Raw genomic sequence first — 124,973 nt, forward strand, 5'->3', positions numbered from 1 at the left:
TATCCCATTGGGCATTGAACTCTGTGTTTGTTGTTGTTGTTTGGCTGTGCTGCGTGGCTTGTGGGATATTAGTTCCCAGACCAGGGATCAAACCCAGGCCCTCAGCAGTGAAAGCATGGAATTTTAACCACTGGACTGAAAGGGAATTCCCTGAACTCTGTTCTTAAAGGAAAATTAGCATCCTTTATGGTATACTCATTTGGAGTCAAATTGCTTGGGTTCAAATCCTGGCTTTGACTCTTACTAGCTGTGAGATTTTAGGCAAATTACTTAACCTCTCTGTTTTCTCTCAGAGTTTTCATCACTGAAGGTGAGATAATAATAATTCTTATCTCATAGGTTGTAAGGATGGAATGAGTTCTTATATGTGAAATTTTTGGAAGAGTCCACGTCACCATGTAGTGGTTATATGCATGTGTTTCTATTATTTCTTAAATAAAAAGGTTGACTCAAAATATTTTAAATGGCAAAGGCAATGAGATTTTTTATAGTAGAAAAAAGTGAAGATAGCAGATGATTTACTTTTTCATTTTTGCAATGCGCTTTGAAAATATTTTTTATACAGGTCAAGAGGAAGCATGGTGTTATGAAAAGAATCTGGGACTTCCCTGGTGGTGCAGTGGTTAGGAATCCACCTGCTAATGCAGGGGACACGGGTTCGAACCCTGGTCTGGGAAGATCCCACATGCCACGGAGCAACTAAGCCCGTGCACCACAACTACTGAGCCTGCGCTCTAGAGCCTGCGAGCCACAACTACTGAGCCCACGAGCCACAACTACTGAAGCCCGCGCACCTAGATCCCGTGCTCCGCAACAAGAGAAGCCACCGCGATGAGAAGCCAGTGCACCGCAACGAAGGGTAGCCCGCGCTCGCTACAACTAGAGAAAGCCCGCACGCAGCAGTGAAGACCCAACTCAGCCAAAAACAAACAAACAAACAAACAAACAAACAAATAAATAAATACATATATATTTTAAAAAGCAGAAAAACTTGCTTTAAAAAAAAAAAAAGAAAAGAATCTGAGTGTGCAGTAAAGAATTTCATTGCCAAGGTCATCTCTGCCACTGTCTAGATGATCTCAGAGAAGCTACTTTTCCTCTTGTGTCTCCCTGGTTTCACGTGTAATGTGAAATAAGGACCGGTCCTCAGGGTGTGGTGAGACCGGCATGCTGGGTGTGGTCAATGCATCTGGGCCCCATTTGGAGGTGAGGACGTAACAGTCTTTCCTACTCCTTTGCCTTGGGTTGCAGATACTGTTAATGGCTTAACCAGAAGTGTTTCTCCTTCTTTGGTCAGGTACTGGGGTGAATGTTCTCACCTCCAAGCAGTAAGTCCCAGAGTCTTGGAGATGAATCGTGATTGGATTACACATGCAGACTACTCAGAGCTCTACGGATAAATAAGACACATCCTAGACACCAAAGAGCTTATAAGGTGGTCCTTTGTACTTTGTAAGCTTCTTTACAATTTATTTTTAAGTGTTTTACTCTGTTTGGACTTTGCTATTTCTAGTCATTTAATAAACAAAACCCAAAAACATACGTGGAAGTTAGATGTGAAATGGTGGTGCCCCACTGGATGGAGATAGGGAGTTGGGATGGAAGTGCCATGTGGGCAGGTGACTCAGGGGACCCATGAGTACAGGTGAGGGAAACCTGTCCCACACACCTGTGACAGCATCAGTGGTCTGTCCTCAAATTCCACCGAAGGAGGCACTTTTTAGGTGATTGGTCCTCTGGGGGTAGTTTGCATCAAAATCAAATCGAGTGTCAAAGCAGTCAGACTAAACTGTATTTTTAAGGTTTGAAGCATGAGAAGGAGGGACCTTGATTGTGTGGAGCTTTGTAGCAGCCTCTGGAGAGAAGATGGGGAGGAAGAGAAGGCCGGGGAAGAGAAGGCAGCTGCAGGGTCCAGGGGCCAGCGTCCCCGCAAACAGAAAAGAGTGTCTGGAATCCACGAGTCTCCCTGTGAATTATTTATGTCGAGATCCGACTTTACAGCTCATTTCAAATGTTTAATTTCCCCAATGATGGCAAAATGAAACCTCCCTCAGAGACTCTAAGAGTCTGTTGGAAGCCATGAGTGCTTGTTTAGCGTTGTCATTGGCCGTCAGATACGTAGTCCTAAATATTTACGGATATATGAATATATAAATCTTTATTTGCTGCTGGTATTAGGTAGTAAAGCCCAGGGTTACAGCAGAAATTGTCCTTTGGCCTTAAGCACGCCAAGGAAAGATTTCATGGTCTGTTTTCTCCTTGCACCGTTCAAGGGAAGGGGAAAAAATGCCTTCCTGATTCCAGACTTTCTGCCTATGGATCCTTCCTGAATTGGGTTTATAAACAACCCTTGTAGCGATTCTGTGTGTCTCCAATTTAATGCTCTTCCTCCTGAGCCTTCCTAGGTCCTCCAGTTTGTGAGTAGTTGGCTTCTGGGGAACTGAGTCCCTGTAAGCTCCGCCCCTACCCCACCCCCTGCTAGAGTTCCCAAATCCTAAATAGAGGACGCACAGTTACATTTGAGTATCAGACAAACAGCAAAGAAAATTTTATTATAAACAGGTCCAGAAATTTCATGGGACCTACTTATACTAAATATATAAACACTATGTCTAAATATTTAAATATTAAATAATAAATTATATTACCATTTAGTTAATTATATAATATATAGCATCTATAAAAATAATAAGTATATCGTACTATATAAAAAGATATAATTCTATTACAATGTAAGTAAACATTAAGTAATAAATGTATATAACACAGTAAATATGAAATAAATAAAGATTCATAAAACTGCATTTTCTCAAATTTATTAAATTTATTAATCTAACACAATCATCATTTAATTATTATTTATTATAGTATCATAATTTATTAACCATATGAATTTTCTTCTTTTCCATTATGGTTTATTACAGGATATTGAATATAGTACCCTGTGCTATACAGAATGTTTATCCATTCTATAGATAATAGTTTGCATCTGCTAATCCCAAACTCCCACTCTCCAACCCTCCCCGACCCACCCCTTGGCAACCACAGGTCTGTTCTCTATGTCTGTGAGTCTGTTTCTGTTTCGTAGATAAGTTCATTTGTGTCATATTGTAGATTCCACCTATAAGTGCTATATGATATTTGTCTTCCTCTGTCTGATTTACTTCACTTAGTATGATAATCTCTAGTTGCATCCACATTGCTGCAAATGGCATTATTTTGTTCCTTTTTATGGCTGAGTAATATTCCATTGTATATATATATACCATATCTTCTTTATCTAGTCTTTTGTTGATGGACATTTAGGTTATTAACTGTATTAATAATTGTAATATTGTTATTAACTGATAAGCATAATTTATTAATTATATTTGACTTAGTATACATAAAACATAGGGTATATACTATGTATACATACATATACTATGTTGCATGAATACTAAATTTAGTATAAATAAATATATATATATATATCTCCCCTATATATATGGGAGAAATTTCCCAAGAAATATCTGGGACCTACTTGTACTAAAATTTTATTGTATACTAAATATATCTGTATTTGCATATTGCTAAATCTGGCAACCCTGCCCCTTGCATCTGGGGAGAGAAATTTACAGAGTGTGCGGGGGTCTCAAGGTGGCATGCTCACTGGTGAAGGAGGGTTTGGGGACGGATGGAAATGAGCGTTTGGATGCGACATGCCGAGGGCCTTAATCACCACCTGGGGAAACAGAGAAAGGAGGGCCAGTCCCTACACTTGCTGCGCCTACCTTTCCCACTTTCTACCAGGTTCTTCTACCTTTAGTTTGCTAACCTAGATGACAGCCAGAGGTGATATTTACAGCTCACCTGGATTGCTCCTTCAGTGACAAGAATTATAACTCTGGTTTCTGCGACCTGGGCTAGCTTATCTGTGGGCCCAGAGCGGGTGCTGTCTAAAACTTATGTATTTTTCTTTTAATAAAACTTTGTTCTTCCTCTGTCATAAAGGGACAGTCTCTCTCCTTGCTTCTTTTCTTTTCCTCTCCACCAAAGTTCCTGGCGTGTCCTTCAGGTAAAACCTCTTCCTTCCCGTCGGCACCTGGAGGATCTGTGTTAAAGGTTTCTCAGACATGGACAGATTGGAGGTTATTTCAGCTCCTGGACCCCCAGTTAAGATGCTAAAACAAATGATGCTCTAACCTCCTCTTCTGATCTTGATCTAAACCTGAGCTTTTTGTGTTTGAAATTGTGTTTTTAATGAGAAACCTTAAAATTGGTACAGTGTGATGTCTCCTCTCCCGGAGAGGATATTCGTGGAAATATTTAGACCTAAAGCACTTTAAGTGAATTTCCGCAGCATCCACACTACTAACTCTCTGGGAGGCTGTTGCAGGAGTCAGGGGAGGAGGCCAGACATTCTGTATTTACTATGCATTTCTTTGTATAGAATTTCTGAAACTGATAACAGAATCCAAGCTCCAGATTCCATCTTCTTTAACTTTAAATAAAGCAAGTAGGGGCTTGAGACTATCATTTTTTTATATGAAGACAAAAAGGTCATGGCTAGTTCTTTTAACCACCTGGATATCTTCCCACTTCATTTCATTCAAAACCATATTACCAACCATCAGTCACACTCCTGGATATATTTTTCCATGGAGCAAAATGTCCCCACAAGAAAACCTGCCCACTCTTGTTCATAACAGCTTTATTTGTCATAAACATAAACTGGAAACAACTAAATCCCTTTGCAAAGGTGAATTGTGAAACACACTGTGGTATGTCCAGAACGTGCAATCGCTACTTGGCAGGAAAAGGAACATGTTATTGATACACACAGCAACTTAGATGGGTGTCGGGGACATTACGTTGAGTGAAAAAAAGTCAATCTCAAAATATCCCATATTGTATGATTTCATTTATAATATGATAGTTTGCAAATGACAAACTATGGAGATGGAAAAGAGGTTCGTAGTGGTCATGGGGGTTGGTTATGACTATAAACAGATGGCAAGAGGGAGAGTTCTGTGGGGATCTGTGAGTTTTTGCAAGCAAACCTGTGCGACGCATCTGGCAAAGGGAGAAAACAATGGGAGCTTCTGCTAAAGGAAATCATCTCTCTTGAAACCAGTGTAACTTCAGTTCTCTTGAAATTCAGTGCGATCCCTGAATGATCCTTTTTCTCATCACCTAGCCCCGATGAATCAACAGTAAACAGGGGCGACAGCTGATGAATCAGTCCTGATAGGCTGCCGTAAAATTAAATCGAAAACAAAGGAATTTGGAGAGCTGATCATTTTGGCGGTGGGAATAAGAGGCAGGCTTTACTGAGCCACAAGCCCGGGAGAGTTCTCTAAACTGCCCGTGGCTTTCAGGAAGCCTCCTTTTCCTTTATGTTGTGTTGCAACTAAACACATTATAAACTAACTGAATTGTAAAGTTCACGTGGACTTTTCTGCTCTGCTCTTCTCAAGCCCACACGACAGTGATGGCCCAATGTGATACCATACCCTGTATTGTCTGCAGAACAGCGTGTGACATGGAGCACATAGGGTTACTTACAAGTAACAGCGGGCTTTTTTTTTTTCATATTCTTTTCCATGATGGTTTATCACAGGATACTGAATATAGTTCCCTGTGCTATACAGTAGGACCTTGTTGTTTATCCATTCTATATATACTAGTTTACATCCGCTAATCCCAAACTCCCACTCCATCCCTCACCAACCCCTCCCCCTTAGCAACCACAAATCTGTTCTCTACGTCTGTAAGTCTGTTTCTGGTTTGTAGGTAAGTTCATTTCTGTCATGTTTTAGGTTCCACATCTAAGCGACATCATATGGTGTTTGTCATTCTCTTTGTGACTTACTGTGATTAGTATGACAATCTCTAGGTCCATCCTTGTAGCTGCAAATGGCATTATTTCATTCTTCTTATGACTGAGTAATATTCTATTGTATGTATGTACCACATCTTCTTTATCCATTCCTCTGTCAGTGGACATTTAGGTTACTTCCACGTCTTGGTTACTGTGAACAGTACTGCTGTGAACATAGGGGAATAGCAGCCTTTTAGACTTGTAGGTTCCTTTCCAGCTCTCCAGAAGTGTCCATTCACTCTGTAGCGCAGTTTTGCTTTTGCTTTTTGGTGGACCGGCTGTTTGTCCATCAGGTCCTCTGCATCTATCAATTCCTCAGCCCGTTTCTCCACATCTAAAATGCCCCACCATTTTTTTTTTTTTTTTTTTTTTTGTGAAAAGAACCCTATAGCATGAAAGCCATGTACATTTTCTGGAGCACTTTGCATCTGGTACCCTATTTATGTTATGCAATGAGCATATCAAACTACCTGCATCTGTTCTTTATTATTTATTTTTTTATTTTTGGCTGTGTTGGGTCTTCGTTTCTGTGCGAGGGCTCTCTCTAGTTGCGGCAAGCGGGGACCACTCTTCATCGCGGTGCGCGGGCCTCTCACTATCACGGCCTCTCTTGTTGCGGAGCACAGGCTCCAGACGCGCAGGCTCAGTAGTTGTGGCTCGCGGGCCCAGTTGCTCCGCGGCATGTGGGATCTTCCCAGACCAGGGCTCGAACCCGTGTCCCCTGCATTGGCAGGCAGATTCTCAACAACTGCGCCACCAGGGAAGCCCCTGCCCCCATCATTTTTAAACACTCTGAAGCTCATTGGATGTCATCATAAGTGAAACCTCTTTTCTCAGAGAAAATGATTTAAAATCGTAGGAGCAATTTGAACTCAGGAAATCAAAGTTGGATTCCAAATCCGAATGAACAAACGAACAAAAAAAACCCAAAACAAACAAACAAACTAAACTGAGGAAGTCCTGTTGAGCTTGGTTGCCCTTTGATGGAGACATTCTCTTGAGTTCTGAAACAGTCTTTTTTCAAAAACAAGAAAAAAAGATTTTTTTTTTTCCCCTGTAAGTGCTTTGGTTACAAGCCACATGGAACAATGAACAACCAAAGTGAATCAGTTCATTCTTTTCTAGGCTCCCTGTCACCTCTTCAAAGATCATCAAACAGTGTTGGAAAAACAGTTCAATTGACCCTTGACCAACATGGGGGTGAGGGGCACCTACCCTCCTCCCAGTGGAAAATCTACAAGTAATTTTTAGTCTATAGTCTGCTGTCTGCAGCCAAGATTCCTCCCTACATGAAGTTCCACACCCACAGTTTCAACCAACCACGGATGGTGTAGCACTGCAGTATTTCCTATTGAAAAATATCACCATATAAGAGGACCCAGGCAATTCAAACCTGTGTTGTTCAAGGGTCAACTGTATATAGATTTCTGTTTTAATGTAGTCTTTTTTTCTGTCCTCCTCCTCAGTGTATTTCCAAATTAGAGAAAGACACTTTACTTGTCCCACACTTTGAAAATACAATTTCATAGCAGGCCAACATTTTAATATCCTTTTTATGGCTTTTGAAGGCACCTGTCTAAGAAGGTGTTCTCCTTTAATTTCTACAAGGTAAAAAAAAAAAAAAAATCTTACTAAGAGCTTCTGCTCATGTTGAGGAAACTGAAAAGTGACCAAAAGCTTTCAGTAAGAAGCCCTCAATGTCAGAGGCAAACAAATCACACTCCTGCTTAGCACTGCTGTGTACAAAGCAAGCAGGACTTTCAGCAGATCATGACTATTTTCTTCTGCAAGAATTTAGAGGCTCAATGAAATTTGTCAAAATTTACACCTGCCTATTGGCTGAATATGCAGGGAGCTGAGCAAAATCTAGTTTGTATTTAGGCAAGATACAAAGAAAAATCTTTTGCTTTTTGATTTGTGTGGTCTTATTAAATTCTTCATGGAAATCAAGAAACCATTTTGAAACTCTATTTTTTCAAATCAAATTACCTGAGAGGTAAGGGCAACAAATTTTTGTTGTTCCTGCGATTGGACACATCACTTGATATCTTGTAGGAAGCGTGATCATCAGTAAGAATTGCTAGAATCAGCTCTATAGATAAGGGGCCAATGCATCTGCTATCCACACTCCCCTGTTTGCCCACAGAACATTTTAGTTGCAATTTCTAAAATAGGAAATGTAACTTTGCTTACTTTCCTAGAGCAATCGAGGGAAGGGTATGACAATGTGTGTTTGTTTGTGTGGTATCCAGTGTAATGCAGTGGTCACTATTTCCAAATGAACACTGGTGTGTTTTGGGGAGAAAAAGATACCTTTGTTGACTTAGAAGGATTTGCCAGACTTACGAGTAACACTACCGTGTTACTATGAATATATATTAGAGATAAGGTGAAATTTGACACATCTTCACATGTGCAGAATTTACACCTTTGTTAATATTATTAACATATGAGTTGTAACTCTTATATATCTTTGTGTAAACATATATATATATGTTTAAAACATCTATATCTTTGTGTGTGTATATATATATATACACACATACATACACACATTTATACAGCTATGTGACTGTAGCTAATGATACTGTAATGTGTATTTGAATTTTTCGAAGAGGGTGTATCTTCAGTGTTTTCCCACACACACAAAAAAAGGGAAAAACAAAACAGTAACTATGTGAGGTGATGGATATATTAATAAGCTTGATTGTGGAGTTTATTTCTTCTTATCTATCTATCACCTATCTATCAACATCAAGTTGCCCACCTTTAACATATGCAATTTTTATTTGTCAATTTTACCTCAGTAAAGCTGGAAAAAATTTAAAAGGGGGAAGTGAAAGTATATTAAAAAAAAAGAAAAGCCATTTTATTTTCTATATATTCATTTTCATTTGTAACCTTTACCCCACAGAGGGGCGGAGACATTATTTAATTAAAGTTAGAGTGTTCACGATCAGCTCAGGGTCCGGGGATGGCGGCGCTGCCCTGCAGGGGCTTCTAGGGAATTGGGAGTGACCCCAGGTCCTTGGTGCTGCATCTTTCCCCTCCTGTCTGGTCACAGCATCGGTACCCGCATTGCCCAGGCATACCCTGGGCTTTGTCACAGCCTCTCCTACATCTCTTGCAGGGGTAGGAAGATGTTCCAAGGCTCCATTCAGTACCCAAGTGGGAGGAAAGTCTGCTAACGAACCCTGTAGGCACCGCCACTCCGTCGCTCCTACCTGGGCTGGGGACAGGACCCATCTGAGTCTTGGCATCCCCCAGGCCCCCTGAGATGCACAGCACACAAGTCCCTTACTCTCAGACTCCCAAGCTGTCTATTTCTATCACGTCCCATTTTCTCCCCTTGGGTCTCGGGGCCACCTGGGGAGGACAGGAGAGGGAGACCGGGAGCAGAAAGCAGGCTTTTCTCAGGAACATTTGCTGCAGCTTCTGTTATTCCATTATTTTTCCATTTTCACCCCTTACCTTTCCTGAGGCCACACATGCTTCCTGGTCTGGCTTAAATAAGAGAAAAACCCCATGATGGGCTAGAAAAAGGAATTATCAGGAACAGATGGAAATAAGTTACTAGATCACTGTGTAATCCCATTTTAATCAACATGAAACGTAGAGGGTATACGCTTATATGATATATAAAATATGAGAGCATTTTCTATCCTGAGAGAAAATTAAGAAGCCATAAAGGAAAGTGTACACGTGTGACTATACATTTTTAAACTTCTGTTTATTAAAATGCATTATAAATAAACTAAAAGGCAAACAAAAACTGGGGAAGGGATTGTAATCTAGAAGACAAGGCATTTGCATCCTTAATATGTAAAGATTTCTAAATCACCCAATATAAATGCAAACACTTTAATAAAAGTGTTCTATTAAAAGATAAAGGACATAAACAAGCAAATTAGAAATGAAAATAAAATAATACAGGAAATATATATATTTGAGGAAATATGTCTTTGAGAAAATTTACTAGAAGTGAAAATTCAACACTGTCATTAATAAAAAGCACACACAAAAAAACTGGTTAATGTTAATGTCTTATTCATCACCCTGGCAAATAACTTTTAAATATAGTCTCCTTTGTTGGCAGAATATGATGAAATGGGGATTTTCATAGTGTAAGTGATTTAAGAAAAACAATTTGGCAATATGAATTCAAAGTCTTATAATGGAACATTCTATTTGAGCCCTTTTCACTCCTTGATATTTATTTCAAAGAAATAATCAAGCTGTAAAACCTGTGGGAGCTTCTTTGCAATATAAAGAGTTCCTCCTTTCAGAAAAACTGTAATCAGGGATGGGATGCCGGTTGTTAGGTACAGTAACAGCATTTTTATGTATGGAAACAGGTTATACTAGATGAGCTGAAACTTTAGTTAGTTATTCAACTACTCCACCATCAGAACAGAATTAGTAGAGAAGCCTTAATGAAAAGAGTGATGATGATGGTGATGATAATGGTGATAATGATCATGACAAAGATGGTGGCGATTATAACGATGATAGTGATGATGATGATGGTGGTGATCACAAAGGGAGAGAAAAATTAAAAACAGTAAAATAATCTACCACAGATGTTTATAGCATCATTTTAAGGGAAAAAAATGTATGGGGGATTTAATGTCTTTTGTCTATCTATGTACCTATCTATCTATCTGATGTGTGTATATGTATGTATAAGAATAGGGCTTGGGCTTCCCTGGTGGCGCAGTGGTTGAGAATCTGCCTGCCAATGCAGGGGACACGGGTTCGGGCCCTGGTCTGGGAGGATCCCACATGCCGCGGAGCAACTAGGCCCATGAGCCACAACTACTGAGCCCGCGTGTCTGGAGCCTGTGCTCCGCAACGAGAGAGGCCGCGACAGTGAGAGGCCCGCGCACCGCGATGAAGAGTGGCCCCCGCTCGCCGCAACTAGAGGAAGCCCTCGCACGGAAACGAAGACCCAACACAGCCAAAAATACATAAATAAATACATAAATTAAAAAAAAAATTTTACTTTAAAAAAAAAAGAATAAGGCTTAAAGTTTAATACATGAGGGTTAGAGTGTTTATCTCAGGAAGAATGAGTGTTTCAATGCTATCTTTGGCTAATCTATATTTTCAGACTTTTTTTGGTAGTGAAGCTGGATGAGCCACATTTTATTTTTAGAAGAGAATGGTGATGTGGTGGGCATTTCAGAGCCTGTGCCCTGGGCTGGATTCAGTCCAGCCTAGTCTAACAGCAAAGCTTCTTCTCCAGCCGGGACGCTTCCAGGGCACAGGGCCTCCCAGACCCAGTCTTCTCCCTGTTGAGCGCTGGATGTGCTCTCAGCCCGAAGTGGGTGCCGAGCATGCTAGGAACCGGCCTGGTTTCGAGTCTCCTGCTCTCAGGCAAACCCACGCATCCTTCAGTGCCCTTTTCTAGAGCAGGGAAATGTCAGGTTTGTCCCTATTTCCCGGATGTGGGAGCCTCTTGAAGTCCCCCACTTCATTTAAAGAAAAAGATTCACAAGGTAATTATTGAAGGCTCCTGCACAGAGCGGCAGGACATCACATCAGATGAGGGCAGCCAAATGCCGTTCAAGTGCAGCTGTTGCAAATTCAGTGCAGTGTCACCGTCAGGCCCTGGTGCCTCGGTGGCATCAGGAAAATAAGGGATTCATGGGGTGTCAGAGTTAAAATATATGCACATGGAGGGCAGTCAGCTGCCCTCCTCCCTTTGCAGCCCTCTCTCCAGGGCAGCCTCTGAGCCACTTGCAAACTGGCTGCCCTGAGGCCAGACTTGCCTCAAGTGTGTTCTATCCAATTTCTTGCTCTTTCAAGGGAGAGTTCAGTACAAGCAAAGAAAGCTTGGATCCCGTATGAGCAATTTAACCATTTGACTGAGCATCTACCATGGGCAAGTCATCCAAGGGGGAGAGAACTGAGCATAGAATTTGGAAGTGCTTAGGACTTGGAAGCTAGACTTTGCTCAGCCAACTCTGTGTGTGTTGACTCACGATTTTGTGTTTGTTTTTCCCAGAGATGAAACAGGTTTTTGTTTTTGTTTTTGTTTTGTTTTCCGTTGGTGGCGGGGCAGGTGCAGAAGAAAGAGATGACTTACATTGAAGCCCCTGAATATTAAAGGGGGGACCTTCTCTGTAGCTTGGGAATCACACACAACACCGTGGGGTGAGGGCAGTGAGACCGACAGAGAGAGCGGGACCCTGTCTTTTCTCCCTTTAGACCAGCGCAGCTCAGAATGGGGTTCGAGGGCCTGCTCTGTTAAGTTCCCTCTCTCTCTCAGTTAAAATTGTCCAGTTACAATATACACACTACCATACATAAAATAGATAACCAACAAGGACCTACTGTAGAGCACAGGGAACTCTACTCAGTATTTGTAATCACCTACAAGGGAAAAGAATTGAAAAAGAATATATGTATATGTTCTGAATCACTTTGCTGTACACCTGAAACTAACACGATATTGTAAATCAACTATACTTCAATTTTTAAAAAGTGTGCTACAAAATAAAAATTGTCCAGTTACATCCATTCATCAGATGACTCTTTAACAAGTTCCCAAGGCTCAGGAAAGCATCTGAACAGAATCCCGGAGATGACACTTTCTGCTGGGAGCTGGTATCTGCCGACACCAAAGGGGACAGTTATCCAAGGAAAGCAACCTGGAGGTGATGCGGTCCACTTGGCCAGGGCTTGCTGATGTCTACAAGGCAGTGAGTGTCCTGAGGCCCCTTCCCTCATTCAAAATCAGTGCTAAGAGCTGAGGCTCCAGTCTTGCCTTCTTTCTAATCCACAGGCACTACGTGTAATTTTCTCCCCTGTGCCCATCTTCCCTGTACAGATTGGTTGCTCAAGAAGAAAAGTGAGCTCCTTTGTCAAAATAGGAGCCGGGCTGGAAGCTGCCCTTCCCTCCCCTCCGGGGCTGAACCCACTGTCCCTCGTGTGGGCACCGAGCACACGGAAGCCCAGGGGCCTCGTGACAGTGTCTGGGGTCCTGGCTGCGGGGGCTTTGGAGAGGTGATTAGGAAACAGTACAGGTCCCTTGCTGCTGCCTTCAGACATTTCATCTCAATTACGTGAAATTCAGAAAAAGAGAAGCTAGGTTTCCTCTAGTTCTCTGTCCTTCCTGTGCTTCAGTGAGTTCCCGAAATAACAGGGTCTTAATCCAGGTCGGTCCACGACTTCCAGAGACTCGGATGTGGTTCAGGTCCTTTCTCAATGGCTGCCTCTTTTCCCGCCAGAACCGTGGCTCAGAGGCGGTGGATGTGGAATTGACCGACCTCACTATTATTTTTATCTCCTAAGCCAGGAAAAGAAATTAAACTGTTTGATATCAATTTGATTGTTTCGTCTCTCTTAAAACAAACAACCATTGAAGAAGCACCTTCAGTAGGTAGTTCCGTTCCCAGCAGGAGCAGCCCTCTCCCAGGACAGCTGTGTCTCTGCTCTTTCCCATCACCTTCCAGAAACATGCCCTGTGCTTCCGGCCACTGGCTCCTCCTCCTCCTTCATGTCTCAGCTTCAGCATGATGTCTTCGGACACTTCTGTCCACTTAAGCAGACCCACGCTCCGCCCCCCGCACCACTATTTCCTAACATGTGCTCTGTGTCTCTCCTTCCCAGCACTCATCATTCTTGTAAATCTTTTACAACCACCATCTGCTTTATCCACTCAACTCTTAGGAGACCAGGCAGGAGTTGACCCAGTCTTATCTCTGTAGCCCCAAGACTGAGTGAGCACCAGGCACAAAAGAGCCTTAACATATATCAGTTGAATTCGTGAATGAATAAATAAACCGAAAGCTGAATATTAGACATATCAATACTTAGTGATTTCCATGACTCCCCACCAGAGATTTATCATCAGCCATCATTTTCACCTGTTGCCTTACCCTTCTCTATATTCCAGTTCAAATAAAGTTCTTCCCTTAATAACTATTCAGTTAGAAAAATGTTTCACTGGACGAGAAGAAGGAAACAAATTCCCAGATCAAAAGGAACGGTGGTGTGCGGCCACTAACTTCTATGTTTCTGGTACACTGACATAACTCCAAGTCAAGTTTACCTCATGACCCAAGATGGCTGCTAGTGCTCCAGTCATTACATCCACATTCTAGACAGCAAGAAAGAATGTGAGGCAGGAGAACCAAATGGGTTTCACCTCTCACTTGCATCTGTTCCATTTAGGGAGACTGTCCAGGACTCTCACATAACATTTCCATTATTCAGCACTTAATAACAGGGTGCACTTAATTACAAGAGATGTTGGGCATAGTGTAACCTTGAATATGACTGAGGTTTTGATTCGAAAGGAGAAAGATTGAATGGATATCTGGTAGGCAGCATTCTCCACCTTCTCCTCTGTGTTTCCTGCATATCAAAGAGCTATCTTGCCCTGGGATCTATACTGGTATCTGACAGTGACATGCACCAGCAGGAGATCAGAGGGAGTGACAAAAGCCGAGTTAAAGTATTAATTTCCCCAGCAAGCTTCCCGTGGTATTGCAGCAGACTGGCTGCTTCCTTTACTGGCAGTCCCAGGTCCTGCCTGGTGGCCCTCCCAGCACAGCCCTCCCTGTCACTCTGCTACCATGCCGTCCGCAGTCCCTCACCCCTGCATGTGAGAGATGGTGGGTGCCTCTCTATTACGAATCCCCGGGGTTTCCCTGCACAATACTTTACACGTAGTCTATTAAATGCTCCCCAGATTATCCCACTTTATGCATGCTACCTATGGCTACTAGGACCCTGAATCACGTAGCAACTGTTTTCAGCCCTGACATTCTGAGGGTTCAGGAAACACAGGAGTTGCCCTCCATAGCGCCATGCTCGAGGCACCGCAACTTCTGTGCGGAAGTGAACTGACAATAATATTATTAGTGGCACAGAAATCGTAGATCTGCTACTGAATGCTGCTGACAAAGTGGCGGCCCCAGTAATGTGACAAACAACGTGCCTGCAGGAGGTAGGAATCTCAGACCACACACTCGGATGCTAGGAATGTACGTTTATATTTTATAGGTGACCACATCACTGTTTCAAAGCCCCACTGTGCTGAGCGGCGGAAACCTACTCTCTCAATGCTAAGCCATCTCAGTCGGTCCAGCCCCGCCCCTTCTTCATTTCCATACCTTACTCTTTGGAAGAGAGTCACTGTGAGTAGCCCACCTGTAAGAAGTGGGCAGTTAGGCTGCACCTCCTTGAGGATGTAGCATCTGCATAAATTATTTGAAATCTTCTGCTCAGGAAATTTGTCTATTTTTCTGCTGATGTATTTAATCATTCATTCATTTATTTATTGTGAATATCTGGATTTCAGGATGATGGTTTGCCTTGAACTTCAGTGCTGTGGTGGGTCTAAGAAAAGTCACTGACTAGCAGTTTTTTCCAGATGTGTCTCACTGTCAGTACAGAAGTGATGACTTCCAAGCTCTTGACGTGTTGGAGCTGACACCAGAAAAACACCAGTGTTTTTTCAAGTAGGCCTTAAATCCAAATTTGTTTTAACCTGAGGTTGATTCCAAGGAGCAGCTACTGTCTTCTGGAAGGAATCCCGGGTCCTTATATACAGAGCATGGATCAGATGTACCACCTCCGGGAAAGTGTGAAGAGTGGCAAGGGATGGAAGAACCCCTCTTCCTCAACCGCTTGGCAACTCTGCTTCCTGCCCTGTCGAGTGGGGCCACGTGAAGCCACCAGAATCACATCTTTCCAAGAGTGGCTTCCCCTGTGCTGCTGAGGTTACAGCCAGGAGAGCGAAGTAGCTTGTATCCGCTCTGTCACCCAAAAGATCCTCTCTAGAAAAAATGCCATGCCCCCAGCTGCAGGCAATTGGAAACTGTGACTCAGACTCATTTAAAACAGAAGGAAATTGTTTTCTCTCACCTAAGAGATCAAGATCTGGGGAAAATTACTCATGTGGTTGACTCAGCAACTCAGCAATGTCATTCATGACTGATCAAGATTTTTTCCATGTCTCTGCTCTGCTTCTCATCAAACCGTAATTCCTCTGGTCCACAAAAGAGGGCTCCTAATGGCAGAACCACGCGTTTATTTTTTCTCTATCACACACGTGTGTATAGACATGTAGATGCAGCCAGAAACTCGCCCAATCTAACTCTAGGAACCTTGGCTACCTTCTGTTTGGGTCAATGTAGGTGATGTGTTCTTACCTGGACCAATAAGAAGTTCTAAGGGGATGATGTGCCTTATACAATAAAGGACCTAAGTCTGGAGCTGGGGGCTGGAAGCAGCTTCTTCTAAACTGTGAGTGTGGAAGAGGGTAAGGCACCTCAATAACGTCAGAGCTGTACCAAGAAGGAAAAGGGGCTCCCAGATGGAGGGCAGGCAGCAGCTGTGTCCACTACAGACCCAGCGCCTGGTCCAGTGCCTGGTCCTCAGAAGATGCTCAGTGGCTAGAGGATGAGAGGATGAATCCATCATCTCTTCTCACCCCTCAGCATCCCTTTCTCCTTCCTCCTCTGTCCTCCTTCCCTGGGCAGCCCGCTCTGCCGTCCATCATTCAGTACCCACCGTCATCCGGCGGTCGGCTCATAGTCACAAGTGGGTTAACTCTGAAGAGATCACACTGTCCCATCAAGCTGGAGGAAAACACATTTCCGGTGCAGGATGGGACGGGGGAAGTGGACAGGTTCCAGGCAACGCTGAAAACACAGCCGGTGCGTAGCCCTCTACCCACATCCCCACGGCTGGGGCTGGAGGAATAACATGTTTCTAGGATGATAAAGGGTTGGATTCTGTCCTAACTCTGAAATCCATCCCAGCCCCACATACTGACCTCAAGCTATATTTTAGAAGGGTCAGGGTTCCAGTGATCACATAAATACAGTTTTCTGTGACCCAGGGGAGCACCAAGAACAGTGGGAATTACTCACGAATAAAGGCAAATACAACCTAGTGCGTTAAACCTGCGATAATGACAAACCAACAACAAACCAGAAGCAAAGAAACAAAACTGACATAGTTCGCTAATAACATGCTTTTGAATTGATTGTGCGTATGTGTGTGTGTGTGTCTGTGTAAGAATACACAGGATTTGATTATATATTAAGAACTGTCACGCTTTCTAGTTTAACCTATTATAAATATTTTGGACACAAGTTCAGTGTGTAGTAATCAGACCTTTAAAATACCAATATTCATGCAAAGGCTAATAATTATGGTTTTGTGATCAAGTACTATAACCATATTACTGAAGCCTGTGAAAAATCACTTTATGTTTTGTGTCTTAACAATTAGAAAGCACTATTCTCTTTTGTTTCTCTTTTGAAGTGAGAAAAAAAGGCTCAAAGATATTTTTTACAATATATCATTGTTCTGCACCATTTATTAGAAATGTCTGTTCCTATTATCAAAAATTTTCTTGAAGTATTTTATGCGCCCACCTCAAATATTTATAGCGTTCAGGTTTGAGATGACTTATTTCTATTTGCTTTTAATTTCCTCATGTAATGTTTCAAATGGCTCTGAGAGTCGTTATGGATGGTTTAGTGTTAAATTATGTAGAAGTACCACATTGCTCCTGATTGCCTGCATTTGATGAAGTTATGAAAACAGCGAGAATATAAATTACCATAGCAACAAAAGCATACAGTCATAGCTGGTTTCATAATTTTGTGCCTGAACAAAAGTGTACAGCTCTTAACAGCTCAGATGCAGCATGAACACTTAGCTGCTGAGTCATGCGGGGTCCAGAAATCCATTAGAGCTGACAGGTATCGAATCCTTGGAATAGTCAGTATTGACTAGCCTGGCCATATCTTTTTACCTTTCCATTCTTTGGAAGTCCTGAGAATGTGCACCAGAAAATTTATCTCCCCGGCATGTCCACGTGCCTGCCGTAAACAGGCACTTCTTGAGATTGGATGGTGAAGTCAGGAAAAGTCACCACCTTAGAAAAGCATGCCTCTTCCATTTGTGAGTTTCTTATTTTCTCCCCATAAGCAACGACCTCTTTGCCTCCAAATAACACACGCATTATCAAGGGGAGGGGAAAAAAATGATATTACTTATATGTGGACTCTAAAAAAATGGTACAAATGAACTTATTTACAAAAACAGAAAGAGAGTCACAGATGTATTCAATAGAAAACAAACTTATAGTTGCCGGGAGGGAAAGCCAGGGGAGGGATAAATTGGGACACTGGGATGGACATAGACACACTACTGTATATAAAATAGATAACTAATAAGCACCTACTGTAGAGCACAGGGAACTCTACTCAATACTCTGTAATGACCTATAGGGGAAAAGAATCTAAAAAAGAGTGGATATATGTATATGTATAACTGATTCACTTTGCTGTACACCTGAAACTAACACAACATTGTAAATCAACTCTATACCAAGCAAAATTCATTTAAAACAATGAAAAAAAAGTGGATAGCAATATTACAAGTCCCATAAATAAAGTATATGCCTGGAAAATATTCAAGACCTCAGTATATTATGGGTTATCTTGTCTTTGATTGACAGAGCATGTCACTTGCTTGCTGCTTCATTTGATAATCACCCAGAGATAAAAAGGGTAAGGAGGCACTTGCGTGGCATCTTATAAGCTTGACAGCTATCAGGAGAGTGTGTCTTTGACACAGCATATCGTGCCATCCTGCAAGGCAGCAGAGAAGCGTAGGAAGACATGGATTTAATCCTGATTCTTTTTTTCTGGCTCTAGAGAGTTTTTCTGGAATCTTCTCTGACTTCCCTCTCTCCATCGGTGGTTCTGGATGAGATTCATGTTATAAAATACCACGTGAAGAAGGATGTGTCTTCCCCAGAATTTATACTGCATCAGCATTTAAACTAATTGAATCTCATATTCTGGTACCTGGGACCCCGACAGATCAGGACCCGAAAATACATAAACTGTCTTAAATCTTATTGGCAGGATTTTAAAAAGCTAAAGAACGATAACCATAGTCTTCACGATCTTGAGAAGAAAAATTATAAAATGATGTGCTGTGTAAAGGATTCATTCACTCATTCAGTAGATATTTATTCAGCACCTACTACATGACACGCACAGAGCCACAGCCATGAACCAAATGGACAAGGCCCTTCCTGCCCTTATGATGTTGACTTCTTGATGGGGTTGGGGGGTGGGGGAGTGATGAGAGAAGCAGGGGGACCCGTGAGAAGGTGGTGGCAGTAATCTTGGTGAGTTAAGAATGCAGGTAATTCATTTCCAGATAGATTTTGGAGTTAAAGCAATGGTATTTTCTGATGGACTAGATGTAGGTTGTATCTAATGAAAGGACTCAAGGATGAATCAAAGGACTTTGGGGTCCACTGAATAAATGTGGTGTCATAAGTGAGATGCAGAAGACCATTCCGGGAGCAGATGGAAGGATGGGTATTTAGTTTGGGGTGTGTTGAATTTCATACACACGTCAGGTAGAGGAGTGGAGAGGCCCAGGAGTTTTCTGGAGGCCCTTGTATGTATCTCTTTGAAAAATGGCATTAAACTAACAAGAGCCAACATTTACTGAGTACTTAGTATGCACGCATCAAGCTGTATACTAAGTCTTTAGCAACCTATAAGGACATTAACATCACTCTTCCCATTTTTTAGATGAGAAAACCGAAATTTAGAAAGGTTAAATACCCTGCTTGAAGATGATAGCATCTATTCACCCATCACGAGAACTCACAAACTTAAGAACATAATAGCCCCAGATCTGAGCAAGACCCCCCTGCCACACTCTTTAAGTTTCATGTGTGGCCCCAACGTATTCCTCTCCAAGAACTCAGGAAAGGATAAGCCTTACTACAACATTGACACTACATATTTGCTTATTTGGTACAGATCCCCTGCGAAAGAATCTCTCCCCTTTCTCATGGGGATGGCAGAGAAAGCAGAGATCACTGTACGTGGGAAGGCACCCTGGAGTTTGAGTTCAGCTGGTCACCCAGAGACAGGAGGTAACTGTGTCATTTCTATCACCTTAGCTGTGATGCCAACTTCTACAACAGCAGCGAAGGTGCCCGGCAGGGAACCATGCAGGGTGCGGTGGCGCAGGAGGGGTGGGTGGGAACGTCTGAAGCCCAGACCCAGAGAGGGAGCTAGCTCATATTGTAGAGCTTGTGACAATCAGTTCACATTTTTTGGTTTGTTTTTGGTAATTATTTTTTCGTTCACATATATATATTTTTTTACATGGTCGTGAAGTAGATCTTTCCAGACCAAACCAGGAACCTATCGATATGTTTTTTGCCCATAATATGATCCTGAAGCATCAGAAGTGTTGAGAACATCAAGAAGGGTCCAGAAGAATTCCTTCTAGTGGAGGAAAGAAAATAATGCCAACACACATTTTCTGACTTTCTTTCTTTCTTTCTTTTTATTTATTTATTTATTTATTTATTTATTTACTTACTTATTTATGGCTGCGTTGGGTCTTCATTGCTGTGCGAGGGCTTTCTCTAGTTGTGGCGAGCAGGGGCTACTCTTCATTGCGGTGCGCGGGCTTCTCATTGCGGTGGCTTCTCTTGTTGCGGAGCACGGGCTCTAGGCGCACGGGGTTCAGTAGTTGTGACAAGCGGGCTCAGTAGTTGTGACTCGCGGGCTCTAGAGCGCAGGCTCAGTAGCTGTGGAGCACGGACTTAGTAGCTCTGCGGCATGTGTGATCTTCCCAGACTAGGGCTCGAACCCGTGTCCCCTGCATTGGCAGGTGGAATCTTAACCACTGCGCCACCAGGGAAGTCCCTTTTTGGACTTTCTTGATCTTTCTGCAAATCAACCAGATACTGAGCCAGCATCGAAGCTATTCTGCGAACATTTTTCATTATCGATAAACTCTGACCTGGTCAACTAACCTTCAGGCACTTGTGCAAACATGAGTGGAAGATAAAAGCCCGACTCAGCCATATCACAATGCAGCTGGATGCCCAGTCCTGATGCAGGGACCCTTCCTGTGCAGGAGACCTCCTCCATCCACTCTAGGGCTTACCCAAAGGTGAGATACAGCCAGAGCCACGCAAGCAACCCCACGCAGAGACTTTACATCCCTTGTAGGGGAGAGACATCATTTTTCTTTTCTTTTTTTTTTTGGCTTTAAAAGATCTGTGTTTCTCCTCTCAAACCCCGTGAGCCTACCAAGACTCTGCCAATCTGGGTCGTCTGCTTGGTAGGAAATGCTTTCTACTCTGTTCAAGACTTAGCTTCTAAGAGGTATTATTTTTGTCTTTCACGTCATCTACTCCCATGGATTAAGTCATAGTAAAGCAGAATCGGGAATTTGGATGGACGGGCAACAGGACCTCACAGTGAGGCCAAGGGAGGCTGTGTGGTGGATAATACCACAGACGCTGGCATTAGACAGATGCTTGATTCTCTCATCTGTAAACTTGGGATAATAATAATAATACCACATATCTCCCAGAGCCATTGCCCTAATTAAGTTGAGTGGCCAATGCAAAATGCCTAGCGTAGTTCCTGGAATTTAATAAGGACTCCATAAACGGTAGCTATTTTACCCTCATCATCCAGAGAGGACTCAATCCTATAATACACAATAGGATCAGCCACACTGACAGTCCCAGGTTTCTAGCCTAGCTGGCACTTTAAGGGCGTCAAGGAAAACAAACATCTCAAAGAAAATCCTTATACGTGAACGTGGCTTCCAGAATCAGTGATCCTTTCTACCAGCTTGATGCTTCCTTCTGCCCAGCTACCAAACTGACACCATTCCCTGGGCTCCTTGAAAGTATTTTTCTCCTGTTTACAACCTGGCTTACACTTGTGACTGTTCCATCATTTCTCCTATTTTAACCACACACCTGGGGCCCTTTCCCCCATTGTTCCCCCATCTCCTGCCTGTGAAACTTGAACAAAACACTGAAAAGGGTCCCACAAGAAAATTCAAGAGCCTGCATCCAGAGGGAATTTAATATGACAATCCAAGGGTTAGTCAGGTATGGAGGTAAGACAGGTATTATTGGAAGGTATTGTTTTGATTGATTGTCCATGTCTGCTTCCCCTAATAATGGGACACAGATTCCCTGGGAAGCCACCTCTTCTCTACTTTGAGTCTTTGTTGTTGGAAAGGGACCCTGACCTTCTGGCCATGAGCCCAGATTTCCACCGATCAACTCATTCATTCCCCTACAGCCCATAATGATTGTTCCTGGCATCATCACGTGACCCAAGATGGGCCAATAAGACTCAACCCTGGGATTTTGCTTGAGTTACCCAACTATTCTGGCAGGATCTGCAACTGAGAGATTACGGGTAGAGAAATCATAAGTAGATGAAGTGCTGGCATCTCTCTTATGCCCATGAGTTTCTTTAGTGAACCTGCTCATGGCATTTGTGTCTTAGTTTTATTTTTAAATTTTTTATTGTTATTATTTTGGCCAGGCAGCATGCAGGATCTTAGTTCCCTGACCAGGGATCGAACCTATGCTCCCTGCAGTGGAAGTGTGGAGTCTTAACCACTGGACCACCAGGGAAGTCCCTGTGTCTTAGTTTTAATTGTCTAGTCCCAAGGGCACTTCCAGACTCCTCTCCTGATTAACCAAATCTGAATCCCTTTTTTTGGTAATCCGCATATCAATTGCTCCCGCTTGGGATTGTTTTTGCCCAACACTTTACATTGTTTACCAGCCTGTTCTTTGAGGTGCTGCTCGCAACACATTAACATATGGGTGAATTTTAGATTTAAAACTCATAAATGCCAACAAGCAATGACCTACTTAAGCAAGCCATTCCCCCCTACGAATGAAAAACTATTCAATAACAATAAATGCAGAACAGCAGATAAGCTCCCATAAATGAAATCATTCTTGAGAGAGACAATTGGATGTAAAGATGTTCAAAGATTTTGTCGTAAGGACGGAGATTTCAGGGCATTTGAATACTTGCCAGGTGAAAGCAGTCAGCTTTCAGGTAAAATGGACTGTAGAATGTGTCCGGCTTCAACAATAAGCTCCAGAATCAAGCTGCCACTGAGTTGTTTAATGAGGAAGGGGCCATTCAGAGCCCCACGTCCACACTAATGAAAGTGTAAAATACAGCAGAGTGCAGGAGCAATGATTTAGTGCACGGACCAGTCTCTGGTGGGTTTGAATCTTGGCTCTGAGACAGGCTGGGACCTGGGACCCTTTGCTGCAGGGCCTGCACCTGGACAAACGTCTCTTCCAGCAACAAAATGCAAAGAAACTATAAGGGACTAAAAGTAGCTGCCTGTATGAGCTGTTGGGGCAAATTACAGATAGGATACAAAAAGACCAAAAACCCAACTGCCATTTTTCAAGAGCCAGGAGCAAAAGCAGGGTCCTGTGCATGCCCCCTGCACTCAATACCACCAGAGTGGTGGACAAACCACCTAAGCTGCCCCCGCTCCGGCCCGACCTGCAGACAAGCTTTTTTCTTGTTTTTAAATTTTTAAAAACAGGTTTATTGAGATATAAATCACATACCATACAAGCACACACGCTGTTACCCTCACCTCATGTAAGGAACCAGCTCGCCCCACACACACCCCAGGGAGTCAGCGAGCAGGGGAACCTGTTACTGGTTCTCGCTCCCCCCTGCTGCAGCAGGGGCCCCAACAAAGCCTTGCCTGAATTTCCGGTCTGGCCTCTGATCAATTTCGATTGATTAAGGAGGCCAAGAACCCTGGACGGTAACAGCTGTCCCATCTATGAATATTTTTTTATGTGACCTTTGGTAGAGCACTTTACCATTCTACGCCTTAGTTCCTCATCTGTAAAATGGGGTAATAATTATCCTTACCTCCAGGGGCTCTTGTGAGGGTTAAATGAGCTAATACTACAAAGTGCTTGGAACAGTCAGCATGTGTATGGGTACTGGCTGCTCTTGTTCACACCCCGCATTGTGCAACTGCTAACTTGTCTGTGTCTCTGACTGACTAACGGCGGCCTCTGAGGTCAGGAGCTGTTCTCAGTTTATAGCTGTGTCCACGGCACCAGGGGTGCGTAGCCCAGAACCGATCCTCTACAGATAGCTGTTAAATCGGTGAATTTTAGAACCTTGAGAAAGATAACACTGTAAGTTGTTTTTAACAGTTTATCTCAGAAAAACGATGTAATTCACTTAGAAGATTCCTGAACTTCCCACGTGATCTTGGCCAAGTTACTTCCCTTCCAAGGCATATTTCTCATCTGCACTGGATTATCTTGAAGATTCTTTCAGATAAATTAACATATAGTTATCCCATGCTATCGTCTAGTGGTTCTCAAGGCTGCTGCACATTAGAATTACCTGGTGACCTTCTAAAAAAATAATGATTCCAGCTACAGCGACATGTATGGTCCCAACTGTATAACATTTGGGAAAAGATAAAACCATAGAAAAAAAAAAAAAAAAAGATCAGTGGTTTCCAGGGACTCAGGGAGGGAGAGATGAACAGGAGAGCACAGGGGATTTTCATAGCAGTGAAAACGTTCAGTACCATATTGCAATGGTGGATACAAGATATTATGTGTTTGTCAAAACCCACAGAACTCTACAGCACAAACAATGAGCTCTGATGGAAACCATGGACTTTGGTTAATCATAATGTCTCTATATCAGCTCAGCAATTGTAGCAAATGTACCACACTGATGCAAGATGTTAATAACAGGGGAAATTGTGTAGGGGTGGAGATGTTACATGGGAACTCTCTGCATTTTTCCTGCAATTCTTCAGCAAGCTCAAAACCACTCAAATTAAATCTATTAATTAAAAAAAATATTGATTCTCTCTCTCCACCACCAGAGATTGGTTTGGGGTGGAGCCTGGACCACTGTATTTTAAAGATTCCCACAACATTCTAACGTGCAATGATGCTGAGAACTACTTATCAGGAATGAAAGGTCTGCAGGGGTTGATGGATGTCATGGAAGAGGGTATCTGAGTGTAGGTAACCATCTCAGATACTCTGAGTCTAAATCGCGATGTGTCCTTACTTGTTTGTTGCTCTTTTGGGTGGGCTGTGTATTACTCACAACCGGAAGCAACCTAAACTCTGACCCGTCGTTTCCCTAATCAGACTGTGAGTTCCGGGAGGGCAGTGTGGCAACATATTTGCTTCTTGTGGTCCCTGCAGTGTCTGGCACGTGCTCAGAGGGAGCAGGTCACAGTACTCACCTGGTGATGGGTCTGGTAGAGTTGGTTGAGGTACGAGAGACACATGACTCTTTTCCAACTTGTCTCAAAATAGAATGACCAGTGGACCCAACAGCATCAGGGCACTAAACCACCTCCCTCCTACCCATCAGGGCTCCAAGATGTGGCTGTAATTCTCCTTTTTGAGATTCACAAAACTCACTGAGCTTTTGTCTTTCAAATACAATTCTGAAAACTCAGCCCCAGAGCTGCACGCTTTTCCCTTATCTGATATTTTCAGAAAAGCATGTCCCAGTCTAATTTGCAGGAGGAAATTGAAAATGCATCTTCCTCACCTCAAGGGATGATCTTCAGGAGTTTTGGAGAATCTTTCGCTAATTAGAGAGGTATGAGCAGATGAAGGGGTCCCGAAGACAAAACGAAACATCCAGCCCAGCTCGGATGGCACCTGGCAGTGTGAAAGTTGGTAGTTGCTGGGACCAGCTGGAGAAAGAGATATTTGACCACCTTGACATTTCTGTAATTGAACGTAGAGTGAGACGGGGTGGGAGGGTGGTGGCAGTCCAGAGGGTCCACCATGTTTTCTTGCCAATTGAGACAATTCTCTATCTCTCCTGGCAACTGCAGGGTCCGATGCAAATTTACCACTTTATAGACAGGTAAAGAGGACTGGCCTTTGAGAGACTCACATATGCACCAAAAAAGAAAGATGTCTTCACTCTGGAAATGCAAATCTATTTCCAGTGGTACCCAGACAAATACATGGGGCACATATTTCAGCTCCAGGAATCAGCCTTGACCTTCTCTTTAGATGGGATGAGATAGAAACACACAGCGTGTTTCTTCACCTGAGAAACACTGAAATCTCTTCAGTCCAGACACAGGCAGGGGCTGGGGAGGGTAGAAGCCCTCGTATTCCTGGCCAGGGGAGAGGTGAACTGTTCAACCTCACCCATGGAGAGCAGAAATATAAAATAAGGCATCTGACGTGGAGCTTGGCTGCTTGCACCATTTGGAGGAATAAAAATCAAACTCTAGGGACTTGCCTGGTGGTGCAGTGGTTAAGACTCCACTCTCCGCTCTCTAGTCAGGGTACTAGATCCCACATGCATGCCACAACTAAGAGTTTGCATGCCACAACTAAGGAGCCCGCCGGCCGTAACTAAGATCCAGTGCAACCAAAAAAATAAATTAAATAAATATTAAAAAAATATTTTAAAAAACACAACCCCCCCCCCCCACACCGCCAAAATAAAAATCTAGCCTATGCGTTCCTCTGGCAGAGGGCACTGATGGTAAAAATGGTTGCATAAGTGACTCAGTCGAAGCATGCATCAGAACCATGTCCAAAGTGAAACGTTTATTTGTTCTGGGTGAAGCATAGTGTTTAACTGCCAGCAGATCAACCTGAAAAACAAGGAAAGCTGCCTCTAGATTTATCAATGTATATATTAATAACTGATGAACCTGAATTATTCATCCTTTTGACCCACGCTTTATAGAATGGCAAGCCTGTTTAGAGACCAGGTCACGGTCACGAAAATATGTCTCTCAAATCTAAAAGCAATGGTAGGAGCCAAGCAAGAGGCAAAAGAAAGTCTCAGAATAATGGAGATTTTTTTCAGCCTCTCTTGCCCACACAATAGGCTGAGCAGAATCTCCCCAAGTACCTCAGAAGGTGTAAAATAATTATGAAGTGTGTGATCTTTAAGAATTAGATGAAGCCTCCTTGGGGTGCTTCTATTTTCTGTCTTCTGAATTTGCTTTCACCCAGTCCTTCTAGCCATGGTTGATTTAGCGGTTCTTACACACACATACACACACACACATAACCATAAATGTGTGTGTGTATTTTTAGAGGCAAAATAATGGGTGCACGTTATAGAAAATTTGGAAAATTTAAAGATAAAAATGAAATTGTGATGCCCTGTGAACTTCTCACTCATAAATAGGAATATTCCCATGGGATGGGCTGGCACCCCTACTCAGAAACCATGGCCTGGATCTGAATCCCATTTCTCCATGTCCTTTGACAATTAAATTATAAAATGTATGTAAAACATAGCTGCCCCTGGCACATAGCAAATGCTCAGTAAGTGGTATCTTAGGAAACACATACAAGGCATTTATATAAAAAGATGTTCATTATGAGATTAGAGTGAAATTTTAGAAACTATCAAATATCCACCAATTAAATGATTAAATAATCTTATAGCATCGCAGTTCTATAGTAATACTCCCAGAAATCCTGCTAGCTGCAGTGTTTGACTTTCTTTCTGTACCTCAACTTCTCTATCTGTAAAATGGGAATAACTGTATGACGTAGTATAGTTGGGAGGATTCAAGGAGAAAAAATATTAAATCCTGGTTCTTGATACATCATAGATGTTCAGTAAATATTAGTCCCTTTCATCCCCACCAATAATATATTGACCCAGCAATTTTCTCTTGGTTCCTTCTCTAGTGAAGTCTGTACATGAAAGACCGAATCTCAGGCTCTTTCAATTTATATTAATGAGCCAAAAAGAAAACACCGTACCTTCCATCACTCTCATTTTTAAGATAACATCCTGGGAAGGTGGAAACTGAAATCCCATCAACGACATAATAAAAGCTAATAAAAAAATTCAGGTCAATAGTGTGTATCTGTTCATCCCAAATTCTTAATTTACCCCTCCCCATCTCTTTCCCCTTTGGCAACCATTAGTTCATTTTCTATGTCTGTGAGTCTATTTCTGTTTTGTTGATAAGTTCATTTCTATCATTTTTTTAGGTTCCACATATAAGTGATTTGGGATTAACAGATACCCACTACTATATATAAAATAGATAAACAACAAGGACCTATTGTATAGCACAGGAAACTATATTCAATATCTTGTAATAACCTGTAATGGAAAAGAACTGAACATATATATATATATATATAACTGAATCACTGTGCTGTACACCTGAAACTAACACAACATTGTAAATCAAGTATACTTCAATTAAAAATTTTTTAAAAAAATTCAGGTCAAGTCTTTAACTTGTTTCTAAGCCGTCAGTTCTGTTAGGACAGCTCTTGCAGTTGGAGAGCTAGCCCGTTCTCATTATGTAGTAGTTGAATAAAATGTACATATATTTTAAAAGAGACTGAGAAATGTAACCAATACTTGCTGTATCCTGGCTGGATTCACAGAATTCAGAACAAAATACACAACACTACATTCTACAAGGACCCTGGTCATTACTTCAAGCTCTTTCCCATGGATTGTGACACGTTGGGTAGGGTTAGTTGAAAACAAAATGTGTTTAAACTTTGTTTGGAATCAAGATATTTTTTTCCTACTCAAAAAAAAAAAATTAAACAAAGACTGGGGTTGGAGAAACAGCCCGCACCCCGCCCTCTGCTTTTCCCTAGTGGTGCCCACCCTCTGTCATGGGAGCAGGCATCTCCTTACTTGTGCACTGCAGTTCCCCATCCGCAGCTGAGCAGGGAGTCGAGACCCTCACCCTTCTGCAAGAAGCAAAGACAAAACCACATATACTGCAGCCAACTTGAGAGCTGGCTGACAGTGTTATGAGAGCCGAGAATTACTGTTAGCAGGGACACCATATGTTCTCAGTTCTTATCTTTCAACCCTGTGTTCTAGAAGCCCCGCAAGCCTTCACAGCAGAAAAGGAAATGCAAGTTCAATCAGAACACCGCCTGGTTCAAAATAATCCATAATGGTGCCCGTTTCAGTGTTGCCTCTTAAGGAGAGTGTTTTCTCTTGGTTTCTTGTCTGTTTGTGGTATTAGAGTTTTCCTTCTTCTTGCCCTGAATTTCACCAAAAAAAGGAGAGAGCGAGAGAGAGAAAACAAAAGAGAGAGAGAGCAAAGGAAAAGAAAAAAGAGGAGGACGAGGGAGAGAGGGAAGGAGGGAAGGAGAAACAAATATATCTGAAAAGAAAGAAGAAATAAAGAAAAAAATTGGTCTAATGGAGTTGAATATTCAGGTTTTTCTTTGACTGTGTTTCCATTTAAAAATAAAGCTACCAAGGAGGGGAAAGGGAGGATGGGATGAATTGGGAGATTGGGATTGACATATATGCACTAATATGTATAAAATAGATAACTAAAGAGAACCTGCTGTGTAGCACAGGGAACTCCACTTCGCTGTACAGTAGAAGCTAACACAACATTGTAAAACAACTCTACCGCAATAAAAAAATAAATTAAAAAAATAATAAAGTTAGAGTGGGAGGGTTCAGTGCTGGCACTTTGCTAACTGTTGTGAGTTGAGCATTAAGCTTCTAATCTACTGTGTACGTGTCGGGGATGCATAACGCATATGACAAAGCAAGAAATGCCAAGGAAACATGGATAGATCACAGAATAAAGATTATGAGGCGTGATGCTGCTGGTGGTGGAGTGTTCTAATTCGGAATAGGTCGGCGTTGGATCCTCTGAGAAGCTGATATTTGAAAACAAGATCTAAAGGCAGTAGAGAAGGGAGACTGGTTTCTGAGGGGGGATCTTTCCCGGCAGAGAGACCAGCCAATGCCAAGTCCTCAGCGTGATGGAGGACTTAGTATCTGAGGAATCCTTGTGCTGTTGGCCACGGCAGGGGTACCAGGAGCCAAAAGTAGGGGGGGCGAGGCTGGCCAAGCTCACCACCCAGGCCCTCCCCCCGGCGCGCGGGGAATGGCAGGCTGTGCCCGGGCATCAGGGCGTCGCCAAGGACCCTGCCACGTGCTCCTCTCCGCCCCTGGGTGCAACGCTCATGGTTTGTTAAACAGCTCCCCTGATGAATGTCATTTAAAGCTTCTCTCCTGCTTCATTTGAATAGAGATTCGCATTTCTCCCTCCTTACGGTGAATTCTGTGTCATGGGTGGGGTGAGGGAGAGAGCGGCCCCATCAGTGAGTTCCTTCCGTCTGTTTACCATCCGTCTCTGGGCCAGGGAGCAGCACCGTGTCACCTGCGGAAGCAGACGCTCTGCTGCCCTGGTGTCTGCAGAAAAGACGACGCCAGGATGAAAGTCCTGGAGCGCCTTTCATCTCCCCGCGCTCGCTGCCTCATCAGCATCGCGGCCTCGCTGCCAAGACTGATGAAAGGCTTAGAAGCGTCCCGGCTCCTGCGCTCTCAGTGCCGTGTGCGCTGGCCGCTGCCACCTCGTCCTCCCTGTGACCCACGCGCCATCTTCCCGGAACGGCCCAAAGCAAACTCGCTCCACCCAGTTGAGTTTCTTCCCAAAGTCGATCAGCAATGCCGCTCAAGTCTGTGCGCTCAGTTAGGAGCTTAAAGGCGTCTGGAAACCAGACCGCTTTCCTGGAGGTGGAATGTCTCTGCGCATCCATCGGATAAGTAACCCCTGTCACTGTGCCCAGCGAGGAAGAGGGGGACCCAGAGGAAGGTGGGTCAGTGAGCTGGGGTCCGGTCATGCAGAGTCTCAATGACCACTCCTGGGATTCTTTTTTAAGACTTTAGTTTTTAGAGAAGTTGTAAGTTCACAACAAAATTTCGAGGAAAGTATGGAGATTTCCCATGTACCCCCTGCCCCCCACGAGTGCACAGCCCCCCGACTTACACGTCCCCCACCAGATGGTACATTTGTTACAGCTGATGACCAACATTGATTCATCAATATCACCCAAAGTCCACAGCTTACATTACGGTTTGCTCTTAATGTTGTTCATTCTGTGGATTGGGACAAATATATGACATATATCCACCCTTAAGGTCGTATACAGAATACTTTCACTGCCCCAGAAATCCTCTGTGCTCTTCCTATTCATCCCTCCTTCCTCCTAATACCTGTTAGCCACTGATCTTTTTACTGTCTCTATAGTTTTGCCTTTTCCTGAATCTCATATAGTTGGAATCATACTTACCATGTAGCCTTTTCAGACTGGCTTCTTTCACTTAGTAACATGCATTTAATATTCTTCCATGTCTTCTCATGGCTTGGAAGCTCATTTATTCTTAGAGCTAAACAGTATTCTATTGTCTGGATGGACCACAATTCATGCATCCATTCACCTCCTGAAAGACATTTTGGTTTCTTCCATGTTTTGGCAACCGTGAATAAAGCCGCTATCAACATCTGTGTGCAGGTTTTTGTGTGGACATATATTTTCAGTTCCTTTAGGCAAATAGCAAGAAGAACAATTACTGGCTTGCATGGTAAGAGTGTGTTTAGTTTTGTAAGGATCTGTCAAACACACATTCTTCCACAGGGGCTGTATCATTTGGCATTCACAGCAGCGACGAATGAGCGTTCCTGTTGCTACACATCCTTGCCGGCGTTTGGTGTTGTCAGTGGTCCAGATTTGGGGCACTCTAATAGGTGTGTAGAGGTAGCCAATCGTTGTTTTAATCTGCATTTTCCTGATGCCCTACAACGTGGGGCATCTTTTCCTGTGCTTATTTGCCACCTGTACACCTTCTCTGGTGACATATCAAGGAAGTCCAGCTCATCAATTCTTTCTTTTAGGGCTAGTGCCTTTGGTGTTGCAGCTAGAAAGTCATCACAGACCTAAGGTCACCTAGACTCTCCCTTCTAGAAGGGAATTCCCCAGTGCTTCCACCTCCGTAAATCAGGACTCCCTTCATCTGTCGTCTGTCAAAGCATTTCCTGACTCTGAAAAAAGTCTCACCATCTCCACTTCCGCCACCCTGGTACCGGCATCACCTTTCTTCAGGATCATTGACGCCATCTCCTCCGGTGACCTCCATGATTTCACCTTTGCTCTTCTGTTGCCTCTTCTAAACAGAGGTAACAGAAGAGCTGGAACAATTTTGTATCCATATTATTTTATAGTTTAAATTGAAGTATAGTTGACGTACAATATTATATCAATTTGAGGCGTACAGCATAGTGACTCCGTATTTTTACAGATTATACACCATTAAAAGTTATTACAAGATAATGGTTATAATTTCTTGTGCTATAGAATATATCCTTGTTGCTTATCTATCTTATTTTTAAAATTCATTTTATTGAAGCATAGTTGATTTACAATGTTCTGTTAGTTTCTGCTGTACAGCAAAGTGACTCAGTTATACATATATATGTGTTCTTTTTCATATTCTTTTCCATGATGGTTTATCACAGGATACTGAATAGAGTTCCCTGTGCTCTACAGCAGGACCTGGTTGTTTATTCATTCTCTATGTGATAGTTTGCATCTGCTCATCCCAATCTCCCACTCCATCCCTGCCCCACCCCATTGCTTCCCTGGTTTATACATAGTAGTTTGTATCACTTAATCCCCTACCCGGACTTCCCTGGTGGCGCAGTGGTTAAGAACCTGCTTCCCAATGCAGGGGACACGGATTTGAGCCCTGGTCCGGGAAGATCCCACATGCCGCGGAGCAACTAAGCCCGTGCGCCACAACTACTGAGGCTGCATGCCACAACTACTGAAGCCCGCGCACCTAGAGCCGGTGCTGCGCAACAAGAGAAGCCACCCAGTGAGAAGCCCGCAACGAAGAGTAGCCCCTGCTCACCGTAACTAGAGAAAAGCCCGCAGGCAGCAACAGAGACCCAAGCCAAAAATTAAAAAAAAAAAAAAAAAATCCCTTACCCGAGGGGAGAGGGAAGGGGGAGGGGCCAGAGCAATTTTTTAAAATGTAAATCAGGTGACGTTGCTCTTTTGTTCAGTGTCTTGCAAATGATGTCTCACCACACTTAGAATCAAATACAACGTCCTTCCGTAAGCTGCAGGACCAGAGGTGGTGCAGCCCCATTTGCCTCCTGGGACCCACTGCCCTTCGTCCACTCCCTGAACCCCAGCCATACCCGCCACTAGGCTCCTTGTTCACACCTGGTGCCTCCATCCCATCCCCTCCCCACCCCAGCCTTTGTACTTGCTCTTCTCTCTGCCTGGAGCCTTCTTCCCCTGGTTCTCCTTCTCCCCTTCCCCCCTCCCTTTCTCTCTGGAGGATGTACATATCCCTTGAAAAAATGGTCACATTGTTCTGTCTCAGAGATAAACAAGGAAACAAGAGCTGCTAGCCTCCTTTCTCCCTCAGCCCCAAGGACATTATTTGGCTGAACTCCCAGACGATAATGAAGACAGGGAGGTATTTAAGCTTTAGAGTCATTTCTCTGAGGCTGAAAGGATTGGAACAGAGAACTAGAATCTGGCTAAATCCTCCACTGTGTTAAATAAAAATTAATAAGGAGTTTTATTGCACCCTTAAGGGAAGTATGACAAGTGGAATATTTCTAATGGTTTTAATTGGGGTTGACACAGGAGAAGCTTACAAGACAGGCACAGCCCAGTCAGAAGATGCCCCAGTGCAGAGAAGCAGAGAACACACCCGAATTTAAAATCTCAGCTCTATTCCTATCTCATTGTGTGGCCCTGAGCCTGCTGCTTCTTTTGTCCGAGCCGCAGTCTCCTCATCTGCACAATGGGGTGACAATACAGCATTCCTCACAAGGGTGTTGCAAAGATTGAATGAGATAATATTGCAAATGTCTTAGCACCTTGTCTGGTACATGGTAGACCTTAGGTAAATAATAATTATTATTAGCAGTGGTCATATCATTTCTTTTTTTAAATTTTTTATATTAATTTTTTTTAATTAAAAAAAATGTTTTTGGCTACACCATGCAGCATGCGGGATCTTAGTTCCCTGACCAGGGATTGAACCTGTGCCCCCTGCAGTGGAAGCTCGGAGTCTTAACCACTGGGCCACCAGGGAAGTCCAGTCATATTATTTCCATTACTACTGCAACTATTATTATTATTGACAAAGATCACATAGTAAGTATCTGCCATATCTGGGATTTTAACTCAGATTTCTTTATTTTCAGCCTATTTTTTTTTTCTGCTATGGCTAAAAATCAAACATACAAACAAAATCAGCATTCTTTGAGTTTCCCATCATGCATTTATAAACCATCTTGTTTAGCTAAGGGCAAGAATCAAGAAATGAATCAATAGAGCAGACAATAAGAAAGCAAAACTGGGGAATTCCCTGGTGGTCCAGTGGTTAGGACTCCGTGCTTTCACTGCTGAGGGCACAGGTTCAATCCCTGGTCGGGGAACTAAGGTCCCGCAAGCCACACAGCACAGGCAAAACAAACAAACAAACAAACAAAAAGCAAAACTGCTACCAAGTTCTGCCCTCTGTATGGCAGGAACCTGGATTCTAACATTTGGAGGGTAGCGTCATTTCAGAGCTGCTGACGGAGAGTCTCCAGGAGGTTTTTACCCCTTGAGGGTCTGCCAGAGCTGCTCTACATAAGTCGACCAATCCTCAAGGTTTTGGGGGGTGCTTTTCTAGGTGTGTCTCTCTGGGGAGCCCACAGTAACCATCTGAATCCATGGAGATGAGCGCACGGCGGGGGGAATGGCTTCAGCTGAAAAAAGCTGCAGCGTGAGCAGGTTAAGAATGAGTAACTCACTGTCAAGCACCGATGGCTGGAAAGTGATGGATGGGGCACACGTGCCTTGGAGACGACAAAGCCACTGCTCTTTCCACGGCACAGCGCTTCCAGGAAACTTTCTGAAAAAGAGAGAAAGGGCAACTCTTTTTATGTATCTTTTTTTTAATTGAAGTATGGTTGTTTTACAATGTTGTATTAATTTCGACTGTACAGCCAAGTGATTCAGTTATACATATATAGATATACATTCTATTTTTATATTCTTTTCCATGATGGTTTATCATAGAATATTGAAAATAGCTCCCTGGGCTCTACGGTAGGACCTTGTTGTTTATCCATTCTACATATGCTAGTTTGCATCTGTTAATCCCAAATTCCCACTCCACCCCTCCCCCAACCCCCTCTCCCTTGGCAACCAGTAGTCTGTTCTCTATGTCCGTGAGTCTGTTTCTGTTTCGTAGATAAGTTCATTTGTGTCATATTTTAGATTCCACATATAAGTGATATCAAATGGCATTTCTCTTTCTCTTTCTGACTTACCTCACTTAGTATGATCATCTCTATGTCCATCCATGTTGCTGCAAATGGCATTATTTCATTCATTTTTATGGCTGAGTAATATTCCGTTGCATATATGTACCACATCGTCTTTATCCATTCATCTGTCGATGGACATTTAGGTTGCTTCCATGTCTTGGCTACTGTAAATAGTGCTGCTATGAACATAGGGGTGCATGTATCTTTTTGAATTACAGTTTTGTCTGGATATATGCCCAGGGGTGGGATTGCTGGATCATATGGCAACTCTATTTTTAGTTTTCTGAGGAACCTCCATACTGTTTTTCCATAGTGGCTGCACCAACTTACAGTCCCACCAACAGCGTAGGAGGGTTCCTGAGAAAAGGCAGCTCTTGTGAAAATGTGACAAGAAGAACAGCAGCGCTGAGCATGTATGTTACTCATTTGCAGAATATTTCCCTGTGTGCTTACCTATCTACAGCTCTAAAATTGTAAACAGAAGACAACTCATGATCCAATCATGATCACTTTTGGAGTTTCACACTAGATTATACGGTTTTGTATATCCCCACTTCTGTCTGCTTGGTTCTTTCTACAGATGTGTGTATGAGAGGCCATGTGCACAAGTGGTGAGTGTTAGCCTGACTTCCCCCAAAGAGATGTGCATTTGTTCTCAGACCTGAAAGCAAACACAGCCATCGGGAAAGTATTATCTGTGGCTTAGTTTTCCTTCCCTTCTCGCTCCTCACCAAAATAACATAGGAGGAAGAGGGAGAAAACCTTAATAATCTTGTTTAACAGGGTGAAACATCAGGAATGTGAAGGAGAGTCTCACCCTACATCTCACTTTGTTGCCTGAAAAAGATGTAACGCTCAACAAAGAACCCCACACGACTGCGGTCTCTTCTGAAGTTGTCAGCAAATTAAATGCCATGCAGACTTCAATTCTAGGTGTCTTCCTGGCTCTGCAAGGAATTCTCACACCAGAATCCCTCCTCAAATTCCCAGAAGACTCCTAAAGAAATGAACATCTGCCTTCTGCCTTTAGTCAGCACATTCATATTTACTGAATGTCTTTCCCCCAATTAGTTTATCTACTAGCTGCCTTCTCCTTGAGAATAGAAGAATTTCCTAAAGGAGCTGGGAAGCTGAATGGGTTTGTTTTGATGTGAATGGCAACAGAAAGTTGCAGGGGGTCTCAACTTCCTCCTTTGGACAGCGTTACGATTCTGCCTTGCTGATGAGATTTTGTTTGGGTTATTATAAGGGTAAGTTATGTTTCCAAGCAGCGCTTAAGAGTAGAAGGGAAGAGGGTGGGTACTTGAAGGGTGTCACCGTGTAACTTCTTACTGGTGAATTCTTTTTTTTTAAAGACGATGGCATCGACAATTTTTTTAAAAAAATGTATTTAATTAATTAATTTACTTTTGGCTGCATTGGGTCTTCGTTGCTGCACGCGGGCTTTCTCTAGTTGCGGCCAGCGGGGGCTACTGTTCGTTGCGGTGCTCAGGCTTCTCATTGCGGTGGCTTCTCTTGTTGCAGAGCACGGGCTCTAGGCACGTGGGCTCAGTAGTTGTGGCTCACAGGCTCTAGAGCACAGGCTCAGTAGTTGTGGCGCACGGGCTTAGTTGCTCCGCGGCATGTGGGATCTTCCCGGACCAGGGCTGGAACCCGTGTGCCCTGCATTGGCAGGTGGATTCTTAACCACTGTGCCACCAGGGAAGCCCCTCACTGGTGAATTCTGATCTACCATTGACTCTCAAAACGACCATATTTGGTGGTGAAAGAACCTACCTCACGTGTTTCTGCATTTAAACTAGGTCCAGCCCAATGGCAATGAAGAGCTCCACTTAGCAAGACTACAGCTAAAATTGCACAGCGATGATTGACAGCTCAACTTTCCAAAAGTGAGCCGAGGGATCCATTGAGTGGGCAGGTCTTGATATCTGGAAAAGGAAAAGAAAACCCCTTTCATTCTGATGATGGAATTGGTCACTTATGTTCACGTCCCGGAGCAACATTTGAAAAGAACAAGAATGTCTTTCATGAAACAACAGCTGGGAAACACTTTGCAGCCCTTTCTCGTATGAATAATTCACTGTTAATTGATTCCAGGGTCACTCCTAAAGCTGGTATGCCAAGTTGCACAACAGGATGACGCCCAACAGAAAGTGATAATGACATGGATATTTATTCCCACTCACCCTGGCAGGTTATAAGGAAGAGGTGGCCCAGGGTCCTTTCAATTCATCTGGGAATAAATCTTAGATGGATATTTAAAGGAGCAGGGTGTACTGTGCCCTCTATTTTCCAGATAAAGATGGAGACACTACAGTTTTAGTTTAATAAGGACTTATTTCTTCTATATTCTGTTTTCATTGGAAGTTAACATCTGCTTGGCTAAAACATCTCACTCTGAGATGTAGTATCGCCATTGGAGTGTCCAGGGGACCAAAGAGTGTGATTAAAGGGTCATCTAACCCAGACCTCAGGCCCATATAGGGATTCCAAGGTGGACATTTGTCATGATCTCAAAAGCAGTCATTATACCTGAGTGCATAATCAATTTAATTGAAAGCATTAAAATACAACACAATTGGTCTATGCTTTCTTCATTTTTCCGTATACAAATAGGAATAAACTGTATATGGCCGTAGATATTTCTCAACCACTGAAAGACCTGTGTTCTCTGTTGCTCATTTCCTCCACTCCAACCCTCTCCCTCAAATTGATTTAACATCCTTAATAATATAGACTTTTGTTGAAACTATTCTTCACTGGACTTACCACAAGATTAAGGAATCAATTCATTACATGAGTGACTTTTTGCTGAATGCCTATCTTTGGTCCCCGACCGTCAACTCAATGAGGGCTTTATTTAAGTTATTTTATTTTATTTTTTTGTAGTAGCCCAATGAGAAAAAAGAAGAATGGTCCCTGACATCTCAGATAGACCTTGTTGTACTCCTATAAAACACAGACACTTTCACAGGACATAAACATCAGGGAAATCCAGTTTGTGACCAGGATGGATCAGGACAAGACCACTCCGTAATCCTGTCCAAACACAGACAAACACAAACCCTTGCCAAGCCACAGATGGCAAGCCTCTTCCTCTCCTGACTAACACGAGTCCCAGTGCATGACCTTCTCTGGCCGTTTTCCCATCTGAAACTCTCACCTGTTGAGGTTTACTTAATGCTACCAGATTGAATCTCTATCCCCGCATATTGCTCTCTGGCTTTTTATTATTCTTCTTACCCCTGAGATTGACCGTAGCTACCTCTTGCTTTATGTGGTCCAGCCACCCTGGCCTTCCTCTGAACTCCAAATCTGCCTGTTCATCCCTGCCTTGAAAATCCCTTAGATACGGGATGGCTTTAAAGCAAAATAGATGTATATAAAACATGAATCTAGGGGCTTCCCTGGTGGCGCAGTGGTTGAGAGTCTGCCCACCAATGCAGGGGACACGGGTTCGAGCCCTGGTCTGGGAGGATCCCACGTGCCGCGGAGCAACTGGGCCCGTGAGCCACAACCACTGAGCCTGCGCGTCTGGAGCCTGTGCTCCGCAACAAGAGAGGCCGCGATAGTGAGAGGCCCGCGCACCGCGATGAAGAGTGGCCCCCGCTCGCCGGAACTGGAGAAAGCCCTCGCACAGAAACGGAGACCCAACACAGTCATAAATAAATTAAAAAAAAAAAAAAAAAAAAGCCACTGTTTAAAAAAAAAAAAAAAGAAGGAAACTAAAAAAAAAACAAACATGAATCTAATAACTACTGTTTGCTGAGAGCTGACAAGTGCTTGGGGAAGTGTGCTTGACATGGTGGCATTAGCTCATTTTGTGATGATGCAAAACCAGTCACGGTTTGTCCCCACCTGTTCAGTTTAAGCGCTAAAAGTCCCAGGTCCTGAGACCCTGCTCAGTCTGTGTTAACTAGGACAGGTGGCCAACCGACCTGGAATGCTCACAACAACAGCCTTACCAGGTGGGAGCCAGGACTATCCCACTTGACAGATGAGAACTACTGAGGCTTAGAGAGGTTAAATGAATTACCTGAGTACCCCGCTCTCAGGTAGAGAGTGATAGAGCTTGCTCTCAATGTCCTTCTACTACAATCTTCCCCAGGCAGTTTTTCTCAACTACTTGTTTGGAACTTAGCTTGGGCATGGATGTTTTTTGGTTTTGTTTCACTTTTTATTTTATATTGAACTATAGTTGATTAACAATGTTGTGTTAGTTTCAGGTATACAAGAAAGTGATTCAGTTATACATGTACACGTATCTATGCTTTTGAAATTCTTTTCCCAATTAGGCTGTTACAGAATATTGAGCAGGATTCCCTGTGCTCTACGGTAGGTCCTTGTTGGTTATCCATTTAAAATAAAGCAGGGTGGGGACTTCCCTGGTGGTCCAGTGGGTTAAGACTCCACGCTCCCAATGCAGGGGGCACGGGTTCGACCCCTGGTCAGGGAACTGGATCCCGCATGCCACAACTAAGGCCCAGTGCAGCCAAAAGAAAGGAAGAAAGAAAGAAAGAAAGCAGAGTGTACCTGTCAATCGCAAACTCCCTGACTATCCCTCCTCCCCACCCTTCCCCGCTGGTAACCATAAGTTCCTTCTCTAAGTCTATGAGTCGGTTTCTGTTTTGTAAATAAGTTCATTTGTATCATTTATTTTAGATTCTGCATATATTATATGATATTTCTTTCTCTGTCTGACTTACTTCACTCAGTATGATAATCTCTAGGTTCATCCATGTGGGCATGGATATTTTGAAAAAGTGTCCCAGGTGGCTCTAACATGTGACCACCTAAGGGCCATTGTCATAGAGTTAAAAATACAGACTCCAGCTGACCCGCTTCAGGTGACATCCTGGAAATGCCCCTGATTGACTATGTAAAATTGGGCAAGTTACGTAACATCGCTGTGCCTCAGTTTCCCTGTCTGTAAAAAAAGGATCACTATAGGATTTATCTCATAGGGCTGATCAGAGAATTCAATAAGTAGGCAAGTTTAAGGCTATCAGAGCAGTGCTTGGCAAACAGTACGTGCCATGCAAGGGTAGCTATTATTAGATAATAATCTTCTAAATGAAAGAAAGTAATGCAGTATCATAGAGGACCTGTATTATTCATTTTCAAACCAAATGTTATTAAAGCTTAAAACATGGTCATGGACTCAAATAGCATTTTCTCCGTTGGCACTTTGGACAGCACGTTCATGCTGCTATGAAGAAATTGTAGTTGTTGGCTTGCTGGCTTGTTGGCTGCTCTCATTAATTTTAATACAGACACGACTACCTTCTCATCCAAAATGTGAAACATAGATTTTCATTTAGTTCCGTGGGTTCCTGCAGGACTGAGGCGACACCCTGGAAAATATATCAATTAGGTTTATTTCCCAGGAAGAAACACTGAGCGCCTGTGAACAGTCCAGGGTAGAAGAAGCCCTGGCTGTGAAGGTGACCTGAGGACTTGCAGAGCTTAATGAGAGAGGCTGGGGAGACAGATTATCCCTTTCCTTGTAAACATATGTTCTTGCTCAGAGGTGGTGCGTGATCTCCAGAAAGGCATCCTACAACATAAGAGAAGTTGGGTTGGGAGGAGTCTGGTAACTTTCCCTGAAGTTGTAAGTTGCACCGCACACTCCATCTTCTTCAAATGGGAAAATGCTTTCTGCATCCGTGGCTGACACAATGGATGCTGAAGCCGCTTTATCTGGTCCTCCTTAACACACAATAAAAATTCACTTCATCCAGATGGCTTCACAGGTGAATTCTATCAAACATTTAGAGAAGAGCTAACACCTATCCTTCTCAAACTCTTCCAAAATATAGCAGAGGGAGGAACACTCCCAAACTCATTCTATGAGGCCACCATCACCCTGATAACAAAACCAGAAAAAGATGTCACAAAAAAAGAAAATTACAGGCCAATATCACTGATGAACATAGATGCAAAAATCCTCAACAAAATACTATCAAACAGAATCCAACAGCACATTAAAAGGATCATACACCATCAACAAGTGGGATTTATCCCAGGAATGGAAGGATTCTTCACTATACACAAATCAATCAATGTGATACACCATATTAACAAATCGAAGGATAAAAACCATATGATAATCTCAACAGATGCAGAGAAAGCTTTTGACAAAATTCAACACCCATTTATGATAAAAACTCTCCGGAAAGTAGGTACAGAGGGAACTTGCCTCAACATAATGAAGGCCACATATGACAAACCCACAGCCAGCATCGTTCTCAATGGTGGAAAACTGGAAACCATTTCCATTAAGATCAGGAACAAGTCAACGTTGCCCACTCTCACCACTATTATTCAACATAGTTTTGGAAGTTTTAGCCACAGAAATCAGAGAAGAAAAAGAAATAAAAGGAATCCAAATTGGAAAAGAAGAAGTAAAACTGTGACTGTTTGCAGATGACATGATACTATACATAGAGAATTCTAAAGATGCTACCAGAAAACTACTAGAGCTAATCAATGAATGTGGTAAAGTAGCAGGATACAAAATTAATGTACAGAAATCTCTTGCATTCCTATACACTAACGATGAAAAATCTGAAAGAGAAATTAAGGAAACACTCCCATTTACCATTGCAACAAAAAGAATAAAATACCTAGGAATAAACTTACCTAAGGAGACAAAAGACCTGTATGCAGAAAACTATAAGACACTGATGAAAGAAATTAAAGATGATACAAACAGATGGAGAGATATACCATGTTCTTGGATTGGAAGAATCAACATTGTGAAAATGACTATACTACCCAAAGCAATCTACGGATTCAATGCAATCCCTATCAAACTTCCAATGGCATTTTCCACAGAACTAGAACAAAAAAGTTCACAATTTGTATGGAAACACAAAAGACCCCGAATAGCCAAAGCAATCTTGAGAAAGAAAAATGGAGCTGGAGGAATCAGGCTCCCTGACTTCAGACTATAGTACAAAGCTACAGTAATCAAGACAGTATGGTACTGGCACAAAAACAGAAATATAGATCAATGGAACAGCATAGAAAGCCCAGAGATAAACCCACGCACATATGGTCACCTTATTTTTGATAAAGGAGGCAAGAATATACAATGGAGAAAAGACAGCCTCTTCAATAAGTGGTGCTGGGAAAACTGGACAGCTACATGTAAAAGAATGAAATTAGAACACTCCCTAACACCACACACAAAAATAAACACAAAATGGATTAAAGACCTCAATGTAAGGCCAGACACTATAAAACTCTTAGAGGAAAACATAGGCAGAACACTCTATGACATAAATCACAGCAAGATCCTTTTTGACCCACCTCCTAGAGAAATGGAAATAAAAACAAAAATAAACAAATGGGACCTAATGAAACTTAAAAGCTTTTGCACAGCAAAGGAAACCATAAACAAGACGAAAAGACAACCCTCAGAATGGGAGAAAATATTTGCAAATGAAGCAACCGACAAAGGATTAATCTCCAAAATTTACAAGCAGCCCATGCAGCTCAAAATCCAAAAAGCAAACAACCCAATCCAAAAATGGGCAGAAGACCTAAATAGACATTTCTCCCAAGAAGATATACAGATTGCCAACAAACACATGAAAGGATGCTCAACATCACTAATCATTAGAGAAATGCAAATCAAAACTACAATGAGGTGTCACCTCACACCAGTCAGAATCATCAAAAAATCTACAAACAATAAATGCTGGAGAGGGTGTGGAGAAAAGGGAACCCTCTTGCACTGTTGGTGGGAATGTAAATTGATACAGCCACTATGGAGAACAGTATCGAGGTGCCTTAAAAAACTAAAAATGGAACTACCATATGACCCAGCAATCCCACTACTGGGCATATACCCTAAGAAAACCATAATTCGAAAAGAGTCATGTACCACAATGTTCATTGCAGCTCTATTCACAACAGCCAGGACATGGAAGCAGCCTAAGTGTCCATCAATACACGAATGGATAAAGAAGATGCGGCACATATATACAGTGGAATATTACTCATCCATAAAAAGAAATGAAATTGAGTTATTTGTAGTGAGGTGGGTGGACCTAGAGTCTGTCATACAGAGTCAAGTAAGTCAGAAAGAGAAAAACGAATACTGTATGCTAACACATATATATGGAATCTAAATAAAATGGTTCTGAAGAACCTAGGGGCAGGACAAGAATAAAGATGCAAGCGTAGAGAATGGACTTGAGGACACGGGGAGGGGGAAGGGTAAGCTGGGACAAAGTGAGAGAGTGGCATGGACATATATACACTACCAAACGTAAAATAGATAGCTAGTGGGAAGCAGCCGCATGGCACAGGGAGATCAGCTCGGTGCTTTGTGAGCAACTAGAGGGGTGGGATAGGGAGGGTGGGAGGGAGACGCAAGAGGTAGGGGATATGGGGATATATGTATACATATAGCTGATTCACTTTGTTATACAGCAGAAACTAACACACAATTGTAAAGCAATTATACTCCAATAAAGATGTTAAAAAAAAATTCACTTCATGCTTTACTGTCTTTCCATTTATTTCCTCTGCAGTGAAAATTTAGATTTATATTTTTATGAAGGTTTGCTAGCAGAGTTCACCTTCAAATCCATTTTAAAACAGGCAGGAGTGGAGAGTGTACTGCATTTATTAAAATAATTGTGTTTTAAGAAAGACTAGACCTGTCAAGCTGTTCAGGATTTTGCTTTCTGTTTTTGTTGGGTTTGGATTTTTTAAAATATATTTTTGTTTTTACTCCTTTGGCTTCTTTTCCCCCCTAGGTGAGAACTCTAAATGCCAAAGGGTAAGTGGCTGAGACATGGTTGGAGACTGGGGAACAGAAAGGTTCCAAATTCAGCCATTTCTGGAAACATTTTTAGGTATTTCAAAGTGAGGTTGAATCACAAGAACCTTTTGATCTCACATTTCTGGGGTGAGCTTCAGAGACATAATCTTCTGGTGCTGGTGGCGCCTTGAACTAGGATCTCTGGAATCCATGCTGGGTTGGGCAGTATGGGGTATAAAGATGCTTCTCTGAAAGGGAACCCCCTTAACATTGTTGGTGGGAATGTAATCTGGTGCAGCCACTGTGGAAAACAGTATGGAGGTTCCTCAAAAGACTAAAAATAGTGTTGCCACATGATCCAGCAATCCCACTCCTGGGCATATATCCAGACAAAACTCTAATTTGAAAAGATACATGCACCCCAATGTTCATAGAAGCACTATTTACGATGGCCAAGGCATGGAAACAACATAAATGTCCATTGACGGATGAATGGATAAAGACGATGTGGTACATATATACAATGGAATACTACTCAGCCATAAAAAAGAATGAAATAATGCCATTTGCAGCAACATGGATGGACCTAGAGATGATCATACTAAGTGAAGTAAGTCAGAAAGAGAAAGAGAAATACCATTTGATATCACTTATATGTGGAATCTAAAATATGACAGAAACAAACTTATCTACAAAACAGACTCATGGACATAGAGAACAGACTGGTGGTTGCCAAGGCGGAGGTGGGGAGGGATAGAGTGGGAATTTGGGATTAGCAGATGCAAACCATCACATATAGAATGGATAAACAACAAGATCCTACTGCAGAGCACAGGAAACTATATTCAATATCCTGTGATAAACCCTAATGAAAAAGAATATGAAAAAGAATTTATGTATATATGTATAACTGAATCACTTTGCTGTACAGCAGAAATTAACACAACATTGTAAATCAACTATATTTCAATAAAATAATTAAAAAAAAAAAAGATGCTTCTCTGGAGGCACTGACTGCTCCTGCCTCTGGTCTCCCCACAAAGCATCAGTGTGGCTTTCCTATGAGGATTTTCCTTGTCTCCACCCCTCCTCTTCCCTCTCCTCCACATTCCTCTTGAAGGTAGATGGTGGTTGGGATCTTATTTAGAGAATCATCTGAAAATGTGTGGGTGAAGAACCAATGAGAAAAGAGTGAGACTCCAATTCCTATGTTCTAGCTTCCTGGCTCTCCATCCGCCCCTTCCAGATAGAAGCGTGTCCCAAGCTTGGTCCTTACTTTTTAGCTTCTCAAAGTGTCCCTTTCACTCTGGAAGTGAGCGTCCTCCACAGTATCTTTTGTAAAGATAAATCCTGGGAAGTGTTAGTGTTATAATGAAATAAGTCGATTCCTCAAAAATAAGCAAGATTCTTTAAGGGGAGTTTTCTAAGATGCATTGACACATTCATGTGCTTTGTGAATCTCTAAGAGGGAGGCGTGAAGTACAGGGTTTTCTGAAGTTATTTCCTCCCTGGGCATGTACTCCTGGACTTGGACTAGTGTTCCATAGGACGTAAGTACTCACTTATGTTTTTTAACTTCATTTTATTTATTTATTTAATTTTTTATCATCATTTTCATTCAACAATCATAGCATTCATCAAGCTCCCAGTAGGTGCCAGGCCCTGTTCTACATACTGGAGGTTAATCCAACCATCAACAAATCAGGGACTTCCCTGGTGGCGCAGTGGTTAAGAATCCGCCTGCCAATGCAGCAGACACGGGTTCAAGCCCTGGTCCGGGAAGATCCCATATGCTGTGAGGCAACTAAGCCCATGCGCCACAACTACTGAGCCTGCATGCCACAACTACTGAGCCTGTGCTCTAGAGCCTGCGAGCCACAACTACTGAGCCCACATGCCACAACTACTGAAGCCCGCGCCTAGAGCCCATGCTCCACAACAAGAGAAGCCACCGCAATGAGAAGCCCGCACACCGCAACGAAGAGTAGCCCCCGCTCGCCACAACTGGAGAAAGCCCGCACGCAGCAACAAAGACCCAACATAGCCAAAGATAAAATAAATTAAAAAGAAAAAAAAAAAAAAAAAAAGACTACTCTCCATGAGCTTACATACTGAAGGGGAAAAAATATATTGTATAGGAGGGAATGAAAAGTGATTAGAAGAAAAATATACCCAGGTAAGGAAAGAGAGCAATAGAGCTGGACATGGAATATTTTATACTTTTTTCCTTTTATGCATTTTAAAACTTTTGATTGTGGAAATGATAAAAGTAGAGATAAATGTGTCATGAATGTCCAGGGGCTTATTATTTCACCAATTATTAACTCCTGAGTAATCTCATTTTCTTTTCTGGTGTATTTTAAAACACATTACAGACACCAATCTATTTTCAATAACAAATGCCTTAGCATATACATCTGACAAATAATGACTTTGGAGGCACAATTACAATGCCGTTATGACCCTTAACAACATTAATGGGATTCTTTAATGTTATCTAATATTCAGGCAATGTTCTTCAGTTTACTGATTGCCTCCAAATGTCTTTTACGGTAGCCAGTTTATTTGAATCAGGATTAAAAAAAAAAAAAAGAAAGAACCACATTGCATTTAGTTGGCATCTCTCCTAAGAGTCTTGTAACCTGTAAGAAGGCCCCCTCCCTCTTTTTCCGTGTCATTTATTCACTGAAGAATCTGGAGGCTTGATTAGATTGGGTTTACATCTTTTGGCAAGAATATTTCATGGGTTGTGTCTGTACTTCCTGCTGTACTGCATCTAAAGGCAAGTATTTAGGCTGGCCAATGGGGTCTAGTGGTGCCATCTTTAACCATCTTACATTAAATGGTCTCAGCATTGATGATCCTGGTCTAAATCCATATTTCCATGAAGGCTTTCAGAACGATGACTTTCTAATTCTCGTATTTCTTCTGCATAGTTAGCTAGAAATGTTCCTATACAGAAGAAACCTTCCCCTGTTTTTCGTTTTGTTTTATTTTTCATCTGTAAATTAGGAATATTAATAGGACAGCGGTGTTGCATCTAATTCTGAGGATTACATTCTGAATTCACTGCAAAGGCAAAAAATCTGTTAAACTAAAAATTACTCCTGGAGACCACATAAATGGTCTCAATAGCATCAAGATCATGGCACTCAGAAACGCAAAAGTCAAGATGTAGCACAAAGCTTACTCTCTCTTTCCTCATTGGAGCTGAGGAACAGAGTTGTGTGGAGAGGGGGAGAATTGTGGGGCTGTTTCTCTCTCCAAGAAAATATACTAAAATCTGAGTAAGTCAAATGTGCATGTATATGTAGGTGATGTCGCTCTCTACCCTCGAGGGTTCCTAAAGGCACTACAAGAAATAACGCACTTGTCAGTGTTTAAGAAACATAAACTCTCTTTACTGTTTGTCGCCTGGCTCACCACTCTCCACCAGATGCCCCCAACTTTTATCAGGTGAGTTTCCTCATCTCAGGTATAGCCTCATCGCTTTCAAGTCTCAGCATCTTTGAACTTACTGCCCATCTGTCTTTCTTCCCACCTAGCCCCAGTCCCAAGGAGCAGTGGAGACCCTCCCTAGAAAGATGCGTGCCCCCTACCCCAGCTGCCTGGATACCACCAGCTCTGCATGCGACCACGCCTTACCTCCAATCCTAGGAGACACGCTGCAGCCTCTTTATTTCGAGATGTCTTCCAGGTGCCTAGCGTAGCTCAGGTAGGAAGAAAGAGTTTAAAATCCTGAACCGATTGATTACCTCCTTGCCAAATTTGCATTAACCGATCCCCTTGCTGAGAATATTACTGATGTTAGATAATGCCTCTACTTTCACTGTCTACTATCGAAGTAGACTGTTACAGGGATAATCAACCATTTTAGGTCCATTCGTTGTTGCTGTCATTTCGCTGACGATAACGATTGTAAGTATGTGTTTTGTTTGCTATGAGACAACCGATATGTGTTTTAGCATATCTGTGTGTGATGCCTAAAGCCTTTTGGAGGAGAGTAGACAAGGACCCTCTAAAGTTCACTGGGTGTTTTCATGTAAAAATCTACTGCCTGCGGCCCCAGAATTAACTCAGCTGCCTCCGGACTGGGACACATCTCCTAAGGTCAAAGCAATTTTATTGTTCACGTTTTAAGAAACGATTCGGTCACAGTTTGCTTCCAAATGGTAGCCTTTGAGAGTCTGGGTATTTTCTGAGGCTGAGTTGGGTGCCTGTAGCCTGGTTTGCTCCAGGGTGCTGCCATATTTCTTCATTCTCTTGGAAACAAGCCAGGTATGTTGGCACTTCGTTGAAACAGCGATGTTACCTAATCCATCAACATCACAAACAGAACCAAGGTAGATTTGGTAAACCAAGGATTGTTAGAAGGAGCAAGAGACATTGATATTTGTTTATCAAGGTTGATTAATTAGCATGGATATTTCCTAATTAAGGTTGTCAGTCTCGTTCTGAGTACCTCCTAGAGTTTCGAGGCTATGCTCAGCTCTGTTTTTGCAAACTTATTTCTGAAGAATAAAATTGTTTTAGTTAGGCAACACACAATGCTGCTGACATCGAGAGTCTGGGGAACCAGATATATACACTGTGGCCTGGCTGAATGTTGGGGAGTCAAGGATGTGTCCCCCAACCCCCCGTTGATTTTCCCATGAATGTAATTCTTTCTGCATAAGCTTATGGGCATGATGTCTGCTTGGGTAGCCACATGGCTGAAGGAGTTAATATGGCATTTTCCTTGAACACAAGCAATGGCCCCTCCTTCTTGAAAGAGTTCCATCAGTTGCTTTCTAAGACATTAGTCACGTCTGGCTCTTACTTAAACTCACTGCCCACTTCTCAGGGTCCCGCCCTCGTTCTTCTACATTCCCCATTCCTTTACATACTGAAATGCCCCAGATCACCATCCTTGGACCCCGTCTCTACCTACTGTCACTCCCTGGCTAATCCCTTCTAGTCTCAAGGTTTCAAATAACCTATTTTGGCTGGTGACGGATACATTTATTTCCAACTAGTATCTCTACCACGCATTCCAGACTCTATAACCAATTGTTTACTGGACATTTCATCTTGGATGCAAGCAGACCTCTCACCCTTCATGTCCAAAGCAGAGTTCTAGATTTCCTCCCCAAATCGCCTCCACATTGACTTTCCCCAGGTCAGTGAACATTGTCTCCATTTTTCTTGTGACTCAGGGCAAAAATCTTAGGTTCATCCTTGAGCTCTCTCTTTCTCCCCCACTTCACACCCAATCCAAGAGCAAATGCGACGGGATCAGCCTTCAGAAATATACTCTAGGGACTTCCCCAGTGGCGCAGCGGTTGAGAATCCGTCTGCCAATGCAGGGGACACGGGTTCGAGCCCTGGTCCGGGAAGATCCCACATGCCGCGGAACAACTAAGCCCATGCGCCACAACTACTGAGCCTGCATTCTAGAGCCTGCGGGCCACAACTACTGAGCCCGTGAGTCACGACTACTGAAGTCCACACGCCTAGAGCCCATGCTCCGCAACAAGAGAAGCCACCGCAATGAGAAGCCCGCGCGCAGCACCGAAGAGTAGCCCCCGCTCGCTGCAACTAGAGAAAGCCCGCGCGCAGCAACAAAGACCCAACGCAGCCAAAAATAAATAAATAAATAAATTTATTTGAAAAAAACATACTCCAAATCTAAACAACTTCTGAACACCCCCCTCCCACCTCCCGTCCTCACCACCGCGTTCTCTCATGTGGCTTATGATATAATCTATATCAGGTTTCCTGGCTATAAAAATCCTTGCCCCTGCTTCAGCCCTGTATTAGTATAGCGACCAGGTTAATGTTTTTTTTTAAATGGAAGTCAACCATATTACTCATCTACTCAAAATCCTGCAGTGGCTACAATTTTGCTGCAAGCAAAAGGCAAAGAGGCTGGAAGACCTTCCCATTACCTCTCTGAGCTCAACCCTTCCCAGCCCCCTGGGGTGCCCTGGGTGCCATTCATACTGGTCCCCAAATTTTCCAGTCATACTCTTGCCCCAGGGGGCTGTTGCACATCCCATTCTTGCTGCCTTGACCCGCAGAGAGCCTGGCGGCTCCCTCTTCACTTTCAAGTCTTTGTTCAAACACTTCTCTTTTTTTGGCTTGGGGGATCTTAGTTCCCTGACCAGGGATCAAACCCGTGCCCCCTGCAATGGAAGCGCAGAGGAGTTCGAACCACTGGACCGCCAAACATCACATTTCAATGAGAGGTCGTCCTTGACCCAACTCTGATAGAATGGCGGCTCTCCTCCTCGCTTACCAGCACACTTTATCATACTTAATCTTTATTTTTCTTTAAAATTAATTGCTGTTTGACGTATATTTCCTTGTTTGCTGTCTACTGCCACTAACGTACATTCCATCAAAGCAACAGGGATTCTGTTTACTGTGGTATTACTAACCCCTAGAACAGTGCCTGGCACATGGCAGGAATTCAAATCGGGGTTGAATAAACAAAAACAAATGAAAAATATTTCTGAATGAAAAGGATCCTATCTCCCACCTCTGGGAAAAAAGATTGCTTAGATGGTTAAGTAAATAATTCTCAAGTGTACCTTTCTGATGCAGTCACTACTTGAAATTGACACATTGACGTATTGGGAACAGATACGGGCTATGCAGAAAATAGTATTTTTGTAAATAATGGTTAAATGTGTCAAATAGTCTTTTTTGGTTAAATCTAACAGAGGCAAATTCTGGCTCACTTAGACAACTACAACAAAAAGAAAAACCTTGAAATGATATGAGAGTACCTTGAAGGGAAACTCAAAAAGCACTGTGCACCAAGGTAATTTTAGGGAAACAGGTTGTAGGAATGAATGGTTTCTTCAACCAGCTGAAAAAACCAACTACAACCATTTTTTAATTCTTGTACGTTTCTGTTTACAAACCAAATTCCAGGAAGAGTTTGACTTACTTCTGCCAGCCCCTAGTCTCACAACCCGTGCAAGTGGGAGTTATTATCTACATTAACGGTCCCACCAAGATTTGACATAATATTTCTCAGGGGAGAGACTCCTCCAGAAGAACTCAGGAGTTCTACCACAACACGCCCCCACCAAATCAATATGTGACCACAATATTAAAAGACTGGAGAACCCAAACCAGAGTAATGTCCTGTTCCTGTATTAAACAAGGCTGGGCATATTTTCTTGTTCCTATATTAAATAATAGTCAGAACAAGCACAAAATAATTGTCTTCTTGCTCTAAGGAATACTCGAGTCAGAATAAAACTGTAAACAAACTAAAATAGCCTACTTATCATGATTTACAGTTTTCTCATCAAGACTCTATTCAAGACCTTGGCCTCTGTACCCGCCAATTCCAAACTAATCCTAACATGTTTCCTGCCTTGTAAGACCTACCTTTAAATCACCCAGCCCAGGCTATAAAACTCTATCAAAATGACCCCTTGATTGTTTTCCCTGCTCTACTACTAAGGCTGTCAAAATGGTAATCCTCCACTTCAGGGGCTATAGTATTGTCTATGGATATAATGGATAAATAATGGATATACTCTCAATCACCTTAGCTTAGCTGATTAATAAGTTTTTCTAATGGTTATCTTATGAGGCTTCCTTCATACACAGGAGCTCAAAAGTCCATCGACAGATGAATGGATAAAGAAGGTGTGGTACATTTATACAATGCAATATTATTCAGCCAGTAAAAAGAATGAAATAATGCCATTTGCATCAACATGGATAAACCTGGAGATTAGCATACTAAGTTAAGTAAGTCAGACAGAGGAAGACAAATATCATATATCACTTATATGCAGAAGCTAAAAAAAAATGATACAAATGAACTTATTTACAAAACAGAAACAGACTCACAGACTTAGAAAACAAACTTTTGGTTACCAAAGGGGAAAGGGGAGGGGCGGAGGGATAGATTGGGAGATTGGGATTGACATATACACACTACTAAATATAAAATAGATAAACAACAGAACCTACTGTATAGCACAGGGAACTCTGCTCAATATTCTGTAATAACCTAAATGGGAAAAAATTATTGAAAAAGAATAGCTATTATATATGTATATCTATAACTGAATCACTTTGCTGTATACCTGAAACTAACATAGCATTGTAAGTCAACTACAGTCCAATATAAAATAAAAATTAAAAAAAAATCACCCAGCCCAGGTCATAAAACTCTGTCAAATGATTGTTTTCCCTTCTTCACTACTAAGGCTGTCAAAATGGTGATCCCTAACTTCAGTGGATATAATGGATATATATGGATATAATGGATAAATAATGGATGTACCCTTGATCAACTTAGCTTAGTTGATTAGTAAGTTTTTCTAATGGTTATCGTATGAAGTTTGCTTCATATGCAGAAGCTCAAAGGTGTTGGACAAGAAACCAAAGATTAATACTTCTAACTAAAGGTATCTCTTCATCAGTCTTATCAAATTACCAGAGAATGCAGTGTATTCATCAAATTTTTCTTAGACCAGCCTCTGCATGCCATCTATAAACACAACACCAACCCTTCTTTGCCAGTTTTAAAACACATGGAACAAGTTCTTTTGCCCTGAGTAGGATCTAAAAGGATTAAATTAAAGGATTAACCATGTAAAAGTATAGAGGGAGCAGGGTGTTTTCACATTATTTGGACAAGTCTAGAATGTTTGGGGCAAGCTTCCACAAACAACTGTGTTAGGATTTTAACTCACAGGCTGTGTGCTATGGACACACACTTTGTATGGGGAAGTCAAGTGCATCTGTGGGGTTGTCTGTTGAAGTCATAATTTGCAGTGTTAGGGTGACCAACTGTGAATGGCATGGTCTTAGCACTGAAAATCCTGCATCCTGGGAAATCTTTTATTTCCAGATAAATTTGAATTGTTGGTCACTAAAAATTCTAAGCTCACTAGTAACTCTAAGTGAATGATCATTGAGCAAGAAGGATGAATTCTGTGTTTGGGCGCCCAGCTCCCATGAAGCCAAATGCGTAACTTACAGGCATTCACAGACTTGAGAAGTCCCCAACATCATTAAATGAATATTTAAAAATCTATGACTTGGCAATTCCCTGGCAGACCAGTGGTTAGGACAACGTGCTTTCACTGCCGAGGGCCCGGGCTCGATCCCTGGTGGGGAACTAAGATCCTGCAAGTCTCACAGGGAGGCCAAAAACTAAAAAATAAAATCAATCAATCAATCAATAAAAATAAAAATCTATGACTCATCGTTTTACCTCAAAGACCACGAAACAACCTAAGTTTCTGCATTTCATCCTGGTGCAAGTTGAGAAGACTAACCTTGCAGCGTCTTTACTTCGGGAAGAGCAGACCATCCTACAAAGCATCACGTCTGCCTTATTTTTTCCCTCGTTAAACTTAACTCAGAGTCATAACTCACCCCCTGTGCCATGGAAATGTCTGAGAACCATTCTTTATCATCAGCATTATAAACCCCCAGTTCCCAACTGTGAAGGGCAGGAAAACTTGCACAACTAAAGCCACTTATCATAACACAGGTGGGATGTTGGCTGGTCTATGACAAATGACGCCTGCACCGTGTACCATGAGACTTGTTTGTTTACTTCCTTCCTAAAGATTTCGTCATTGTCAACGCACTTTATCATGGGAGAAATCCTTAATATTCTATTGGGGCTCAAGACTTGCCCTGACATATATTTTAATCCAAACAAAGAATCTTGTATTGCAAATATTTCAACAGTTGGCCTATGGTTCTCATCCCTGGCTACACATTTGAATCAACTGAAAAGTTTTTGTTAGTTAGTGTTGTTTTCACAATACTTACCACTGGGTCTCGTTCCAGAAAATGTGAGGAAAAGAAAGAAAGAAAGAAAGAGAGAAAGAGAGAAAGAGAGAAAGGGAAAGAAAGAAAGGAAAGAGGAAGGAAGGAAGGAAGAAAGAAAGAAAGACAGAAGGAAAGAAAACATGAGTCTATGTTTCTGGGGGTAGGTCCTGGACATTAGTTGTTTTTTTGGGGGGGGGTATAGTTGCCTTACAATGTTGTGTTAGTTTCCGCTGTACAGAGAAGTGAATCAGCTATATGTGTACATATATCCCCTCTTTTTTGGATTTCATTCCCATTTAGGTCACCACAAAGCACTGAGTAGAGTTCCCTGTGTTATACAGTAGGTTCTCATTAGTTATCTACTTTATACATCGTAGTGTATATATGTCACTCCCTAACTCCCAATTTATCCCATCCCCCTTTTCCCCCCTTGGTGTCCATACATTTGTCCTCTAATTCTGTGTCTATTTCTGCTTTGCAAATAGGTTCATCTGTACCATTTTTCTAGATTCCACATATATGTGTTAATATACGATATTTGTTTTTCTCTTTCTGACTTACTTCACTCTGTATGACAGTCTCTAGGTCCATCCAAGTCTCTACAAATGACCCAATTTCATTCCTTTTTATGGCTGAGTAATATTCCATTGTATATATGTACCACATCTTCTTTATCCATTCATCTGTCGATGGACATTTAGGTTGCTGCCATGTCCTGGCTATTGTAAATAGTGCTGCAATGAACATTGGGGTGCATGTGTCTTTTTTTTTTTTAATCAATTCTTTTTTTAATCATAAATTTATTTATTTATTTATTTATTTTTGGCTGAGTTGGGTCTTCGTTGCTGCACGCGGGCTTTCTCTAGTTGCGGCGAGCGGGGGCTACTCTTTGTTGCGGTGCGCGGGCTTCTCATTGCGGTGGCTTCTCTTGTTGTGGAGCACGGGCTCTAGGTGCGTGGGCTTCAGTAGTTGTGGCACATGGGCTCAGTAGTTGTGGCTCGCGGGCCTAGTTGCTCTGCAGCATGTGGGATCTTCCCGGACCAGGGCTCGAACCCGTGTCCCTTGCATTGGCAGGCGGATTCTTAACCACTGTACCACCAGGGAAGTCCACATGTGCCTTTCTGAATTATGGTTTTCTCAGGGTATATGCCCAATACTGAGATAGCTGGGTCTTACGGTAGCTCTATTTTTAGTTTTTTTAAGGAACCTCGATATTATTCTCCATAGTGGCTATATTTTTTAAGATTCCTGAACTGAAGCCAGGGTGATGAAACATTAAGTAGACCCAATCAAAAAACAAAACAAACCAAAAAATCCAAAACAAACCAAAAAGTCCAGGTGGATTCAGTTTATAAGTGGGATGGGTGTTTCAGAGTCGTCACTTTTTAATCAAATGTCACTGATACTCACTGATTTTATTACCACAAACCCAATAATTCTGTAAAACAAGGCTACACCCGGGAACCTCTTAGGCCTGGGCTGCGTCCCAAAATTATAGGCAAAGCCAGGCCGCCTGAGGGCTGCCAGGCTCAGGCAGGCCCGTGCATCCCCTCCCGGGGGTGTTCCCCAGGTGGGCTGGCTTGGAGAGGCAGCAGGTGGGCACACCCCCCTGCTCCGTGCTGGCGTTTCTCCCAGCGTGGACGTCAGCAAAGGCAAGCTCTGAAGCTGGTTTTCTCATTTTAAATGGAAACAACAAAAGGCCCTGATCACTGGGCAGTAGCTTTGCTTCAAGAAAACTCTTCCCTCTCCTCCTGCAGCTGCAGTTTCTTTGTTCTTCCCCAGCATGGGAGACAGCTGTGCTTTATGGATATTCAGCCCAAATTTGGCCAAATATTGCCAAGGAGGCTTTGTGCGTGTGGTGTGTGCTGGGGACTATGTCGACGTGTGGATTTCTGTTTACAGCAAGATGATAAGCAAAACTAGAGACCCTCTCCTCTTCACCTCTGGGGGAGCCCGCTTCATTTTGTTGAACATATTACATCTTCCTTGATGTTTAAAAAATATATACCCATCTCCAGCTAACACACTGTCTCCTGGAAATAAAGCTCTACAAATAAAAATGAAGGAGGCTTATGGGAAAGATGCCTTCTCCAGGAATCTACAAGTAGGAATTGCCAAAAAAAGCAACTTTTCGGCACAACAAAGACCATTGGTGCGGGCTGGAAAGACTATGAGTCTGGAATCTACAGCCATTGGGTCTTAGGTTTCCTCCCTTAAACCACTGTCTTTCAAATGACTTTCAAAATAAATCTTATTTTGGCAAAGGCATTTCTTTAGAAAAAAACCCCACAAAGCTTATTTCATGCAGCATCACGCCTTTCAGGTCCATCCATGTTGTCACAAATGGTGGGGTTTCCTACTTCTTAAGGCTGAATGATATTCCACTGTACGGTACGTATGTACGTATAGCCAAGACATGGAAACAACCCAAAAGTCCATTGACAGGTGAATGCATCTCGTGTACTTTATAGCACCACTGAGACCCATGACCTCTGCAGAAATTAGGTGATGACAATGGCAAAGAGAAAGAGTAAAGACTTCATCATCAGATAGACTTGGATCTAGTCCCAGCTCAGAGGCTTACCCTGTGACTCTAAGACAAGCTTCAATGTCCTGAGTCGTCACACCCCCAACTGTTAAATGGGAAGGATTGCAACTTATCAATGCCACTTCCACGATTTCATGAGATAAAGTTTCTACCAGTACTTTACACAAAGTTAACACTCAGTTCCTGTAAATAGATGTACCGCAGCTTGGAATGATTTACACCTTATTGACATCAGGGCAAGCAGGGCTGAAATTGCAGCCAAGCAAAAATGCGTCCTCCAAATATACTCCATCACTAGAGAAACATTTATCAAGTGTGTCTCATGGTGCCTCTATTTCCAGGTTATTGATCACCTCAACGCAAGGAAAGGCCCCGTGAACTATCCATCCAGCTGCCCCCGCTTGTTATGTTAATAGATGGGACAGATGGCATCACTTATGATAAGACACTAACAAAGTGACGTTTGCTTGTATTAAACATCACGAGCAAATTGCCCATTAATTCCAGAAAGGAGCATATGCAGAAAATAGAGAGTAAGTGGAGCCAATTAATTTAGCTTTAATTCAAAAACCCTCCGACAATGATCGACACCCACACATGCTCAATTCTTTAACAATCTTGGGCTCAGGAACAGCATGTTGTCAGCAGGCAATAATTCATTTTTTTAGCAGGAAGCAAAAGGAATATTTCTGGATGATGAACCGCCAGTGGATGGGCCTCTGGATTAGTGTTACTTAATATTTTACGATAAGTGGTCTGGAGGAGGGATTTTTTTTTTTTTAATGAAATGTTTAACTCTGCAGATGATGCTTAAATCTTCTGAGTTGCAAATATCAAGAGAAAGTAAGAAGCTGAAGGGTGTTCACAATATGAACAGGAAAAAAATAGAAGCTAATCTTACTATTAATAGGTGCGTATTGTTTCCACTGAAATCAAGAAATGAGTCAGAGAGTTTCAGAAAAATATCTAAGTACTGCTAGGGACATCATGCAAAACGCTAAGAAAATTTACTTCACGATCAGGAAAACAAAAAACTGAAAACACATTTCCAGAGGAGTGAGTGTGTGTGTGTGTGTGTGTGTGTGTGTGTGTGTGTGTAAATACCTTGATAATAAGTGCTCTGGGGTGTTTTATAGTATCAGAAAGGTCCCGGCTACATCTAATAAAGATTCCTTAAAGGTTATCTGTTTATGTCAACCTTTTCTTATGGAAAATTTCAGATATGCAAAAGTAGGAAAAGAGAACATTTAAACCGATTGTTCCTAAGGTTTTCCTAGTTGTCTATATCCATAAAATTCCCAATTATAAAATTAGACCTTTAACTCTTATGACATGTCCCTATGCCATTCTCACCACTCCTCCAAAGGTACCATTTTATTTAGTTTCTGATTTATTCTTGACAGACTTCTTTTCTGTCTCTGTGTTTTTGTTTTGTTTTCCTTCCCTCTTTCTCTCCCTCCTTTTCTTCCTCTTTCCCTTCCTTCTTTTTAATTATCAAATAAACACCCACATATTCATGCCAATGTACATTTTGTGTGTGTGTGTGTGTGTGTGTATCCTGGAAAACATTTAAGAGACAAGAAGAAAGATTTGTCACAAACACTTTTAACAACACTTACTTTGTGCCAGACCCTGTTCTAACGCCCTCGTGCATCTATTACCTCCTTCCCCCGACCCTCACAGCCCCATGCATTGGTGTGATTATTATGCCCATTTACAGACAAGGAAACTGAGGCCCAGACACTTTAAATGACTCACCGATGGTCTCACAGCCACAAAGTGCCGAGATTCCAGGCCCTCTGCCGGCAGAGCTGGCACCTTCGTCCCCAAGCCCTGCTGCCTCTCAACGCGTTGGGGTCTGTGGGCAAAGAAAGGACAAATGGGCATCCCGCCCCACCCCCCAATCTAGAGCAGGGGTGTTCTGTCACCCTCCCCAATCCATCCGTGGAATGCTTCCTCATTTCTTGTTTCATCCAATCCTCCCCAGCCTGTGGGGCACGGAGACATTCACCAGAGCCTCCCATGTTAATTTCCCATCACTTCCCTGGGGTGGAGGGCAGACTCCCAATCGGATCGGCAAGGACAACAGAAGGGCTGGATGTGGGGTGTAACGGTCCTTTTTCAGATGCTACAGACTACCTTCCTCGTCAGCTCCATCTCTGGGCTACTGTCCAAGGTACCTGGGACCTTGGCATTTCCTGAGATTCTACAGCAGACCAGCTCTTCCTGGCCGCCCTCTCTGCAGGCACCAAGATTTCTTTCCTGAGACCAACAGTCCTGTTATTGCTCTGTCTTATTTCCTTGGACAAAACTGTGTTGATATGTCCACCCCTTCCTCGGGTGAAGGAGCAAAATAAATGTGTGTAAGTCTTCCGTGTATAACTGGAATTTGTTTTAGCTAACCTTCATAAAAATCCTATAAATGAGTCATGGTGCCCCATTTTATACACGTGGACACTTAGCCTCACAGCAGCTCTGCAGTTGACACCAGGTCACACAGCCTGTAAGTGTCAGAGGCAGGATGGGGGTCCAGGACTTCCTGACATCTTTCACGGTACCATTCGTCTTGCTTCAGCCAAAGCAAGAAAGCTCTCCTGAAACTGCAAGAAAATAAGACCAAGGCATTTCAGGGATAACATAGAACACAAAATGTTGACTTGGAGAAGAGGATGGGAGAGGAGAGGTGAAAAGAAAGAGGAGAGAAGAAGAGGTCAGAAAAATAAAAAGCAATAGCCATTTTAAAGGGTAAGAAATGGGTTTTGAATAGTCAAGACAGTGTTAGCAATCATTTAAATAATAATAAAAAATGAATGATTTGTTGACAGATCACATAATATTTAGGGAAAGGATTCATATTGGAATCATAGCCTCATGTAGCAACCTGAAAAGAATATTCAGAATGCTAGAAGACAAAACTGTCCTTTTGGTAAAACTCAAGGTTTTCAGTACCATCTTCAGAGAGCTCTTTGGTGCTGTTCTGTATGACCCTGCCACGGAAATATCCTCAAATGCTCCAGATGGTGTGTTCTTCGATTTCATTCTACGGTACTAATACCCTTTGTCTCAATCATTTAGAGAGAAGCCATTTATAGCCGAAACATATTTTTCTCTCTTAAAAATAATGATTTTTGCAAACTTCCAGGGTGCTTTCAATGATTGTAAAGTGTGCATTGCTTTGATACAGAACTCTGGGAAGTATTCAGATGCATATTTCATATCTTTATAGAGCTGATTAACTGATATGTAACAAAGGATTTAGAACCCTTAGAACAGGGTGAAAATAAGAACTTGCACTTGACTTTTGCAAGGCAACAGTATTAGTTCCACTGTGGTTTGCAATTTGATATTTATGTCTCTCTGTGGTAAAAGAGAGAAGAACAGAAAACTGACAACCAAAGATTACTTTTCCAGTAAAACTAGGAAATCTCTGGTACAAATTTGGAGAATTTAAAGACAGTTGAGTAAAATAACTATTTATAAGGTGCTCATAGGGTATAGAGAAACCATGAGGGTTAGTACAAAACCCCCAGAGTTGGGGGAGGGGGGGGCTTCAAGATTGAAATAGAGGAGGGGACAGAAAGATTGTGTGGAGAGAGTCACTAAGGGTCGACCAATTCCGACGCGTGGAGGGTTTCCACACACTTCCAAGCAACTCTTGGACACCAGCTGGGTGTCCTACAATTCAACTCAATTCTGACACCCTCTACCTGGGGACAGCATCAGATCCCACAGGTTAGGGGCTCAGTCCTATGAGACGCCCCCATTCCACTTCTGACACCAACTGCAAGTCCAGGTCATCACCTGTGCTTTTGATCAACTGTCTATAATCAGAGGTTCCCACACCTACTCCTTGGGTTCAACTAATTTGCTAGAATGGTTCACAGAACTCAGGAAATCAGTTTACTCACTAGATTACTGGTTTATTACAAAGGAGACAGTCCCTGCTGGTTTTAAATTCTGATATCTCCATCCAGTGTAGTTACGACCTTGGGAAAATTGCTCTGTGCCTCAATCTTCACATCTGTGAAGTTGGGGTATGATTAGAAGTTACCTCACAGGATTGTTGTGAGAGTTAAGTTGTCTTAAAACATGTAAAATCACAGTCTCAATGCCCAGCAATGGACGGTACAGGCAAAAACAGAATGAGGAGAGAAACTGAGCACATACTGTGGGTCAGGCATAGAGTGAGGGATTTCAAAGATGTTATATCATCATCATCGTCATCATCATCTCAATAATCCTTGGAGAAATGTGACCCTCCAGTGTCATGTGTCTGGGACATCATAGTTACAGGTTCAGAGTTTGCACATGGAATGGATACTGATGGAGAAAAGGACACTTAGGATCAGTAGATGGGAAAATAATTAAAGCTTTTCATTAGTCTGTTTCCTACACAGGGTAGATAAAAGATCTTAAAAGAGTAGTCAATGGAAAATTCCAACTTGGAGATGCAAACACACATTCTTATTGGACTAAATGAGTAGATAAGCCGTTTGGTTTTAAATGATAAAAAAAACAACAACAACATCGATGTGCTAAAACCTATATTTATCAGATGTGCCCTAAAAGAAAATTTGATTAAAAAAAACCCCACTGATGTAATCCTAAATTAACTGAGTTAACAGTGTTAAAAAAAAAAGTGAATTATATTTTAAAATCTTTCTGTGAAGCTAATAGGGCAATTACATTTAATACTTTTATTTTTCAAAAATTAATTTGAAGCAAATGATCTCCACTTAAGTAGACATAATAATAGTGTCAAGCTAATAGCATCATGTTGAGAATTCAATGAGTATTTATACAACTGTCTATGGCTTTTGTTCAGTGCTAAGTGTAGGCTGTTATTACTATTATTATTATTATTACTATTATTAATAAATTAATTTTGTTGTAAAGTTCAGAATCAAGTCACTCGTAACCCTTGAAGAGTTTTTAAATGGCTGGGTTATTTTCAGGTGATCCTAGAAATTTAGCGAGGCTGTGGCATTAACATCCAGGCATTAACATCTGTAGAAATCTGTTTCCTTTATTCCCGGTGCCTAAATAGGGTATCCATTGCAATGCTGCTATCAAAATGCAAGAAGTCTCACCCTCTTGTCTGTTGGGCCACAAAGATCCCACCAAAATGTATTTCCTGATACTTTTTTCATCAAGGGAATCCTTGCCAAGAGGAAAAAAAATTTGAAAACCTATGTTGTATATGTTATGTATATATGTTATCTATGTGTTATGTTTATATACATAAATAATATAGGTTAAAAATTTTTTTTCCTAAAAATTTAAATGTATAAAAATATATTAGAATGTATAAATATGGAGAGAGAGAAAAACTAAAATATACACAGAACCAAATACACTAGTAAGTAGGGCTTTATTTCATTTCTGAATGTGAATAGAGAGATATGATTGGATTTGTTTTTTACTTAAAAAATGAATAAGGTAAATGAGTTTTTCAAAAGTTATATGTGGCATTTTGGGTGACTGTGATTACTTGACCTTCATTCCATTTTTAAATGGATTTATTGAGATAGAATGCACACACCATGCAATTCACCCAATTAAAGGACATAATTCAATGCTTCTTAGATTTTTGAAGTTGAACAACCAAGACCACAATCTAATTTGAGAATATTTTCATGACCCCAAAAGAAAACCTCATACCTGTTAGCAGTCCCTCCTGAACCCTTCCTGACTCTATTTCCTTGCAAACATGAACCAACTTTCTACCTTGATGGATTGCCTAATCTGGACATTTTATGTAAACAGGATCATATAGTATGTGGTCTTTTGTGACGGGCTTCTTTCACTTACTATGATGTTTTAAGGTCCATCTATGCACATATCAGTAATACACAGCTTTTTAGTGGCAAATAATATTCCATTGTAGGTCCATTTGACATTCTGTTTATCCATTCATCACTTGATGGACATTTGGGTCATTTCCACTTCGGGGCGATTATGAACAGTGCTGCTGTGAACATCAGGTCCAGTTTTCATGTGGCTGTATATTTTCATTTGTCTTATCATTCAGTTTTTTAGCTACTTTTCTCCTCTGATGACTGAAATAATTACAGTTACCCACCATGGTAAGGTTTTCTCACCTCTAAGTTTTAGACTTTTTAATACTTTTAATTGACTGCCCACAATAAATTCCTAGTGATTACAATAAACTGAATGAATTATTCTCAAAATCACATCAATAGAATGAATTCCATTTTTTTTACTCAGTGGCACTTTTTAACGCTGAAAGTAGGAGATATAGTTGACATAATTGAAATCTGTGCCTGTTTGTGTCTCTCAATAATGAAAATCCTCTCAAGTGTCTTCACCTGGTAATATTTAATTAAAAATATTGTGATCATTCATTCATTTGGTTTAGTGCCTTCTAATTATCCTCAAATGCTGTAACAAAAGGGTGAATTTCATATGAACACGCAGCCTCAAGCTCAATAAAGATAAATAATTGAGCTGCACAATAAGAGTCTCTTCTCCATTGACATGAGAGATGAGACCTTTCCAATGGGGCGATAGTGCCACCCCCGTGAGCAAACCCAGGGTGCCCTTGACACAGGTCTCAATGTCCCATCCCCATCCAGGGGCCCCCAACTGCTGAGATGTTGCAGGAAAGGGGGACCCAGAGGGGTGTTTAGAATGAGGATGAATTTGCTTTCCCCAGGTCAGCAAGGTGTTGATGACCAAACCTGCCATATTGAAATGTAAATTTGGGCAAGAAATAGAGGGGACCCCAAGGTCACTTTTACCTTCTCAGAGCTGTGATCCTGGAGGGAAAAATCCAGGAAGCTCTGTGTGACAGATATCCACTCCCCAGCACCCAGGACATAAGGGGATTTGTGCTACTTTACGGAGGGAGATTCGGTCAAGGACTCTGGTGAGAAAATAAAGATTTAAGAAAATCAACATAACGACACTAAGAGGTTGGAGAAAAGCAGTACTCCCCCAAATTGCCTTTTTATCAGTCCTTAAGCAAAACATGAACCTTGTTTTCCTATCAATAACAGATGTTTGGCGAGCTACATTGGTGGTAAATGTCATGGTTTGTGCTGAGATCACAATGATTTCATACTGTGAGGTCCAGGTGTGAGGCTCATGTGTCCTGCAGGTTTCGGGGGAATTGAGTGAAAGCAGAGGTGATGCCCTGTGTGCCCACGGAACGTGAACACTGACATTTGGGCAACACAGCAGCCTGCTTAGAGGGGACCCATAAGGATGTTCACTTAAACCCAGTCCTATTCCCTGGTGATTCAAGCCAGCAAGCCACGATGGAGAATATGTTTTCAAAGTCTGTTGGTTTAGAAATGCTTTCAAGGTGTGTCCCTTCCCGAAGTCTTTACTTCCTCAGTTATTCTCTGTGGCTCTGAACAAAGACAACCTCTGACCCTCATTTGTTATCTTCTAGAATGCAAGTGGGCTGTGGGTTTTTTTTTTTTAACTTCAGCCCAATTAATTTAGCTTGAGGCTTTTATATTTTAATTAAAGTGGCAGCTTTCATAAATATTCGTCAAACACAAATGTTTCCAGGGTCAGCAGGCCATGTGCCAGGAAAGAAAGGCATAGATATTCTTCCCTTCCCTGGAGGAAGCTCACAGATGTGAATACATAAGTAGCTCTCCATACTGCAAAGTCTAGTGTTCGTGTGTTTGTTTAATAAGAATTTGTTGGGGGCCAATAGGTGTGACGTGTGTGGATGGGACCCGAAGATACAGATTGAGCAAGGCGACTATAGCTGCCTACATAACTTTCTGCATCTCTACCCACCTACTGTGGTCCAGCTACACCTGCACTTACGTCCATGGCTCTACCTTTCCCTCGGCACGTATGTGTCTGAGATACACATACGTACACAAACACACACATCTATGCATTCATATACATATGTATACATGCATATATATGTAATTTGTATGTGTGTATATAAAGTCATGGAGGTGGAACTCTGGGCTGAAAAAATAAAAGCGCAACCTAAAGGTTGAGAATGATGTTTTATTCAGTGGACTTACTGAGGACTTACGCCCGGGAGACAGCCTCTCAGATAGCTCTGAGGGACGGTTCTGAAGGGGTAATCCAGGATATGTAGGAGTTTTTGCAGCAAAGACCAGGTAGTTGGAAAGTCAAAAGCTTGCTGTTAATTAAAGAAAAACCAGACATCTCAAGTTAATAAGTTAATGAATTTAGTGCTTTTCCGTGTATGGGAAGATGCAGGAGTCTGGGCTCATTGAAATCATTCCTTTGAGAAGCACCTTCGCTATCTAGGGCCAGAATCCTGCTTTTCTTCATCCTGAATCCCCTCAGGGTTCTCGGTCCTGGTAACAGGGTGATGTTTCAGGAATCTCAGTCATCAACCTTCTGGTTCCAACAGGTCTGGGGTCTACTTGCTGGTGACCAGCATGCAGTTAACTTCTTCCACCTGGAGGGGGTTTCAGCATCTGTAAAACAGCTCTCAGGATATTATCTACAGCCCTTGAGGAGGAACTAAAGGTCTTGGACTTTGTCTCATGGCTAAACTATTATTATTTTGTCTTGCTTGACTGTTTTCCCTTGTTTCTGCATTTTCTCACTTCCCTGATTAAATTTGCTCTTTGGAACTCACGGAGGCTAAAGCTTTTCTGTAAACAAGAGGTGGGGGACACGGGCTGGGATGTGTCCCCGGGAAGACTTCACAGGGTCCTGCTTGGTTTCAACACTTGGTGATCAGAAGAAATGGAGTAGAGGATTCTGTGAGTAGGCAGAAAATAGCAAGAGAGTTTTCCTAAAGACATTTATCCATAGTAGCTACCCTGTTCCAGGCTGGAAAGGAGGCTACGCCTCCCAATATGACACCTGTTCCCTCTTCCTCCAAGATGAAGGAAACCCCAGGCTACTGCTCGTCCTGGGGGACTTTTAATTAATTGACCATCTTGGCCTTTTATTTGTCAACCACACACTTATAATTAGCTTCATTTGGTTTCCTAGCTTCCCAACAGAACATGCGAGAGAGTTAACTAATTAAACTAATAAATCATTATTTATGGTTTGTTTACTTTCCTCAAGGCTTTGAGGAGCAGTTGCTCTTTTCCAATAATTAGTTAAATGGTGAATTATAGAAAAGGACCTGGTTTACGGGTGGAACATAGAATGTGCATCACCTGGGGGTCACTTCCGAAGAGACAGTTCCAGAACTTCGGGGCTCACTGATTCTGCCACTGTAAGATCTGTCTCAGGACACATGGGTCAGGGGATCCATGAAGTAGAACAAAGGCCACACATGAATCTCAGGTGTAAAATAACTGTCCCAAAAGTTAGACCGTGAGTCACTCTCTAAGCCCCTTGATGCTTTTGCCTCCAAGACGCATCAGATGTTTGAGTCTGAAAAAGTTAATTCACACCTCTTGGCCTCTGAATCTTCATCTAGGAAATGCAGATAATATACGGCATCCAGGGATTGTTGGATGGCTGAGAACCAGCACCTGTGTCTGGTCCATTGTTGATACTCAATGTTACATCATTTCCAGGATTCTCGGGTGCAGAAAAGGTGATAGAAAGTAAATACATCACTGGTAGCAGCTTTTCAGGGATACAGTAATGCTACTATATAAAAGGTTAATATCATTAATTGTAGTAGTATATTTCTTTATTCCTGAAAAGGTGTAACTAAATTAATATGAAAATAGGGGCAGAGTCAAAGGAATACACTTTACTCTTGGTTCCCTCTGTTCACTGCTGGCCATTCACACTCTAATTGTCATAACCCTGGTGTGGGAAGATGCAAGTGAAAATGTCTAGAAAACTTTGATGATTGTAAAGACACTGAACCACTGGATTTGGCTGTTACTTTCTCACCTGCAATGGCTTTTGAGAGGACAGTTTTAGTGAGAATTTGGAGCCTTATTGCAGTGGTGAGAAGAAAGTAAACGTATTTTCAGAAAGAAAACAAAGAAGTCGACCTTGATTAACGCTGGGGTTTGGTCCTTGAAGGTTTGGCTCTCTTACAGCTCAACTGGAGATAAAGGCTGGAGATGTTGATTTCTAACATAAAATTCCATCTGAGTTTAGATGGGTGACAGGGTTTGCTTCACTTAAGATGCTCTTTTATTACTAGACTATGATCATAACAAACGGGGCACTTAGGCTGGCTTTATGGAAGCAGCAATCATAACAATAATAAAAATGCTATTATATCAGCTTCACTTAACCCTACTTTGGAGTGTGTTTTACAAAGAAGTGTTGGGAGATTACGGCTTAAGGCAATCAGCAAGATTCCTACTAAATGGCCCAGCAGATATAAAGAAAGGAGGCCATGAAAGGAAGGATTTAGTTCCATGCAGAGTTTCTTTTTTATTTTGTTGACAGTCACAATTTTACCTCCTGCTAACCAATAATAAGCTCCCCTATTTCTTCCAAAGCTTGAGGTGCTAATAGCACAGTAATAAGGGAGGATTATTTCAGATACTTAAAGAAATTAGGATCCTAAAAACACATTAATAATAATAATAATAATAAACAATAAAAATAAATATAAAAAATAGAAAATAAATAAAAAGTAAGTCAACTCTAGTTTAAAAAAAGAAAAAAGCACATCAGGATCAGGGATGCTATTTCAAGATCTCACTTGTGGATGGGTTTGGATCTCAGTTTACAAATGCAGGTTTGGGAGAATTTTCCAAAATAATCATTTTTGTTCTACATCTCACCTTTTTTTCCCTCCTGAGTCCCCATTCTTCAAGGATGGCAGGAAGTCCATCTCAGTCCATCCAAGGTTGCCTTCCCCTTTTCTGAGTCAGTGTCTAAGGATTAGAAATCTACATTGTGCTAAGACATCTGGTCCTCAAGTCATATGAACAAGCAGATGTTCTTTATGCCAGAGCTAGGATTTAAATTCTGGCCTGACTCCAAAATTTATTCCTTTCTATTACCCATCTCTGTACATACGGGGAGTCTGATTTGAGCGAAGTAGAATAAGCAACTTTCACCAAGTGGAAACTGGTTCTGTTGCCTTTTCCTGTCATCCAAGCATTGGAACACTGTTTCCTGGTCCCCCTGAGCATCTATGGAAGCTACACATTCATTTTTCTCTGCATGTGTCAAAGCATCATAAAATTTTGTATGTGAATTATACTATCCAACTTTTTTTCTTAACCAGTCAGAGCATTTATATCTCTTATTTAGGTCCTACTCTCCTAATAATCTTGTGAAGTAGAATAAGCAGGTACATTCATTAAAAAGTGAGCAAACTGAGGCCCTGGGATTTTCAGGGTTTGCATTTGTTAAATGCAAAGGAAGGATATAGCTAGAGATGACCAATATGATGATAGAGAATGATAGAGAAAGACCAATCTCTTTCTTCCTTTTGGCCGATGCAGGTAGAGTTGAGAAGTGTTCAATCCATCTTTTTCTCTTTACTTTCAGACAAGTTTGTTTCCAATCATCTTGGGAATCACACATATTTTAAATGTGAATTTTAATTACATTAAACATTGCAGTAGATCATGACATGGCATTAAATCATCAGGGTCTCTTCTTTTTAGAAATTGAAAATTTATGTCCCCAAATGCCACTCTGTCCTTGTAAAGGACCCATTTACAAGTGGGCCAGAGCTATGAGAATAACTGAATGGAAGAAATTTCAGAGAATTTTGCACCCATTCATCCCTGGTGGGAAGCAAAATTAGATTATATTAAACAGGACAATTCTGGAATAATGTAGAACTGGGTTTGAGTCTTACTGTTGGTTGACCTTGGATGAAGTAATAAACTTTTGCTTCTTCAGTCCTCTCATAAAATAGAGACTGGTAGTGTGCACATATATAGTTATTATGAGGATTTAAGATAGTAGCCCTTGCAGGATGCACAAAGTGGTACCCAGCATATATAGGCAGTCAATCAATATCAGCTATTCATCATCAACATCATCACCACCACCATCACCACCGTCATCGCCACCATCACCTTCATCATCACCATCACCATCATCATCATCACCACCATCATCACCATCATCACCATCATCATCACCATCACCTTCATCATCACCATCACCACTATCACCATCACCATCATCACCATCATCATCATCACCATCACCATCATCATCACCATCATCACCATCACCATCATCATCACCATCATCACCATCACCATCATCACCATCAAAAACATATTTCAAACAATAGATACTGCCAACATGAGTAAGTGACAGGTAAAATTCTGCTTGATTCATTCCCTTCTTAGGCAGTTCTCTAATTCTCAAATTCTCACCACTGACAATTTAGTTGATAAACTTCTAACTACTTTACCACTAAGATTACTGAAATTTGGCACATATGACCTTTTGTTCATGGCATTTAGAGTCAAACACAACTGGATTTGGTCTTGGCCCTCCACTGATAATCTTTGTACACTTAAACAAATGTCTTATCTTCTCTGAATGTTAGTTTCCTCATTTTAAAAATGAAAGAAAAAAATGTTCACGGGGTAAGTTGAGGAGTAAAGGAGACAAGTTATAGGGAGAGCGTCTGGTTCATAGGAGGTGTTCCCCAAATTCCAGTTTCTCTTCCCTTTTCCTTTCTTTTCTGAATTTGGTTGAAAGAAAATTCTTTGTGGTCACAGTTAAATAAGCTTCTGATGAATAATGGAAACTTGATCCAACTTATTATCTCAGTAATTCCCAGGTCCACTGAACCCAACTGGGTGTAAGAGGCAAAGAGTTTGGAGAGGTCAGTCCTTGGAGCACAGAGCAGCAGACAGTCACCATGGGCAGTGAAGAAGGCAGGCATCAGCATCAGGCTTCAAGTCTCCACCCACATGAGAGCTACCCCCAGAAATAGTGGGGGAAGCCATCTCCCAATACACACCCAGATCCTCATTATACAAGCTGGATATTTACTGATACCTTATTATATGGTAAAGCAGTAAAGATGATAAGCATCTTTACATGTCTTATATCATTGAGCTGTAATATTATCCTTATGATGGGCTTATTCCCGTTTTATTTATGGGGAATCTAAGTTTCAAAAAGGCCCAAGAACAAACATCTGCTAAATAACCACGTGAGTTAAATCCTGGAGTAGCCCTAATAAGACAACAAACCTATAAATTAGTTTAGTGTTTTCCTAAGTGTGGATAGATTTGAGTGATAGAAAATAGTAAATGCCATTGTCTCAGATGTTAAGAATGATTTTTCCATTTAATTATATGTTGGCCAGACTCTGAAGGAGAGGATAGAATGCAAACAAAGTGGAAACTTCAGTCTCAAGTGTGTGGTTTAGGAGGCATGTATGGTGTGAGGTGAAAACAAGTGCCACTTGCCATGGTCAGGCCCAAATTCGGAGACCCCATTGTCCGAAATCAAGACCTGTAATCACCCATGGATTGATAAAGGCAGTTAAGAGCATATATAGACCTGGATGAAAATAAGTTTCTCTTATACAGTGGAATACTACTCAGCCATCAAAAAGAATGAAATAATGCCACTTGCAGCAACATGGATGGACTTAGAGATTGTCATACTGAGTGAAGTAAATCAGACAAAGAGAAATACCATATGATATTGCTTATATGTGGAATCTTAAAAAGTGGTACAAATGAACCTATTTACAAAACAGAAATAGAGTCACAGATGTAGAAAACAAACTTATGGTTACAAGGGGGAAAGCGGGGGGAGGGATAAATTGGGAGATTGGGATTGACACATACACGCTACAATATATAAAATAGATAACTAATAAGGACCTACTATATAGCACAGGGAACTCTACTCAGTACTCTGTAATGACCTATACGGGAAAAAAATCTAAAAAAGAGTGGATATAGGTATATGTATAACTGATGCACTTTGCTGTACAGCAGAAACTAACACAACATTGTAAATCAACTATACACCAATAAAAATTAATTTAAAAAATAAAATAAAATAACTTTCTCAGTTGCTGTATTACAGCAAAGTTTGAATGTGAAGGCCAGAAGATATTTTGCCAGATTTATTATTCACTGGCTCTAAAATATATACAAAGAGCAAGTTATGTGGAGAAAAGGGAACCCTCTTGCACTGTTGCTGGGAATGTAAATTGATACACCACTATGGAGAACAGTATGGAAGTTCCTTTAAAAACGAAAAATAGAACTACCATATGACACAGCAATCCCACTACTGGGCGTATACCCTGAGAAAACCATAATTCAAAAAGAGACATGCACCACAATGTTCATTGCAGCTCTATTTACAATAGCCAGGTCATGGAAGCAACCGAAGTGTCCATTGACAGATGAATGGATAAAGAAGATGTAGCACATATATACACTGGAATATTACTCAGCCATAAAAAGAAACAAAACTGAGTTATTTGTAGTGAGGTGGATGGACCTAGAGTCTGTCATACAGAGTGAAGTAAGTCAGAAAGAGAAAAACGAATACCGTATGCTAACACATATATATGGAATCTAAAAAAAAAAAAAAAAAAGGTCCTGATGAACCTAGGGGCAGGTCCTGATGAACCTAGGGGCAGGTCCTGATGAACCTAGGGGCACAGCAGTAAAGACACAGACATAGAGAGTAGACTTGAGGACACAGGGAGGGGGAAGGGTAAGCTGGGACGAAGTGAGAGAGTAGCATTGACATATATACACACCAAACGTAAAATAGATAGCTAGTGGGAAGCAGCCGCATAGCACAGGGAGATCAGCTCGGTGCTTTGTGACCACCTAGAGGGGTGGGATAGGGAGGGTGGGAGGGAGGGAGACGCAAGAGGGAGGGCATATGGGGATATATGTATATGTATAGCTGTTTCACTTTGTTATACAGCAGAAACTAACACACCATTGTAAAGCAATTATACTCCAATAAAGATGTTAAAAAAAAAAGAGCTAAGTTATATGATTAGTAGATTGAGAAATTCACTGTAGACAGCAAATTAACTATATCCAGCTGCCTTTCAGGAATTATAACCTTAGCTCTAGTAAATAGCATGAGAGCTCAGAAAGGTAATTGACTTTCCCAATTGCACTGAAACACCAAGTACATTTCACAACTGTGTGATTTAAAATATCCCCCATTATTTCTATTAGGGTCTTAGGAGTATGGCTGCCTTTCCTTATCTGGTCTTTGTAGGTCCAGCTGGAATAATTGTAGAGAATGATCGTATTAATGTCAAAACTGCCTTATCTGTCAATGTCCTAGTACATTGCCAAGTAATTAACAGGAAGGAAAATAATGACCTGCAGAGATCTTTCCTTCTAGGAAAGAAAACATGATGAGCAAGATCCAGAAAAAGCCACGAAAGTAGATCTATACGTGTTGATACGGAACAATCTTCATGATTTATAACTGAGCTAGAAAAAGTGAGGCTCAGAGCTATGGGAAGGGTGTGCTTCCATACATATTTTTAAAAGAGTGACGTATACTTGATTATGTACTGAGTGACTCTGGAGAGTGTACACACACACACACATACACACAGACACACACACAATTTAACAATGACTATCTGTGGAGACAGAAACAGAGAGGCTATAAGATGAGGGGAAATTTTTAATGCAATTTCCCCCCTTTATGCTCCTTTGAAATGTTTATTTTTATCATGGACATTATCATGTTTTTTTATAGCATATAAACATTGATTTATTTCATTGTTCCCTTAAATAATAACAAGAGCAGCATTTATATTACAAAACATTTCTTTCTTAAGTGTCAGGCATTATACTTATAAAGGCTTACGTCATGCTTTCATTTAATCTATATGACATTCCCACAAGGAAGGTACCTATCAGTCCCATTTTACAGACTGGGAAGTAGAAGCTGGGGGAGGTTAAATAAATACCCAAAGGTATGCCACTACTTACCCTGGTCTCAAACCCTGTGCCTGCTTAACCACTGTGCTCTGAATGTTTTCCATTTCAAACAGGTTACAGACAGCAATCTCACGCACACATTTTTATGACACTTTAGCTCAAATCTCTAGTGTTTTCCAGGTTGTATCAAGGAAAATTGAGCTATCAGTTTAGGATAAATTCTAGGAGGAAAGTTTTTATTGGAGCTTAAGTGCCTTAGACTCATTTTGTATTTTAACATCTTCCGTCTCAATAATCAAAAAATGGAATTCTTATTCATTTTTCCAAGTTGCTGAAATTACTTTTTAAAATAGTGATGTTTTTCACAGCAGCTAATTTCTGCAGCTATAATATTCCCACTCCATCACCAATCTTGACTAAATTGCCTGATGACAATTTGCATCATTCAATCATTACTTGCAAATTGCACTAGTAAAGTTCAGCTTGAAGCGGTGACATTTTCCTCAAATAAGTGGTTCAGAGAAGCCAAATTGCATGTATTGATCTAAAATTAAGTAAGTAAATATGTGATAAAATCCACTGTGTATCCTGTTTGGGGAAACAAAGGAACTCGGTCCCTAGAGCTCCATATAAACTTCCCAGAGAGCAGTCATGTTTAACTTGTTAATTCTTATTATAATGATTAGTGGTAATAGTAACTGTAATTTTTGCAAGAAAGTATCTGGGTGGAACACTTAATGCTGACATACAAAACCTATGTTTTCTCAGTTCTTCTAGGAGCCTTAACTCTGAGAGAGAAAAATGCTAGGTCTCATAAGTAAAAAGCAAATTAATTTAGAGTAGTAGTCTCAGAGAAATAGAAAATATTCTACTCATCTGTTTATATCTTTAAGGACAAGAAATATGAAACTGTTCAATAATGATAAATAATGCAATCCTTTATTTCAGTCGATATTATGGTCAATTAAGGATGAAAGTGAGGAGATGAAAACAGCTCAAAGAAAAGTGGACAGCCTGACAGCAGTAGGTGGGAATCATGAACCCCCCAGTCTGTCTCATCTGGGCTCTACCCCAGGAGACTGGAGTTACTCCAGCTGCAAAAGCAGAGAAATGAACTGAGTGGTCTCATCCTGCTCTCCCTGTGAATTGAGTCAGAGAGGGGACATTCATCAGCAAATAAACAGAAACCATGAAGAGAGATTCAGGGAGACACATGCAAGAAACACAGAGGGAACCTGGGAAGCAGGGTACGTTCCATGTTTGTGGAAAATAACACCCATTTTGGATCTGTCAGGGAACTTAGTCACACATTATTTTTTCAAATCATTTGGATTACTGTCCTTTTATTCTTCTTTATTAACTGAAATATTTATTTTTATGATGCTTTATTGAAGTATAGTTGATTTACAATAGTATATTAGTTTCAGATGTAGAGCATAGTGATTCTGTATTTTTGCAGATTATATTCCATTACAGGTTATTACAGGATAATGGGTATCATTCCCTGTGCTGTACAGTATACCTTGTGGCATATCTATTTTATAATATATATAGTAGTTTGTATCTGTTAATCCCCTACCCTAATTTTTCCCTCAAGGTTATGAGATATTATGAAATATTTATGTGCGTTTAAGTAGAGATGTGGAAAGAAGACCCAAATCAACCTCCACAAATGAAATATATGTATCTCAAAAATAAATCACTTGAAGATGGCACTAATTGTTTTATCTTGGTGGTAGGATTATGTACAATAATTATTTTTCTCTGTAATTTTTAATGTCTTCCAAATTTTCTCTAGTGAGCGTGTACTACATTTGTACAAAAGAAAAGGAATTTATATGAAAGGAAAGACATTGTCATTGTTATTCTTAATAAGTGTCCTGATATTGGGCAGATAGTACACGTTTTATACCAAGCCACACAAGAGCTGAGCCGTTGATGTCTGCAGAATTCTCTAGAGTTGAAGTGGCAAACTGGGCTCAGCCTTCGTGCACACTTTCCCCGAGGTTAGTGTTTATTTTAGGGAATGTGATGAGAGGGATTCAGAGAGCAAAGCTTTGGGTCAGAGTATCACAATTGACTATTAATGTCTGTTATGGATGTAAGAGGGGTAAACGTGGTACGCTTACCATCTATGTTACTGCCCCAGATTTACAACACCGTGGAAAGACAATAGTGATTAAGCATCTTTATTGATGCTGTAAAAGTAAACCTAAATCATTTTTGTTTCACAGGAAACCTCCATGTGACAGAATACATACAAAGCCAATAATGAGACTCTCCTTCTATCAAAAAATTCTCACCACCCTGAGTCTAACATGTAATATTTACACCACCAATATCACCAGGCGTCAGAGCTGTTATCACCCAGAGACTGAAGGGTGCATTAGAATAAATGAATAACGTTTCTCTTATTATATTATCTCTGTATAAATAACACTGAAGGCAATATTAAGAATACAACTGCTTATGTATTCATATAGGCAATCATGTTTCCAAAAAATAAATTGGGAAATTAAACTCATCAGCTCCACCCTAAGCTAAAAATTGCATGATTAATCCTTACTTTGTTTTCCTTTAAGCAACGTGCAGACTATCAAAAATTGAATCTGATAGGGTACTAAGTGAATTGCTTAAGGAAAGCAGTACTTTTAATTTCACATGTTTTGTCACTTTTGCATGGCAGATAAGCAATTTAGTTACCTAATTACACGTGGTTTTATATAGACTATTTTCTCCCATTTAAATGATGCTTTATCATCCTTCCAAATTGCCCCTTTTTATAGCATTGTTGATTTATAATTCACATAAAATAAACTATATATATTTAAAGTATACAATTTGAAAATTTTTGACATATGTTTATACCCATAAAACATTATCACAATCAAGAAAATGAACATGTCCACTATTCCCCAAAGTTTCTTTATGTCCCTTTGTAATTCTTACCTCCTGCTCCTGGCAACCACTGACTGGCTTTCTGTCACTACAGATTCATTCACATTTGCATAATTTTACATAAATGGAACCCGACAGTATGTCTGCTCTTTCACTCAGCATATTTGTTTGGATATCCATTCATGTTGTTGGCTGTAGCAATTCTTTATTCCTTTTTACTGCTGTGTAGTAGTCCATTGTATGGATATACTGCAATTTATCTGTTTACCTGTTGATGGACATTTGAGATGTTCCCAGTTTTCGGCCATTGCAAATAAATCTTCTATAAACATTCACACAAAATGTGCTGTATAGACATGTGCATTCATTTCTCTTGGGTATATACTTTGAGGTATAACAGTTAAGTCACAGGGAGGGGTATATTTAACTTTTAAGAAACTGCCAAACGGTTTCCAAAGTATCCTGAAGAAAGTACATTTTTACATCACCACTAGGAATGTATGAAAATTCCAGTTGCTCTGCAGCCTCACCAATAATTTGCAGTCAATCTTTTCAATTTCGACTATTCTCATAAGAGTATAGTGTATCTCACTGTGGTTTTAATTTGCATTTCCCTTGTGGATAATGATGTTTAGCATCATTACAAAATTTTATTTGATATCCTTTTAATTTTTTTATTAGGATATCTGACTGTATTACTAGGGGGGAGTTTTTGTATATTCTGGATCCAAGTCCTTTATCATTTCTCCTCTCTCAGTGATCACTGCCCTGAATTGTCTGATGCCCTATGTCCAAAACTCTTGTTTCATATATATATTTTTTTCCATTTATTTAAGTTGTCTAAACCAGGAAGGTCAATTCAGACCCTGTTATTTCATCTTGGCCAGAAACAGAAATTCTTTTTAATCTAGTAATAAAACTAAACTTAATCTCTTAATAAAAATGTAAATCTATCTTTTAAAATAAATTTCCTCTTATGAAGTACACAAAATCAAAGCAAATTCTAGAAATCACAGGGTCACAGGACCCCCGACCCCATGTTCACTACTTAAAGTACATCCACAGTTTGTGTAGCAAACTGCTATCATATTTAGTCATGGTTAACTTTCCTGGCAATCAACCCAACCCTGAATATCATCAGTACATGAAAGTCAACTCATTTATATCAGGGAAGGCATCTGGAGTTCAGCTTGAGGTTTAAGTTTCCCCCAGTTAGTTTCACACAAGTTGCATTCTCTCTCTTTCAGGAAAGTGATCTTCTTGTACAGGACTATAAACCTGCACAATCTCATTTATATGGGCACGTGTTGTATGCAACTTTTACCATACAGATTTTTCAAGCATTCCCCATTCTATCATCCCGTCTTATAATTGTATATACGCAGAGATATTGACAAGGCTTTTATAACAGGCAGCACCACATAACCAATTTGTAGCTACTCTATATTTGTTATAAAATACGCCAAGCATGTTGTTCCCATTGATCCATTTTTCCTCTTAAAGTTTTGTTCAATGCTTGTGGGATTTTTGAAACTCTAAAATGGAATATCAATTACAGAGAGAAATGAGGAAATTTCAAGATATTGATCTATCTCTATTTGCGGCATTTTAATTTTTAAAATATTTTTAGTAATGTTGATTTGAACTGGCTGTCATATTTAGTGGTAGATGCTAATTCAAGGAGAGGTTTTTATTTTTCAAGTTTAGTAGAAAGAAAGTCAGAAAATATTACCAGAGAGATCACAGCCTTCATTTATTTTTTTCCAGATGAGTAGTTCTGGGTTTTGTGTATGTGTGTTTTTCTTCTTTATCAGAATAAACAGAATATGTTTCTCTTCTTTATCAGAATAAAACTGACTTGTCTTAAACTTCCATACAAAATACTGTTAATTGCTAACAATATTCACAATAACTTTTCTCCCAAGAATTTGATCAATTAAAGTTTGGGGAAGATCACTGCTATCTAAAAATGTATTTACCTGTTTTGCTCAAAGAGCAGTATAAGTTCATTTTGAATACTTTTCTTCCCCAAATTCTATCTTATTTCTATAACATGGATTTGCAAAGAGAAAGAAGCAGAAGAAAAGAAGAGAACAGAGAAGAGAATTAGTGACGGAAATTAACCTGTATGAGTTATCTAAAAGTAATATTTGACAGGTGTTACTTTATACTGGGTCTTTATTTATATTAGCTCTTTTAATCCTAATTAATATCCCTACATAGTACTACTAAGATTATCAGAACTTTGTAAATCATCATAAAATCAGCTATCACTTATTAAATATCTACTATGTTCCATGGGCAATTTAACAGACATTATCTTATGCTTCAAAGTAACAGATGTGGCTGATTCTATCATTAGACTTATTTTCACGGGTTCAGCATTTTCCTGCTGATGAGATGCAGGGCTGGGACTGACCCCAAAGTCCTGGCTGGTACCCAACCACATGGCATGCCTCTGCTAGGAGATCGTCATGCTTTTCAGAGATTCTAACACTCACAGAAATTAGCTTCAAGAATGTTATCTTGGAATAAAGACTGAGCCCAGGAATTGACCCTGCCAAGCCCAGTATAACTGAGATCATTATTATAAAGGAAACAACCAAAAAGAGGGACTTTCTGACAATTATCAGGATGTGTTACCTCTTTGAAGTCACTAGGATTGTGGTATGGGGACAAGTGTAGCCAAATTCACCAATGGAATAATGGAACTGCCCGGACATGTATGAGAACTTGATATTTGATAGTGTCAGCCATGGGACTTAATTGGAAAATAGTAGCAACTTAATAAAGGTTGGCTATCTCTCCACGAATTTAGAATCCTACCTTCTTCCATACACCAACTACAATGAGAACGGCTCCTTGAAGAGGTGCATGCTTTAAATCTCGATTATGAAGGAAGGAGTCAAAGACCATGACAGTGAGTCAGAGAACTTCAAGAACTGTGGAAGAATGAACCAGGGTCTACAAGTGTCTGCAACAAGCAAAGGGAAAGGGTGGTATACCTTGAGTTTCAAAGCTGGAGCATTTTAGGAGGGATGGAAACATTGTTCTGGAAGAATCATTGAGGAGAACCAGGACGTCACCTTGCCTGCAAGGTGATGAGTGAACCGATGCAGGAGGTAAGTCAGCCATGACCTAAAGGCTTCAGAGAAAACCGTGTCTTCGGGGGAGAAGGATTCCCCTGAGGAAAGTCGATGTCAAACAAGAGAAGGGATTATCTCAGAAAGGAAGATACTGAGGGGTTTCCCAGGTCAACACAGATTACAAAGCGCACTCAACAAAGTGTGGAAAATCAATGATTTGAAAAGAATTTGAGGGAGTTAGCCTTTTTATCTATAACACAGGTAACAAGGGTGAACTCCTATCAAAAAATCCAAACTCTTTAGTGTATTTAAAGTTATTCCTTGGAACCAAAGGTGACTTCTCTCAGAGATGCAAGGATGTAACAACCTCAGTCAAATCTATTGATGTAAAATAGAGGAAAAGGAGAAAAAGCACAAAATCATGTCAATAGATTACCAAAATGTGTTTGTTTAAATTCTATACATTCCCTCCGAACAAAGAAAACCAAAAATAAAACACAAACAAGTCATATATCCTCACTGAGCTAGAAATTATATCAATTTCTTCACTCAGAGTAGCCATCAGAAACCTAGAAAAAAACCTTAGACAATCTCCTCTGTCACTAATAATATTCAACATTTTGCGAACGGTCCTAACCAGTGCAGTAAGAAAACAAAGCAAAACAAGAGAGACTGAAGAACACAGAAGGATAAATACTGGCAAACACAAGAAAAGCGGTCACTCTTTGCAGATGTGAAATTAACAACATGGAAAATCTAGTAAAATCCACTAAACCCCATGGGACCCTCTCCCTGTCTCCCTCATCCTTGCTCTCCCCCTCTTCCCGCCTCCACTATCCCTGTCCTTTCCTGCTTCTCACCTCCCGCCCCTAAGCCTTACTTGGCACCCCAGTCTGGCTTGGATCTGGCTGGGGACAGTCTCTGGCTTGCAATCTGAGACCCAGTGGTCCCTCCAGCCTCCTTGCTGCCCCGTCTTTCATCTTTCTTAGATGCCATATCCTGATACATCCACCTGCCCAGACAGGCTCCTCAGATATTCAACTGCCCCCTGAAGACCCCACCGTGGTCCCTCCTGTTGCCCCAGTGTCCTGAAGCCTCTGAGAGCCACTGCCTGACTGGTCACCCCACTCCCAGCCACGCCCATTACACAGGTGCCTCCCTGGCCATGGTCCACCCTGACACCCTGGCCTCCCCCCATCCCTAACCACTCAGATTCCTCTACATCAGCACCCACCTGCTCCACCCCCTAGCTGCTTCAGAGGGCCTGAGGGAACTTCCCGGGGGAACAGCAAGCTTCTGCATCCAGATAAGAGCATGCCTACATGGACACATGCATTTGTTAAAACCTACGGAATGTTACCCGTGAGATTTGTGTGGGTCATTGTTTTACATGTTACCTCTAATGATAATCTACGAATAATGTTACACTGTCTTTACTGATACAAGTGCAGAAGTTTGGGGGGAGGGAGTGAACTAATGTCTGAAATTGACTTTGAAAAGTAGACTCTAGGTGGTGAGTGTTCAAGCGTCATCAGCAAGTTTCTTTCCTCTTTGAGAGAGTCGGTAATAAAATCGTAATAAGATGCTCAGGAAAAGGATGTCCAGCCACTCCCTGCCCCCAGTACTGCTTTCACCAGTTTGTTCCATTTTCCCACTGGCTTCTAGACTCCTCCCTCCCACCCTCACCACCCCCTCTAACTGTTGCAGGAAGGGGGACCCCTTCCAGGGCCCGAGAGTGGGCTCTTCCTAACACTCGGAAATGAATTGTCCGAGGAGACACATGTGCTGACAGTGCAAGAGACTTGACTGGGAAGGGGCGCCGGGGCGGAGGGCAGCAGGGTAAGGGAACCCAGGAGAACCTCTCTGCCATGTGGCTTGCAGTCTTGGGTTTTCTGGTGATGGGGTTAGTTTCCGGGTTGTCTCTGGCCAATCATTCTGACTCAGGGTCCTTCCTGGTGGCGCACGCATTGCTCAGCCAAGGTGGATTCCAGCGAAGAGGATTCTGGGAGGTTGGTAGGACATACGGACTGGTGTCTGTATCCTCTCTCCTCTTGACCTTTCCCTAATTCTTCCAGTTGGTGATAGCTTGTTAGTTCCGTGTTCCTTACCAGGACCTCCTGTTGTAAGATAACTCATGCAAGTGGTTACTATCAGGCCTGGCCAGGGTGGGCAGTTTCGGTCAGTGGTTCCCCTAAAATAACTAGCAGGAGATCCCTAGGTTCATTTTCACATCTCCCAGGCTCCTGTCTGAAATGTCGCCTTCCCATTTCCCCAAACGCCCTGACTTAGAGTCCCCTCTTCTTTTCTTTGTTCTCAGCCCCTTCCCTGAACATAAGTCCTGCCTTTCAGCTTCCGCCTTTGTTTAATTTCCATCACTGACCCATACTTCCCCATCCGTTGGAGCAAGACCAGGTTATGATCTCCATCAGGGCACTGCTAGGTGCCCACACTTAATGGGAACTGAAAATGTCAGGGCACCTGGGAAGGGCTCTTTACTGAATTCCCTTTTAGCAAGAGAGCTGTAGAGAAGTAGCAGTGTCCACGGACATCTTCCAAGAGGGTGTTTCTGATTTGCCACAAGCGCTATTGCTGTTGCTGATGTTTTTGTTGTTGAATTTAATATGCAAATTGGGGGCAGAGCTGAATGGCTCAGGGCAATACAAGTAAAAGAGAACAATGGTTGTCTTTTATCCACTCTTCTGCCCACAGATTACTCTGCTTTTCTTCTAAATACTTTTCAATTTCTTTTTGTTTTTAAATATTGACTTCAAGTATTATCAAATTGTTGGCCAATCAAGAACACTTGTTATCCTGGTGCCTATTGTGTGATGCAGGAAATCATTTCCTTCCACAGAAAGTTCCAAACAAGGATCATGTCCAATAACTGTCCAAAGAGTTGGTCTAAAGGTAAGGAAATGCACTGGAAGAATTTAGAGACATTTCTGGAGCTCATTTTTTTGTCCTAAGCCAGTGTCTCTATAAAGAACATAATAATATTCTCCTCTCTAGTATTGCTCTGGGACTCTGTAAAACCCAGGCTTCATTTGCTTTTTTAAGTTTACATAATTCCCAGAGAGCAGCGCCTCAAAGCTTTTCTGATATTAAATAGATTTGTGCCAAATTTGAAAACTCTCACTAGTGTCAGAGTTTTAATTATGTGCCAACTAAACAAAAAGGAAAACTGCCTCCCCCCCGCCCCTTGGCAATAATCCTTATCATTATGCAAAATCTCTCATATGCAGAACTGTTATAAAAGTTCCAAATCAAAAAGGGTCTAGTTTTCTAGGATCCTGGTCTAAATGAGGCCATAGAACTCCTGCTCCATGGAGAATGGCACCCTTCTGCCAGCTGCCAACTGCAGTCTGTGTCACTGTCACCTGATTTTTTTTCCTACAAGTCTCCTGACACATGTGGTTGTTAAGAGGATATGTGGATTGCTCACAAGCCTGCTTGATCTCAGATCCATTGTTGACCTTCTGCTTTGCCCCAAATTACAGGGAACTGCATTTCCCAGACTCTCTTGCTGCTGCCTAGATGTGCCCAATACAGACCCTGGCAGGAGATTGGAGGTGGAAGGCGGGGAGAAGCCAGGCGTTTTCCCACATCCTCTCTCTGCCATGGGCAGCATCTCAGATAGCAGCTGAGCGTCTCTTGTGGATTCTTTCCCCATCCCCCCAACCCGTAGGGCCTGCTATGATTCAAGATTTAATTCTAAGGTCCAGGCTCCCAGCTGTAATAATATTACCATCTCCCTTTGTCTCTCTACTGTCAGTTATTAATCTCTGGGAAGCTTTTAAGGTCTGCCATCACCACTGTAATGAGTTCCCTGAGTTAAATTCCCTGTTTGCAATACCTGTGCTTTCTGCTTTCGTGACTGACACAGCATGACAAGATAAATTTGCCACTGCAAACATTTATTGAACATCTACTGTTTTCCAACACTGAGAAAATTCCCCATTGACTTTCTCTAACTGGACATCCTCAATGCTGGCTGTGCTTCTTAGGCTGACCCCCAGTCCCCACCCAGTCCCAAGGCATTTAGCTCCCCTCTTACTGGGGTTTCTTCACCCTGCAGGTGAATATTGGACCACTGGCTCTGAGCTATGAGGATGCAGTTACTTCCTTACGTGGATACTTGTCTGCTCTGATGCCCACTGGGCTGTTCTAGCAAGGCATTGCCCCTGCAGGTATGTTCAGGAGTGGTTCTGGTGTCAGGCTTTGTGCCCCTACAACTTCCAGGGCAAAATTTCAGAATCGTATCTCTCACTTGGCTTAAGGTGAGAGGCAAATAGTCCTCTTTCCTGCTCAAGGCAGGCTGCCCTGGACACTTAAGCTTCTGTGACAGTGACTTTGGCTTGACGGTTCCCAGTGGACCCTTACAAATGTTCCAAATTTCCTGTAATTCTAGACTCCTCCACCCACCCACCCTTCCTTCCTTCTTTTTTTTTTTTTTCCCACAAATAATTGGATTTGCAGGTTTGAAGGCTTTTCCCACCTCCCCTGGCTTCCTGCCAAATGTTCCTCAAAATTGTTTACCTTAATCAATCTCTTGCTTATCTAATCCCATCTTAGTCTCCACTCTCAGAAGACCCACACTTACACACCAACGTTAGAAATTATACTACCTTTGCAGACACCTAAGGACCTTTCCCAAACTTCCCAAACTCTCTCTCTCCACCTGGAGATAACTGCTTTTTCAAATCTGTTTTATCATTCTTGTTGGCTGTTTTAATTTGAGGCTTAGGGCTGTCTGCAGCATGAGAGTTTCAACACACCATCCACAACTCAGAGAGTGTCTACAAAGAGGAAAATTCCCACCTTGACTTAGAGTACCCGATCTAACGGGTACCATTATTTCATAAAAAAGACTTAATTTATTTCATTCTATTTTACATTACTTAGTCTAATAAATCCCATGCCACCAGAAGTACTGACACACTAAACAGAATTCATGTATAATTGGTCAATATTAAATTGTTAATGCATTTATTCTAAGTTTGGAAGCAGGACTAGTAGCTACTTTTGTGTTGCCTTCTTGCAAATACTCCATCATTTATAATCATCATTGATTTCAGATGTGACAAGGTGTTTACTTCTATCAAATGGCAAGGTTTGTCAAACACATAAAAATGAATTTGCCTATAATTACCCGTTTTGATAATGCTAACTTCATCTACTGTTCCTCAGTGACGGAACATTGCCAGAAACAATTTTACTATGATAAAAGCATTAAAGATATTATAGAGAAATGAGTAGAGTTCAGAGGAATCACTAAAGGCAGAGTCACGGAAAGCTGCAAGTGGAATTTATATTTCTTAATTCAGTAAAAAACGCATTAGTTTGATTTCAGGCAGCACGAGCCTCATGCAATAACAACATTTTGGTGAATACTTTAAATGTATTTCATACCCAGGAAAGTGAATTGGAAGCCCTGGGTATTTGGTTATTATGGTCGAAGTTTGTTGGCGCATCTTTGGGGTTAATGGGCTGGTCCCTCAAACCATCTGCAGGAGAGATGCACTAACACGAGATGAATCCGTGATGGCGCAAGTTATCCCACTAGGGGGCGCTGCACTTCATTGAAGTTTCGTGTAAATACAGTATTTGGCTGTCAAGAGCTCAGAGGAAAACACTCAATTTTCAGAGAACGTTTGCAGCATTTCCTTTGGAAAACACGTGAAAGTAAAGCGCAGTATTCTTTAGAAAACAGAATGTGAACTGCTTGCTCTTTCGTTTGGAGAAACACCATTTTTCAGTAACCGAGAGACAGAAAATGTTTTCTCTCGGCAATATTTGAATCCAACCACTCCAAACTTTTAAAATGCTTTTTATATTCGGAAACAATTGGGTTGTTTTCCATAATATTCAGAAAATAATATCCTTTTTAAAAACCTAAAGGCGACACCAGAGCTTAGTAGCTAATTTTCCAAGCATCTCTCCTTAAACCATGCTAAATGCCTATTACTTCAATTTTCAGGCTGCTGTGTTCAGTTGTTTATTTCCATATGGTCATTGTTACCACGACAGAGACTGGCTTCCTTGTGATTAAAATGGGGCTCACAGTATGTAATGGTTTCAGACTGACATATAACACAGGATTCAGTGCAAAAATACGGGCCGGCAGGTCTCTGTCAATGGCTCTCCATGACCTACGTCCATGGGCAGGTGCCCAGCAGGTTCTTCTTACTCTGGCCACCACAGGGATGGGCACCTCCATCTCCACCTGCCCCGGAAGCTTGGTGTCCTCAGGTCAGGGCTGTGAGGTCAGAGCATGGAGGTCCAGCTGCCAGCCAATACTTTTCATTCTTACTAGTAATTACTGTCATCTGATAGGCTTCTGCTTTTTAAAAAATTTTTATTGGAGTACAGTTGATTTACAATGTTGTGTTAGTTTCAGGTGTATAGCAAAGCGATTCAGTTATGCATATACATATATCCACTCTTTTTAAGATTCTTTTCCCATATAGGCCATTACAGAGTATTGAGTAGAGTTCTCTGTGCTATACAGCGGGTTCTGATTAGTTATCTACTGATAGGCTTCTGCTTTAATTCATGAAGCATAACAACAAATTGCAAGTCAATCGTATTGGCAAATTAGCTGTTTTCCTCCTTGGAACTAACATTGTGAGGGTGGAGTTTGTTTACATAATGATGGGTGACGCCGATAGTAAATAGCAAATTAGCCCAGAGAGGCTAGATTCCTTTGTCATGTAGTACCCTGATGGTTGATAAGAGTCTTGTTATGCAAATAATGCTGATCCCCGAGGGGGCTCTGTGCTTTGAGTTGAGGGTAGAAAAAGGTAATGCTGTGAGGAGTTTCCTCCTTTTTTTCCCTCCTCAGTATAAATTCTCTTTTATAATAGCCCCTCAGTGTCTTATGCTGGAAATTACAATGGGTGTTGTCAGTGAAACTTTCATGGTGCTGATACTCATCTGTGCCCGTTACCCAGTGAGATGCTCCTTTAGGACAGGAACAAAACAGGTGAACATCATTCCATTCCATTCCACGGATAAGACTGTTCATATTCTAGATGGTTCCTAGAATGGGATCTCTATCGAGGTTTCAGCCTCCGGGGCAGCCATGCACATGCCTCATCCAATGTTCCCTGCTTACTTCCAACTCTGTGAATCCCTTGTATTCATGCCACATAATGAAAAATCCCAACCAATATTATACAGTTAATTTTTAAAAATTTTAATTTAATAAATATAACCCTTGAGTACCAGTTAGTTGCCTGGAATGTGGCTTGGTATCCTATGGGAAAGTTTTCATCAAAATCCTCAAGAACTTCTCTCCTCAATTATTGTTTACCATGACTATACGACTATATACTTTCATTTAAAAAAGTAATTATAATAAATACCAAAAATTTTATAAATCAGAAACACAATCAACTGCTTAATGTGAATGTTCTGTATATTCAGAGACCGGTTATGGACCGTGAACTTTTCAGTGAAGAAGAAAAAGAAGTAATTTTGGTTTTCTGTTTTTTGTTTTTTTTTTTAATTTAAGTATAGTTGATTTACAATGTTGTGTTAATTTCTGCTGTACAGCAAAGTGATATATACATATATAATATATATATATATTCTTTTTTTAATATTCTTTTCCATTATGATTTATCACAGGATATTGAATATAGTTCCCTGTACTATACAGTAGGACCTTGTTGTTATCCATTTTTTTTTAAAGCTTACATCTGCTGACCCCAACCTCCCAATCCATCCCTCCCCCAACCCCCTTCTCTTTGGTAACCACCAGTCTGTTCTCTATGTCCGTGAGTCTGTGCTGTTTCGTAGATAAGTTCATTTGTGTCATACTTTAGATTCCATATATAAGTGATATCCTATGGTGTTTGTCATTCTCAAGAAGAAGTAATTTTGTAACGCTTGGGGGACTATATGTTTTTTAAGCTTTGTAAAAATAGGGATCCTCATTCATTACACACACACACACACACACACACACACACACCCCACAGAGGACATTTTGGTATTCCACAGGACGAGGAAAGCCTGATGATCTATTTATCCATCTATCTACACACATACAGATATGTGTTTATATTTATTTACCCAGCAAATATGTGCTGGATATTTGCTGGGAGCTGTGGAGAAGACAAAAGAGCTTTGAGAAAAGTCAGATCTGACCTTAATCATAGTGTTCCCTTCCCAGGATACAACACTTTAATATTTTAAGCCATTTTTACAATGAACTATTATTACTCTTCACTATTTCTACTTTCATCTATTAACTCACTGTGTTCCAGCTTTCCTGTAAGGTTCCCAAGGCTGGGATCATTAATCCCCTTTCCAGGGGCGGTCACACAGCTAGAAGTGGCTGAGGTGGGACCATACCCCTGAGATCCCATGTTCTCCCCCCACCCCGACCCTGCGGCATCCTGGCATTTATTCAGCCCAAGTAGACATCATATGCCCAGACACGATTGCATGATCTTAAAACCAGACTAAAATTGTATCAGGGAAGCCATAGCTGCCAAAGTAATTCAATAATAAAATATGAGCATTAACTATTAACTTTATCTTCTTTGTCCCCTACCTTTAATAAATCATTATTTTCCTTCCTAATCTTTCACAGGGCTAGCCTACAATCCTGACATATCTGAAATTCCCTGTATTTGCCTAGTATTTAAATCATTTCTTCCCTTTGCCTGCATCCTCTTCCCAGACACCTCCCCCATAACCGCAAGTCTCTCCTGCCTGATATTCTGTGAAGTGCGTGTACAGCATCTGCATAATCAGCCCTTTTGACTTTATGTTTTTCTTCCTTCTCTGAGTTGTCAATCTACAGTGAACGAGCTGCAAAGGGGAGATATTTTAAAAACACCCTCTTATCAATGTCATCTGTCACCTTTAATCTCAAAGAAAAATAAATCAAACATGAAGCTTATGCATAATCCAAACGCCATGTAAAATTATATTTCAGTTATTTAATAAATGCCAGTTTGGGAAAATAGAGTTTATAAGAAGGTAATATTAATAGTCTGGTATTCCGCCGAAGGATTTTATATTTTCAAATGTCTCAAGTGAACATCTTAAGAGGATGTAAATAAAGTCACAGACTTTGGGAGAACTCAGTAGTCAGAAACACTTATTACTAGCACTCTCTTTCAGATAAAAGCTATTCAAATGTTCCCAATACATTTTCAAAGTCAAAGACTTCAGGGCGGGCAAGGGGTCATTTGGTCACTTTCAGGAGATTTCTGAAGGTTGCACAATTATGTTGAGGAAAATAAATCCTTAGAATTTCATCAGGCAAAACTATTTGAAAAAGAGCCTTGCTTTGAGCAATGCACCTTGCCATCCTCTAGGGTTTTATCACTGCAATCTGGCTGCTGATTACCTGGGTCTACTTTCCCTAATACAACTTGTCATATGGAAGAGTCATCATCCAACACATTGAAACAAGTGAGCAAAATGCTCTGCCCTCACACCTGTATCAGCCACTGACCAATGAAAGGACCTGTTCATTTCAAGAGGTGAATGCGTGCAAACAGCTGCAGGGGAGGCTCACACTCCTAGAATTTCTGGAAAAGACAGGTAACCAAGCATGCGCTGTAGACCCAAGTATGTGAGAAGCCACGTGGTCAGGATACACGCGTGCAGTGTTTCTCGGCATCATGGCCACACAGCAAAGCCCAATTGATATGCATGATGGAGACTTCCCAAAGGTTAATCAACAAAGACCCGTCTAGAAGACCCGTCTACGAGAGATGGCTGGAGAATTTCCCAAAATGAATGGATACGAATCTCTGACATGCACTAGTGCATTCACGAATGACACAGCCAACTATTAGGATGGCATTTTTTTAAAAAAGCATCATTTATTTTTAATTAGTTAATTAATTTATTTATTTTTGGCTGTGTTGGGTCTTCGTTTCTGTGAGAGGGCTTTCTCTAGTTGCGGCAAGCGGGGGCCACTCCTCATCGCGGTGCGCGGGCCTCTCACTATCGCGGCCTCTCTTGTTGCGGAGCACAGGCTCCAGACGCGCAGGCTCAGTGGTTGTGGCTCACGGGCCTAGTTGTTCCGCGGCATGTGGGATCTTCCCAGACCAGGGCTCGAACCCGTGTCCCCTGCATTAGCAGGCGGATTCCTAACCACTGGGCCACTGGGGAAGCCCCTAGGAGGGCATTTTTAAAGCTTCTTGTAAGGCATCATAGACCCACTGAGTCTGTGTGTTTATGTTCACATGCTTTAGGAAAATGGAAGGCCTTTGGAGTCTATGAATGATTTCCTCCTGCTTTACCCTGACTGCTATAACTTCACTGTCTGGTGAGACAACATTGAATGAGCCTTTGCTACGGCACAGCCGTGTGCTAGGTACCGGGTGACCAGGACAAACAAGCCCCTTTCCTTTCTACATATAGCTGATTCACTTTGTTCTACAGCAGAAACTAACATAACATGGTAAAGCAATTATACTCCAATAAAGATGTTTAAAAAAATGTATTAAAGAAAAGAAAGGAAGAAGAGGTTATCTGTTTTCTTAGGTAAGAGTGCACAAGAAGCAAACTTGATGGCAGGGGACCTGCCCAAAGAGCAAGCTGAGAGCAGGGGACATTGGTAGCAATGCACTGTAGAAACAATGAAAAAGAGTTTTTTAAAACAGATTTTTTAAAAGCTTGTCAGTAGGAAGTCATATAAAAAAGGAACAAATAGGTTTAGAAAGTAATTCCATAGACCAACACTGTGCATACAAAAAAATAAAATACAAATAAATAAATATATACATATGTAAAATAGTTGACGCTTCCTATGACATTTCACACACACACACACACACACACACACACACACACAGAGGCATTTCTCCAGTGAGCTCTGCTTCAGAAACCAAAAATGCAGAGCTCCCTTTGGGAGAATACTATACAAAACAGCTGAAATAAAGCTGTGATGCTCAAAGAGAACAAAACACAAGTTTAGATATAGGAAGGGATTCTCCATCTCAACAGTGACAAAAAGTCCCATCCTTTTCTTATGTTCATTCAACAATCCTTTTGCTTGTTCAGCTGCCACAGCATTCTACAAATGGCTGTTGTTTGTTGTTATGTCGGGTTTTTGTGTGTGTGTGTGGTTTGTTTTAAACCCAGAGTGACTTTCCTCCCCATCCAACTCAGCCCATGGCTATGGTCAGCAAAGACATCCAGGTGGGCTCAGCAGCACCCTGGGAGCCTGGATGAAAAATCAGAAACAAGGTTCAGCATGGGAGCTAACAGGGTCACTCAAAAGGAAAAGACATTTAGTTCCTGAGGGGAGGGTTGAGACGATAAAGCTCCGATCTCAGCCCACACGCAAACTAGATTTTCTGAGAGACAAAACCCAGCAGTTCTGGCGGTGGAATCAGTTGGACCCATCTTATCTCAATGCCCATCAGCCTTAGCTTTGGTACCACTGACTCCCCACCCCCTCTTCTTGACACTAGCGGAAGATGTGTTTGGAAGGGTCCTCTAAGGTACACACGATTTAGCATCTGATGGCAGTTCAGAGCATGCTTATAAACAGAAAACGTTGACCAGAAACTGAAGGGATTCTTTCTAGAAACAGATTCCTAATGGAAGAGGAAATGGAACATTATTAAAAGTCCAGAACAGATACATGCCAGGCAGAGATTCAAGGCACTAGGTATTGCTATAAGAATGGAGTTATTCATTTAGTGCATGAGATCTTTAGAAAAAAATTTGCAGCCAGCCTAGGATGAGTTAAATACCAAAATTGGGATTCAGAAAAGAGTTCTGGAATGATATGGCCTAGGCAACTACAGTGTAGAGAGAGACCCACCACTGCAAGTTTAAAAATACCATCTAATTTTCTGTATCACTGCTTAATGCTTCTAAAAACCAGAAAAGTGAGCAGGGTTGGAGTTGGTCTCAATGACTCTCTTAAAATGTGTACCATATGAATAGTGTAAATTTCATCCAAACAACCAGATGGTTGGTCTAATTTACCCGCCCCAGCGTGAGGATGCTTGAAAATACCCAGATGTTTGACGTCACCAACACGGATAACGCTGGTGGACCCTGCATTCTCAGGATTGCTCATCCCATACTTGGCCCGTGTAGTCCAGATTGATGGTAATTAGTCTTCTTTCTATGTGATTTTATTAACCCCTCTTAGTCATCTGGGATTTCTTCTAACTCTAGATCACAGTCACTGTAAAATTAAGATAAAGCTTTGACTTTATAGTAAGTACGAAAGGTAATTCTTAGAAAAAATAACGTTAAGCTTATGCCATTAGAGAAAGGGTAAAGTTGATGGAGTGAAACAATGTGTGACTTTAGGAAAATCAGATACTGAATATAAAATTAAAGATGTCTAGTGTGTAATCCACAAAGGATGAATTATCTACATCTAAGGGTAAAATTTCCCTACTTTGGTTCATTATTTTGCTATTGCACTCCTAATCTTTTTATAAAAGACACCAACAACTGAAGTGTATATTTTGAAAAGGCAACAAACAAGTATTTTTCTAATGTCGTTCTTGATATCTTGTCAATGGAAAGAATATTATCTCTTAGGTGCTGTTCATTTAGCATTCAGCTTTCAAATTATACCAGGAATCTACCATCTTGCAGGGAATGTATCATTTTACATGAACTGAGCAGTAGCTAATAGGAATATATTTAGTAGTAGTAGTAATAGAAATAGTGAGACGTAGAAAAACAGGCCAAGGAAATTACAGTACACAGTCATCATTTGAAATGTCAAGGTTAAAAGATAGTTTTTTCTATTATATATAGAATGGATAAACAACAAGTTCCTACTGTACAGCACAGGGAACTATATTCAATATCCTGTGATAAACCATAATGGAAAAGAATATTTAAAAGAATATATACTTGTGTATAACTGAATCACTTTGTTGTACAGCAAAAATGAACACAACATTGTAAATCAACAATACTTCAATTTAAAAGAAATGTCTTTTAAAGATAGTTTGTTTGCCAAACCATGTATCCAATGCTCTCTTTTATTGTCTTGCAAAGTTGATTCTGTAGAGAAAATGCAAATTTTACCCATTTTTCCAGTGGTTCATCAGTCATCACAAGATGTTAGCATGTTGAGATCCAGTAATTAGTTATCATTAGATTGGCCCAGAATACCATTCAATCAGAAACAGACATATACATTTTAAACATGCTCTGATCTTTGCCTCTGCCCCAGTAGACCACAGAAAACAAAGTTATGGAGGTGCCTTAACATGTGGAAGTTTATTTGCAGATTGAAGGGTAGGGGAACCATTTCTGCCCCAAGTCTAAGCAGACAAAAAGCATCATAGGTACCTATTTCCTTAGTTGGTCTTTTAAAAATACATTTAAATCATTTTTCACAAAAACCTTGGCTTTCATTCAAACCATGTGCAACTTGGGGGAAAAAGTGACTTTGTCATCATGAATAGAAACTGTTGACTTTTTATGTCTTTGTGTTACTGAATAAGAGGAACTAAAAGCAAGAGAACTGAGCACTCGGGACTCATCGAGACCAACAATAAATTCAGGGGATTGAAGATAACCCTGAAATGAACTGAACTATATCAGCATCTGGAATTTTGCACTCAATTATAATGGAAATTAAATTATTCAAACTTTCCACCATCCCTCTCCCTAAATTCAGGAAGTCCATGTTTGGTAAAGATGATGGTATGAACATAAGGAGTTATTTGTACTTGTTCCTCAAATGCCATTAAAATAGCAGTAAGTTGATTTTGTTTTGAAGATACTGACACACAAGGACAAGGAGATGCTGGAGGAGAAAACAGGAATTCAACTTAGGAGGGTGAGACACGCTGAGACAGAGTGTGATGGCTGGGCCGCAGGCCAGCAGTGTGTAGAATGGGACACGACCCACTGCAGCTTATTCTACAAATCCACCCCCTCACTCCCACTCCCAAACTGGTGGTACCAGGTACCTCTGCAAGTGGGACATACAGGTGGGATGGCTAAAGATGTTTGATTCCCAGGTAAGAAGCCATTAAAAATTATCTGGGCATGGCCAGCAGGCACATGAAAAGATGCTCAATATTGCTAATTATTAGAGAAATGCAAATCAATACTGCGATGAGGTACCACCTCACACCAGTCAGAATGGCCATCATCAAAAAATCCACAAACAATAAATGCTGGAGAGGGTGTGGAGAGAAGGGAACCCTCCTACACTGTTGGTGGGAATGTAAGTTGGTGCAGCCACTGTGGTGAACAGTGTGGAGGTTCCTCAGAAAACGAAAAATAGAACTACCATAGGATCCAGCAATCCCACTCTTGGGCATATATCCAGACAAAACTCTAATTCGAAAAGATATATCACCCCTACGTTCATAGCGGTGCTATTCACAATAGCCAAGCCATGGAAACAACCTAAATGTCCATTGACAGAATGGATAAAGAAGATGTGGTACATATATATGATGGAATATTACTCAGCCATCAAAAAGAATGAAATAATGCCATTTGCAGCAACATGGATGCAACTAGAGATTATCATACTAAGTGAAGTAGGTCAGACAAAGACAAATACCATATGATGTCACTTATATGTGGGATCGAAAATATGACACAAATGAACTTATCTACGAAACAGAAACAGAGTCACGGACATAGAGAACAGACTGGTGGTTGCCAAGGGGGAGGGGAGGTAGGGGAGGGATGGAGTGGGAGTTTGGGATTCGCAGATGCAAACTATTATATACAGAAAGGATAAACAACAAGGTCCTACTGTATAGCACAGGGAACTATATTCAATGTCCTATGATAAACCATCATGGAAAAGAATATTTAAAAAAGAATGTATATACATATACATATATAATATGAATGAATATATATATATATATATAATACATATATTTGCATAAGTGAATCACTTTGCTGTACAGAAATTAACACATTGTAAATCAACTATACTCCACTATAAAATAAAAATTAAAAAAATAAATTACAAAGAAAGCTTCTTTAAGGCTTATGATCTCCAGTGATGATGTTGAAGGCCTTACTCAGAGTGTGGTTCCTAGAACAACAGGAGTCACCGGGGACTGAGTAGAAACACAAGTCCTCAGGCCCAACCCCAGACCTACCGAATCAGAAACTTTGGGCATGCGGCACGTGATTGATGTTTAACGAGGGGATTCATGTGTGCTAACGGTCGGGACTCTCCACTCTGGATGATTTCTCAGCCTTGTGGAAGGGGTGGACTTTTGCCCAACTGGCTATAATCAAGAAAGAAACAAAGATGGGTGTGGAAGGGAAAAAGAACTGAGACGGACTTCAGAAAAGAGTAGACTCAGTTGTTGACTGCACGTGATGGAAAAAAAAAACAACCCTGAATATTCTTCCTGCTCCCTAAGCAATTAAGGGGCACTTTTCAGGGGTCCTTGGTAATCAGTAAAGCACATTCAGGAAGACCATGAACAATCGGGCCCAACAGAGTGAAATTTCAACATCTAAAATAATAGACATAGCATGGAAAGTTTCCAAACCAGTAAGGAAGATGGGAATAAAAAAAATTGTGAAGAGCTGGAAAAGGAGAAAAAGTAAGAATTGAAAAGAAGATGTAAGCAAAGTGAAATATGTATTGTCTTAACGGTGGACAGCAAAAAGACTATTTCAGCATCCCCCAAATTCTGGCCATCAAAGTTTGTCTTAATCACGACATCCATGTATGAAGATGTCAATGGTATGTAGCATGAATCAGGAAAAATAGAGGTTACAGAATTTGATAAAATAAAACTTTTAAAACCACTTATGGGGACTTCCCTGGTGGCGCAGTGGTTAAGAATCCGCCTGCTAATGCAGGGGACACAGGTTTGAGCCCTCGTCCGGGAAGATCCCACATGCCGCGGAGCAACTAAGCCCGTGCGCCACAACTACTGAGTCTGCGTTCTAGAGCTCGTGAGCCACAACTACTGAAGCCTGCGTGCCACAACTACTGAGCCTGCGCTCTAGAGCCCGCGAGTCACAACTACTGAGCCCAAGTGCCACAACTACTGAAGCCCACGTGCCTAGAGCCCGTGCTCTGCAACAAAACTCACCGCAACAAACAGTAGCCCCTGCTCGCCACAACTACAGAAAGCCCGCGCGCAGCAACGAAGACCCAACACAGACAAAAATAAATAAATAAATAAATTTATAAAAACAAAACAAAACAAAAAAGAAACCACTTATGGTTACCAACGGGAAAAGAGGGGGGAGGGACAAATTGGGAGATTGGGATTGACATATACACACTACTATATATAAAAGAGATAACTAATAAGGACCTAATGCATAACACAGGGAACTCTACTCAGTACTCTGTAATGACCTATAAGGGAAAAGAATCTAAAAAAGAGTGGATATATGTATATGTATAACTGATTCACTTTGCTGTACAACAGAAACTAACACAACATTGTAAATCAATTATACTCCAATAAATTAATTTAAAAAAGGGTGAATTAGATAGTTCTGTACTAACCTGGAATGATGTTCACTGTATGTTAAAAAACAAAGCAAACAGATATCAAATAGTAAATGTGATCTCATTTATGCGAAAGCAAAAACTTCATATGGAAAAAATTATCAAGAAGGATGTATACCAAATAGTTAATAATGATTATCACTCTAGAGTGGGAATAAGAAGGAATTTCTCTTAAAAAAAACCCCACACACCGGCCAAAATTCCTATGAAAGCCTTATAAACCCTCCTTCAAGGGAATGCACCAAACTCATTTTACTGTCAGCCCTATTATGTATTTAAATGTTTGCATATTCAGTACATTTCTTGTTAGGGAAAATGTTTTCTTTGCATTTATGGTAATTTATTTTACTCTCTGTTAAGCTGTAAAGCGCAAATCATCGGTCGCATTAGCACGGAATGTGTGAATACCAAAATGTTTCTCTCCTACAATCTCCAGCTCTTAATAATTGACCCTTCCTCCCAATTGAAACTGTCAGTTCATTGGTTCTCTCTAATGATCTCCAAATACTAATCACTTACTACCTCTCAAGCACCAAGAATTATCACCGGAGTTTGAAAAACCATATAAATGTCTCCCATACAGTTGGTAATAACATTTTCTAAACTGTGATCAAACACAATCCAAAACCCCTCTAGAGCTGATTGGCTTTAACCTTCTACTTCCTCATCCTGTGTGTCTGGTGGCACAAGGAGAAAAGTGGCATTTGGGACTCATTTTAGTTGATATCCAGGTTTAACAAGCTTTGGATTTTGACGAGGGGGCTATCCATCCTGGCTCCATCACTCAGGTGCTCTAAGACCTTGGGGAATTCACTTCCCCTCTCTAAGCCTGAGTTTTCTCATCTACAGAATGGTAATAATAATAATACTTTACTCCATAGGGCTGCCAGGTGGTCTCAGTGAGATGAAACACATGAAGCATGAGGTAGAGTATTTGTATCATAATATACCAAATGGTTAATAGTGGTAGTTTTGTCATTGTCTGGCAAGAAATGACTTTCAGATATCCCTGTGCATTGAAACCTCTCCAGCTGTGTGAATCTGCATGGGAAACCATTCTTAGAGCACTTTAACTTTCCTGTTGTAGATTTCCTTTCTTTTTAAAAATATTTTTTTATTGAAGTACAGTTGATTTACAATGTCGTGTTAATTTCTGCTGTACAGCAAAGTGATTCAGTTACACGTAGATATACACGCGTTTTTAAATATTCTTTTCCATGATGGTTTATCACAGGAGATTGAATATAGCTCCCTGTGCTCTACAGTAGGACCTTGTTTATCCATTCTCTATAGAATAGTTGGCATCTGCTGACCCCAACCTCCCACTCCATCCCTTCCCCCAATCCCCTCTCCCCTTGGCAACCACCAGTCTGTTCTCTATGTCTGTGAGTCTGTTTCTGTTTTGTAGATAGGTTCCTTTGTGCCATATTTTAGATTCCACATATGAGTGATATCATATGATATCAATTTGTCTTTCTCTGTCTGACTGACTTCACTTAGTATGATCATCTCTAGCTGCATCCATGTTGCTGCAAATGGCAGTATTTTGCTGTAGATTTCCTTTTTTATCCCTTCTGCAAATGCTATTTTGAATCTCTACTGTGTACACCAATGACTGGGAGTAACGTAAAGCTGCCTAAGTGTTACCCTGTCCCTGAAGAGGGGCTGGCGATGTGGGAAGGGGGTTTCACCTCTGTGTCCCTGTCCTTTCACAAGGCTCTTCCTCCCAAAATTCCCCTCAAAGTCCAGTCTTCTGATGCTTCCCTTCCTTCCATTTCACAGAGATCAATAAATCCTGTCTTCAGCTAAATATCATGTGGAAAAGATTTCATGGACTCTAAACTTTTAAAGATTTGTTAATATGCTCCCATCCCAGGAGAATTTGCTTTTCTATATGATCATTGACTTGGTACCCAAAAAAGCATGAATCACCACAGATGATAGCACCTGAAGCATTGAGGGGTAAAGGAATTTTGTGGTAACCCTCAAATCAAACTCCAGGGGAGACTACATCTTTGGCTGGTCCCCAGTCTAAAGCTCCTCCTTCACAAGAAGGCAAAGTTGAAACAAAGACCTTCAAAGGGTTTTTGCTCTCTCTTAAAAGGATGATGTAATGACTGGCATCTAATCCTCAGGTTGTGAACTTTGAGAGGATCAGAGGACTGGAGAAAGAGACATTTTTTTCTTCCTGGAAAACTCTTACACATGCTTCAGGACCCAGTCAGTGCTGCCCTCATTGGGGAGTTTCCACATAGAAACTAACTACCCTGGTCTTGAATGAGTGGAACGTTTCTGTATAGAATAAAGGGGGGAATTTACCAATTGTTCCAGTGAAATAAGGGAGGAAGAAAGAAGGCTGTCACTGGTGAGACAATGGAAGTCCATCCACTAAGAAATGAGACCAGGAAAAAATTTTTGCCAGCATGTCCTTTGCATCATCATTTTAATATATACAGATGGCTTTCTAGCGCAAGGACTTCTCTGCCGGAGCAGTATTTATGCTGGAGAAGTGTGCTAATCCAACTAGCAGTCTGATTTTGTATAGGCTGTAAGGTAAGAAAGTTTATCATTATTATTTACATTTTTAAATGCTTAGAGAATAAAGAAGGAAAAAGTAAAGTATAAAGAAGAGAAGAAGAAGGAGAAGAAGAAGAAGGATCGGGGAGGAGGAGGAAGAGAAGGAGGAGAGGAAGAAGAAGTGGGAGGGGGAAGAAGGGGGAGGAGAAGAAGCAACGAAAACCATATTTGGCCCACAAAGCCTAAAATATATACTATCTGGCCCTTTAGAGAAAATGTTCGCTGACTCATGCCCTAGATCAAGTAGTCTGTGCTGGGGCACTAACATCCCGGCGAGCAGCCCGCACTCAATCAGCAAGAGCAAGTGTTTCAAGCAAGAAATAGTTGAAGCTCCTTTTTAACTACTAGGCAGTGTCTTCATCCCTAGGCCAGGAAACTGATAGAGTCACTTCCATAACCTACTGGTCAAGGAGCCATTCAGCCAAGATTTAAGACGAGGGGCCATAGACTCCACCTCTCAATAGGAGGAGTGGGAAGGAATTTGAAACCACCCTTAAATGATCATATGGAATGAGGACTAATCTCAGCCCTCCGTTGCCTTGTCACCTGGATGCTCTTACTCAGTGTACAACCTGAACCGCTGTACATGGCAGCCCTTCCAGGAGATGTCCACAAAAGAACCTCTCACGTCCTAAGTGAACAGTCATCCTTTGCAAGTGACTTCTTAACGCCAGAACAAGAAGAACAGCAGCTACACTGCAGACCACACTTTACTGATTTTCCAACTGACAAGAAAGATCTAGAGGCATTTAGAGTTGTTTAAATCGTTTCCCAAATGTACGACTGTAGAGTTGCCTCTTGATACACGCTTTAGATGGATCCAGGAAATCATTTCAGATAATGCCATCTAACGGACCAAATGATACAATTAAGTTCCAGTTACCGTGTTCCATCCCACTTATGCCACGAATTGATGCCAGTTTGAAGTTTAAATCACTCATGAGAGACCAATAAAGAAACACCTCTTTGATAAAACGGCGCAACTGGGACTTTTTATGACTTTATGTTCAGCAACATAAATTCAACGTTAATAGCTGAGCACGGAATAGATCTATGCACGTCTCCTGGGTAAATGAAAGCTACATTGAGTCTTGGTCCACTCAGTCAGAACCTCTGTGGGGTCCTCTAGAACTTGATCTTCTAAGGACAGTTTTGGTTTTATTTTTTTCTAGATATTATGACACCTGGAAAAGAAACAGTACAAAGCCCAGAGCTCCAATATTTTGTAGACCAGAAACCCCAAAATCATTCCTGAGGGGTTCACACACATATGTGCTCAAGAGATGAATGTTAAGAAAAGATCCACGAAGACAGAAGAGAGACTTCAATTCAAACGTAGTGCAATTTGGAAGTTAACAGAATGCTCCATCATTCAGGAGACATCTAAAATTAGAACGTCATCTTAAAAGAACATGGCCACTAAAGGCCCAGCATGGGATGAAGACACATTTTTTTCAGAGCCCAAAGATGGACAAAATGAGTGAAAGGCTGTTACCTGAGCGAGGGTTTTTTTTTAAAGAATTTTAATTTATCAGATTTGGCTCCAAGTTTTTGTGGATTTTTTTCCCCAAATGTTTAATTCACTTAAGTGAATAGTAATTATTAGAAAAATAGCGTCTTATGTATTCTCTTGCAAATAAGAGTGGCTCTTTCATCCCATTTTGGGTGATTGAGTCATTCATGGATTAAAAGCCTTCTGGTAATTTCTGCGGAAAGAATGTCTCTCTGTTTTCAGTCCTAGCCACTCAACTCCATTTGTGACCACCATCTGAGTCAAGACCAGGTTTTAGAATTAGCCTGGGTGATAAGGGCTACTCCAAAGTTGTAACACTTTGCTCAGATAAGCTTGAGATGCTCATGTGTCTAATTTAATTGAATATTTTAGGCATGTATTCCATTCACACTCCTACTTTTTCATATGAGGCATCCTGGCAAACATTTGAGAAAGAAGTGGATGAATGGATGGAAAACTCAGGCAAATTTAAAAAGCTCTCTTTATTGCAGCACTTTTCAGAATCATTGCTATTGGGTTGGCCAAAAGGTTTGTTCGGGTTTTTCCTTAAGATGTTACAGAAAACCCGAACAAACGTTTTGGCCAACCCAATATTTTTTTAAATTTATTTATTGAAGTATAGTTGAATTGCAATGTTGTGTTAATTTCTGCTGTACAGCAAAGTAACTCAGTTATATATAGATAGATAGATAGGTAGATAGATAGATAGATAGATAGATATAGATAGATATATATATACATACATTCTTTTCATTTTCTTTTCCATGATGGTTTAACACAGGATATTGAATACAGTTCCCTGTGCTATCCAGTAAGACCTTGTTGTTTATCCATCCTACATATACCAGTCTGCATCTGTTAATCCCAAACTCCCACTCCTACCCTCTCCCACCCCTCCTCCCCCTTGGCAACCACCAGTCTATTCTCTATATACCTGCAGAATCACTACTATTGTATTACGCCTGCTGAAACTCCAAGACAGGGATACAATTTGCATGGTCTCCCAGTGCCGATTGTGGAAGAGCTTTGATGCGACCAGGACTCTTGTCCTGCATGTTTCCTACTAAACTCTTGGGAGACCTGCCTGGATCTTACCCAGCCCCCTCACTTTACAGAGGAGGGAAGATAAGGTTGAGAGAAGAAAAGCAAAAACTTACTCAGATTTTCATCTTTGTTGCAGTAAGAACTACATTTACTCAAATCAATTGTTTTATTTTATTTAGTATCCTGTGTGATTCTCTTCAAATATCATAAACAGTGACTATTCAAGAGCAACCACCTTCACATAAATTTGCTGTTGCATCAAAACTACAATTCACAAGAAAGTTAGAGATACATGCACCCTTATGTTCATGGCAGCACTGTTCACAATAGCCAAGACATGGAAACAACCTAAATGTCCATCGACAGATGAATGGATAAAGAAGATGTGGTACATATATACAATGGAATATTACTCAGCCATAAAAAAGAATGAAATAATGCCATTTGCAGCAACATGGATAGACCTAGAGATTATCATACTAAGTGAAGTAAGTCAGACAGAGAAAGACAAATACCATATGATATCACTTATAGGTGGAATCTAAAATATGACACAAATGAACTTCTCTACAAAAGAGAAACAGACTCACAGACATAGAGAACAGACTTATGGTTGCCAAGGGGGAGGGATGGATTAGGAGTTTGGGATTAGCAGATGAATGGATAAACAAGGTCCTACTATATAGCACAGGGAACTATATTCAATATCCTGTAATAAACCATAATGGAAAAGAATATTAAAAAGAATGTATATATATATATATATAAAATGTATAACTGAATCACTTTGCTGTACAGCAGAAATTAGCACAACATTTTAAATCAACTATACTTCAATAAAAAGAGAAAGAATCAGGCTCTTAGTCATTAGGAGAACCCCGTTAAGAAAGCCATTACCCAGAACTGGCCCTGTTCCAGCTAAATGATTGAACAGTAAGTACCTTCTTCTTTCTTCCTCGCATTTTTTATACCCAACTTTGCACTTGAAAATAAAACATCTGTTTCTTTGATGGCAACTGTAGGCACTCTGGCATTTATCCCAATGATAATTAATGTTCTGTCCATGCCAAGGTCAGTGTTCACCTAACTGTCTCCTTTTGTGTTGGAATAATAGACAATAATCAAGAAATAGAAAAAATGTCCCCATGCAGGAGGGAAAAGTGGCTTGCAAGACCTAAGAATGATAATTAGAATTTGCACACAAAGACCATTTTCAGGAACTCTCTGGTGGAAGAGAAGGGAAGGAAATTCACAATAAAGTAAATAGAGAATCCAACATAAAAGGCTTCTATTATGCATTATCTCTATAATGGATGCCTGGGCTTAAAGAGCTGTAATTAATTACAGACAATGACAAATGGTCAAGAAAAGCCAATGACAACGGTTCTGTTGGTTGACAGTCTGCTGTGGTTTGAGGACATCTTGTCACATCAAGGCTGGCTAATTCATTACTTTAGTCTTCACTGATGGAGCCTCCAAAGAGAAATTACTAGAAATATGGGAAAACTTCAGGGAAATTCATCCCAGTGACAATTGCAAACAGAGTGGATTTTGCAAGTTTGAGGGACTTCCCTCTCGACATGGCCGTCTCTTCACCTGCACCGTGGGGCTCCAGCCAGGCATGGGGCTGCTGCTAATTAATCATTTTAAAGGAATTATTTGAATTCAACTGAGAACAGTAGAATATAATCAAACTGTGGAAAAAAATAACAAGAAGCTGATGTCCCTAAATCTTGTGTGGAAAGAAACCGCCCCAAATTCTCATTGGCTTGGTGCACACTTATTTAGCCCAGATGCTTTGATGACAGTGGCGAACCAGCCAGGTGTGTGGTACCCACAGCACAAGTGGCCTGAAAAAGTGAATTTCCCGGAGTTCATGCTTGTCCAGAAATGGGGCAACATGAGTGGGAAAGGATTATTCTTCATTGGTTTTTCAAGCACAGAACAAAGATCTGGGTGACAAGATGTTACTTTCCTTTTAAAACTCAAAGAATGGTTTCCAGCGAATTTGCTTAGTTATTTGTTAGATATACAGAGTGGCAAATAGGGAAGGTGGCCTTTGCCCTCCCTCCTCAAGCCACCCGAAAGCCAAAGTTCCCTCTGTTCCTTGAATCCAAGCAAGCTTTTACTGAAGATAAATTCAGGGATGACATCTTGGCATCATAGGAATTTGCTGGTGAAATGCTAGGAAAGGTCAATTTCAACTGTATGAGCCAAATGGCAACCTTCTTGGCGATGGGAGGAGAAACTGAACTGAAACTTTGGATATTTCGTCCAGGACATCACTCAGACTTAGCATAACTCCAGCCCCGTCGGAAGATGATGAATAAGTGATTAAGTGGGGAAGGTCTCCAGGCAGAAGCTGAGCGGCTGGGAGGGGATCTGCAGACGCTACATCCTCCCTTATGCTCCAGAGACCCCCTTCTCCTTCTCCTGGGATAAAGAGGGGAGTGGGGAAGGAAGTCAGGGACTGTGTTCAGGTTCTCAAAGGAAAAAAAAAAATAAGGCCGAGCTGGGAAAGGTAAACGATTAAGGAGGATAATAAGCGTTTGATGAGAACGCTGATTTAGTTCTTGAGGAAATCTCTTAGCCTGGAAGAAAGCAGTGCAAACAAAGGCATTCTCGTACTCTGTCAAAACTAGCCAGGAAACTCTGCTCAATATTATGTAACAATCTAAATGGAAAAAGAAGCTGAAAAAGAATAGATATGTGTATATGTATAACTGAATCACTTTGCTGTAAAACCTGAAACTAACACGACATTGTTCATCAACTGTACTCCACTATAAAACAAAAGCTTAAAAAAAAACAAAAAAAAAAACCAGCAACAGGGAATTCCCTGGCAGTCCAGTGGTTAGGGCTCAGCGCTCTACTGCTGAGGGCCCGGGTTTGATCCCTGGTCAGGGAACTAAGATCCCACAAGCCGTGCAGTGCCGCCAAAAACAAAAACAAAAACAAAAACCAGCCACAAATAGCACACACAGTGACATCTATATGAATGAAAATGCCCCATAAAAGTAAGGAATGATTCACCCCAAACCAACATCAGGTTACCTCTGAGTTAGGTGCTGAAATTGTTGAGGGGAGAAGAGGTAAGATTAAGGCTAGACTCTTAAAGAGATTTAGTCACATAGTAAAAGTTTAACTTTACACTAAATCATGCAAGCAGTTCCAGCGTAATTAAGCATTAATTTAAATAGATTTTAACGTAGTAGCAAAAGGGCTCTTTAGAGCCAGGAGCAGTAAAATATTTAAGAAATATTTACAAAGTCCTTTGCAAGTGTTCCAAATCATCCATATGTCTACAAGCCACACTTCAAGCCAACAACCATCATTTGTTATTTTTCAAAGTCCATAAAGCTCCATTAATTAGGATTCCATTATTGATGCAGAAACTGGGAACAATTAATTTAACTGGGGATCAACAAAACCTTTGTCTTGTCTAAGATGAAAAGGTTTGGTGAGCCAGGAAATAAAGAGGATTGTGGCTATTTAAATTAAGATGGAAGCACTGTTTTAAATGGCATCATATCTGCATATAAATGATAGTAACAATAATAATAACTACAAAAGCAAGTGGTTCTGCTCATCTGTCTCCCGAAAAGCATTGTAAAGTCTTCACCTTGGACATCATCGTTAAATCTTCACGCAAGTTCAGAGCAGACATCTAAAATGCACCAGTCCCTATACCCCTTTTAATTCATTCGAACAGGCCTTTTGATTCTAAGAGTCTGAATTTTATAGTCAAAACCCAGTCTCCTAGAAGAGGCAGCTCAGGGCAGTGGCAAAGATCATGGGATCTGGACCCACACAAACTGAGTGAGGTGGGCCTTTCTTTTTTGCCGCTGTGTGACCTGAAGCCACGTGCTTGGAGTCTCTGGGCTTCACTTTATCTGTCAAGTGGGGCTGATGGTAATGCCTATTTCACATCTATTGTTGGGACTCTATGAGCCACTATAAACAAAGCACTGTGATGGTGCCTTGCTTCCTGGGAAGCACCGCGTGAAGACGAGCTTTATTGTTATTTATTACCTTGTTACATAAAAATGCTGTTCATGGCTGTCCTTCTGGTCCTTCTGCCAATGCAATGCGTTAACACTGAATTCTGCTCTCTGGCGTTCAGGGGGCAAGGTGCTTAGGCTCTGCGTTGGTTTCCCCTTGCTTCTGTAACCAGTCCCCGTAAACTCAGCAGCTTAAGAAAACCCACACATTTATTATCTTATCGTTCTAGAGATCTGTAGCCCTAAAATCATGGTGCCGGCAGGGCTGTGCTCCTTGTGGACGCTCTAGGGGAGGACCCCTTTCCCTGCCTTTTCCAGCTTCTAGGGACCAGCATCCCTTGGCTTTTGTTCTATCATCATCATGACCTCTGCTTCCATTGTCACATCTTTGATTCTGACCTCCCACCTCCCTCTTATAAGGACCTTTGTGATTCTATTGGTTCTACCTGGATAAACCATGAATTATCCCAAGATAACTGTATATCATGATTCTTAGTTTAATCAACTTGCCAAGTCCCATTTCCCACATAAGGCAGCATGTTCACAGGTTCCGAGGATTAGGACTGGACCATCTTTAGGGGAAATCACTCTGCTTCTCACAGAGACACAGGTTTCTAAGCCCTTAATTTCATCCTTTTTCTCCTAAACATGTTCCTCTCTCCCACAATCTTTTTCCTCCTGGTAAACAGCGGCAGCTTTACTAAATGTATTTTTAATGACCAAAAAATGTCCATGACTCTGATAAATGTCTTAAAGTTATGGCACCCTTGCTTGACATTAAAAAAAAAAGTGCCTATTAAGCAAATGAACATTTACAAAAAAAGAAAGAGAGAAAGAAAAAAAGAGAGAAAAAGAGAGAAAGAAAAAGAGAAAGAAAGAAAGAAAGGAAGAAAGAAGGAAGGAAAGAGGGAGGGAGAAAGAAAGAGAGAAAGAAAGAAGAAAGAAAGGAAGGAAGGAAGAAACAAAGAGGGAAAGAAAAGAAACAAATGTCTCTCATTAGCCAAAAAGGGCTTTCAGTCTTACCCAACTTAAATTTTCTTCTTTCATGCTCATCAATAAATATGATGAAATAAAAGTTTCAGTCAAATTATCAAATTTTGCAAGGAACTATGTAGACATGAGACAAAGGCCACATCAGTTAGGCCAGACTTTGGGAAAAGAGATGGCTGCCATTTTTAAGTTGTTCTGGGATCATACGACCACCCAACATTTTATTTAAATAAAATGATTTCCCTAAAGGAGACTTCATTGATTCATTTAGAGTTCGAAGGCAAGTCATAGCATTGACCTTGACCTGACCTGTGTCCTCCACCATATGTGGAGGTCACTGTGCTCAGGGAATTTGGAATGACAGCTTCTGTCTTTACAAAAGAAAATGGGGAAATGTGTATTTTTACGTGATGTGGTCTTCCAATTATTTTTCCCCCAGAGGACTGAGAGCATTTCTTTATTATAACTTTAAAAAAGAACCACAACTGTAACTGACTTTTGTGAACAATTTCTTTGAACATCTAAATTCTGTAGGATATTAAAGTATTTTCTCGACAAGGGACAGAAGAACCTGTAGTCGTCTGCATGGATATGAGAGCTTAGTGGTGCCAGCTGACCTTTCTAGTCAAGAAGACCAAGGTCAATGAAAAACTAAGACACAAGCAAAGTGACTTCCCTGGTGGCGCAGTGGTTAAGAATCCGCCTGCCAATGTAGGGGACATGGGTTCGAGCCCTAGTCCGGGAAGATCCCACATGCTGCGAAGCAACTAAGCCCATGTGCCACAACTACTGACTCCCGCGTGCCACAACTACTGAGCCCGCATGCCACAACTACTGAAGCCTGCACGCATAGAGCCCATGCTCTGCAGCAAGAGAAGCCACCACAATGAGAAGTCCATGCACCGCAACAAACAGTAGCTCCCACTCGCCGCAACTGGAGAGAGCCCGCGCACAACAAAGAAGACCCAATGCAGCAAAAAAGAAAAAAGACACAAGGAAAGTAGGCTTGGTGTTTGAGTCACAATTCAGGGTCCTCTATAGATGCATCCAATACACTTGCCGCTGCTGCATCATCCACATGACGGAAGATGGAGTTTGGAACCTTCAGAGTTTGGTGGATGCCTTCTACGAGGCTGTAGAAGGACTGCCTGAAATATCACCGGCTGTCCATACCTGGGCACAGACCCACAGACACTCTCAAGGTTTTTATGTGCCTCCAGGCAGTCAAAGCTTCCCAGAAGTTGATCTGGAGTCTGTGCAGTTGGGGACCTTCCATCTGTGGCCCTGGAAGGTGCATGATCCTTTTTTTAAGGGCAGCACAGAAAGTTTGATACTGCTGCTTCTTATCACACAGCAGTCTGGTCACCTCTTCCCTTTCTTTCTAAATGTCTTTTTCATCATAGGAAAATTCACAGACAAGTTGTTTTCTTTGACTTTGGTTTTGGAATCATCAATCACTTTTCACAACAGGTTCACCATGTAGAGGCAGCCCTCATCCTGGACCATCAATTTGGTTGATGGAGGGACCACCATATCCAACAGGGACTCGTAGGCTTTTTGCCATCGTGTGTCACTTGGTTTGGGAACAGGGGCCAGAAGCATGATGAGATATTCAGAAACCAACACAAGGTCTTCTTTGCTCGCAATACTGATCAGTACCCAAGTGAAGACGTGGACTTCTAATCCAGGCTCTCCAGGTGCGTCCTCAGAGAGCTGTAGGCAGCACCTGGGGATGCCAGGTCACTCTCGATCCATGCTGGCTGCTCTGTTTCTGTGTCCATCATGCTCCCCGCTCCCCAGCGGCTGTCTTGCAGGATACTTGGCTTGTCCAATTCAAAGTGAGCACAAAGGATGTTGGGTCAACTCCGAAGGTGGGAAAGGTCTCCTGTACCTTCCCTTTTGCATCATCCCTAACTCCTACCATACTCTGGGCCATTATCATTTTTTAAAGATAAATAAATTTATTTATTTATTTATTTGGCTGCATTGGGTCTTCGTTGCTGTGCGCGGGCTTTCTCTAATTGTGGCGAGTGGGAGCTACTCTTCTTTGCGGTGCGCAGGCTTCTCATTGCGGTGGCTTCTCTTGTTGCGGAGCACGGGCTCTAGGCGCGCAGGCTCAGTAGTCGTGGCACGCGGGCTCTAGAGCACAGGCTCAGTAGTTGTGGCGCACGGGCTTTAGTTGCTCCACAGCACGTGGGATCTTCCCAGAGCAGGGCTCGAACCCGTGTCCTCTGCATTGGCAGGCGGATTCTTAACCACTGTGCCACCAGGGAAGTCCTCTTTTTAAAAACAATTTATTTATTTTTTAATCTTCTGGCTGCGCTGTGCATGGCATGTGGGATCTTAACTCCCCGACCAGGCATCGAATCCGTGCGCCCTGCAGTGGAAGCATGGAGTCTTAACCACTGAACTGCCAGGGAAGTCTCCGGGCCATTCTCTTTATGAGGCTTTCAGCAAAGGTATTGAGTTTCCCCAGCTCATCAGAGAGGCCAACACAGGAATCCAAGGCCCCCACTTTGAAGTCAAGAATAGTGAATTTGGTATCATCAGACAGGTTGGACTTCGCGGTTACTATCTTCTTGTAAATTTTCCTTATTGCCAAGGGCAGAAATGAAGCAAAACTCCCACATGCTTCCTGTCTTATTTTATGCAGTTCCCAGAGCTAGCAGGACACTGGCTACACTTTGGGGGCTGCAGGCAGCGGTGGGCACGTGGCCAGAGTGCAGAGCCAAGCACACCGAGGGCTGCCAGGAGGCTGCGGCTTCTTGTCTTCAATTTTTATGTGTTGTCAAATATTTCAGTTTTTCAAAACTTCCTGAATAGTTTGGAATCTCCGATGTATCCACGGGAAAGACCACTTTGTTAGTTTTAGTCTCTGGGAAGCAGATGCTGGGAGAATTAGGAGCGCACACAGGTTGGGAGGCAATGCCCACATGGAAGATTAAAGAGGAAGCAGAATTGAGCAGAGAGGACTTGGGAAATGGATCTGATAAAGTTTCAGCCAACACAGTGGGGAGGTCCAGAGGCAGAGTTTCCCCACTGGAGGAGTCCTGAACTGGACAGAAGTAACGCAGACCCTGCATCCCTGCTGTGATTTGCTCAGTAATTGGCTGGCTGACTGGGAAAAGGGGAAACCAAGGCAGATCCAGAAAGCAACAGGTGGAGCCTGTCCACTAAGGGGACCACTTGCAGCGAAGCGGCACCCCGTGGAGATCCAGGTGGCACACCTCCACGGCAGCTACAAAATATCTCTGTAAAGGGTCTACTTCCACTGCTTAGCAGGGCTTGCTTACTTGATGAGTCTTTTTTGGAGAAGCGGATTTCAGTCACTGATTCCCTCACTCATTTAACAGATATTTGCAGGGCTACGGTCTTCACCATCCCTGTGCCAAGGAGAGCATCACTGCCTTCCACGAGCTGGAACACTAGTGGGCAGTCAGGCCACCACCCAGGGCTCCGCAGCGGGGAATCAGGCTGCTGATGCAGGCGTCACAGGGCGCTGTGGTGTGTCAAGGCCAGCTCTACGCCCAGTCTCCTGGACCAGGACTGACTTCCCAGTGGACGCGCAAAACCAACCTGTCTATCTGATCTTCCTGGTGGTTAAAAGTCTGGATGGTTGGGGACTTCCCTGGTGGCGCAGTGGTTAAGAATCCGCCTGCCAATGCAGGGGACACGGGTTCGAGCCCTGGTCCAGGAAGATCCCACATGCCGCGGAGCAGCTAAGCCCATGAGCCACAACTACTGAGCCCGAGTGCCGCAATTACTGAAGCCTGCGTGCCTAGAGCCCATGCTCCACAATAAGAGAAGCCACCACAAAGAGAAGCCCACGCACTGTAACGAAGAGTGGCCCCGCTCACCGCAACTAGAGAAAGCCCGCGTGCAGCAGCAAAGACCCAATGCAGCCAAAAATTAATTAATTAATTTAAAAAAAAAGTCTGGATGACTGTAAATAAATGGTGTTACAACTGCCATGCCTACATTTTCTATAAAACATACATGGCTGATTACTAAGATGAATCTCATTTCAGTTTCAGCTGGGATGTAAGAGCGGATGAGCAGATTTCTTCTCCTTAGGAATCCCCACATCAGTCAGCTGTAGGGAGTTGAGGTCCAAAATCAGGTAGACGTGGGGTCCGAGGTGATGTGTGAGACCTCAAGGCCACGGCAAGGAGAGATACCAGAGGAGATGAAGGAAAAGGCCAACAGAGAGGGAAGCTAGAAATAAATCATAAAGATAACAGCCTAGACTTAAGATACTTAACTCTAAGCCACACCCTAATCTAAGTGCGAGGCATTAAGACATTTAATAGCGATGCTGATAATAACAGATGCTGTTATCCTTGTTTTGCAAATGAGGAAACTGAGACTCTTTGGAAATGGAGCAGAAATGCAGAGAGAGACAGGACAAGTTGCATTCAGCTCCGGGGACAGGGTCTGAGAGACGAGCTACTGATAACCCCAAGGTGCAGTGAGATAAACTCCTGTGCAGGATAAGGTACATCTGGGCGCCCCAGGTGGTTCCCATGGGATTCCCCATTAGGAAGAGGAGTCAGGGTCCCTTTCCTCCACCCCCTGCCGCCCAGGCTTGTGACAGCATTGGCTGATTGGTGCACAGACGTCCCCAGTCCCCACCTGGGCATCAGGCACAACTTACATGTATCAGCCATGGCTGGGCTGTCACTCTCATCATATTTGTGGAGGTCCCTCACTTGAGTCTTTAGTGGGCACACAGTTTATTACTCTAGGATATTCGAATCGCCCACTGGCTGTCCAGAAATTGAAGAAATGTCACTCCAGGCACACATTTCACAAGTTATCATTTGCATTGGCCATGATCTTGGAGTACCTAATGCAGAGAAATCCTACTGTGGATGGGAATGTGGGTGAAATTTAAGACGAGCCGCCTCCAAATGCAGACACCATGATGAATAGGGGGTGATAAAATGGTCATTTGGCAGATGGCTGGATGTAATAAAGGATGTACAATGGTTGGCCAGGGAGCCTTTTCGAGGAGGGAGGATGGATTTCTTAGGAGGAATAAGGCTCCATCAAAACCCACCTCCCCTCTCGGTGTTGCAGGATTGTCTGGCCTGAAGTTGAGAGCTACATTAATTAAGAAGACGATAACTCTTCACTGAGCAGCTGCTGTGTGTCGAGGACTGCCTGGGGCTTGGGTATAAAACAGGAAAAAAAGGCAGATGGAAATCCCCTCTCTCATGGGACTCTCATTCCAGTGGGGAAGATAGAAAATAAACAGGCATATTTGTGAAATATACAGTACCTCTGAGGCTGCTGATAATAGTACAGTGGGGAAGAGGAAGAAAGAGTATGATTGGTGGGCGGGGGTAAAATTTTAGGAAAGTAGTTAGGAATATCGCACTGAAAAAGGGATCCCGTTGGAACAATTCAGTGTAGCAACTGAAAGGCAGAATAACGAAATGATAACGATAATTTTAATGATTTTAAGTAGTGGAGCCAAGTCTGTTTGTCTATGGGTTGATCTTTGATGTTTGAGTGGGTTATGGCTACCTCTACAAAATTACATATTCATAGCACGTTGTGTTAAAATGAAGGTTACTCTCTGCTTTGTTACTTAAGCTGAAAATTATCCCCTTTAAATTCCTCATCCTATGATCAAATCTCAACATAACACGTAAAAGGGCACTCCCAAGAGGAGATTCCCCAACCCTACCTTGAACTGGGGTTTAAATAGGAGGGAGAAGTTGTGGAAATTGCTGTAGTTTGATCAAAGAAGAGTTTAAAAAGCTTCATTTTTAGAAATGCTGTCCAACTGAACTTTTTAAATTTTCCCAAGCTTATTCTAGGCTCCAAACATGGGGAAAGCAGTCCAAGAAAGGAAAAAGATAATCTGAGGAATGAAAGAGAAAGGGTTAGAGTCTGATTAATAGTATTAATTTTCCATTTTACAAGAAGTATGAGGAAACAAGTCAGAGCAGCTATAAGAAAGGAAAAAAGTTGCAAATACAACAAGCTAGTGAGAAACAGACTCACAAAAGAGAAGCAGACTCACAGATATAGAGCACAAACTAGTGGTTACTAGTGGGGAGAGGGAAGGGGGAGGGGCCAGATAGGGGGAGGGGAGCAAGAGGTGTAAAGCAAGCTATAAGGATGTAGTGTACAACACAGGGAACGTAGCCAATATTTTATAATATCTATAAATGGAGTATAACCTTTAAAAATTTGAATCACTATATTGTACACCTGTAACTTACACAATATGATACATCAACTATACTTCAATAACAAAAATTAAAGAAGAAAAAAAACTGCTCAAGAGAAAAAAAAGGACAAAAGTTGCAAATGTGACTATACCCTCATCCCTCACCAGACACCTGGGGCCCTTGACAATGTCTTATAAGCCTCTGCAGCTCCCAGACATCGGGTTCCATATTTGATCAAGAGTTCTCATTTTAGGACAAAGTTTATGGGAAAATTAAATGTCAGAAAGAAACTTCGGGTAGCATCAAATGTGACCTTCATACCCTTACATTATTCAAAGGCAAGACTTTACGGCTTTGAAAAGGCCTTGTTAATTTCTGTTTTTCAGAAATAATGGTTTATGGTGGTGTTATGTGATGGTAGAAAATCCTTCTTGAACACATGAAATCGCCGCATTGGCCTTTTGTCGGAATATCCATCCTTAGGTGAGAGAGGACCTCGGTTCCATCACTTTTTTTCCCCAGAAGTTAAGGGAACCCAAGTGCTATGCTCCTTAGAATGGGGCTCACACCACTGGCGGAAGGGAGAGGGTTTCAGCTGCTGTCACAGCCCAAGGCTTAAAAAAGAACCACATTGGGCTTCCCTGGCGGCGCAGTAATTAAGAATCTGCCTGCCAATGCAGGGGACATGGATTCGAGCCCTGGTCCAGGAAGATCCCACATGCCGCGGGGCAACTAAGCCCGTGCACCACAGCTACTGAGCCTGTGCTCTACAGCCCGCGAGCCACAACTACTGAGCCCACGAGCCACAACTACTGAGCCCATGCGCCACAACTACTGAGCCCATGCGCCACAACTACTGAAGCCTGTGCGCCTAGAGCCCGCACTCTTCAACGAGAAGCTACCACTATGAGAAGCCCGCGCACTGCAACAAAGAGCAGCCCCTGCTCACCACAACTAGAGAAAGCCTGTGCACAGCAACAAAGACCCAACGCAGCCAAAAATAATAAGTAAATAAATAAATAAAAGTAAAGTTCCCTTTAAAAAAGAAACACATTGTCCGTTTGCTTTCCAGTTATCTTTCCATTCCCTTCATTACATTAAAAGAAATTCTCAGTTTGGCAAGAGTTTTTATTATGAATGGATGCTGATGTTTGTCAAATGCTTTTTCTGCATCTGTTGAGATGATCATGTGGTTTTTGTTAATGTGGTGTATCACGCTGATGGATTTGTGAATGTTGAACCTTCCTTGTGAACTTGGGATGAATCCCACTTGGTCGTGCTGTATGATCTTTTTTATGTGTTGTTGGATTCGGTTTGCTAATACTGTGTTGAGAAATTTTGCATCTATATATATCATCAAAGATATTGGCCTGTGATTTTCTTTTTTGGTGGTGTCTTTGTCTGGTTTTGGTATCAGGGTGATGGTGGCTTCATAGAATGTCTTTGGGAGTGTTCCCTCCTCTTCAATCTTTTTGAAGAATCGGTATAAGTTCCTCTTTGTTTGTTTGGTAGAATTCACCTGTGAAACCAACTGGTCCTGGACTTTTGTTTGTAGGGAGTTTTTTTTTATTACAGATTCTATTTGTTTGATGGTAATACATGCCAAACACCTCTCTAATACCAGCAAATCATCTTTTTTAACGAAGAGAAAGCTAACCTCAGATCAGAGCCTTTGTCAGTCAACTGAATCTAACTGGAATTTAGTAACATTATTTTGCATCCATTTCATATTTGGAGAAAGTGTTTTTTTTTTTTTTTTTTTTTTGGTGATGAGTGACACATATTTCCATTTCTGATAGAGACATAAAATTTCCTTTATAAATATATTCATTTAAATACAATCAAGGGAGTCAAAGGTAAAAATTTTTTTAATTTTTAAAATTAATAGCAGAATTAAAAATTATAACTAAAAATTCTTAAAAAGCTTTTTTTTCTTAAAACATATCACTTGCAAAATGGGTTCGCCTATTCTCAGTCTTCCACAGCATGACATTTTGAAAAGTCATTGCCTTAGTCATTCCCATAAAATATTTTTAAACTTGATGAACAGCAAGGGGTCAGTCCTGACTTTATCAGTGTGTGTATTTCATGACACCCAGGTGTTTGGGAATAAAGACGTTTCTTCAGTACAGACCTGTTTTTCACTTAACAGCTGCACATTAGTGCCTGGGAAAGGGAAAAGATAGATAAAGAGAGAGAGAGGGAGAAAGAGAGGGAGAGAGAGAGAGAGAGAAATAATAGATAGATAGATGATAGATAGACATAATACACTGATAGGTAATAGATGACAGATAAATAGATAAATGATAGATAGATGATTGATAGAAAGATAGATAGATAGATAGATAGATACAAATAAATCTACATACAGTTGACCCTTGAACAACATGGGTTTGAATTTCATGGGTCTACTTATATGGGGATTTTTTTTTTAATAGTAAATAGTACACAGAATGTACAATACCAAGAGTGAACCCTAAAAGTATGGAATTTCATGTTTCTAATATGTCCATATAGGTTCATCCTTGGTAGAAAATATGCTGTTCTGGTGAGTGCTGTTGATAATGGGGGAGACTATGCACGTGAGAGGACAGGGGGTAGAAAGGAAATCTCAGTTTTGTTATAAACCTAAACCTGCTTAAAGATAAAGCTTAAAAAATCGTAAACAGTACAGCGCTACACCATCTGTAGTTGGTTGAATCCATACGTGTGGAACTACAGATGCAGAAGAACTGTGTATAGGGAGGACTTCACTATAAATTATACAAGAATTTTCAACGGCACGGAGGTTGGGTGCTCCTAATGGTTGCACTGTTTGAGGTTCAACCATAAATACATGCATTCATTCGTACATACATACACACATACAATCCTATATCATGTTTTCTTTGGAGCCCAACTCTCTTCATTCCATAGGATCATGTGATCCATCTATTATTGCATACGAAAGTCTCATCATTCTCAGTGCTGCGTAGTACTCCAGTGAGTGAATAGACCATGATTCAGCCATCCATTCTACTGTGGGTGTGCTTTTGGATACTTCCCTATTTGGCGCTGTGACAAGCAGAGCTGCCAGGGACATTCCGGGTGTGTCTCTTGGGGGATTGCACGTGCACTTCCAGGGTGCGTGCACACACAGGAGTCAGAAGGAATGCACGTGCACAGCTTTGGGAGATAGCACCTGAGAATTCATCAAAGGGCTGGTACCAATTCACTCTCCATCAGCAGAGAATATCAGGGTTCTGGTCACCCCTCATTCTTGCCAAGACTTTGCAAATTTCTTTTTCATCTGAGCCATCTTGGTGAGTGTATAGGGGTACTGCATTAGATTTCCCTTGGGAACCTTTCCTAGGTTTCTTGGCCACTTAGCCTCTTCAGTGAGGTGCCTGTTCAAGACATGGGCTCATTTTTTCTACTGAGTTTAGAGGGTTAGAAGTGAGGGTAGTTGTTACTCTTGGGGAACAGTAGGGATGGGAAGAGGACGTGAGTGGGTTTTCTGGAGGCCTGGTGATGTTCTGGATTTTTATCTGGGTGTTTGGAGTTTGTAAAGTTCAAGCTCTGCACATGTTCTGTATAAACTTACAAAAAGTTTAAAAGAAAAGTGAAAATTACAAAAAAAAAATAGTAACAAGAAGATGTTCATATGTTCAAACCCTGGTGGGTTGTACACAAAGGATTGGAGAGTGGGAAGCATGGGCTGGTACAGTTGACGGGGGTCAGGACATAGATGAGATCCTGACCTCATGGTCACAGGGTCTACAGTTCTATGACCATGTGTCTTTGCTGCCCAGCCTGGGCTGGAGGGATGGCGGCACTGCTCTGTGTTCCCAGATGCTCCTTCATCCTCACTCCACAAGCCATAATGGATGTCTTTCCAATCATTAATGTATTTATCACTCATCTGCTTGAAAACCCTCTATAGCTCCCAGGATCCACTGAATAAAGAACAACAGTTTAGCAATAACTCAGAAGTCCCTTCACGGTCTGGCTCCCATCAACCAACCACATCACACGTGCTTGTTCCCTGTGCCTCTTCAGCTCCTATCTTATAGGTGGGGTCATAAGTTACCTGGTTCTAAAGTGTAGGAGAATCTCCACTCTCTCCATTTTACATAGGGGATAATTTGGTACATGTGAGAAGGAAGTAGCCAGTCTAAAAGGAGGGAGAAAGCTAGAAACCTGTTACCTTTCTTTTTATCAATAAAAGATCATGAGAGCATTTATTACGTGACTCAAGAAAATATTCTTTCACTTTTCTATGTACTCTGAATATACTCGTATACTCTTCTCTTAGAAGCAACTGCTAGATAAACAAACAAACAATAAACGCCAAACCCATATAAGCACATGAGAGAAGATTAGATACAGGGAGGGGAGGGAGTGGGGTTGCCCTGCTGGTGGGGAGGAAGGGAACCCCCTCTGTCGTATGAATGCAGTCAGTATGGCCTGTTTTCCATTTTTCTTCAGTTTACAGGTCTCAAGCTCTACTCTTTGGGATACAGAATGCATTACTCAAGTCAATTACCTGTGTGCAGTCTCTTCTTCATCCCTCTCTTAGGCAAAATACTGATTGAAATTCGACCCGGAGTTACGCAGTCATGTCTGAAGGCCGTGGGCCCATAGCATTTGTGTGAATCTTGTTTGACAGATATGAGATGGTTCAATCCCAGATGCCTCCTCATGGTGCTATTCTAGATGCAGAGAGAAATATTATTGGAAGTATTTGTAATTCACAGCAAATGTCGTCAAAATGCCCCCCAGAAACACATATGGGCTCATGAGCTGGCTTTCCATCCATACAAAGGAAGTGACTGAAATTCTATCTTCAGTTATAAATTAACTTGGGGAATTTGGAAATATCCCACAATAGCTCTGTGCTGGAGATACTTGTGAATTTCAATCTGTCAATACCCACAAGTAATTCTGGGACATTTACAACACACAGACGCGGGAGCTCGGGACATCTGGTTTACCAGCCTCTCTCCCGCTAGTTGAGCTGGTCCGTGTGCTCCTATTGGCTGTCAGGAGCCATGATGATTTCACGCAGGTGGATGCCTGAGTCAAACACATTTAACTCAATCGATGGGGTTATTGTTCTGAGGCCAAAATGTCTCCAACTCATATCTTACTTTTGTTCCTCATATTATATGATGTGGTGTTAATTTCTGAGTGACAGCTTCCTCCCAGCTCTATGAAAACGATGGAGGAAATAAGAGAACGTCTGCTGAGCACTCCCCTGCCATACCTTTTCATTTCACCAGTCACACCACAGCAGCGAAACAAATATTACAGTCTTGTGTAAAGTTTTATAACTAATCCAATAAATGATAGGAGCCTCCTAGCCTCAGCAATTCTCACTTGGGATGTGCTTCTCCTCCAATATGTTTAATCCTCAATGATTGGTGTCGTGGTGCCACTAAGGTAAAAATCCTTAAAGAACCTGAAATTCATTAGGATATGGCCTTCATTACAGCACAGGAATGGTGGGCTGTAGTCATCTCCCTTCTATGGATTTAATCTGAACCCACATACAGGTATTTGCTGCAGGGGTCACTAATGTGAAAATGGAAAACCGTCAAAGGAAACTTGGAAACCCGGCTTGAAAACTGTGTTTGATTTCCTTCTCCTGTAGCACTGGAAGGAATGCCTGAGTCTCATTACTACCTTTCTTCTTGAAAAGATTGTGCACTTCGTCTTGGCTAATAACCAGTCAAGCCTGCATCCTGAGTTATCTCAACACGGCAAGCTCACTGTCAATGGAAATCCACCTGTAAAGAAGGAGAAAAATTCAGACTAGGTGATATCGCCAAAGTCCATCACTTAATCCATAAAGATTAAAGTTGTCACTCACTAACATGCACCTCTTACCATCCTGTTGAGGATTTCTTGAATTCAGGGAGAAACTGATGTCACAAAAATCTGATTTCTAGGAAAAAATAAGGAAGAAAAAATAAAAAGGGATATATGCTGTTTTGTTTCTTTTATGTTATTTTCTTTTTTAAAAAACTTATCTCAGCCCTTCCAAGCCCCCACCTAACTAGGGATCAGAGTTCTGCATTTAGATGGTCCAAAATCAGCTTTCTGAACAGGGGACACCTACAAAAGGATCATGCAGTTTATTCCCCAGGGAAATAAAAAGTAGCTATAAACCTTTACCAGGTGCAATGACAGCAATGAGACACCATCATCATCACCATCATCATCATCATCATCTAACTGTAAAAACAATCATGAACAAGGATTGTGTCTCCTTTATTCACTGTTGTCTTACTAGGCTAGGACTGCCATCAAAAATGCCATAGAATGTGTGGCTTAAGGAACAGAGATGTATTTCTCACAGTTCTGTAGGCTAGCTGTCCAAGACCAAGGTTGTAGCCAATTCAGTTTTTGGTGGGACTTTTCTCGACTTGAAGACAGCTGACTTCTTTTTGTGTGCTCACATCGCAGGGAGAGAGAGACAGAGACAGAGACAAAGAGATGGCAGGGCAGGGGGAGAGCGAGAGAGAGAGAGCGAGAGAGAGAGAGGAAGCGCTCTGGCATCTCTTCTTATAGGGGCACTAAACCTATGACCTCATTTAAACCTAATTACCTCCCAAAGGTCCCAACTCTAAATACCATCACATTTGGGGACTAGGGCTTCAGCATATGAATTTTGAGGGGACAAAACATTCAGTCCCTAGCACTGTCACCCCAAGTATAGGACAGTACTGGTGTGTAGTAGATGATTATCCAATATTCTGTGAAAGAAAGAAAAGAAAGAAAGAAAGAAAGGAAGAAAGAAAGAAAGAAAGAAAGAAAGAAAGAAAGAAAGAAAGAAGAAAGAAAGAAAGGAGAAAGAAAGAAAGAAAAAAGAAAAAAGAAAGAAAGAAAGGAAGAAAGGAAGAAAGGAAGAAAGAAAGAAAGAAAGAAAGAAAGAAAAGAAAGAGAAAGAAAGAAAGGAGGAAAGAGGGTTCCAAATTTGTTTTTTCTCTTCCCTTGGTACATACAAATCTGTATTAGATTATTTTTTTGCCAACTGAACCCCACCACTACTCCCTTCTAAGCCTGGGGACTACTTTCCAGAAATCTCTTCCACTGAGAGGAAATCAAATGAGATTGGGAAGGCAAAAATGAAGCAAAAGCCATTATCACCCCGAGCCCATGGTAGATAGTTGTGACGGCTTCACAGCACTCAGGACAAGCTCAGAGCAGCTTATCAGACTTCCTCTGAGTGCCACTGCTTCAGGCTGAAATCACTGTGACTTCCCCTCTGATCCCCAGCTGCAGCCTCCAGACCTTCCCTCTCCCAGGTCTGCCCACAGTCTAATTCCAATAGTAAACCTATTAAACCCCCCATACTTGATACAGACAGATATACTATCCAGACTGACACAAAATCCTAAAGGATTTTTTTGCTTTTGTTGTGTAATATTTTTATCTTCTTGGCATCTCCTCCCAAAATATTTTATCTCACAGAAGTCTTCCTAGCACCTGTTTTTTGAAGATAAAAAGATGATTGGGATTTGTATAGGTTAATGAGAGGAAGATTATACTAGCAGAGAGCACAGGACAAACAAGGTCAGACCCTGGGAATAACCACGGCATAAACAGGTATGAACAAAGGACATGTGTATACATTGTAAATGCGTTCAGGTGTGAGGCACACAAAACTCAGCCAACAAGAACAGGGGCCAATAGGAGCTTTCTCCTGTTATAATTGCTATCAAAGAGGAAAATGTTTCCCAGAAGGAACCAGAAGACATCTCCTAATGTCTGATTGGCCATAACATGGTCACATGCCCCATCTCTGGCCCAATCACTGACAGGGGAATGGGATTACCTGATTGGATTAGACCAATCATGAAACATCCCCTGGGATGGGGGTGGGGCTAATGTTGCCCGTCACTGTGGGTTCCCAACCTGGTCAGTCACAAAGCAGAGGATCTCTACACCAGGGGGTCAGGCATGATTCTGCGTGATAGACGGGTGGAGCTGAAATTACCTTACAACTCAAGGTGACTAAGTGATTCCCTTTCTATAACCCTTTGGAACCTTCTGCCTGCGTCGTGAGGAATTTGTTCGTTTGATGCCTATATATCTCTGAATCCTTTCTGATACTCTGGAAGCTTCCTTTCTGACATAAAGGAAGCAGAACTCAGGCTCAAAGCCTAAGGCAAGGGGGCTTCCCTGGTGGCGCAGTGGTTGAGACTCTGCCTGCCAATACAGGGGACACGAGTTCGAGCCCTGGCCTGGGAAGATCCCACATGCCACGGAGCAACTAAGCCTGTGAGCCACAACTACTGAGCCTGCGCGTCTGGAGCTTGTGCTCCACGACAAGAGAGGCCGCGACAGTGGGAGGCCCGTGCACCGCGATGAAGAGTGGCCCCCGCTCACCGCAACTAGAGAAAGCCCTCGCACAGAAATGAAGACCTAACACAGCCAAAAATAAAATAAATAAATAATAATTTAAAAAAAAAAAAAAAAAAAAAAAAAGCCTAAGGCAAGTGTCAGCATCTAGGTCATGATGTTCTGTATTTGTTTTATTTCCATAATTACCTACTAGTTTTGACACATGGTAATGGTTTTCCATTCATAGTATTTATGCAGTTTCCTGTTTTTAAAATTTCCTTTAAAAATACATGTATTTAAGTAAAATAAGAATTTTAAAGTAAATATTATGTAGATAATAGTACAAATATTATTGTAATGGTGGGAAAAGTTGTAAGAACACTTAAACAAAAATCTGAAATTGGAAAATGCTGATTAAACAATAGTAGAAGAGAAGGTTTGGGAGAGAAATAGGCGTGCAAGGCAACAAGACCCCTAAGGAAAAAATGAAATCTGCCTCTAGATTAAGTTCTAAGGCAAAATATATATTTCTTCCTTCTGACAGCATCTTACCCCACCACAATAAATCTCCAAACACACAAATTGTTGTAGATTTAAACATCAAAATACTGTGTTGTTTCAAAATTCACTTGAGCCAACGATGGCATTTTGCCACTAACAACAATAAAAATTCTTATTATTTCTGAAAACAGCCTGATATGTTCCAGGTCATTACTAACCATCTACTGATTTCTTGTTATGAAATTTGGAACTAAAATGACAGAAGAATACATGAACTGATATATGTGCATGTATAACACACACATCTACACACACATACACAGTGTTTTAAATAGTGTTTCTTCATTCTGGTGCATGCAAACAAAAGCTATTTTAAAAATCATGGTGGGTAATATCAATATTTCTCACCCAGAAGAATCTGCTTCTTGCTATATATTTAAAATAGGCTCAGAGGCATAAATATATTGATTCTGGTTATGACATATTTTAACAATGTTTTCCAGCCAGTAGACAGTCCCATTGGTGATGTAAAAAATGACTTTAGGTGACGCTCAGAGAGCATTTCATTTAACAACATAGGGTCACATCATGAGACATTTTATTTCATTTTCGATTTTTATTTCAATTCTCTTTCAACCTTCCACATGATATTGAGGAGAAAGTCTCATTTTGAGGGAGGGATGTCTTTGACATCTCCAGCCCTTACTGGTTTTCCTTTTCATCAGAGACAGCAGTGACCATCACAGCCAGTAGCTTTGGCGAGAATCAGGTGGCATTTCTTTAGACCAGTTAGAATGTTTAGCTATGATTAACATCTGAAGGGGGCAGAGCAGATGATGAATTGGCTTGCACAACCAGCAGTCTGGAGGAATGCAGTTCCCAGAGATCTCAGTCTGTGCTTGTACATGTGTTTGTTTGTTTTTCTTACCCGGACACATATAGTTACCTGGGCTTCAAACATGAAATGCTTACACACTAGCTTCCCAAGCAGGAAAGAGACGAACAGCAGAGCAACAAAAGTCTTTGAAAGGCTCTATCTTTTTCTTCTTGGAAAGTTTTTTTTTCCCCCCATATTTTGGTTTGTCTCTTTATTTTGTTTTCCCACAAGCTCTACTTTTGACTGCCCTTTCTGACTTTCTGGCCACTACTGGGTCACATGGTCACCCTTAGACCAATCGCAGGCAAGGGGGCTTGGTCTCCTTAGAATGAATCAGGCTTCATTCCTGGGACTGGGGGTGGCATATGGGACCACTCAATTGGGATCAGTTGGCAGGGAAAGAGGAGAAAGGGCTTTGGTTGGGCAATGAGGAGAGTGGGTCACATTTTTATCTGCATAATATTTTTCTATTTAATTTCTGTTTATAACAGTGATCTAAAACAGAAAAACGGTGAGATAATTAGAAGAAACACTACACTGACTCTATCTTATAAGGTAGCTAAAAATGTGGGCTTGTTTAGCCCTTAGAAGAGGTTGTGGTATTTCCATACTTTTGTCATTTTGAACTATTATTTTAGACACCTTTTCTTTGCTTACCAGATATTTTCTTAGTTTATAACTTTTCCTTGACCAAGTTGCCATGAATCTCAAATGAGGAGCATTTGAATTAATGAGGTGTATGGGTCATAAAGTGTTTTTTTCAGAGCAAGGGATGCCTTAATTATGTCTAGAGATACATGGAAAGCTCTCTGTTGCCTATCCCCAGCTATTCTACTTCTCCTCACTTTTGCTGATACAATTCACTCTCTTAGGGTCTTTCTGATCTCCTTTGTCAACAGCATGTGACCAAATCCTTGCCAAAGTTACCTGTGGGAAAATCTGATTGAGGGGTTCTATAAAGGTATTTTTTATTAATTAAAGAGACCCCTGACTTTGTCCTGCTTTTAACTATGATCAGATGAGGGTGTGATGCTTGGAGCGCTGGCAGCTATTTTGGTGTCATGAGATGGTGAACATAAGGACCAAGCTAATAGACTGAAGAAACTGGAGCAGAAAGATGGAAAAATCCTGGGTGTTTAAAGATATCTACAAGCTTCTGAACCAACTATGTGGTCACTCAGCTTTAGACCTGTGTTGTATGAAATAATAAAACCCTATTTTATAAATCCATCTACTTGAGTATTTGTTAGTGGGCACTGATACAAAGGAGCATTGGAGGATTCCCAATGAAACTGAGTTTCTAATGGTCAAATCCCCAAAACTATAATGCACAGGTGAAGAATATATTCTGGGCTCCCATGCAGTTTTCCCAGAGGTTCTAAAAACTGCAGAATGTTTCCTATTGCTTTAGCATGAAACTGACCTTAGCACAACTACCCTTTCTTTGACAGCGCAAATTTCACTTTTTCATGTGTATGTTACTATTGGCTTAGTTCATGGCATGCATTCAGCAAAGCATACAGACCCTTCCACCCCTCTATTCAACATTTCAGAGATCTGACCTGGATATGTGAGTTTCAATAAAGAAAGATTGCTAAATGCAGTCAAAACCATAGGGATGTGGAATTGAGTTATGGGGGTCAGGGAGTCTGGCTTATTTCTTTTTATTTCAGCAAAAAGCACTACTTTCTGATACCACAGTCTTTGGAAATATCTCATAAGATAAATATAAAAGTACATTTCTTTTTGTCAGCTTGACGAGTGACCCAGTAAAAATCACCAAACTCTCTTAGCAGACTGAACATATGAAAATTATTTTCCAGTTCAGATATATTTATTCTTCCTAAAAAAAAAAAAAAAAAAAAAAAAAAAAAAAATTCCAGCTGATGCTGAGCTCCCTCCAATAGTTTCCAGGATTTTACTGGGTTTATAAAAAGTAATGATTTTATTAAACTGTAAAACCATGACAGATGGAGAAACTATAACTTAGAGAGATTAAATGAGCTGAATTTTATATGTCTCTAGCATTTAAGGCATTGAAAAATATCAAAATAATTGGAAAACGATGCATTGTAGACACCAGGCTATTTCTCAGCTGAGCAGCTAATAATCACTCCTTTCAAGGCTCCAGATGTGTGTTTCCTCTAATAATGGGGAGTGAAAAATAACACTCCTAATTCTTCCTCCAAATGATGATCAGCTGTCCCGCTGCTGCCAGGCATTCCACAGGAGGGAAGGGTGTTGAGTGCCTCGGAGCTGCTCAACAGTAAAGAAATAAGCATGTTCATTCCATTATTCAAATGCACTCTTAATTACTTCAGAACTTGCTCCAAACTTTTGCAAGTCGACTCATGATGATGAGCTCTTGGGCTTTCGTCTTCCAGCTCACAACTTCATGCTAAATGGACCACAACCGGACATGCTGCCACATGAATATTTATTCCTACTGGATTGTTGCTGGATTCCGAGTCTCGGGACCTGCTAGCATAATTCAATTCCCTACTCACCTTCCCAACTCATCCATCTTTGAGGGGGTAGAAAGCATGAGGCTGGCATAAGCTTCCGGTGCTGCACTGAACGTTTCTGAGCTCAAGGGACTGACAGTACAATCTGCTTGACTTTACAGCCCTTCTTCCAGCCAGATCACAGGGTGGATGGTGCAGAGAGAGAGGCTGATGGTCTCTTGTGCTCAGTTTCAGAGTCGTAGCAGCCTCCCTCTCCGTGTCCTAAGGGCAGTGTTGGACTTTCAACTCAGGACCGTTAGAATGAGCCACAGATCGGGAGGAAGGCTTGGATCTTAGTTCCAATTCCTACACCAGCTCACTGCGCTGGTGGGCGAGGTCTAACTGCTGGGGCCAGTTCATCCATAAAACGAAATACTAATATTCTGACCTCCCTGCCTCCAAGGTTCTTGACCAGATAAAATAAAGAGACTGTGGGAAAGCTTTTCGCAAGGTAGGCGGCACCTGGAAGTTGACCACCTCTGCCTCTGACCATGTCCTCCTCTTTAGGGCTGTAGCCCCCAGGACCAGGATGTCACCCCGTGAAGACAGACGTCAAACCCCACCTGGTGATTGACCTCCCTGGGGTCACAAGGGAGGAGAGAGGAAAACACAGATCACGTGGTCATAGCTGTGACACAGTCTGCAACACAATCTCGACTCTAATCCCCCCAAGTCCATGTCTGCCTGACGAGAATGCACTGCAGGCGACGTGGGACGGGAACACAAGTTTTTCTGTCCCGCTGCCCCTTTCAGATTTGCTCAAGGGAGACAACATTTTCCTGCTCCAACGTGGTTTTCTGCTCATGTTTAAACAGTAGACCCTTGGCTACTAAAGACTCAACTTTATTCAAAGGGAGGTTTGTAATTTCCCGAGTGATTACCGTGTCTTTGTTATGGCTGCTCAGACCACTTCTGGGAGTTTATGCCACTGAAGTGACTCAGTGCCAGGGTTGACCAGGCCACAGTGACCAATTAGGTGCTTCCAGGTTTGGGGATCGGAGCCAGGTGATGCCAACGCAACCCCCAGTGAGGGGAGGGGGCTGGAAATTGAGGTCAACTATGTCAGCATGCGCAAGTGAACCTATCTACGAAACAGAAACAGACTCACAGACGTAGAGAACAGACGTGGGGATGCCAAGGGGGGTTGGGGGAGACACGGATTGGGAATTTGGGATGAGCAGATGCAAACTGTTATTTATAGGATGGGTAAACAACAAGGTCCTGCTGTAGAGCACAGGGAACTAGACCCAATATCCTGTGATAAACCATCATGAAAAGAATATGAAAAAGAATATGTATATATGTATAACTGAGTCACTTTGCTGCACAGCAGAAATTAACACAACATTGTAAATCAACTATACTTCAATAAAATTAATTTTAAAAAAGCTATATTGGGGCTTCCCTGGTGGCGCAGTGTTTGAGAGTCTGCCTGCCAATGCAGGGGACACGGGTTCGAGCCCTGGTCTGGGAAGATCCCACATGCCACGGAGCGACTGGGCCCGTGAGCCACAACTACTGAGCCTGCGCGTCTGGAGCCTGTGCTCCGCAACGAGAGAGGCCGCGATAGTGAGAGGCCCCCGCTTGCCGCAACTAGAGAAAGCTCTCGCACGGAAACGAAGACCCAACACAGCCATAAATAAATAAATAAATAAATAAATAAATAAATAAATAAATAAATAAATAAATAAATAAATGGCGGTGATATGAACAACATATGTACATATCAAACTTTATCAAAAAAAATTAAAAAAAGAAAAGCTATATTGGCATGGTTCGATCACTCATACCTATGTGATGAAGGTCCAATAAAGAAGCTCAGATGAGCTTCCTAGAAGGCAATGCTTTGCGCATGATGTCACACATCACAGCTGGGAGGAGGCAATGCCGTCCAGGATTCCGCAGGGAAAGGTCAGTTGGATCCCTCCCCAGGCATCCCTTCTTCTGACTGGTCCCAAGTGTACCCTTTAGCTATAATAGAATTACAACCCTAAGTATCGCACTTTCCTGAGTTCTGTGAACTTATTCTAGTGCATTATTAAAGCTGGGAGTGGTTTTCAGAGACCCCCAAACACAGCTGGTATCAGAAATGTCTCGTGGGGACTTTTCCCTCTTTGCTTCCTTCTGTACGACCATTCGCAGCCAGTTGAGGTAATGAACACAAACTCACTTCCTTCACTAAAATATCCCATCCACGGTACAGATCAAAACTATGTTCTTGATTTATCTGCCAACCTTCTCCGTTCCCATA

General features: G+C 41.5%; 1 pseudogene; it reads right to left on the reverse strand.

The window, feature by feature from the left end:
- Positions 1 to 31,599: 31,599 nt before the first annotated feature.
- On the reverse strand, positions 31,600 to 106,960 carry LOC137776972 (V-type proton ATPase subunit C 2-like; annotated as a pseudogene).
- Between the last annotated feature and the right edge of the window lie 18,013 nt (positions 106,961 to 124,973).

Source organism: Eschrichtius robustus, chromosome 14, assembly GCF_028021215.1.
Source record: "Eschrichtius robustus isolate mEscRob2 chromosome 14, mEscRob2.pri, whole genome shotgun sequence".
NCBI classification, from domain to species: domain Eukaryota; kingdom Metazoa; phylum Chordata; class Mammalia; order Artiodactyla; family Eschrichtiidae; genus Eschrichtius; species Eschrichtius robustus.